This window comes from Mytilus trossulus, chromosome 11, assembly GCF_036588685.1.
Source record: "Mytilus trossulus isolate FHL-02 chromosome 11, PNRI_Mtr1.1.1.hap1, whole genome shotgun sequence".
NCBI lineage: Eukaryota > Metazoa > Mollusca > Bivalvia > Mytilida > Mytilidae > Mytilus > Mytilus trossulus.
The window spans coordinates 9,355,308-9,482,560 of NC_086383.1; the positions used below are offsets into that span (position 1 = coordinate 9,355,308).

General features: G+C 32.6%; 1 protein-coding gene across 1 annotated transcript; it reads left to right on the forward strand.

Moving 5' to 3' along the window:
- The first annotated feature begins 3,071 nt into the window (after positions 1 to 3,071).
- Positions 3,072 to 63,608, forward strand: LOC134689709 (microtubule-associated protein futsch-like). Its single transcript, XM_063549674.1, has 23 exons — positions 3,072 to 3,265; positions 4,690 to 4,783; positions 5,013 to 5,210; positions 12,179 to 12,319; positions 13,148 to 13,246; positions 14,131 to 14,358; positions 16,352 to 16,556; positions 17,130 to 17,316; positions 17,758 to 17,888; positions 18,684 to 18,830; positions 20,296 to 20,361; positions 23,248 to 23,286; positions 25,557 to 34,283; positions 40,518 to 40,762; positions 41,429 to 41,492; positions 42,449 to 42,527; positions 45,316 to 46,856; positions 48,138 to 48,236; positions 51,427 to 51,600; positions 52,271 to 52,431; positions 53,328 to 53,459; positions 54,117 to 54,208; positions 59,468 to 63,608. Exons 1-23 carry the CDS (start codon positions 3,246 to 3,248, stop codon positions 60,072 to 60,074), a joined length of 13,476 nt encoding a protein of 4,491 aa, XP_063405744.1. The 5' UTR covers positions 3,072 to 3,245; the 3' UTR covers positions 60,075 to 63,608.
- Positions 63,609 to 127,253: the final 63,645 nt, after the last annotated feature.

Below are 127,253 nucleotides of genomic sequence, written 5' to 3' on the forward strand. Positions count from 1 at the left end.
AAATGAATTCATCATATATACCAGGATCGAAATTAAAATATCATTTAATATTTTAATATTGCAACCTATATTTAAGGTTATAAAACTAACTATTAAATATCATCCGAACCATTGAACCATGTGATCATCCGTTGTTTAGATGGATCGAGGATGCATGTGGAGCGGCCCTGGAATGTATACCTATGAAGTATCTTAGCATCTACTCAACATAAAACTGACTTTATTAATGGTCTCTATGTACAAAGTATTTAGACCGTGGTTAGTTCAGTTCAAATCAAATTACCAGTTTATGTTTTTCATATAGAATGTGACGCATCGTGTTTAATAGAAACCATCTTGTTGAAAGCTTTTAAATGAGTTGCCATGATTGAATATTTTAAGCTGAACTGCCACAAAACTTATTAAAAAACAAGAAAAAAATACTGGTAAGTCTTAATTCATACTATATTGTTGTGTATTTTTTATCAAAAGTAGTAAAAAATCTGCTAAAGTATGTAAAGTATCTTAAAGAATTGTTAAAAATAGCTAATTCAATTTTAATCAGATAACAGTGAATTTGTGAAAAGAACATCTAATAGTATTAATCGTTAATTCTGAAATGCGTCTGGTTAAAGTGTTTGAAATTAATTCATACAAGTTTATTTAACTTTTAATATTTGGTTATTCTTTTTAATATAATTACAAATCAGGAATTCGCCGGTTCAGGATCTCAGAGTGGGATTTTCATAAACGTACCCCAAAACGTAATTATTTGGTTAAAACGAACTAAATCATGGAAGTTCAACCAATTACAACGTAATGTTATTTTCATTCTGATGTAACAACAAAACCAAATTGAGAACTGCTATTAAAGAATTGTTTAAAAACAGTTCAGAATGTTTTAAACTGTATGCTCAAGTATAACATTATTATTTCTAATTATATCTTCTAATATTTTAGTATAAAGCAAACCTGTACATTTTGATATTAAAACGGTCGGGGTTTAAATAAAAAAAGACCGTTGTATCCTGAAGTATAATCGGTGTGTTATTTGCAATAAATAATTACTCATAAATTATCCGCTATCTACCCAATCTTTCAAAAGTTTGTAAAAACAATGAAACTTTGTGTTTATGTTTAAGTATATGCATTTTTACAGGAAATGTCCGGTGGTTTGGATTTCGGGTGCACTTGCGATGATATGGATAATGGAGGTGGATTTTGGAAAGATAATTTCGAAAGATCGTATTCAACCCCGTTTCTGTCTAGTGGAAATGATAATTTTGTTGATATCCCCTCTGAACATTACAGATATGAGACTTTTACATCAAGTCCATGCTTGCAGTCAGCTTATACTGATATTATCCATACTTCTGGTACTGCATTTGAACGTGGAAATTATTCTGATCATTTCTTTTCCGAGGGTAGGAAACGATGGAATTGTGAAACGTACTATGACAATAAAAGGAATTATGAAAGTGAATTACTATCCGAAAACTGCGCATGTATATCATATCCTGGTCAAGGTTCGACAGGAAACCGTTTCACTGATGACCCTTCTGAAATATTTGACAAAAACCAATACCAGTACAATTTTGATGATCTTTTGCCCTATCCATGTACCTGTGAAACATCATATGTCAATCAGCTCAGAGATAACCAAGCAAATCAAGATTCTACTAAAGGTGGAGCCACTTACTCGGGTGACAGCAATGGTAATTTGGGGAACAAGTTTGCAAATCGCAGTATTTATGATTATGGGTTAGTTTCCGAGTATATCTGGTCAATTAATGTATATCTGAAACAGGCAAGTTCATATATTTATACATTTAAATATTGATATAGCACTGAATTGAAAAGATCTGAAAACGTTGATTTAGGTATAAATGAAACACTTGGCACTGGACATGAAAATCTTGCAATGATTTTCGTATATTTGTAAACCAATTATCGATATTATACTTGGTTCATTGTAATCAACACATTCAATAAAGATAATTTAAAAAAAGGTAGCATGATATTGATCAGATTTAGCTGTTGACAAGGAAGGACAAGTGATTTTGCAACCTCACGGTCTTGTATTCTACATACAGAATGTACGGAACTTTCTCGATCGCTGTGTTGGAGACCCATTGGTGGTCTCAGTGTGCTAATTTCTGCTCTTTGGTCGGGTTGTTGTCTCTTTTGCATATTCCCCATTTCTATTCTCAACTTAAGGTTCCTCATAGTAAAATAGAGGCAAAAATTCTGGTAATAAATATGTACATTGGAAGATTTATTTTTTTGTGCTTAATCAAAATCCGATGATGATCACGTGGGAAACTATTTATTTATTTTATTGACGTTAATTTAAATTATACATATATAATATATGTCTCTGACCAAAGTAAGTCCTGTATGCACGTTTTTCTTTCAGTTGTTGGTTGTTGAATTTTTACGAATCTATGCATAATATCGACAAATAATATTTCATTCAGTGATCGTTCGTCATTAACTTTCCAGTTTGTTGCGGCGAAGTTCACAGAATTTAGTTATAAAACAGAGCAGAATAAAAATGTTTCTTATTCAAAGGGCATATTTAAGGGGTCCATGTCCTCCTTTTAAAGCTGCATTTATGGTTTATTCAGACGTTTATAGGTTCCAATCTGAGCCGCTAAGTCAAGCCCTAGTTAGTTAGCCCCCCTTTTTTCTCGCTCTTTAAATCCAGGATCCACATTCGAAGATTATCAACAAATTACACCATACTATTCACCACTAAATTCCAATATGTTAGAATTGTTCGGTCAAATAATGCCTAGATATACGAAAACACTGTTTAAACAAATTGCCCAATTCGTAGTTTAACTTGATATTTATATAGATACCATCCCCCTTTATTTTAATATTCAAATTATTCGAATTCAAAATTAAGACAAGGTAATATGTATTCTTTTCCCCGTTAAACAACAAATTTAAATGCAACAATAGGCAAAGTTTTGCAAAAATGAGAATACAAATTAGATAAAAGTTTAACCATTGTTAACGTCAAATGTTGGTGCTCCCTAATGAAATGGAGGAGATACGGGTAGCAAAAATTGATAATTAGCGGGCACCTGCGTGAAAGAGTTGTTTGGTCACATGACTCTCCCCGGCGACGAATGTTTATGACGGCAAAATAGTGATTTTACATTTAAACGACATGGATTTGTGACATCATTTAAAGTCCAATTTGCAGTTTTTATACTTGCAGAATTATCTTTTAACAGTGGTAACTGAAAATCAGCAAGATGAGCCAAATACATGATGGGTAGGTCGTGTCGTATGGTCGTCCCGGAAAAAAGGGGGGATATTTCAATCATTGAAAATTGAAACACATCCTTGTCTGTCATTCGATGTTGTCAGTTTGAATTACAGACTGAGGAAAATAGTATTTTATTTGTTTTTATTGTCATGTTGATTATATGTAGATGTCAACCCAAATTTACGTACATGTTGGGGTACAACTGTATTTATAACATTGACAATTGCCTGAAATGGCTAGCTATTTTTTAAAACTCAGTACCTGAATCACATTCAGGGAAATAGTAACATATACAACCCTCGTCTAAGCCCAATACACAGTGAACTTATTGCTATAAATGCCATAATGATTTTGAATAAGTTCTAAAACTAAACAACTTTTTTTCAAACCATGAGTAAATGTCAGCTATCTGGGGCCTTGTTATAACAATATTATGCATACACATTTCATAAAGATATCTTTAAACCATAATAAACGCATCAAACAAAACTTTTTTTTTAAACATTGCTTGACATACATTCAGGGGGCTCTTTGGCGGGTTCTGATCTCTAATGCTACTAACTGTTTTGTCTGATTCCTGTTACACTTTGTATGTAAGCAATTCTCATTTTTTGAAAATTCCCCTGTCCCGCTGGACTTCATTTCCCGTTTTCACGACACAATAATTCAACTTTCACATATCATGCTTACAAAAAGTCGGCAATCCTGTGTCATGCTTATAAACCCCAATGAAACCCGGCACTACATAAATATACTTGTATACTGCGGTTGTGTTTTTTTGTTTTTTTATTTGGTCGGGTTGTCTCTTTGACACATTTCCCATTTCCATTCTCAATTTTATCATGTATTAGAAGTTTTGAAATGGTCACTTTCAAAACTCTGCCCTTGCTCAGCTCATTACTGATGATTTGTTTTACACCCGATCTCAATTTATGGTCACAAAAAATGAACTGCAGTGTAAATGACCCATATTTCAACCACATATTTGTACATTTATACACTTATAGTCAGATAAGGGATATGGTTGGAAGATGGGAAATAGTATGTCCACATTTGACTCTTATAATTTAAACATACTGCAGCCTTGTACGCATAAATGTCAAAAACAGTATTTACTTTATCTGTGAGGCATTAAATTATTAAAATCACAGTCAAGTAATTGTACACAAAAATTTCTGCACTTAGTTAACATGTTTACAGAATGATCATACATTTTACTTTTTAACTGCACATGATGATTAATTTGCATACAGTCATTCAATATATTTTATAATTGAGTTGAACTTTAAAATTTCAGTGTCAAAAATGCAAAGTATTTACTACTTATATAAATGTGTTCCTAATGTTAGTGATTTGGATGTAATTACATGTATGTGTACCTTCAACCATATATTGTGAACGTAAATCATCATGATCATGTCTATTTTCAGACCCCTTGCTACATACTGTAGTCTTACAGATAAGAATTTGGCAGGGTATTTTTCTAACACGAAAATGCGACGCCATCTCAAAAAGGCTGGACTGGTAAGTATAACTGTACATTTAAATACTTCAGGTCAAAATCACTTTTTTTTATTTAATCATTTGTTATTGTATGTATACATTGAGGATATTTGGTAGTTGCATTCAATTTATCATGTTTTCAATCAAATTCGTAAATTTTAAGTGTAATTTGAATAAGTTGCTTTTAAAAAATCATGTGAAATTCATTAAAAAAACATGAAATTAAAATTGATTTTTATAAAATTTTCAGGTTGACAGAAGAGGACAGATCATATCTGAAAACCAATACAGACTAAACATGGCAAGGAAAGAACACAAAAAACATGTGAAGGACTTACTGGCCCAGGCTATTGTACATAAAACATTGGATATAGAGAGGAACAGACAAGTAGAAATTAAAAGGAAGTTAGAAGAAATTGCCAAACTAGAAGTTGTCAGGAGAGTAAGGGTAAGTGATAAATGTGATAGGTGTCAGAAGATAAAAGTTTTCATTTTTACTCAAAGTTTTATTGTCATCAGAGTAAGCTTAAATGTTGCCGCTATTTAATTGGACTTTTAAAAATACAATTAATAAATGTCAGTGAGGTACTTGAAGAATTCATTGATTTCTCAAAATAGCTGGTTGAAGCTCACGAATCACCAGAAAGACTATTTTACCAAAAAGTTTCACTCATGCTAAAGGTAACAGAATTTGAGGACATTTCTTTTTCGCTCTTGAAACAAGGAAGTAAACTATGAACCTCTGCCCCTTGGTATTGAACAAAGGTGATTGCTTAAGTTGATGGGGCTCAATGAATTCTTCTTATCTTCTGCTTAATGAGCATGATGAGACTGTCCAAGATTTCAATTCTGCTCTAGATTTCATATTGATGCTCTCCTTTTTTATCAATTTTTGTTTAGTACATACATCAGCTCATAATTAAAAATGAGAATGGAAATGGGGAATGTATCAAAGAGACAACAACCCGACCATAGAAAAAAACAACAGCAGAAGGTTACCAACAGGTCTTCAATGTAGCAAGAAATTCCCGCACCTGGAGGCGTCCTTCAGCTGGCCCCTAAAAAATATATACTAGTTCAGTAATAATGAACGCTATACTAATTTCCAAATTGTACACAAGAAACTAAAATTAAAATGATACAAGACTAACAAAGACTAGAGGCTCCTGACTTGGGACAGGCGCAAAAATGCTGCGGGGTTAAACATGTTTGTGAGATCTCAACCCTCCCCCTATATCTCTAGCCAATGTAGAAAAGTAAACACATAACAATACGTACATTAACCCTTTCAATGCTATACACGCCATATGCCGCGATGACGTACACCGTTCGCCACTGCTATTCGCGGCATATGCCGTGATGAAAACGGATTTTTCATTAGGACTCTTAAACCATTCGGTTTTCATTAGGGATCTCTCTAATTTTTCTTCATTTGAATCTAGGATATGCAAGGTTTATTTGCGCTTGAAATCCCAGCAATTTTCATAGTAAAATCATGCAGTAGAAGGAAAATAGAAGCAAAATAAAATCAAATATTTTGATAAATGCAAATGGCGGAAATCGGAAAACGATGCTGTAAATATGGAAAAATTTCAGCATTTATATGGTGAAACTAACAACGAGGATTAGTTAAAAGGTTTCTTGTTATCTCAATGTGTTTATTACATTTAATTCGTGTTGGAAATATGATTTGATCGATCATTACGAGACGTAGAAAACGGGGGGAAAACGGAGGTTGACTGAAATTTTTTAGGACGGAGCTATTTATTTGTGCCCTGATTACATAAAACGTTATGTATGGTACAATACGCTACGAAATCGTGCAACTGGTGTCTTCTTTATAGTATGGCAGCTAAAACAACAAAATAAATGAAGACTAATTGTAGTTTTTATTCAAAATTCAACACAAATGTAATAAATTACACCTTTTACCTGTTAATTACATGTACCTGAAAATGCAGGTAACCTGATGAAAATTTCACTAAAATAATTGCCTAACATTAAAGTTCTTGCCCTCCTGAGCATTTTTCATGCAATTACTTTTCTCTGTATCTCATTTAATAAAAAAGATACAGCAGTCTGAAAAGGAAATTCTGTTCTATTGTATGAACACAAAAAAAAGCAGCAGCAGCAACCATTTTTCAATTTTTTTGTGTAGCGTTGAAAGGGTTAAAAATCAGTTCAAGAGAAGTCTGAGTCTGTTAACCGACATGCCAGCTTCAGACTTCAATTAAACTGACTGAAATATTATGATTTTATCATATGAACATCAGGCATAATTGTTCTTGTTTAAATAATTGTTATGAATTTGTCATTTTGAGACATATACTAGCTTATGGTACTAAGCAGTAAGGGTATTCTCATTGTTGAAGAATGTACAACCACCTATGTTTTTTAACTTGTGGACCCAGTAGAACTGTTGTGAAATTTCTTTCTACCTTATTTCACGATCAGTAAATCAAAGTCTCAGTACAAAATAAACCTCAGGGACATAGAAACATTGGCGGATCTAGGAGGGTTCAGGGGTTGGAACCCCCCCTTTTTTTTTGGCAGATCAATTCATTTGAATGGGACATATAGTTGGACCCCCCCTTTTGTTCTGGGTTTAGAACCCCCCTTTTTAAAATGGCTGGATCCGCCCCTGAGATATGCTGGAGAATAGAAGCACTGATTAGAAAACTGTGATAGGTTAGTTTATTTTCTCAATAGTTTTAAAAACTGTCAAAGATAAAAATAAAACCCTGATCAATTGGTTTCTTTATCATTCAATGTCTTTCAAATAAGGTGTGGGTTGCTCAAAGGTTAGGATAATTTAAACAACTTTAGATTTTTAAACAGGTTAAAAGAGTCAATTCTTTTTGAATTAGTTTATGATTTAATAATTGACTCTTTAAATTTAAACATAGATTCTTTTTTTATTGAAGCTTCCGTCGCATACCTTTTTGCCTTAATTCTGTAAAATTAAATTGCTCCTGTTCGGCTGTTGCTTATACTTTCAATATTTAATGTTTCTTGTCTTCTTGAAATTTAATTGTGTTTATCTAAGCTTTCATCATCATAATTCTTCTGTCTGCCTTTAAACCTATAACAGTTGTTGAATTCAGCCACATTCTTTATGTGTCTGTCCCAAACCAGGAGTATGTACAAATGTTATTCAGTACATGTAAACGTTGTCAATTGTTCTAGCTTATCTTCAATTATGTCATATTTTGTTTTTCTTTAATTGTATTACTACAAATAAGGATGTTAGTTTTCTCCTTAAAATTATTTAGGTTATATGGCTATATTACAGTATGGGCTGTGCTCATTGTTGAAGGCTGTACAGTGACCTATATATCTGTTAACTTCTGTGTCATTTGGTCTCTGGTTGAGAGTTGTCTCATTGGCTATCATACCACATTTTCTTTTTCATTATCATATATTCAGTATGTGTTGTTTTTTTCACATTGTAATGCTTAATGCAATTCATAAATTAGGCCGTTTAAGTGTTCTATTTTTTATTTTTTCACATTGTCATTTTGGGCTTTCTATAGCTGTCTATGCGTTATGGGCTTTGCTCATTGTTGAAGGTTGTACGGTGATATATAGTTGTACATATCTGTGTCATTTGGTCTCTTGTGGAGAGTTGTCTCATTGGCAATCATACCACATCTTTTTTTTATATATTAATGTAATTCCTTATGAAATCTGATCTTTATCATTTTATTTTTTTTACTCTGATGGATACATGTAGTTGTCTATTTTTTGCAATCATTTCCCATCTCCTTATTTTTATGCTAATGATCAGACCAGCTGGATCAGAATGCCATGGTGGAGGGGATATTAAGTGGTCTGGAGTTTTAATTTTCAAACCAGTATGACAGTGAATGACAAGAAATCACACCTCACTATTTTATAGTCAGTGGCTATCTATATAGCTGCATGGCATACCTGTAGCCAAGGGGGGTTCGTCCGAATCCTCCCCTTGAAAACTAATAAGCACAGTTAAAGTCAACTTTCTGTTTAAATTGTGACTGTTAAAGTTGATTTTGTGAGTCCAAGTAACCCCCCTGTAGAAATTCCTGGCTATGCCCGCTATGGGGCCACATGTACATAAAAATTGAGAATGGAAATGGGGAAAGTGCCTAAGAGACAACAACCCTGACTATAGAAAAGACAACAGCAGAACATATGTTTTTCTCAGCATATGATAATCAAAGAATTATGGAAATAATTGTTAAAATTTAACATTCATGTAAAAAAATAGTATAAATAAATATTGACTGAATGTTGTCATGCTTGTATACACCCTGTCTTAACTAATTGTGAAAATTATGAATAATTAAATAATTCATGGTAACAACACTCTAGCCAGGTATAAAACAGATCTACCTGAAATCCAATATTATATCATATTGATTTTTAAGTAATCTACTTTTCTTTGTTTACAATCATGTAGTAGTTATGTGTTTATGTAATCATGTGGTTAAACAAATATATTTATTTGGATTTGTTTTGGTAAAAGAGATTAAAATACACATTTTCAGTTTTCTAGGTGTGTCATTAAACTAATCAACACATCTCCCATGAAATTTAACACATTGATTTTTGAATCGATTTGAAAATTGTGATTCAAGCAGCTAATTAAGTTAAAGTTCCTTGATGCTCAAAACAACATATTTATATAAATTAATACATGACATTCAATGTTTGTTTGGTAGGGGTGAGCAGCTGAGACATCAAAACCCCACCCTTTTCATATATTTATATATTTTGTTTAAACGAAAATATACATGTATACATCGTCATGTACCTTGTCATATGTCAATAACGAAAAAACAGAGCCATAGATATAGGAAGATGTGGTGTGAGTGCCAATGAGACAACTCTCCATCCAAATAACAATTTAAAAATTAAACCATTATAGGTTAAAGTACGGCCTTCAACACGGAGCCTTGGCTCACACCGAACAACAAGCTATAAAGGGCCCCAAAATTACTAGTGTAAAACCATTCAAACGGGAAAACCAACGGTCTATATAAACAAAACGAGAAACACGTATATATTACATAAACAAACGACAACTACTGTACATCAGATTCCTGACTTAGGACAGGTGCAAACATTTGCAGCGGGATTAAAGTTATTGGATCCAAACCTTCTCCCTTTTTCTGAAACAATAGCATAACATCACAACACAGAAAAACATACGATAAAATATCAATTGGCAGACTTAACTCAATCAAAAAACGTATGATTACACTAGATATATTTGGATATTTTCCATCTTCTGGTACACAGAATTTTTTGGGGGGACCTGAGTCACCTGACCGCTCATCAACATAATTATTTTTTTAGAAGCAATTAAAGCGATATCTTAATAAAGAAAATCTTGCTTTTCTAATAAATTCGTCACATCTTAGACGGTTTCTCTATTTGCCCCTTTTATATCTAATTTCATTATGAAGACATTTCTTCAGCATTCACAATGAGGATTCACCAAGTTTTTCATCTGATGTACTGTATACCTATTTCTATCTCAATCTCTCAGATACCAGATTCTGTAAGTCTATCCCACATATATATACACCTGATATAAACATACACTGTTCTTTTAAACAATTCCAGACCTTTTATTATACCCCCACTTTCAAAAAAGGGGGGTTTACTGTTTTACCTCTGTCTGTCAGTCCGTCCGTCAGTCAGTCCGTCCCATGAAACTACACATCCACCCTTTCTGTAATTTGGTATCAACATTTATATATGTCAGCCATACCGTGTGATGCGTTTTCAGATTCATCATTCATCGACTTCCTGTTTACCGAACACTTGAATGATTTTACACATGATAGCCAAGTTGAAAATTTTCGTCACATTTTTCTCAGGAACTACAATACAAGGATTTCTGAAATTTGGTTTCAGGATTTATCTAAGTCAGCTATACAGTGTGATGCGTTTTCAGATTGATCACTTGTCAACTTCCTGTTTACCGAACACTTGTATGATTTTACACGTGATAGCCAAGTTGAAAATTTTTGTCACATTTTTCTCAGGAACTACAATACAAGGATTTCTGAAATTTGGTTTCAGGATTTCTATAAGTCAGCTATACCGTGTGATGCGTTTTCAGATTCATCACTCAACAACTTCCTGTTTACTGAACACTTGCATATTTTTACACTATTAATATTATCCACTTGCGGCGGGGGTATCATCAGTGAGCAGTAGCTCGCAGTTTCACTTGTTATTCACTATTTCATTTTAATACATTATGTCATACTTTCTCAATTTTCACACTATTCAGTTAAAATCATACTGTCAGTTATTTCCAGTGCTTCCTTCTTATGAATTATTGTAATTCTCTCTTTTGTATATATTCCATATTTTAACTCTAATATTTTTGTTTGTGATTGCTTATGAAAATATGAAAGAAAAAAATAAGCTTAGTTTGTATGTATAGTAAAATGTATGCAAAAAAAATCAAAGAAAAAATAGGTTATTTATAAATGAGAACTATTTTGTGATGCTTAGGCAGACACAAAGAAGAGGAGTGATTCAACTCTGATGCCTTTGTTGACCCCAAGGTTGCGACCTCCATCAGCTCAAGAATCTGTACAGGAGGAAGAAAATGTTCTAACTCCAGGGTCATTGGTTAGTGGATTGTCATGTGATCTTGTTGTCAGATTGAATTAATCTCAAATTGAATTTGAATGTATTTCTGCTTAATCAATGACGAAATTTGCATATGCAAATGTTTATATGTATAAATAGTAGCTTTTCTAACCATTGTGATGTGGAGATGTATTTACAATGTTTTACAAGAAAAAAATACATAAGTTTTTGTGTTTTGTGTGTTAATAATTAACACACAAAACACAAAAACTTATGTATTTTTTTCTTGATATTAAATATCTTTAAAGTTGTAGACCCTATCATGGTAATGTTGTACAAATATAACAAAGGATGATTTTAAAGTTAATTCATTTTTTCATAAGTATAAATGTACTTAAATTGTATCTAAATATTTAAAAAATGATTAGAATGACATTTTTTTACATTGTTTGTATACATTATTTGAAATAATTATACAGCCTTAAAATCATCAACTTGTCTTTGATTTAATTAATTTCATCTTTTTTAAAGAGTTTATTGGCATTGATTTAATTTTGCTTTTCAAGTAGATTTAAAGATATTCAAATCAATTTTTTGTCCAATCATTATAATTATACAGTTCTAATATTTACTCTATTTTATAAATATGATCAAATATTCCATTTCCCAATTCAACTAAAAATAAATTTTTGTTTGAAACATACCATGAAAGGGTCTGTACATATTTTACTAAAGCTGATGTAAAAAACAAAATTAAGCTTTTGTTGTGTTCTGCTTATTTCTTTAACACTATGCTGTATTTGTGTGTTTTGCTTTAATCCCCAGGCTACTAAATTCAGAAAAGGTGATGAAGATATATTACCTTACTTGTCTCCAAGGTCAAGTCGACCTCAGAGTAGATCTGGTAGATATCGTCCACAAAGTGCCCCGGCAGACAGACAATATAATGATAGTTATGACGCTGACGTGAGTACTCACATGGTTTTAGTTGGTACCAAAACTAAATTGATCTTAGAGTACGTTTCAGAAACAGGAATATTAGCAGAACACAGGCCTTCATTAGAAACACTCATAACACAGAATTTTAAGGCATTCATGGATGGCACACTTAAATAATTGAAGTACTATGAAAAAATGTTTATATCTGAGTCAGACAATTAAAATTCAGCATAAAAACATGTACATTTTACATTTATTTATATGACAAGGTACATTGTACCCTTCAAAAAGAAAGTTTTGAAGTGCTATATATAGTTTTTGTGCAGTCAAATTTTGCAGTTTTAGTATCTCATGTATTCTGTGTAATATTTTCCAAAGCATACACCAAAACGTTGTGATTGGTTAAAAACGTTCTAAACAATTGAAAATTTAAATGAACCAATAACGCTACGTCATTTTCATTTTGGTGTACAAATAATGAAATTACCCATAGTCCTTCAGATTCAGAAACGGTGAATTGCCTTGACTGTATACTAATTTGTTAGGATTAATCTAAGTATATTTCCATATATATACTATCTCACAAGGACAGATAATTGGCAATTACAGTAGACAAAATTAATGCAGTTATCTCCCTTTACATAAAGTTAATGATACATTTTATTGAATTTATATCTCTCCTGGTAAGGGTCTCTTTAAAAATTACCTGTGAAAATTCAACATACTTTTATATGCCTAATAAGATATAAAAAAATCTTAAATCTTAATCTATCTACCTGCATGTTGACCCAATGAATCACCTTTTGCTTGATTTGATATTTGATTATATAATAATATACCATGTTACAATTTTAGGTGATATATGTTGATGATGAGGGTCGTCCTGTGACTCCACCCAAAGATCTACAGGATGATCATAAAAGAGAGGAGATTGATACCAGGCATCTCTATGCTGTATGTATTTTTTGGGAAAAAAGTCACATCTCAATGCATATATATAGTTCCTTATAAAAGTTACAGAATTCAAAATAAATTTCAAAAAGTATTTTGCAAATTAAAAACAGTTATAAATACCATACAGTCAAACTAATAAATTGAAAATGAACTGACAATGCCATGGCTAAAAAAGAAAAATACAGACAGACAAACAATAGCACACAAGGCACAGCATTAACAAGAACTATCTTTAAAAAATATATCCGACATATTTAAATTTGAGTATATGTTTACAATTATCATTTCGATAACCTTCAGAAGCACAATGACTTAATGATGCAGGACCTCGTTAATAAAATCTCCATCTGAATGTAACTACAAGAAATTCTTTACTAAGTCTGGTTATACTAAGGCAATAATATATAAGAATATTGTGATGACACCTAAACATTTTATTTGTAAAAAAATCCAGTGCAAATAACAAGAAACAAATATAAATTTACTACCTATTACATTAAGCTTAATTCATGGTTAACAAAGCTAGAAACTTTTGGTAGTATAAGTAGTACATGTATCATATTTCTGTTTACATTCACCAAAACCCTGCAGAAATCTCGTGTAGGTTTGAACAACAAAGTTTACATTAAAAATTATATAATTGTCCTGAATAAACAGCTGTCATGGATGCAAAGAGCTATTGGAGAAACAATTATTTTAACAAAAATATAAATCTTTGTAAGATCTAGTTCACAAGAACTGGGAGTGATCTTAAGTGCTCCCGAAGGGTCACAAAGCAGATCATGCTCCACATGTGGATACCTATTTTTTTTTATTTATCAATTTGATGAAAGATATTTTGACCCACGTTTAATATTTTAACTTTTAATTTGTTTCCATTTTAGCTGGACTCTGCTGCTTTGAAAAAATATGCTTTAACATTGTCAAAAATAGAACAAGGTGAAGGAATGACATCACCATATCTGATATCACAAGTTCCTTCTCCTCCCAGAAGTGCTAGAGGTAGTGCCAGGAACAACTACAGGGATGCTAGGTTCAAATCCCGCCTCCAAAGACCTAGAACAGCCAATAGCTTGAGTCCATACAGAAGTACTAGGACTGGAGCTGTTCAGGTAATTATCTCCCTTTAATGTTATTAGGAGACTTAGGGTATTGAGAAGTTTGTGAGCTTGTTTATTCAGAACCAGTCAAATTCAGAAATTCTTTCATGACATGAAAATAGTTTTGATTTTAAGAAATTAGATAACAATTCTAGGTTGTTACTTATATGATATAAGTATTTTGTAAATCTGTATTTTGTGTTACAAACATAATTTTCAAATATTTAAAGTTGTCCTGATGAAATGATTTTAATTGTTACTTATCTCATCACTTTGCTTCTGTCTTAATTCTGTTGTCGGTTGACTTTTACACAATACCTTCTCCTTTGAAACAACTGGACCAAATATAACCACTTGACCACAAGCATCATTGGGGTACATAGTTTTAAAATTGTGTCTGATGCCCTGTCTGACAACCAAGATGATAAACAGTTGGTTTAGAATAGAACATTGGGGTAAAATGCAAGTTTTGTCTATTTAAAAAACTGCTCAAGATAGAGAAATTTGACAGAAATATTAAATATTTTGAGCTCTACGTACTGTCCATTTACATCAAAATTGTCAGACAATTGACTTCTTCTAGGAGATATGGCCCTCATTTGAATGACTAATTTGTTCTTAGAATTTCTTCGTATTTAAACTTGTATGACTATTACAAGACAGATTGTAATTTTCTAGCTTGAATTCAGAGATAAGTGGCACGTAGCTGACAAGAAAGTTCACAAAAGTCCATCTGTACATGTAGGTCAAAGCATGATTACTATATATAGTAGTAATCTGGCATGGATCTATAAATAGATTGGTATTTTATTGGTCTATGAATAGATTAACCTAGCATGAATTGAATATATTGCCTAATTAGATCATGCAAATGTAGTCAGCATGGAATTAGATATAAAATTGGGTTTATAAATTTTGCTGGGTTCTGGAAACAATCCTTCTACATAGAATATAAAAAAGTCATTGTTAAAGTTATAATTACAAAATAAACTCTAATTTGATTTCTTTTTACCTCTCTTATAATCTTAATATATTTAATGCTTACAAACAAAAGATATAATCTGTGTTAATCAACGATTGAAAATGATTTCAAAGGATTAAAATAATTCATTCTTTTCACCAATTTCCATCTCCAAATATCCTACTTTAATTTCAAAGTCGGCATTTGGAACTCTACCCCTTTCCCCCCGTTTTTTGTACGATCAATGCATATGAATGGGATTGATTAATATATGTAGTTATAACCCCCTTTCTCTTGAGTTAGGAACCCCCTTTCTCTTGAGTTGGGAACCCCCTTTTAAAGATAGCTGGACTAAACATGCTTAAGATGACTGCACATCAGATTATTACTGACCTTATCCAAATTGAGAATATTTTACATTTAGTTAAACTTCGATAAAATTGAAGACTCGACACGTTGCTTACTTTATATTGCACTGATTATAGTTATTACAAGAAATGAGTCCTTGCACCAAAACCAAATGTGTACTGCTTATATAGATATATGAATGTGTAAAGGTAATAATCAGAAATGCTTGTGCCTCAAGAAGGCATTAAACATACATGCATGAGTATGGTATATTTTATTGATTATTAAAGATAACCATTAAATTTATATGCCCTTGAACAACAAATAGGAATGATAAAATTGCAAGTTATCTGTCAATGATTTGGTGTGTTCATTACCTAGGAATTTGTGATATGGTAACATAGTAATTTTTTTTTATTGAAAACACTCAATTGGGTGATATTCACAATGTGGGGAGAAAAAAAATCCTATTTAATGAATATTGACTGGTAATTTTTAGTTGCCAAATGAAGAAAAATTGTGATTAGTTTTTCAATAAAAAAAAAACTCCGCAAAAATTAAAAGTACTGCATAATTTATAAAATTATCTTGATTGTCCAATGCAATTTAAATTATTTTGAAACTAACTTACGAAAGAATAACTCAAGAATTAGATTGGAACTAGAAATGTTTAATTTTGAAAATGACATATTTTAGGGAACTTTAATGCTTCATAGACAAGAGCCTGCTATGATGCATCAAGGAGAGGTCCAGACCCTTTGTGAAGTGACGATGAAATATTATGGACCAAATCTAATACTGCCAAGAGACCAGAGAGACCCTACACAAGACATTGAAATTGAACAACAGCATTGTGGGGGAAATACACTTCCTGTTTTCAAGGAAAGGATTAAACCTGGAGGTACTGAAATATTGAAAACATGTCTTCCTCTGGTATAATATAAGTTTAAACAGTATTTATAAATGAAAAATTACAAGATATATTACAATGTTTCATAACGTTCTAATATGGGATTCGGAAATAAGTTGGAAAAACTTTTATTAATCTGTATCCCTGTTGTATAATATTAAGAAGATGTGATGTCATAACTATAAATCACAGCAAAGCCTTTGAAAATGGTCAAAAACTGCATAATGTAGTAGACTATTAAATGCCCCTGCCATGACAAACCACTGAGCTTCAATCTTAAAACAATGGAGGAAAATCATATACGTAGTGAAGCAGACAACAACAAACAACAAACACTGAATAGACCGAATATAACACTTCATGATTAAAAAATTCAATTACTGATTGTGAAAGTGTTGTTTTGTTTGTACCTTATAATAGACTTATATTGCTTTAATTAATTTTGTCGAATGTATGTATTGAATCTGATGTTTATTTTCCACCAAACTAGTTAGACCTTTTAATTGTCAATTAAGTTCATTTAAAACACCCCTGCAGTAAATTTTTCCATGTTTATATTTTCAGATGAGTTTACATTCATATCTAGAAGACACAGAGGATATCCTTTTAGTCTGTCTATATTTGTGGATGGTAGGATAAGTGCTCGAGTCAGTACCTGTTGTGAATACGGCCATGCTAAAGGAGTCAGACTAGGCGGTAAAATGGGACAGTTCTGTCTGAAAAATATCACTGGTGCTACACCTTGCTACAAGTAAGAAGATCACATATATTTATAGATTATAAAAAGAGAGGGTGTTTCTCAGCTTTAGTCTCTTTGAAGGGTGACAGCCTTGAAATGAGATGTGGCCAAGAAATGTACATCATAAAATCCATTGATTATCTACGATTTTATCTCTATTTTGCTGACAAGTTAGGTCCTTGATATTTACATTGATAACTGCATGTGAGAGTTTCTAGCGATAATTTGCTAAAGCATGATCTGAAAAATTATCACAAAAAAAATCAAAGAAAATAATACACATAATAGCAATAAAACTTGATACATAATGAAAGGCTTGAGGACATAAGACAGATTGTAAAATTGGATGTAAAAATATATGACAAATTGGGAATTTGGTCAAAAAGATTTTTCTAAAAAGAAAAACAATTTATTTGTATAAATTATAATTGGGATCGTCATTTTTCTCTGTAGATGCAAGTTGAATGCTCAAGCTAGTCCGCGTACATTGAAACGTCCTACTTCAAAGAAAAGACAACAGAAAGTAGAACAAATTAAAGAGGAAATTATTGTTGTAAGAAAAGAGCAGAAAAACAAGGAAGAAGGTAATTGTCACATTACTCTAAATTGTCACATGATCTTAAAAATGGCTTTTTCTGAGGCACATAGACATAAATAACTCTAACATTGTCACATGATCTTCAAAATGGCTATTTTTCTAGGGCACAATATAGACATAATATAAACTCAGTCACATAATCTTCGAAATGGCTATGTTCTAAAACACATTATAGACATTACTCTAACATTTGCCACATGATCTTTAAAATTATGGCTATGTTTTCAGACACATTATAGACATTCTAGCACATTAAATGGATAGTAGAGAACTTCTTTTTCAAAATGCACATGTTTCAATTACTTTCACAAAAAGCACTAAACTTTATTAGATGTTTGAAGAACTGAAAACTTTAGCACATTAAAATAACAGTAAAATTTCTTGCCAAATTTTGGTGCATGATGCTAAAAAAATTGACTGATTTGTAGTTGTGTGTTTTAATGTGTGCAAATACTAATTTGTGGTGTGTAATATTTCATCAGCACTAGCTTAGAGGATATGTGTGATTTACAGTCAAACCTGCTATGAAGATCATCTCTTAGACTCTACTAAGTATTGTATGGTCAGGTCTTTTACTGTAGGTCCTACTGTTGCAATATCTATGCACCTTGAACCTCAATTCAAAGGTCACTTTTATTATAAGATCAGTTTTTCTCTGGGACAGAGGGTAACCTTATATGTAGGTTTGACATAGTCAAGAAATGAAAGATTCAGATTGACCCTGATTTTAAGAAAGCTTTCAACTAACCGTGATTTTTGTTACTAACATGGACCATTTCAGAGGAAGCAGAAGACAATGTAGTGGTACCAGTAGAGGGCGCTGGTGATGATGACGATGATAAAACAAGATCTCATAACGCTTATATTAAAACTGACACAGATTCTGATCGCAGTGATAACAAAATTAATGATTATAAGAAACAGAATGGTACAAAATTCTTCGTCTTTATAGGAATGCTAGTCGTGTTTTACTGTGGTTATATCAGGCTACAACCAGTTATTGTATTTATCCTTTTGGACCATAATTCATTGTTCAATTATAATTAGGTCTTTATATAACCTATTTCTTTGAATAGATTTTTTTTTTGTCCTTAATATGAAGTGGTAAAAAGATAATTAGTTTTTTTGGTTTTACTTTGAATTTATCTTGAGTTTTGAAGTCAAATTGTTAATCCTATAATTAAAGTCATAGAAAGTTAAAATTTTTCTCAATATTATTTATTAGTTGGGTATTTATTGGTCATGTATACCTATAAATTTGTTGTAGCCTGATAATTTTTTATCTGCATGGAGTTTATTTTTGTTGTCTTATTTATTCTTGTTCTATGCATGCTTATACTCTGCTAAAAGTAACATGCTATCAAAGACTATTTTTTTTGTACGAAATGCCTAAAATAAGTTTTTCACTAAAATCTCTAAAAGTCCTAACAGCTAGATGAAATAGTTCCAGTTTTTATCGTTTTAATAAATCAATTAGACAAAGTGATTGGATAAAAGTTCAACCTTTCAAATTCAAGATGGATCATAAAATAATAGTTTTTTTTTACAGAAAACATTAATTTATAGATCACTTTGTCTCACAGTTAGTCAGGGGAGGTAACCCACCCTCATATAATCATTGATTTGAGTCTTACTAGAACTTGGATCGTACTATCTTATTGTTCTAATTAAAAGTAATAAATGTTTTAGGATCTTATAATGAAACAGAATAATGCTTTGAATATACATCACACATTTATTACAGGACATTTAGCAAACAACAATTGATCATCTTGACTGAATTATTAGTATGAATACATTTATTATCGAACATTTTTCAATTTGACCATATATATGATATTTGCCATTACATATTTATAAACATTGCATGATTTGATCACAATATATTATATAATAATTAATGTGCTGCATGTAGTATCATTTTCATCGCTTGAAGACTGTACGGTTGCCTTTATAAATTCTACCATCCACTATAATTGATATTTGATGGATAGTTGTCTCATTTTTAATCAAACCACATCTCCTTATTTTTATATTGTAATTTTCACAGATATTTAATAATTCTTCATTTTAAATAACCTTAATTTACAAATGTTGTAATGAACACAGGTTTCATTGTAAACTTGTTCCCAAATTTGATAAAAATGAAGATTAATATAAAGAATCAGGAAGTAAGAAAGGTCGGTTATTAAAAAACTGGAATATAAGAGAAAATTTATTTTGATATTATAATTAAGAGATTTTAGTAAATTAAATAAACTTTTATTTTATGCATTGAGTAATAATTGAATTATTATGTTTCAAAATGTCAGAATGTTTTTAGCCTAGGTAATAAAGAATTATTGAAATGTTACATGATCACTTAGTAAACTTAAATATGTTGTATTTTGCAGAGGATAATTATGAAGATGATGATTTTGAAGAAGAAGAATCTGGCAGTAAGAAAGATAGTGGACCAGGTGAGTACATGAGACATATCTCATTAGAAAGGTCTAAAAACAAGAGGAGAAAAGGTGAGTACGTACATGAGATTTATTTCATTAGAAATGTCTAGCAGGAGAATTGTTGAGTATGTGAGATTTATCTCTTTCGAAACATCTAGGAGGAGGAGAATAGATAAGTACTTGAGATTTTTCTCATTATTAAGATCTACAACCCTAGAATTATAAGGTAAAAGCATGAGATAGTCTCTATAATAAACTGTTATCACAGAGATATGTCTCGCCTTTTTGTAATTTTGATTATGAAAATGTTGAAATCAAAATAGCAATACCTTAACTTCTTACACAAGTTATGCAAATATTCAAAGTCAATGAACCATGACTGAGTTACATGGTTAAACAATCTCCATGTAAATCAGATGTGTCAATGCTAATACAACTGCATACCACATACAATTGACTTATTATAAAAATACATGTAAAGTAAGCAAACCATTCAAAGTCAATAGACCATGACTGAGGGGGCCGAGCCAAAAAATCTCCATGGCAATGAGATGTGGCAATGGTAATACATCTGCATACCAATTATCATTGACGTACCACAAGTGGTTCTCCATAAACTGACCTAATTACAAACTAATACTTGTAAAGTAAGCAAACAATTCAAAGTCAATAGACCATGACTGAGGGGCGGAGCCAAATAATCTCTATGGCAATGAGATGTGGCAATGGTAATACGTCTGCATACCAATTATCATTGACATACCACTAGTGGTTCCCCATAAAACTGAGCTAATCACAAACTAATACATTGTTGACGCCGTTGCCGTGGCCGACTCCGGAAACAGCACACCTATGTCTCGCTTTTTGACTCCGTCAAGGCGAGACAAAAATGGACTACAATAGGTTAATACATGCAATTGTCTATTTACTTGGTCTGACAAACAAATATGTGAGTTAGCAGTAGAATTAACTGAAATAAAATCAGATGAGAACATGAGATTTTTCTCATTAAAAGCATCAGTACAACACCTGAGTTTGTATAATAAATCTTGTTTGATTGGCTCACAACAACAAAAAAATACACGAGCTCACAACATTTGTTAAATCAGAAAATATGAAGCTTAAACTTCATACAAAAAAGATTGATATATTTTTTTTTAAAGTTTATTTATGAATTTTAAGAATTAATTTAAAGTCCTGATATAATTTGTAAACAAAGTGTCACACAAAATAATCAAGCTTTTTAAATCTGTTATTCAGTACAGTTATATATAATGTTAGAAAATATTGTGTCAAATTGTAATGGTGAGAATTACATATAGAAGCTGAAAAATCTTTTTTAAGTGTTGAGCTTTTTCAAAATATACTGTGAGACTATTTTATATATCTACTTTTAATATGTAAAAGATTTTCTGATATACATATATAACATAGAATAAAAGCTAACACTGCAGAATTTAAAAAAAAACCACCTAACTTTTAAACCTTTTTGAGATGTAATGTTGATCTTTATAATATAGAACTTGATTGTACAAGATTGGTTTGGGGCTATTCCAGGAAAAAAATATATATGGGTTTCGGGTTTGAATACACTTTCTATATCGCACTACCCATAATTATGCCCCACCTACGATAGTAGAGGGGCATTATGTTTTCTGGTCTGTGCCTCCGTTCGTCTGTCTGTGCGTCCGTGCGTCCGTTCGCTCCAGATTAAAGTTTTTGGTCAAGGTAGTTTTTAAAGAAGTTGAAGTCCAATCAACTTGAAACTTAGTACACATGTTCCCCATGATATGATCTTTCTAATTTTAATGCCAAATTATAGTTTTGACCCCAATTTTATGGTCCACTGAACATAGAAAATGATAGTGTGAAGTTCAGGTTAAAGTTTTTGGTCAAGGTAGTTTTTGATGAAGTTAAAGTCCAATCAACTTGAAACTTAGTACACATGTTCCCCATGATAGGATCTTTCTAATTTTAATTCAAAATTAATGTTTTGAACCCAATTTCACCGTTTACTGAACATAGAAAATGATAGTGTGAGTCGGGCATCTGTGTACTATGGACACATTCTTGTTTTTTATTTCATTTGTAACAGAAATGTATTTGCTTTAACCCCTTCCCATGTGCATGTTTTTTTCCTGGAATATCCCTAACATGATGAGATCTTTATATGGATTAAACAAAACTGAAGAAATGATGACTGTATATTTTTTAAATTACAGATGATTGACAATAGAAGGGTTATTATTATTTTATATTTTTATTGTTTTTATATATACATAAGTAGTTTATTATTGTAAATGCCTATTTCATGTCATTTTTCACCACTTATATTCATTTTCAATCTTATGTTTTGATGATAATAAGAATAGAAATTCTTTCTACTTTTGGGGGTGATAATAATGACTTTCTGTTGTGCCTACACTGAATTAGTTATGGGACAATACATTTTCCAGCCATCCTTCTCATATATAAGGTTTTGGGTTAAAGGTAGTCAGTGGTCACAGAAATCTTTTAATTAGCATGATTAGTACTCATGATCATTATGAATTCAGTTTTTAATTTAAAAGTTAAAGAAGATTTTTTTTTTAAATGTGACATTGTGAGTAGGCTACAAATTCTTGTTTTGATAATATTATTATTAGTTTGTAACTCAAGTCACCATTTTCCTAAAAATATACAAATTATTTGTTAGTAAATTTAAACTTTAGACTATTAAAGTGTTTTAAAAAGAATTTGTAAAACAATTTAACATTTTTCAGTAACATATATCATTAGTGTTTAGATTTGTTGAAAAGGTTGAAAATGAATCATAAGTGCTTATAGAATATAGTAGTTTATTGTCTTATTTATTTATCTATTTTTTCCTACAATGTTTAATAATTATTCTCAATTTATCAGATACCAGGATAAATATTCTGGACAAAGATGATATAAATGGTGATTATTGAGTTGTCCCCCCTTAAGTTCACTTCCTGTGTCACATAAAATGTTTGACCTGTGGTCAGGGAAAACAAGTCTTGTTACCTTATTATAGATTTTATAAATATTATATATAGTCACAGCTTATTCAGTTGAGTTATAGAAGATTTTGCTATTTTAGCTTTTCACAAAATATAAATCCCATTTAACAAGAGTTGTGTCCTTTTTCCCCCTTTTTCAGCAAACCTAATAGATAAACTGTTTCAGTAGTGAGTTAAGACTCTGAAACAATATAGTTGATTGTCCCCTTAGTATTCGTTTAATTTTCAAATTAATAAACATATTTAATTGCTAAAGTTGTTGAACTTATCTACCATAGCATAGAAAAGGAAAAAGAAATCAAGTTTAGAATATTCCTTTCCTGGAATCCTACTATTTCCCTAAATAAAATGAATGACATTTAAAACTTATCCTTATTTGAACACAAATTTTAATCATAGAATTTATATTACCCTCCTACGTTTCTTCCCCAAAGTATTTCTATAAAAAGGGGGGATATTAATATGTTTTGTGAAAAGCTGAACTTTGCAAATCACTCCTGAAAACCTGCTGTAATGTAAAAGCAAGCAAGCATGTAGTTTTTCAAGTCGCTGGTTCAGGGAGATATTTAAAGCCAAAATTAGTCGGATAGTAAAAAAACAAATTTAGTTTTGCATGCTGCTTCATATTTTGTTATTTAAATTTATTCCATCTTTAAGATTGATATTGTGCCTGTTTCCCTGACCACAGTGGCAAATGAAATCACTGCATGGTTGATGTGATATTTACAAACTTTGACCTTGAATAACCTTGTTGGCAGTATATCAGTATTTTTTAGAACTTTTGACAGAACTCTTCATTTTGTTAAAAAAGATTTAAAGAAATTTATTTTTCATTGAGTGACTAAAAGCTTATTTTCAATTTTTATTATTTGACATTTCAACATCTATGTCATTGTAGATTTTGTAAAATTTGGATTTAAAATTTTGTCCAATGACAACCCTTTTTTGCCAGTTAAGGTCATAGTTAAATGTTGACTATTCTAAAAAATCCTCTGCAGCCAAACAATCATGTTCAAGATGAAATTGAGATCATGATTTAATACTAAAGAAAAAATAGGTGACATGTTCAACTGTGTAAGATGCATTACAACTAATACATGAATATGATAAATCTTCAGTTCGAGCCTGCAGAGTTTATAAATGATTAATTATTTTAATATTTTAATATTTAGGTAATTTAAATTATAAGAATATTATTGACAATATCAATGATTATTGCAGATTTCTTTGTCTTTATGTGTGTACTACAGTTACATGTTTACATGTGTGTTGTGTATTTTATGTTCTGTCACCTTACTAGACTTTAACAGGGCCACCATTTTACCTGTACTCATATGAATGACATGTGCCTCTCACCTATATATCACATGATATGTCACATGACCACCACCTCATCACCACAGATTTTGAATTTCAAGACTTTTGTTTCACAGGTTTGTATATTTTTACAATATTAAGAGACAAAAAAGTAAAATAAAAAAATACTAAACTCGGAGGAAAAGTCAAACTGAAAGTCCATTAAATCATCAAATGGCAAAGTCAAAAGCTCAAATGTGTTGATCACGGTGATCAATTATGAGGATGAGTCTCATCGTTTTGAAAAAACCAATGAGGTCAGATTGCCTATGAGACAAGTATCTATCAGAGAACTAAGTTTAAGGTTTCAATAATCTTAACTTAAAAAAGCCTTAAAAACATTATCATTTAATTTTATAAAATCAAGAAAACTTGATCATTTATGAAACAGATTTTTGGAATACAAAGTAAAAACACAAAAACTGTTGAGACATATTCCAACACACTGTCACAATTGATCTGTGTCAAATAGGAATCAGCCTCATGTATATACCTATGTTAACCTATAACATTTAGGTTAATAATAATCTCCAAAAAGTATGTTCCAATTTCAAAATTGAGTTGGGTTGATATAAGAACCCTACAAAACACAAACAAACTCATAAAAGAATTTTCTTTTGTAATTGATTGTTCCAAATTCAATCAAAGTTTTGTACATGTATATGTGCACTTGCAAACAGTCGATTTATATCTGACGCAGATCATTTGTCTGTACAGAGTGTCAATCTATGATTTAACAGAATGTTTTCAATAATAATAGAATTTAACAATGTATAGCACAATACCCATTGAAGCTTACATAAAAAATATATGGTTTGATATATCTTACAGAAAATGACCTTGACATTAGAGGCCATAGATGTGAAGAAGACGATGAAGATGATTGGTCAGATATTGAAGATGCAGAGGTCTCACCACCTAGAAAAGTTCGTCAAATGAGGTCAAGTACACCAGTTGTTGGTTGGGATGAGGAAAAGGAGGAAGCTATTATTAGCAGAGAGGAGAATGAGGATGATGATGAGGCTGACGGTAAGAGACATGTCCATTTTGACGAGGATGTTCAATGTATTGCAGCATCAGATGAATCTGAAGACACATTAGGTCAGAAAGAATCAGACAATGCCAAAGATAGGGACTTGAAGAAAGAAAGAGACATTGAAACCAAAGTTGAAGAATTTTTAGAGGAGAATGATACATGTGACGAAGTATCAGAGATAGAGACTGACCTTGACTCTCCAAGGAGAAAGCAAGAATCTCAAGGTCGTATGAAAAAACCATCAAGGGAAGTTGATAGGGTTGGGGTAACAAGAGAAGACAAATTAAAACGACTAAAAAAACAGGATAATGAGGTTTACAGCGATGATTTTGATTCTGTTACATCTTATGTTAGTGAATCTAGTACCAAATCAACTGAAGTCTTTAAGGGGGAAAGCCCTCAATCGTTGTCTTCTTCTGAATCTTCAACTCCAAAAACTGGTGAGTACAAAAACAAGGCACCAGTAGATGTTGTATCACCAATGCACATGCATGTTAGTAAAGTGCACGAAGATGATTTGCATGAAAATGTAGATGTGAAAGGCGAAAAAAGTGTAGTGGTTGAAGAAAAGGGAGATAATTATGAAATAAGACAGGAAAGTGACGGAGAGGAAGACTCTAGCATGGAGTTTAGGAAGGGAGGACCAATGTCTATAACATTTAGTGAAATGGATATCATTGGGCCGCTTGCAACTCTTCTTGTGAAAGTACGAAGAAGGAAACGTGAAAAATCAGAAAAACGATCAAGAAAACAGATGTTGATTATGATTGATGAAAGTGAAACAGATAGTTCTGATAAACCGGCTGACCATACTCTTGTAGATAATATAAGTAAACTAAGTGATAAACTAGCTGCCTATACGCCTGGAGATGATACAAGTAAAGCAAGCGATAAACCAGTAAATGATAGTTCTGTCGATGCTATAAGTGATAAACAAGTTGACCATACACCAGAAAATGCTACAAGTAATGCAAGTGTAAAGAAAGGTACAAAGGATACTGTTCAGGATGAAAAACCAGTAAGTGAGACAGAGGTGAAAGGTCAGATTATAGAAAATGATGGTTCAAAATCTGAAACTGAAACTGACAGCAAAGCTGAGAATTCCGATAAAATAATTTGCCAAGGGAGACTAAAGCCAATATCTAAACCAAAATCAAGAACTTCTAAAAAATCTCGAAGTTCAGAGCACTCTGACTCCTCTTTCTCAAGTGTATCAAGTTTGAATGGATCTTCAAAAGGTACATGTAGAACTTGCCGAAGAGAAAAGGTCATTGTTGTAAAACCAGCACAAGCTACGAAAGAAACATCCATGTCAGAGGTCGAAGTTGAGACAGTTATGAAACACAAAATTAAACCAAAAAAAGAATTAATTAGCGATCATTTTGATGCTGTCATAGTCACAACACCTACTGTTAGCATTAACAAAGAAACCGTTGTCCCACAGCAGAATAGTAATGTAAGATTTGTTAAACCAAGTTATTTACAGAGAGAGTATGATGATGATGATGGATATGACCAAGTCCGTATGAAAAAGATAGAAGAAAGGGAGAAGAAGAAGGACCCTTCGGACGAGGATATTCTACGACAGTTGATTCAGAGTACATTTGATGAGTCATATGAGGTTGACGATGACATCAGTGTCATAGATATTGATGATGATGAGCCATCAATTACAGAAAAATTTAGCACTACTGATAAATTATCAGAGAGCTTTGCTCAGACAGTTCACCTGAAAAAGGACAATATAGATGATGACACTAACAGTTCGAGCAAAATGTTGACCTCAAAGGCTACCAAGCAAACTGAGTTGGATAATGTTCCCAATTTAGAGATTATCGGAACAAAGTCCAAATTGTGTACTGAATTGACTGATGAAATTGAAGAGATCAAATTGGATGATGATAATAATGATTCTGAAAACCAAACAAACAAAATTTCATCTATTGATAAGAAGATCGAAGATGATCAAAGTGTTACTAAAGACCAAAAAGAAGAACCAAATACATCCATGGACCATGAAGTGAAACTTGTTGCTGAAAAATCATACAGTATTAAGTTCAAAGCAGATAGTATTGACGAAATAAATTTAGTGGATGATAAGACTGGAAACCAAAAAGATAATTCTGTAAGCCAGAAAAATGAGAAAATTGCTACAATTGATCAAACCATACACATAACAGCAGATAGTTCTATCACTGTTAAACTAGAGGCTGAAGTGTTCAAAGCAACACAAGGAAGATCTGAGGTACCTCAGGTTATGGTGGCATCAGCTGATTTCTTTGACGAAAAATTGGTGGATGAAAAGCAGAATGTTTATCTGGAGAAGATTCAATCTGTTAAAAAAATACAACCTCATAATGGGGAGATAACTCCAGCAGATGAACAACAGAGTAATGTTACCTTCATTGAAGTATCTGTTGCTAAACCTGGAGAGTTAGTACCAGCTGAAAAAGATGTTAAACCTAAGGAAAATGAAGTGACAGACATGTTAGATGGAAATGATGCTGTTGGTCAAGAATTGTGGACTGTACCAAGACCTATCAAATACGCTACTATGTTAGAGGAAAGAGAAAGGTCAATAGACGACAGCAATATACCTGTAGCCAGTAGTTACAAGACTTTGTTAGAAGGTGATGCATATATACAAAAAGAGAACAAAACTGAATCAGGAGAAACAGTACTAAATGAAACTGGAAGTCAATTAGTGATACATGAGGCTGTAGAGAATATGGTTGATGTGGAACATATAGAAAAGGGGGAAAAGACTAATACTAAACAATTTATATATCAGAAATATTCTGTAGAGAATCAAGCTGACACTGTAGTAATGGAATCAGTAACTAGTTTACCAGTCAGCTCAAAATCTTCTGTTCCATTTGAAGAGGATAATTTGTCAATATCTTCAGCCATTGTTGGTGAATATGTTCAAACTATTATAGCAGAAGCTAAAAAAATAGAAGAAGCCCACACTGTTATGAATGACCATGTACAAAACATTATGTCTGAAGCTAAGAAATTAGAGGAAATTCAGGTCAAATCATCTGTAAATGATGAAATGGATGAGGTCATTGAAAGGAATAACGAGAAATTAAAAGAAATTGAGATAAAATCGTCTACTCATGATGAAATGAAATCTGAAGAAATCAGTGAAAGGAAAAATGAGAAATTGGAGGAAATTGAGATAAAATCATCTACTCCTGATGAAATAAAATCAAATGAAATAGGTGAAAGGAAGAAAGAAACAAATGAAAATAAGGCAACAGTAACTTTGGATGAAAGAAAAGTTGATTCATCTAAAGACAATGATGCAATGATGGTTGTAGATGAAACAGATAAAATGTCCACTACAAGTGAAACTGACATATGTTCAGTATCCTCGAGTGTCATAGAAAGTTATGTCAACCACGTGTTAACAACAGCCACAGAACAAACTGTTACCTATAAAGATGTTAGTAAACAGGCAAACAAGGAAGATAAGGTAATACCTTTAGCTGTTGACATCAAACCAAGTGTCTTGCTACAGAAAGCAGATGGTTTGAAAGATACACCAGATGAAACAATGCCTACTGCTACTGAAATAAAAGTACCTGAATCAGAACTAAAGACAAACGTAAAAGAAGAACAAAAGGAAATATCTTCAGCTGTATCAAGTTCTGAAACAAGCCCAAATTTAGATCTTACTACTGATTTGAATAAAGATACATTAGCACAACAAACACCGGTTTCTGAGGCTGCTAAAGATGAAGATTTGAGGTGCATAGCTGAACAGCAGCAATCAGTTACTGAATCCACTATAAGTCCAAAGTCTGAATTTGATAGTCCTTTAAATAATGATTCCACTGTTAAAATACAAGAGAAAAATGATGCTACTGCTGATACCATGTCCTTGACATCTGTCTCCTCTAGTGTTGTCTTGGAATATGTAGGTAATGTACTGGAAACTGTAAAGGGAGAGCTAACTACAGATCAGAAGGTAGAATTAAACCAGTCACCAGACTTTCAAAAGGATAGCCAGTCACATTTACTCACTCAAAATGATATGCAAAGCTCACCAGTTGTCCAATCAGCAATGATGTCACTGGTTGAAGATGGAAAGACTCAGGAGGTTGACCAATTGAATAAAGAGAAACAGGGTGATGTGGAAGTATTAGTTATCCAATCAGAAAAGAAATCACAATTTGAAGATGGAAAGACACAGGAGGTTGACCAATCAAATAAAGCGAAACAAGTTGATGTGGAAGAAAAAGTTATCCAATCAGATATGATTTTACAAGTTGAAGATGGAAAGAAACAGACAATTGACCAATCACATACAGACAAACATGATGATGTGGATGAATCTTCAGTTTCATCTTCTGTTGTAATGGAGTATGTTAATTGTATTGTACATACCATAAAGGAAGATTTAAGTAAAATAAACGATAAGGATGACAAAGAAAGTAATAAAGTAGAACAGGAAGTTGGAAATAATAAAGCTGAAAAAGAGGCTGATGTACCTGAAACACCAAGAACAGATCTAGAGGGACAGGAATCAGCTTTGTCTGCCCCAGAATCACTTAAAAACATCAGCCGCTCAGCTATTCAGAAAGATTCACATTCAAAAGAGTCAAGTTTTAACAGTAAAACCAAAGAAAGTCCATCATCTATATATACAGAACAGAATAAGAAGAAAGAAACAATTGTTGCTGAAATACATATAAAGCAAGACACATCTAAAGCATGTGAAAATGTCAAAGTATCTGAAAATAGCACAAATCAAACGTCTGATGTTTGTATTGTGGGAAAGGAACCAATTTCTCCAGCTAGTAATAAAAATACAGAAGGAACTGAACCTAAAAATGAAAGTACAAAAATATTAAAAACAGAAACAAGTCCAGTAACTTCAAAACAGGTAGACAAAAAGATTTTACCTGACGACAAAATGATAACTGAAGCTGTTAATGAACATATCTATAGTGATGATAGCGATGAGATGAGAGCTGTAGAGGTAGCCGTGTTAGAAACTGGCATGGTGGGAAGTCTGGCAGCCATTATACACATGGACTCTAGTTCTAATGAGTCCTTTAATGGTACTATTTCGCCAGTGGATAACAAGAGTGTTTCTGATATTAGAGGTGTAAACAAAGAGGAGAATCAAATAAAACCTGAGGAGAAAAATCATGAAAATATTGTTAAAGAAACAGCTGAAGCAACACCTATTTCTGAAAGGAAAACAATGGAAACACCAACCACTGATACTAAATCTGCAGATAAACCTATCACTGAAACAAAACCAGTAAATACATCAACCATTGAAACCAAACCAGTAGAAACACCAATCACTGATACAAAACCAGTTGAAACAACAACCACTGAAACAAAACCAGTGGAAACACCAACCACTGAAACAAAACCAGTTGTTGAGCCATCTACTGAATCTAAACCAGTAGATTCACAAGACACTGAAACCAAACCAGAAGATACACCAACGAGTGATACTAAACCAGTAGATTCAAAAGTCACTGAAACCAAACCAGTAGATACACCAACCACTGAAACAAAATCAGAAGATAAACAAAGCATTGAAACTAAACCAGGTGATACACCCATCACTGAAACCAAACCAGTAGATACACCAACCACTAAAACAAAATCAGAAGATACACCATCCACTGAAACTAAACAAGTTGATACAACAATCACAGAAACTAAACCAGTAGATACACCAACCACTGAAACCAAACCAGTAGATACACCAACCACTGAAACTAAACCCGCAGATACACCAACCACTGAAACCAAACCCGTAGATACACCAACCACTGAAACAAAATCAGAAGATACACCAACCACTGAAACAAAATCAGAAGATACACCAACCACTGAAACAAAATCAGAAGATACACCAACCACTGAAACAAAATCAGAAGATACACCAACCACTGAAACCAAACCCGTAGATACACCAACCACCGAAACAAAATCAGAAGATACACCAACCACTGAAACTAAACAAGTTGATACAACAATCACAGAAACTAAACCAGTAGATACACCAACCACTGAAACCAAACCAGTAGATACACCAACCACTGAAACTAAACCCGCAGATACACCAACCACTGAAACCAAACCCGTAGATACACCAACCACTGAAACAAAATCAGAAGATACACCAACCACTAAAACTAAAACAGTAGATACACCAACCACTGAAACTAAACCAGTAGAAACACCAACATCCGTAACAAAACCTGAAGATACACCAATCTTTGAAACAGAATCTGTTGATTCATCAACCACTAAAACTAAACCAGTTGATGTGCCGACCACTGAATCTCAATATGTAGATACACCAACAACTGAAACAAAACCAGTAGAAACACCAACCACTAAAACTAAAACAGTAGATACACCAACCACTGAAACAAAATCAGTAGAAACACCAACCACTGAAACTAAAACTGTAGATATAAGAACCAATGAAACTAAATCAGTAGAAACACCAACCACTGAAACTAAAACAGTAGATACAAGAACCAATGAAAATAAAACAGTAGAAACATCAACCACTGAAACTAAAACAGTAGATACACCAACCACTGAAATTAAAACAGTAGATAAATCAATTGCTGAAACAAAAGCAGTAGATAAAACAATTTCTGAAACAAAATCAATAAATACACCAATTTCTGAAACAAAAGCAGTAGATAAACCAACCACTGAAAATAAGCAAGAAGCTGCACAAAACACTGAAATCAAACTAGCAGCTACAACTGGAAGCAATACACAAATTATTAAGGCGAAACAAGCTGTGATACCAGTGACTGAAACAAAACCAGTAGAATCTGGTAATAATGATTCAATTGTTCTTGATGCAAGGACAATAGGAATTGTTGAAGTACCAGAAATTCCAGCTAAAATAGAACCAGTTTCAGAACAGGGAACTACTTCATCAACTGGTAACTTTGTAGAATCAACTATTGTTGAGGTAGGGAAAATAGGAATTACTGCAGTACCAGAAGTATCAGCAAATGTGGATCAAAACCAAGACAAGGGAACCAGTGCATCATCTGGTAATATTAGTTCAGTTATTGTTGACGCTGGAAAAATTGGAATAGTGGCGGTACCAGATGTTTCAGATATCAAAGAACCAGTTTCTGAACAGGAGAATAGTTCACACATCATTGATTCTGTTGTTGTAGAGGCAGGCAAAGTCGGAATCATTGCAGTACCAGTTGCAACAGAAAATGCAGAACCAGTTCAGGAGCAAGAATCAAGTAATCAAGCTGGCTCCTCTGTTGAAGCTGCATTAACTGAGGCAGGAAAAGTGATAGGTAGTGTTGTACACTTAAATGCAGATGATATTTCTGAAACTGTTGTGAATGAATCAGCATCATCCAATGAAAAGACAGTTCACAGTGTTATTGAGAATATTGTAATAAGTTGTGAGAAAATAGCTGCGGGGGTGGTCCATATTGATGAAAAAGGTAGTAATGTACCAAGTACTAATGACAAAGAGGAATCAAAAGATGTAACTGTTCATCTCTCTCATACTGATGTGACCTTCAAAGAAAATGAAACAGTCCAGCCAGTGCAATGCTCTTCACCTAAAACACAACAAAATGATCCTTTTGAAACAAAAACTGATACTGCCATACAAAATGATACAGTTGAGCAAGTAACATCTGTGAATTCTGGAAACTGGACTGTAGATATTGCTGAAGAAAATTGTGGACAGGAAGTTAATCCAGATACAAAAGGGGAAATAACTCATGTACCTGATATTGTTGTTACCTGTCCAAATAATCCACCAAATGAGGACTGTATTGTTCAAATCTCAGATAAAAAACAAGTCAATACAAAAACTTCTGAAAATACAGAGGACAATTCAAATGTTTCAAAACAAATTGATTCACAAGATTTGCCAATAAGTGTTGCTAAAGAGGAACACATTGAAACAATTGATAATCAATCACAACTACCAGATCAAAAACTGGAAACAAATGCTGAAACAGAAGAGGAAATGATAACAGAAAAATTTGAGTCAGATGTTGAATTTGAAAAGTCAACCTTGGATATGAAAAATTCAGAACAAATTGATAAAATTGGTCTAGAGACAAAAGAACATTCAGAAATTCAGAAGGCTGCCTCCAAAGAGTTAGAGAATGGGTCAGAGATTAAAGAAGCTGCCTCTGATGGCATTAAATCAGAGAATAGGTCAGAGATTAAAGAAGCTGCCTCCGATAGCATTAGATCAGAAGATGATGAAGAAGTATCAGCCATCTTAAATGAAATTGATGATAATCTAAGCAGTCGTGAGAAGACGAAATTAACTGAGGCTTTGAAAGAAAACATTCAATGCAATGATGAACAGAAAGAAGAGATGAAAATATTGACAAAGAAAGACCTTGAGGCATTATTAGAAAGTGATGCTGAATTATTGATTGACAAACAGACTATGAAAGAAATTAAGTCTGCTGCTTATGATGTAGATGTTATGTCTACCATTTCTGAAGTCACAACAGACTCAGTCACACAAAGTGTTCCAAAATAAAAGCTGAAAGAAAGAATGGTTAATCTTCATGATTTTAACACAAGATTATACTGTGGATTCATTTATATTCATTGGGTACCAATATTTGTGGATTTTGTACCAAGAAATTAAATTTTCAATGAATGAATATTTTTCTTTAGGCTTGTATTCAGACTTCTGCAAAACCATGAAATTAAATATCCAGGAAACCAACAAGTTTTATTTCATACACAAAAATTGGTACCCACAAAAATAAATGAATCCACGGTTTGCTTTTTTAGACTGAGTTATCAGAAATCAATTTTTAGTCGGTGTTGTAATATTGATTTTCCTAAATGTTGTAATCTTGAATTTTATCACAAATAAAATCTTGAACTCTATATTTTGAATTTCAAGTGCACTCTCTTGATTAAGTTAATTCATTTTGCATTTTTCTTTAAGTTTGTTAACTCTGCAATTTTTGTTGAAACTTTAATGTTGTTTAATTATTTTTAGATATTTAACTCACTAATAGTTGTCTTAAAAGCACAGGTTGAACATGTCACATAATTATTTTATTTTTGTTGATATTTCTTTGAAGCTGTATAATTTATATGATTATATTAGATTTATGTCTAATTTTAAATAAGTTTCAACTATGAAGGAAATGTTTTAAAATTGTATGTTTTAGATGTGAACATTTCTGCTTTCTTGATGTGCTATATTAAGGGGTCACCAGATTTGAGTTTCCTGTCTTGAAATAAGTTGAGTGATGTTTAAAACTCATCAAAAAGAATTTCATAGCAAGATATGTCATCTTGACATAATATTTTTTTATTATTAAACTTTAAGTGTTCACAAACCATATTATTTAAAAAAAAAAATCTGTTGTCACCATTTTTAAAAGTGAGAAACTTCATTTTTTATCCCTTTTTATGTCCATTCTGAATATTCAAAATATTATATTATCAATTTTAAGTTTACCCTAGGGTAATCTTTTCCATATTCAGATGTATTTCAACAAGTCATAAATAGCATACAAAATTTATAAAAATCTGAAATACTGCCCAATTTTGTATATTTTGTCTTAAAGAATGTCATGGTTTATAAATTTACGTTGTCTATAAGATGCAATGGTTAAACTTTGCTTGGTCTAAAAGAATGTCATGTTTTAACTTTACTTCCTCTTAAAGAATTTCACGGTTTAACTTTGCTTGTCTCAAAGGTGTAATGGGTTAATTTACTTTGTTTAAAAGAATGTCATGGTTTAACTTTACTTTGTTTAAAAGAATGTCATGGTTTAACTTTATTTCGTCTAAAAGAATGTCATGGTTTAACTTTATTTCGTCTAAAAGAATGTCATGGTTTAACTTTACTTTGTCTAAAAGAATGTCATGGTTTAACTTTACTTTGTCTAAAATAATGTCAGGGTTTAACTTTGCTTGTTTCAAAGGTGTAATGGTTTAATTTACTTTGTTTAAAAGAATGTCATGGTTTAACTTAACTATGTCTAAAAGAATGTCATGGTTTATAAATTTATTTCATCTAAAAGGTGTAAAGGTTTTACTTTACTTTGTCTAAAAGGTGTAAAGGTTTAATCTATTTCGTCTAAAAGAATGTCATGGTTTAACTTTATTTCGTCTAAAAAAATGTCATGGTTTAACTTTATCTCGTCTAAAAGAATGTCATGGTTTAACTTTATTTCGTCTAAAAGAATGCCATGGTTTAACTTTATTTCGTCTAAAAAAATGTCATGGTTTAACTTAACTTTATCTACAAGAATGTCATGGTTTAACTTTACTTTGTCTAAAAGAATGTCATGGTTTAACTTTACTTTGTCTAAAAGAATGTCAGGGTTTAACTTAAGCCGTTGAAAAGATGTTATGGTTTAACTTAACTTCCTCCATAAGACCTGTTCCTTTTTAAAAAATTTTACTGTTGTCTCATTGGCATTATCATACCACATATTATATCTATATAAATTTAGAGTTCATGCAGTTCAGGAAATAAGCCTTCTTGCAAAATTTGAAAGAATTCCCAAGAGGTTTCTGAAAGGAAAATTATTCCCTATGTGAATTGAGATTTATACTGTGAACACTGTTTTAGTTGTAGAGACTGTGAAGACGTCAGGGTACCAGGCAGAAGAAGCTTAGAATTTAGAGGAAACCAGTCCTTATTAACATAATCATATCTTATTATAAGTAGAATAGCTCAGTTTTTAATTATAAAATAATTGTTAGTTATAGACTATATTTATTGTAATACTGTTAAAAAAAGTTATTGTTGTTGCAAAAATGAATTGTAAAGAGATTTTTTGTTTAAAAAAAAAATGTCTGCCATGTAGATGAGAAGAAAAATAAATAAACTGAAAAAGGCCAATACAAATTGCTTTAATACTACAATAAGAGATTTTTACAAAACTAGTTTCATATGCCTGTAATAACATAGGCAGGTACTATTGAAGTACCTAGTTGACTTTCAATAGAAAATTTAGAATTGAGTTGTTTTTTAACATACATTTGCTTTAACAAAATTTAAATTTTTCACATAATCTTTGGACTGACAACTTTGAAGTGCTTTTTGGTTTCAAATTAATGTAATACTTCAAAATCAGGCCTGCATTTTTAATATAAATTGTTTTGTAATCTGAGTTTGATCCATTAAAGATTGCAGTTTCAAATGAATTAAATTTAAATTTTTACTTTTCAGAGCTGTATATCTTAAAATTTATCTAGACCATTAGCTAACTAAACCAATTTGGTATCACTGACCAGCATCTGTCATCTGTTATCTTGGTTTGTTATATTCTTCCTTAGAAATTTTCTTTTCTAAAGTTGGCAGAAAATCTAACTGATCCTGTTAAGAGTGATTGCCCCTGAAATGTCTGTTATTAACAAATTTCAATTTTTTTTTATCTGATTTTGAAAAATTCTTATGTTTGATTTTGGCTATGATTATTTTATAATATTGTCGTTTATGTCTCTAGATTCTTGATACATCAATGTATATTGTAGGCAAATATGAAAAATCATGCATATATATTGGTTGTACAATATAGTTCTAAATATGCCAGTCCTCCGATCTCTGTGATATATGATATTGTTTCCTTTTTATATTATTATTTATGAAGAATTTGTTATAGTTTTGTTTTCAATGGTTATCTTCATGGTATTAGATAGTTTTTTTATATTTGTAATCTCTGTGAATGTATATATTGATGAAGAACTGGATGGGGTAGAGAATAATTGGCCAAATCTACTCTAAAATATGCTCCCCAAAAAATTTGAAATAGAGAAAAAGTTCGGCCAAAAAAAACCCAAAAATGGCAATAAAATTGGTTTTAAAAATTTAAAGTAAAGTTAATTTTCTTTTTTTCCCCATCCAGACCCTCAAAGGGTTAAAGACACTCTTAAAGTTTTAGCACCAAGACACGTTTATTAAAAAGGATTTGTTAGTTTTAAATAGAAATATTTGTTTTGCAAATTTAATGAATAAAAACCAAAACTAAATGTGATTCCAAAGAAAGATTTAAAAAAAAACATTTAAATCAAAAAAGTGTTTTCACTTGAAAGGAATTTTAACCTAGAAATTAGTGCCAAAATATACTTAAGCTTTACCCTTTTTGCTAGGATTTATGTCATATTGTGTATTAGTCTTGTATTAAATAGATGTCTGTAATAATGTTAAAATAAAAATTCATTTCTTCACAATAAATATTGTTTCTATTTGAAATGTTTTTTATAAATTGTTTAGTATTGTCCAACAGTTGTCAAATACTTTTTTCTGATTGAAGACATATTATAAAAGTTTCAATCTGTTTTAAATAATTTTATCATTGGAGGATGTGGTATGTTATTAGGGCCCCGCCTTCAGGCGGGTCACCTTATAGTGATCAGTCCGTCCGTCTGTCTGTCGATCTGTCAGTCTGTCCGTAACACTTTAACTTTGTGTCCGCTCCATATCGAGAGAACCATTATGATTTCATACTTTATACTTCACATGTTTATTAACCACCACCAGAGGGTGTGTCATGATGTATGTACAACTTCCTAGGTCAAAGGTCAAGGTAAAAAAACTTTGGTTTCAGTTGACAACCCTGTGTCCTGTGGTGAAGATCGTGTCCGCTCTATATCTTGAGAACCATTATGATTTCAAAGTTTATACTTGACATCCATTTTAACCAACACCAGAGGGTGTGTCATGATGTATGTACAACTTCCTAGGTCAAAGGTCAAGGTAAAAAACTTTGGTTTCAGTTGACAACCCCGTGTCCTGTGGTGAAGATTGTGTCCGCTCCATATCTAGATAACCGTTATGATTTTATACTTAATACTTAGCATGTTTATTAACCAACACCAGAGGGTGTGTCATGATGTATGTACAACTTCCTAGGTCAAAGGTCAAGGTCAAAAACTTTGGTTTCAGTTGACAACCCCGTGTCCTGTGGTGAAGATTGTGTCCGCTCCATATCTAGATAACCGTTATGATTTTATACTTAATACTTAGCATGTTTATTAACCAACACCAGAGGGTGTGTCATGATGTATGTACAACTTCCTAGGTCAAAGATCAAGGTCAAAAACTTTGGTTTCAGTTGACAACCCCGTGTCCTGTGGTGAAGATTGTGTCCGCTCCATATCTAGATAACCGTTATGATTTTATACTTAATACTTAGCATGTTTATTAACCAACACCAGAGGGTGTGTCATGATGTATGTACAACTTCCTAGGTCAAAGATCAAGGTCAAAAACTTTGGTTTCAGTTGACAACCCGGTGTCCTGTGGTGAAGATAGTGTCCGCTCCATATCTAGATAACCGTTATGATTTCAAAGTTTATACTTGACATCCATTTTAACCACCACCAAAGGGCGTGTCATGATGTATGTACAACGTCCTAGGTCAAAGGTCAAGGTAAAAAAAACTGGTTTCAGTTGACAACCCTGTGTCCTATGATGAAGATTGTGTCCGCTGTATATCTTGAGAACCGTTATGATTTCAAATATTATACTTGACATACATTTTAACCAACACCAGAGGGTGTGTCATGATGTATGTACAACTTCCTAGGTCAAAGGTCTGTCTTAGAATAAAATCACACATGAGACTATGTAATAACTTCAAATAATGCTTCATATCAGGTTATCCATACAACTTATTTACCCCATGTTATTGACAGCGGGGCCCACAGAGATGGCTCCCATCTCAATGGTATCTAGTTTGGGTTGATATATATCAGTTGAATGCCACCTAGAGTTTTTATAGAGGAATTTCAATTACTGTGTATTCATTGGATACCCTTTTCTGCGAGTATATGTCACATGTGAACATCAAATTTAAAACCATTGTAAAAGGTTTATAGGCTGACTTAGGTGTTTTAATTTCTAAGGTCACTCAGTCTTATGTCTGAATTTTTTGTTGTTGCTTCATTTCATTTGTTATGATATATAGATAAATAGGCATAATTATTGTTATCTAATCATAGCTTAATGGATATGGGGTTATATTTATTAAGATTCATAAAAATAAAGAAGTTTTTAATAGTGAAAGTTTACATTAACTGTAATAGAAGGACACTTTGCCCTTCAAACAATAATCTAAAAATGCAAAATATGCATAAAGTAAGTTTGCTGCTGCATGTAAAAAGTGGAAAATGTAAAATACAGTTTTCTGAAACAGATGAAAATTATGGTATGTATAAATTGAAACCACATATGCTAAGAGATGTTTACTGGCAATGATCAATCAGCAAGTTTACTGTGGATTCATTATTATTTGTTTTTTAACCAATTTTCCTGAGTAAAGGAGAACCTCAAATTTTAGCACTCAACAAAATGCAACCTCTCTATAGGAATGCAAGTAGACTTTGGTATTAAATCAAAGTTTCAAAGTTTCCACATTCAATTTTTTGTCAATCCATGAAAATGAATGAATCCACAGCACGGTAAGTTAATGTTTATTTTTTGTTTTGTAAAGTAAAGGAAGCATGCTGTGACTATATACATTTTCCAATTGCAACTTTCAAAAAGTAATTTGAAGTTAAAATATATAATATTACAAGAAGGACAAATTATATTAATGATGCAATCACTCAATTCAAGAACTTTATTTAATTGATAAATAAATAGATTTAATGAATGAACTAAAATAGCTGAATACATTTGACAGTAAAAAAGGAAACCAATTAAAGATAATTCACAGTTAAAGATTTTGAATTTTTTTTAGTCTTTAGAAAATTTAACTTGAAACTTTTATTTTTCGCAGAAAAATACAAAGATGATTTTGAATCTGATGGAGAGACAAAGCCTAAAGGAAGAAGGTCAAGTTCAAGTTCATCCAGTTCCTCGTCTTCAAGGTCAAGATCCAGGTCACCACCACCAAGATCTCACACCCCTACACCAAAGACAAAACAAGTGAATGATAGAGAGATTTATGGACTGAGAGCAGATGAAGATACGAAGAAAGATTTGTCAGATGATGAAAGATCAGAGAAAGATAAACCTGTGAAGGTGAAGGTCAAATTCTATATTATTTTTTTTAAAAAGTCATGTCCTTCTGCGGTTTATCTCCTGCAAATTCAGAACTTTTTTCAATTTTTTATATATTGAAATGGTATAACTGGGTGAGTATCCCAATATAAACACTTGCAAAAGGACAAACATCAGTTTTAAAAAAATATACAAAAAAACTAAAGATAAAACAACTGTAACATGACCATGCAAAAGTTAACTCAGGTGTTAAATAAAAAAAAAATGAATTTTCTTGGGGCTATTTTGGAATCTAAATGTATGGAAGGGTGGCACCACATTATGCTTTATTTGTTGGTGATCCCTGTGTTCAATTTTGTTACAAGTGAAAATAAAAATAATTTGTGAAGGGGTATATAAGAAAAGAACCATCCCAACCCTAAACTACCTCACAAATTTTTTTTTTTTTTATAAAGGAAGATGTGGTATGAGTGCCAATGAGACAACTCACCATCCAAGTAACAAATTAGAAAAGTAAACTATTATAGGTCAAGTTACCTTGAATATTATTTTGTTATAAACAAGATCCATAAGCCAATTAGATTTATTTTTTGAACAGCACATTAAATAACTACTACACATATTTATATAAGAACTTATATTTAAAATATATATCCTAGTCATCAACATTTGGTATTTTGATTTCAGCTCCAGAGTTATTCTGACGAAGATGAACAGCCAGACAGTAAGAAATGGATTCAACGTGAACCAGGTAAAGTGTTCATATGTTTGCCATGGTCACACACCCTAAATCTATATGAGTCTTCTAAGGGTTTAGAGAATAAGGGGCAAAAAACAGCTTAAGGGGCAACTAAGTAAAGAATATTCTGAAAGAAAGAAGCATATTGATAATAAAGAATAGAGAATATTTGGCAAAATAAATTCATAATTGAGAAAAAAAAAGTGTAAAAATTAAAGAATAAGGAAATAATGGACCTCTTATCATAATGCTCATCTATAACATACCTGTCAACTTTTTAAATGACAATTGTAAAATTAAGTGTATTGTTTAAAGTTGAGGACAAAATTGTCTATTCAAAATTTTCATTTCGGAGCCTCCATGAGGAAAATCACCCCTTAAAATGGTGACAGTTGGCGAGTATGCTATAATAGTCATAGTTTTGGATTGTTTAGGATTCTAGAGAAGTAGTATTTTACAAGATAATGCCCCCAAAACATACCTATTTAGTACAAGTTACATTCCATTTTCAATCATTAGTACTACTATATAAAAATTAAACAACCTTGTATGACTTCCTATGAGACAAATCTTCACCTGAGACTAAATGAAGTTTACAACTATTGATTAACATGCCGCCTTCTATCAAGAATGACAAAATTAAACCCATACTGCAAATGTAAGCTACAAAAGGTTCCAAAAAGAGAAAAGTAAAACATTCAAAACAAGAAAATCAACCTCATATATACACCAAACAATAAACAAAAAACAATATGTTTTATCATGCATATGACAATCACTGAATTTAGTATTTCTGACTTAGGACATCACATACAGAACGTGGCCCAGTTAATCATGTATGCCAGTGCAAAAACAGCCATGTTTATAAACCTTCATCAATAACACAAAATTTGACTGTTTCTTTTGTATTTGAGAAACTAATATTAGAAACTTTAATTTTATTAATCCAATTTTATTTTTGTAAACAGTTCCTCCTCCGAAGAGACAAGATAGCACCAGTAGCAGTAGTAGTAGCTCTAGTGCTAAAAGTAGAGACAGTCAGAAACAGTAAGTCATTACCCTAGTGCTAAAAGTAGAGACAGTCAGAAACAGTAAGTCAATACAAATAAACAGTCACAAACAGTAAGTCAATACAAATAAACAGTCAGAAACGTTAAGTCATTACAAATAAACAGTCAGAAACGTTAAGTCATTACAAATAAACAGTCAGAAACAGTAAGACAATACAAATAAACAGTCAGAAACAGTAAGTCATTACAAATAAACAGTCAGAAACAGTAAGTCATTACAAATAAACAGTCAGAAACAGTAAGTCATTACAAATAAACAGTCAGAAACAGTTAGTCAATACAAATAAACAGTCAGAAACAGTAAGTCAATACAAATAAACAGTCAGAAACAGTAAGTCGTTACAAATAAACAGTCAGAAACAGTAAGTCAATACAAATAAACAGTCAGAAACAATAAGTCAATACAAATAAATAAACAGTCAGAAACAGTAAGTCATTACAAATAAACAGTCAGAAACAGTAAGTCAGTACAAATAAACAGTCAGAAACAGTAAGTCATTACAAATAAACAGTCAGAAACAGTAAGTCAATACAAATAAACAGTCAGAAACAATAAGTCAATACAAATAAATAAACAGTCAGAAACAGTAAGTCATTACAAATAAACAGTCAGAAACAGTAAGTCAGTACAAATAAACAGTCAGAAACAGTAAGTCATTACAAATAAACAGTCAGAAACAGTAAGTCAATACAAATAAACAGTCAGAAACAGTAAGTCATTACAAATAAACAGTCAGAAACAGTAAGTCAATACAAATAAACAGTCAGAAACAGTAAGTCATTACAAATAAACAGTCAGAAACAGTAAGTCAGTACAAATAAACAGTCAGAAACAGTAAGTCGTTACAAATAAACAGTCAGAAACAGTAAGTCAGTACAAATAAACAGTCAGAAACAGTAAGTCGTTACAAATAAACAGTCAGAAACAGTAAGTCAATACAAATAAACAGTCAGAAACAGTAAGTCATTACAAATAAACAGTCAGAAACAGTAAGTCAGTACAAATAAACAGTCAGAAACAGTAAGTCATTACAAATAAACAGTCAGAAACAGTAAGTCAATACAAATAAACAGTCAGAAACAGTAAGTCATTACAAATAAACAGTCAGAAACAGTAAGTCAATACAAATAAACAGTCAGAAACAGTAAGTCATTACAAATAAACAGTCAGAAACAGTAAGTCAGTACAAATAAACAGTCAGAAACAGTAAGTCAATACAAATAAACAGTCAGAAACAATAAGTCAATACAAATAAATAAACAGTCAGAAACAGTAAGTCAATACAAATAAACAGTCAGAAACAGTAAGTCATTACAAATAAACAGTCAGAAACAGTAAGTCAGTACAAATAAACAGTCAGAAACAGTAAGTCATTACAAATAAACAGTCAGAAACAGTAAGTCAATACAAATAAACAGTCAGAAACAGTAAGTCATTACAAATAAACAGTCAGAAACAGTAAGTCAATACAAATAAACAGTCAGAAACAGTAAGTCATTACAAATAAACAGTCAGAAACAGTAAGTCAGTACAAATAAACAGTCAGAAACAGTAAGTCAATACAAATAAACAGTCAGAAACAGTAAGTCAATACAAATAAACAGTAAGTCAATACAAATAAACAGTCAGAAACAGTAAGTCAATACAAATAAACAGTCAGAAACAGTAAGTCAATACAAATAAACAGTCAGAAACAGTAAGTCAATACAAATAAACAGTCAGAAACAGTAAGTCATTACAAATAAACAGTCAGAAACAGTAAGTCAATACAAATAAACAGTCAGAAACAATAAGTCAATACAAATAAATAAACAGTCAGAAACAGTAAGTCTGTGCGACCTTCCGTCTGTTCATCCATCTGTTCGTCCTACTTCAGGTTAAAGTTTTTGGGAAAGGTAGCTTTCGATGAAGTTAAAGTCCAATCGACTTGAAACTTAGCACACATGTTCCCTTTTGGTTAATCTTTTTACTTTGAAGGCCAAATTAGATTTTTTTTCCCAATTCCACATTCCATTGAAGATGGAAAATGATAATTTGAGTGGGGCATCCGTGTACTTTCGACACATTATTGTTAAGCCATGATCTTGTCAGTCTATTTTGGATCTATCAGTTTGAATGTTCCTCTGGTATCTTTTGCCTCTCTTTTGCAATACAAATGATAGAAAAGACAAGAAAATATGTGGGGTATCATAAAATGACATGAAATCAGTGCAATGTACAATATTAAAAGCAGAGGAACTGAACTTGTATTGATTTTCTTCATCTCAAAGTCAAAGCAAAGCCTTCAACAATGTGCAAAAAAAAAGATTAAGAAAAGATGTTTGTTTAAATCAATCTGTTAACCAATTTTAAGTTTGGACAGGATATATTTAATAGCAAAACTTATTTGAGATAATCATGATATTGATTGTATCCAACATGGCATTATATAGAAATAATTAGTTTCACATTTTGTTCCATTATTCAACAATCTCATTATTAAGTACATGAAAGAAAATCTTAATTTACTGTACAATAAATGTAATTACACTGATATACATATTTGTCAACCATAACCTAAAAAAAAAAACAGGTTTCCATAATCTTTGAAATCACAATTAAAAAATAATTGCTGTCACAATTGAAAGATGATTGTTGCTTGAAGTTGGAAGGTTATTGAGAGCAGATCTAGGATCATATGGAGACAAAATTCAGCTTAATACCAAAAGTGTAAATACATTCATAAGACTGGTAAACATTAGCTTTATGTTTTAATGTTTTGTAGGATAAAAGAAGAAAGAGATAAAGTAATAAGAGTAGATAGAAAGAGAGAAGCAATGAAAGAAGAGATAATTACGAGAGAAGAGATAAAAGAAGAAAGAAAGACAGTGATAAAAGCTGCCGTTGTGACAACACAAAGTGAACCCAATGTTGAGAGAAGTGCAGCAAGGAGGTTGTCATCATCGTCTTCTTCTTCTTCTTCCTCATCATCATCTACTGATTCAAGAAGGGGAAAATTCAAGAAGCAATTGTCTAGGGAAGAGATAAGAAAGAAAGATCACCAAAGCAGTATTGATCAACGAAGAGAAGAGGAGAGAAAAAAAGAGGAAGAAGCTAGATTGAAAGAAGAACAGAAACAATTAGAAATAGAGAGAAAAAGACGGGAGGAAGATGAAGAAAGAAGAAGACATGAAGAAGAATCTAGGGTAAGAGAAGAAAAGAGGCTGGCTGATCAGAAAAGGAGAGAACAAGAGCTGGAAGAGGAGAGAAGGAAGAGAGAAGAAGAAAGACTAGAAAAAGAAAAGAGAGATCTTTATGCTAAGAGGAAACCGATTGAAAGACTAGATTCTACTCCTAGAATGGATTATATTCCAGAGGCACCCAGTTACTCTAAAATGTATGAAAAAGATGTTGAAGCAGCTAATAGACAGGTAGAGGCAGAGAAACAGAGAGATGCTGTGAAACAAAAGTCAACAAGGAATAGAAGAAGCAGCGACTCTAGTAGTGCGTCAGAGAGATCTACGCCAAAGCGTGTTGCTTCACCAAAGGTTAGTCGTCCAGCATCATCCAGCTCTAGTAGCAGTGATTCTGATACAGACACAGAGAAAGAAAAAGGTTCAAAGGTCACACCTCCAAGGACTCCATCTCCAGCTAAGGTCACACCTCCAAGGTCAAGGACTGTTTCATCTAGTTCTAGTTCTAGTAGTGATACAGAGACAGAAACTGATGCTGAGAAAAAGGTGGTTAAATCAATAACCCCTGCTTCAACTCCCAAAAAGTCATCAGATAGTTCTAGTAGTGAAACTGAAACTACTACAGACACCGATCAAAAATCTCCCAAATCTATCACTCCACCCGAGACTAAAGCTATAAAGGAAGAAAAGGAATCAAGTTCTAGCAGTTCTGAAAGTGAAAGTAACAATGAAAAAACACCGAGGGCTATTACACCCCCTCGTCCTGGTAGCACTCTACCACATCCAATAGAGGCTAATGTTGTTACTACAAAAACTGACGAATCAAGCTCAAGTTCTGACAGCGAAACTGAAACGGGTACTGAGACTGGTACGGCCACAGAGACTGAAACTGATAATGAAAAACTTAAAAAGGAAACAGAACAACAAAAACAGAAATTATCTGTTATCCAGGAAAAGGAGAAAAAGAGCACTACTAATAGCTCGAGTAGTTCTAGTGGAACCAGTAGCAGTGAAACAGAGACTGAAACTGATAGGAGTCAGAAACAGGTACCAGTTCAGAACACTGAGGAAGTACAAAAAACAGAAGTAGTACAGAAAACAGAACCGGTACAGAAAAAAGAGGAGAAAAAAGGTACAGTTTTGAAAATTTGATATTTATAAATATTAAGGGTCATTTTATTTCTTATTCTGTGAGGACATTTGTTCATCAATCTAGTATCAGGTAAAAACATTTGAGTAATGGTAATATTTTATGAAGTTGTGTGGTCACATCTTCATCTTACTAAATACACATGTTTATTCAAATGTGAATGTTTTGAAATATATATATCAAATTGAAAATTTCTCTCCAATTTTACTGATCATAAAAGATATAAAATTCTAATGCAATTTGGATGTAACAATTTTTTTCATTGGCTAACAGTTGCCGTCAAATCCACAGTTGACCAGGCGTAACTAAGGAGAGACCCGCCATTTTGAATTGATGAATCAACAAATGTTCGATTACTACTATATACTCAAAAATAAAACAACACCTACCTCGAATTTGCCGTTTTAATGTAATTTTATCCAAATTTGAAGCGTACAGGTAACGTAATAACCTCCAGTTTGTAAGTTTTCGTTTGTATGACGTCACGTTTAGCCATGACGTCTTTGTGCCAAAATTATTCATGAAGTTTCGCAGATTTTTTTTATTTGACAAATTTAGACATTTTTTCAAGTTTTATCGTATTTTTTTCTATTTGTAATGCATTAGAATCGGAATAACAGTACTGTAGTTGAAGAGTTGCCACCGTCAATTTTGATTTGACGGTCGCAAATCTCCGTTTTACTGTCTCCGCTCCGCGTCGCCAGTAAAACTGCATTTGCGACCGTCAAATCTACAATTGACGGTGGCAACTCTTCAACTACAGTACTGTTATTCCTTAATTACAATTCAAATCCTGTACAGTCACATGTTTAAGATTTTGGTTAGGTCTAAGTTTAGGAAGAAGTTGAGGTCACATCAACATGAAACTTAGCAGACATGCTCATTATAATTAATATTCAAACTTTTTGAAATTGATATCAAATGAGTTTTTATCCTCATTTCACAGTTTACTTAACGTGGAAATATGAGTTTGATTTTAATTCAACAAAACTATAGTGTGTTGTAATTTGCACTGAATACATGTTACAGAGGGTAGATAACTCTGAAGAAGATATATTATAGGTTCATGTTGGGCCTTTAATGGTCCACTATATAGTGTGGGTTTTAATCATTGTTTAAGACTGCATAGTTGCCTTTACACTAACCTTGTCTATAGTCGCTTATAAAAACTTCATTTGGAAAGTTGTCTCACTGGCAATCAAACCACATCTTTTACATTAATAATATTTTATTCTGTATAAAATGTTTAAACACCTATTTCAGACACGACAACAACAACAGATGATTCATCTAGTGGCTCATCATCTGATTCCTCCTCTGATTCATCTGACAGTGAAGATGAAGATAAACAAAAGACTGCTGGTAAGTCAAAGTGAATTCAGATATTGTTCATATACATCTAATTTACAATGAACATTCAATCTGAAACCAGTTGGGTTGCTGTCTCATTGACTTAGGCAGACATTTTTTTACCAAAGACACATGAACTTGACGTACACTGTCATATCTTACAATGAAACTCATTCTGAAGCCAATTGTGTTGCTGTTGCATTGATCTCAGCAATCTTTTAAATGCAGCAAAGTGAGCTTTTAAAAAAAATAGTGTGGGAAAATGATTTGATCTAATAATTGAATCGAATAGATAAGCTAGATAAAAGTAGGCTAGACGATTGTTATTTTGTAGCTAGAGTACAAGAAAGGTATTGCTGAAAATAATAAATTCTTAGTTGATAGGGATCGTCTATAAAAACATACAGCTCTCATCATTTCAAATATAATCTGAGACAGTTATAGTTTTATCAAATATTGACTCTAAAGAAAAGTTGTTATATGAATCAATAATAGTCCAAATTACACTGGTTACATGAGTCCACATGGGACAAATATTGGACATGAATCAACTTAGTCATAATTACACCAGCTTTGAATGAATCAATTTAGTTCAAATTACACCAGCTTTAAATGGTACAATGTTAAAATGAATCAACAAAGTTCAAATAACACAACTGTTAATTATATGAGAAATCGTGTTAAGGATTTTCAAACTATCAAATGTATTTCACATCAGAGTTTTTTTAAAGAATTTTTCCAAAGGTAGATAACAATTAAGAATTATCCCAAAGGGAGATAATCTGCTTTATATCCTGCCTCTTTTGAATTCTTTATTACACATCCTAGATTGCTTAGAGGTTCCAATGCTAACCATTTGTTTCTTTCCTATTTTCAGGGAAGGGACAGCAGCCTTAAGAAAAAAAAATGGAGTTTTTACTAAAACTTTCACCTTTCTCTCTGCTCCTTGTAGATCAATGTTTCACTCTTTTTGTTGATGTTTTGTTTTATAAATGCATTCATTTTGAAATTCAATTTAATTATTTTTGGTCTTATTTTGAAAAAATCTTTCAAATCGAAGAAAAATTTATGATGAGACACATTTGTCTGCAGTTTTTTACTTGTATTATTGTATATTTTTGAATAAATGCCCCAGACTGTTTGTACAGTTTTTTCATGATAATTGTTAAGAGACGTAACTTGCACAAAAATGAGTTGTAGAGATGTGCTTTGTATTTGTCTGTACATTGTAGGCAAGTAAAATATAAAAATCAATTGAGTATTTATAAGTGAATGCATTTTATTTTTTTTTAATATTGGGATGTAGAATTCATATTTTAATATTTTTAGATATTATAATTAGTAATTTCGTTTTAAAATTTCATAATATTAATTAGGTCCAAATTATTTTTTTAATGATTTCATAAATTGCCATTTGCCTTTAACTGTTAGAATTTAACACTTGCACGCCAATGCATTTGTATATATATATATGTGCTTTGTATCCGTTTTTACGCATCTTTCATTAAACCTGTGTTTGTGCTATTCATTATTGTTTCAAGTAATTTATTTAAAAATCAGTTCAAATCTTTTTATAAATGAAATTTTAATTTTTCTCATTGTTATTTAGATTTTTTTCCAAACTTAGCCTAAACATTATTTTTTTCTCTTTTTATTTTCAAAATCACAAAAAAATATTCCTTAAGCAAATGGGGTCAAAATCCTTCCTTTGATTTTATAATCACTGCTTGTTCTAGGGTGTATATCCATACACTAACTCACAATTTTTAACTTATGCTTTCCTATTAATGTGTAATATCAGCTGCTGCCCTTCCAATAATGAACTATCTGCACTGCAACTGTCATTGACCTTTGCACTGTCAACAACAACATTGTATTTGTATTGTATACATCTTTCTGTTGGCTTTACTGTAACTAACCATCTCACTCCATACAACAAAATAACACATTCTCCCATTGGCTGTAGTTTATATAACAAATTCTCTCATTGGCTGGAGATGATATAACAAATTCTCCCATTGGCTGGAGTTAATATTCAAACATCCAGGAGACTTTGCGGCTTTCATTAAAGGTAATATTTTATTTTAAATGTAGAACATGTAAAATTAAGTCAAATTATGGTTTAATTGTTAAGCATCATAACATTCCTTGTAGACTAACTTTACTATGCAATAGTTGTATGTGTGCAATATGGCCTTTCTGATAGTGCAATATATAACCTTAAAAGTGCAATATGGCCTTTCTGATAGTGCAATATATAACCTTAAAAGTGCAATATGGCCTTTCTGATAGTGCAATATATAACCTTAAAAGTGCAATATGGCCTTTCTGATAGTGCAATATATAACCTTAAAAGTGCAATATGATTTGGAAAAAAATGTCAATCATACCACATCTTTGTATTTTCATATTTATAGTTATAATTAAACATAAGATTTCATGTTGTGAAAAGCTTTTTCATTTAAATTTGTTAAGTTTAGCTTCATTGACCTATTATTTCTAATGAAGAAAATAAAAAGTTACGACTCAGGTTAGGTACAGCAACTGTCAGAATATCTTAGTTTTTCTCAAATATTGTTTTGCCTGATTTTCTGTTAGGACCATTTGGCCTTTTTAACTTTTATGGAGTCGAGCGTCACTGATGAGTCTTGTAGACCAAAGGCGAGTCCGACTTGATTTCAAAATTTAATCCTGGTATCTATGATGAGTTTATTTCTTACCGTATAAAGGGTTGCTTAAAATAAGGTTAAATCCAACCCACTTAATCTTTAAATCATCTTATAAAGAGCAGAAATCTATTCACTGTTGTACCGATTTTGCTGCGAAAATTTAAAATTATGAAGACTATATATAGCTAATTACCATCATTTAAGACTTCTCAGTTAATTATAGATATTTCCGCTTCATATCAGTATTTCTGTATTTCTGTTATATAATGCTTTCTGTAGTAAAAGGAGAAGGTTCTTTGTTAATTTAACCACACACATAGTCATTAAGTCTGTTTATCCTTATTCTTTTCTTCCTTTTGTGTTCTATGCGGTATGATGGCCAATGAGAGACCAAATGACACAGAAAACTATAGGTCACCATAAAGTCTTCAACAATGAGCAAAACCCATACTGCATAGTCAGCCTTAAAACTAAAAGGCCTTAAAATTTTATTTGTTTAAGAGTTGTTCAGATATATTTATTTCTTCTTGCAGAAAAAATGAAAGAAATCCTAACCAAAGAAGATGTTCCAGTTAGTGAAGCGCCACCTGTTGACAATCAAGAGAAGATAATCAATGAAGAACCATTTATCAGTGAAAGTGAAGGGGAACAGATGAAAGCTACAACAATATTTGCCAGTGAAAGTGAAGACGACAATATGCATGGAGGTAAAACCAAAAAAAGAAATTTAATATTTGAATTATAATGTATTTAATTAATTGACTTTATAGAAAAAAAGGACAAGGGATACATATCCATCATGACACAAAACCAGTACATGCACAGCAAAAAAAACATAAAAAGCATAAAAATTTCTGTTTTTCATCTGAAAGTCACAACTAGGCCTTGAACACAGAGCAATAAAACTCACCTCACTGCAAGTTCAAGTTGATCTTTCAGAAAAGACAAAGTGAAGGTAGTTTCTATGATATCTGCCTTTGTCTGTAATTTCTGTCTTTTTTATGCCTCATTTATGGGCATTATGTTTTCTGGTCTGTGCATCCGTTCGTCCACCAATTTGTTTGTCCATTAGTTCGTCTTGGCTCACACCGAACAACAAGCTATAAAGGGCCCCAAAATACACATAGTACACATGTTCCCTATGATATGATCTTTCTAATTTTAATGCCAAATTAAAGATTCTATCCCATTTTCACAGTCCACTGAACATAGAAAATGATGGTGCAGATGGATTATCCTTGTACTTGGGACACATTCTTGTTTTAAATCATCAATTTCCAGCTTTCTGAATTCTTCTTTATTCTAAGATATAATAGCCATGTACAACATTTTTCTATGAAACTACAAATAAGGTCTTTCTGAAACTTGTTTTTACAGGTAACGACCCTGACAACTTGGCTACCAGTCACACAGAAGTGAAATCTACTCTGACCAAGATTGGTATTAATCCACCTCAGTTAGTGGAAGGATCTATTTTATCTTCAATTGAAGGCAAGAAAGATTTGGAAGTCAACAATATTGCCTTAAGTAGTTCACAGGTATGCAATAGATGGTCAATCGTGATGCACATTTTATTAAACTGAAAAAAAACTATCAGTATTGCCTTTAGTAGTTCACAGGTATGCAATAGTCAAACATGGTCTGAATTTTATTCAACTAGATTTTTTTTATGTCCCACCTACGATAGTAGACAATCATTATGTTTTCTGGTCCGTACGTCAGTTCGTCTGTGCGTCCGTTCGTCGGTTTGTCCGTTCGTCCATTCGTCCCACTTCAGGTTAAAGTTTTTGGTAAAGGTAGTTTTTGATGAAGTTAAAATCCAATCAATTTTAAACTTAGTACACATGTTCCCCATGATATGATCTTTCTAATGTTAATGCCAAATTAAAGTGTTTACCCCAATTTCACTGTTCACTGAACATAGAAAATGATAGTGCAAAGTTCAGGTTAAAGTTTTTGGTCAAGGTAGTTTTTGATGAAGTTAAAGTCCATTCAACTTGAAACTTAGTACGCATGTTCCCTATAATATGATCTTTCTAATTTAAATGCCAAATTAAAGTTTTTACCCCAATTTCAAGAAGTGGGGCATCTGTGTACTATGGACACATTCTTGTTTGAAATATTTTTAATGATAAACAGTATGAATTTTTAAATAAGACCATGCATAATTAAGCTAATACTTTAAAAATGAATTATAAATGCTAATCAAAGTGTTATTTTCTGTCATTGTCCATAGTTCAAGATTCATGAATACAAAATTCTCAACTTAACCAAACTTTCAAATGCATAACTGTATGTGTTCTGATTATACCCCTTCTAACATTTTTTTCAGGAATCACCCTGCATATCTGCATATGAATACAGATGATGATACAATTAATATTGGATTTTTATTTTTAAATATGCGTAAAGGCTTTTTGTTTTGTTTGTTTAGGTAACAGAAATTTGTGATGTCCTATCTAAGGGAGATAATTTACAATCTGTCTGCCTAAGGAATTCTGGGATTGATGATGAGAAGTTTACAGCCATAGCTGATGCCATGAAAACTACAGAATCTAAACCACTGGTATGTTAGTTGTATACAGTTAATGTCTTGTGTTCATTCAAAACAACTAGTTATTTTTGTTTCCTTTATAGATGGACCTTACTGGGAAAGGGGATACTGAGTTTCTAACCCTTGCATCCTATGTGACAAGAATTGCCTGATGTAGGTTGGTTATTCTCTCTGGCCAAAGACTGCCTATGGCTTCCGCTGTCCAGGGGTCTAAGTAGTTTATCAACGGTTATCAGTGGCCTGTCCACTCTTAGCTTGTGAGTTAGAACCTCACCAAATTTTGTCAATCATTGCATTGATTTGTATTGCAGATGACTTTTTTTTTTTTTTTTTTTTTAATTTGTGCACATACAAGTTGAAGGTTTAGCTAGCTATAAAATCTGGTTCAACCTACCATTTTCTTTGAAAAATGTCATGTACCAAGTAGGAATATCACAGTTAACTTTTTTTTTCTGATGGGTTGATACAGTCTGACATTTGATTTAAAAAATTTGTCATGTTTTATTAACTTTCCCCTTTTTGAAGTGACTTTGGAGTTATTTGCTAATCCTTTTTTTTTTGCCGTACACGTTTTGTCCAATATTTTTTCTGTATATTCTGAAAGCCAATCAGGAACCTCATAATTGAATGTGACATTCTATTGACTAATAGTTCATACTTTATTTACAGATGTTGAACTTTAACCTTAACAAGTTGAGGTCTGGGTCTGCAGACAAGCTGGTAGAAGTTTTATCAGGCAAACCATCAATACAAATACTTCTGTAAGTATACACTTAGTAAGGGCAAGGACACACCATCAATACAGATACTTCTGTAAGTATACACTTAGCAAGGGCAAGGACACACCATCAATACAGATACTTCTGTAAGAATACACTTAGCAAGGGCAAGGACAAACCATCAATACAGATACTTCTGTAAGTATACACTTAGCAAGGGCAAGGACACACCATCAATACAGATACTTCTGTAAGTATACACTTAGCAAGGGCAAGGACAAACCATCAATACAGATACTTCTGTAAGTATACACTTAGCAAGGGCAAGGACACACCATCAATACAGATACTTCTGTAAGTATACACTTAGCAAGGGCAAGGACACACCATCAATACAAATACTTCTGTAAGTATACACTTGTCAAGGGCAAGGACAAACCATCAATACAGATACTTCTTTTTTAAGTATACACTTAGCAAGGGCAAGGACAAACCATCAATACAGATACTTCTGTAAGTATACATTTAGCAAGGGCAAGGACAAACCATCAATACAAATACTTCTGTAAGTATACACTTAGCAAGGGCAAGGACAAACCATCAATACAGATACTTCTGTAAGAATACACTTAGCAAGGGCAAGGACAAACCATCAATACAGATACTTCTGTAAGTATACACTTAGCAAGGGCAAGGACAAACCATCAATACAGATACTTCTGTAAGTATACACTTAGCAAGGGCAAGGACAAACCAGCAATACAGATACTTCTGTAAGTATACACTTAGCAAGGGCAAGGACAAACCATCAATACAGATACTTCTGTAAGTATACACTTAGCAAGGGCAAGGACAAACCATCAATACAGATACTTCTGTAAGTATACACTTAGCAAGGGCAAGGACAAACCATCAATATAGATACTTCTGTAAGTATACACTTAGCAAGGGCAAGGACAAACCATCAATACAGATCCTTCTGTAAGTATACACTTAGCAAGGGCAAGGACAAACCATCAATACAAATACTTCTGTAAGTATACACTTAGCAAGGGCAAGGACAAACCATCAATACAGATACTTCTGTAAGTATACACTTAGCAAGGGCAAGGACACACCATAAATACAGATACTTCTGTAAGTATACACTTAACAAGGGCAAGGACAAACCAGCAATACAGATACTTCTGTAATTATACACTTAGCAAGGGCAAGGACAAACCAGCAATACAGATACTTCTGTAAGTATACACTTAGAAAGGGCAAGGACAAACCATCAATATAGATACTTCTGTAAGTATACACTTAGCAAGGGCAAGGACAAACCAGCAATACAGATACTTCTGTAAGTATACACTTAGCAAGGGCAAGGACACACCATCAATACAAATACTTCTGTAAGTATACACTTAGCAAGGGCAAGGACAAACCATCAATACAGATACTTCTGTAAGTATACACATAGTAAGAGCAAGGACAAACCATCAATACAGATACTTCTGTAAGTATACACTTAGCAAGGGCAAGGACAAACCATCAATACAGATACTTCTGTAAGTATACACTTAGCAAGGGCAAGGACAAACCATCAATACAGATACTTCTGTAAGTATACACTTAGCAAGGGCAAGGACAAACCATCAATACAGATACTTCTGTAAGTATACACTTAGCAAGGGCAAGGACAAACACCATCAATACAGATACTTCTGTAAGTATACACTTAGCAAGGGCAAGGACAAACCATCAATACAGATACTTCTGTAAGTATGCACTTAGCAAGGGCAAGGACAAACCAGCAATACAGATACTTCTGTAAGTATACACTTAGCAAGGGCAAGGACAAACCATCAATACAGATACTTCTGTAAGTATACACTTAGCAAGGGCAAGGACAAACCATCAATACAGATACTTCTGTAAGATTACACTTAGCAAGGGCAAGGACAAACCATCATTACAGATACTTCTGTAAGTATACACTTAGCAAGGGCAAGGACAAACACCATCAATACAGATACTTCTGTAAGTATAAACTTAGCAAGGGCAAGGACAAACCATCAATACAGATACTTCTGTAAGTATACACTTAGCAAGGGCAAGGACAAACACCATCAATACAGATACTTCTGTAAGTATACACTTAGCAAGGGCAAGGACAAACCATCAATACAGATACTTCTGTAAGTATGCACTTAGCAAGGGCAAGGACAAACCAGCAATACAGATACTTCTGTAAGTATACACTTAGCAAGGGCAAGGACACACCATCAATACAGATACTTCTGTAAGTATACACTTAGCAAGGGCAAGGACAAACCATAAATACAGATACTTCTGTAAGTATACACTTAGCAAGGGCAAGGACACACCATCAATACAGATACTTCTGTAAGTATACACTTAGCAAGGGCAAGGACAAACCATCAATACAGATACTTCTGTAAGTATACACTTAGCAAGGGCAAGGACACACCATCAATACAGGTACTTCTGTAAGTATACACTTAGCAAGGGCAAGGACACACCATCAATACAAATACTTCTGTAAGTATACACTTGTCAAGGGCAAGGACAAACCATCAATACAGATACTTCTTTTTTAAGTATACACTTAGCAAGGGCAAGGACAAACCATCAATACAGATACTTCTGTAAGTATACATTTAGCAAGGGCAAGGACAAACCATCAATACAAATACTTCTGTAAGTATACACTTAGCAAGGGCAAGGACAAACCATCAATACAGATACTTCTGTAAGAATACACTTAGCAAGGGCAAGGACAAACCATCAATACAGATACTTCTGTAAGTATACACTTAGCAAGGGCAAGGACAAACCATCAATACAGATACTTCTGTAAGTATACACTTAGCAAGGGCAAGGACAAACCATCAATACAGATACTTCTGTAAGTATACACTTAGCAAGGGCAAGGACAAACCATCAATACAGATACTTCTGTAAGTATACACTTAGCAAGGGCAAGGACAAATCATCAATACAGATCCTTCTGTAAGTATACACTTAGCAAGGGCAAGAACAAACCATCAATACAAATACTTCTGTAAGTATACACTTAGCAAGGGCAAGGACAAACCATCAATACAGATACTTCTGTAAGTATACACTTAGCAAGGGCAAGGACACACCATCAATACAAATACTTCTGTAAGTATACACTTAGCAAGGGCAAGGACAAACCATCAATACAGATACTTCTGTAAGTATACACTTAACAAGGGCAAGGACAAACCATCAATACAGATACTTCTGTAAGTATACACTTAGCAAGGGCAAGGACAAACCATCAATATAGATACTTCTGTAAGTATACACTTAGCAAGGGCAAGGACACACCATCAATACAAATACTTCTGTAAGTATACACTTAGCAAGGGCAAGGACACACCATCAATACAAATACTTCTGTAAGTATACACTTAGCAAGGGCAAGGACAAACCAGCAATACAGATACTTCTGTAAGTATACACTTAGCAAGGGCAAGGACAAACCATCAATACAGATACTTCTGTAAGAATACACTTAGCAAGGGCAAGGACACACCATCAATACAGATACTTCTGTAAGTATACACTTAGCAAGGGCAAGGACAAACCATCAATACAAATACTTCTGTAAGTATACACTTAGCAAGGGCAAGGACACACCATCAATACAAATACTTCTGTAAGTATACACTTAGCAAGGGCAAGGACACACCATCAATACAAATACTTCTGTAAGTATACACTTAGCAAGGGCAAGGACACACCATCAATACAGATACTTCTGTAAGTATACACTTAGCAAGGGCAAGGACAAACCAGCAATACAGATACTTCTGTAAGTATACACTTAGCAAGGGCAAGGACAAACCATCAATACAGATACTTCTGTAAGTATACACTTAGCAAGGGCAAGAACAAACCATCAATACAGATACTTCTGTTAGTATACACTTAGCAAGGGCAAGGACAAACCATCAATACAGATACTTCTGTAAGTATACACTTAGCAAGGGCAAGGACAAACCATCAATACAGATACTTCTGTTAGTATACACTTAGCAAGGACAAGGACAAACCATCAATACAGATACTTCTGTAAGTATACACTTAGCAAGGGCAAGGACAAACCATCAATACAGATACTTCTGTAAGTATACACTTAGCAAGGGCAAGGACACACCATCAATACAGATACTTCTGTAAGTATACACTTAGCAAGGGCAAGGACAAACCATCAATACAGATACTTCTGTAAGTAACCACTTAGCAAGGGCAAGGACAAACCATCAATACAGATACTTCTGTAAGTAACCACTTAGCAAGGGCAAGGACAAACCATCAATACAGATACTTCTGTAAGTATACACTTAGCAAGGGCAAGGACAAACCATCAATACAAATACTTCTGTAAGTATACACTTAGCAAGGGCAAGGACAAACCATCAATACAGATACTTCTGTAAGTATACACTTAGCAAGGGCAAGGACAAACCATCAATACAGATACTTCTGTAAGTATTTACTTAGCAAGGGCAAGGACAAACCATCAATACAGATACTTCTGTAAGTATACACTTAGCAAGGGCAAGGACAAACCATCAATACAGATACTTCTGTAAGTATACACTTAGCAAGGGCAAGGACAAACCATCAATACAGATACTTCTGTAAGTATACACTTAGCAAGGGCAAGGTCAAACCATCAATACTGATACTTCTGTAAGTATACACATTTTCTGTAAGGAATTCCAAAATGTAGCGTAATTCCACTAAACTGATTAGTCTTCTGCAAGCAGAGCTAACTAAAAACATTTATGTAAGGTTGGAAGCTGGGTGATCATACCCTTTAAGTCTTATCCTGGATCTGCTACTGCTTAGTTTTTAAATATTTTTTAAATAATTGTAGGTCAGAAGAGGGTTTGCCTTAAGGTCGAGGACGTAATTGGCTATATAACAGATTTTGAAATTTTACATACATATTTGACTCATTGAGTTATATGTGAGATTAAAAAAAAATGGCCCTTATATTTTTTTCCATAATTAAATGATTGGATTCTTTCTTATAGGTTCATTGTTATATAGAAAGCATATCATGAGTCTGTGAAAAACAGAATTTGTCTTGAAATCATAAAATTTCAAATTCAAATCCAAAGATTTTTCTTAAAAACTTTACGATGTAGATTGATGTATGCATTACACTTTCTGTTTTAAATGATATAAAATCATTATCGGGTCGCAGACTTAAAAAATTATAACTTTAGCTTGAACTGTTTTATTTAATTTCAGGTTACATGGCAATCCTCTTGGAGATGATGGTGTGAAGCAGTTAGTTAATGGTATCCTTGACATCAAACAGGCTTCTAATCAAAACAAAATGGAAGAACAGGAAGTAGATGGAGCCAAAACAAGGGAGACAACCAAACATCATGTACTGAGGGAACTGGATTTAGGAGATACAGAGATCGGAGATGAAGGAATGGGGCATGTTGCTCATCTTCTGGAAAACGATTCTGGTTTGACGACTCTGAACTTAAATGGAAATTCAAAAGTCTCATACACCGGCTGGAAAAGATTGTCAAAAGCTTTAAAAAGGAACAGAACTCTTCAATCATTAACCCTTGATTTCAATAAGATTGGGGATGAAGGAGTTGCTGCCCTTGTCAATAGTTTGAAGATCAATACCAATCTACAAACACTTGACCTTGAGTCAACTGGTATCTCTGATGAAGGAGGACGGCTGCTTATTGATCTGGTTAAATGTAACACCACCATTTTAGATATCACTGTCATGCCAGGAAATAAAATCTCTGAGAAAACACAGGAAGAGATTCGGAATTATCTTGGACTTAATAAAGCGGCTAGCTCAGACAAAATGGTGTCTTCTCTGAAGTAGTATCTCCGATAAAACACAGAAGATTCTGAACTACCTTGGACTTAATAAAGCAACTAGCCCCAGACAAAATGGTGTCTACTCTCAAATAAGACTTGTGACTTTTGCCTTAATGTGAAGTTTTGCCAAAACATTAGATATGAAATATTTTATTGATATTTCTTGCTTATAAAAGGTAGTGACTAATCAAAACAAGATAACTTGGTTCATTTGATTTGCAGTAATTGTAAATCTATTAGGAATATGTTTACCCTTAAGTTTTAACAAAAGTCTTGTCGTGCCACCATCTCTATCCATGACTGATTGTTACTTTTGGTGCATATAAACTATCTGTTAAGGCCACATGAACTATACAGAGATTTTTGCAAGACATATTACTTTGGATGGTGTAGCTGTTGGCACAAAATATTTATAATTTCAAATTTTTGAAGAAAAAAGTGTTAAAATATAGTTATTTAGGTCAAAGGACAACATTATAAGAATTATAAACAGAAAAGATTTGTTATAAGGATGTAGCATGGTCAAGACTTTGGTGTTGGTAGCTTTGGCTTTAATTGTTTTAGCTACATGTAGAAACTAGTCATCATTTTATAGGTTTTATGTATAATTAATTAAGATTATGAGAATTTTATAAAGTACTGTAAATTCAGAAATTATTGCAAAAAATGTGACAGGGTTATAATCACAATGATTAAACTTGCATTTCGAAATATTTTATATTAATAAAAGGATTTTTCGCAATATCGCAAAATCTCATTATATTATGAAATGACAAAATTGCTTTTATAATTAATGCACATAATAATTTCTGAATTTACAGTAATATGTTTTTGATTTATATTCTTAAGGAGGTACACTATTTAAAGGACTTAAAGAACTTAGAAATGAATGTATATTATTGAAAGATGTCAAAACATTCTTAGCAAATGACATTTATTATGTTTAGTATATGATAAGTAATATTGTAATATTGTATATACTGGTTCTATTCTGTTAACTGGACTAATAACAAAAATCTATATATAAAGTCTTTAATTGTATGGTACCTCCTAAAATCCTGTTCATGAATTGAATCTGTTCCCATGAAAACTTGATTTATAACAATAGAGATAACTTATAAAATTCCAACAATTTTAAGGCAACTTTTGGAAGTCTGAAAACTGTTCATGAATGTTATATTTCATTCCAACACTGCGTCAGTTTATATTTATTATACAACTTTTTTATATATTTATGAATTATAAGTTTCCGTCCAGAATTTATAATTTTTTATTTTTACTTTTACTTTTTATGTTAATCATGTTAATAATAGATATATTTTTATCATTAAATAATGCTAGATAGGGAGAATAAGTTTTACTAGGTTTTAATATATTTATGATAACCAGATAGCGTCTTAACTCAATGCAGTGAAAGTTTCAATACTCCATTAATGGAATTTAAGGTTGCATTTCTTTTTTTTTTCATAAAATATGTACTTATTTTTTAAATAAATTGTCCTTGTAGGATTTCTATTGACAACTAAGGTATGAAATGTTCTGCTGAGCTAAATTGTATTCCAGAAAATGTATTTTAATGTACCTTATTTTTAATCATACCCGTCCACAAATATTTCTGATACAAACTCAATATATTGTAAATTTTACTTTATTTTTTAATTGTACCCATCTACACACATTGCTGATACGAACTCAATATTTTGAAATATTGACCTCATTTTTAATCGCACCCGTCCACAAATATTGCTGATACAAACTCAATGTATTGTAAATTTGCTCATTTAAAAAAATGATTGTGATATTTTTCATTGATAAAAACAAGGTTGTGATTTGTGATTTTATTTTTATTGAAATAACTTTTAATTAAGTTTTGTTTATTTATATTTTAAATCTTATATAGAGATATTTATATACAATTTGTAAAATAAATTGAGGGTTGTGACTTGTTTGCTGTTCAAATTGACATGGAAGGTTTCTGATGTTGACCTTGTTATTGTAAGTTTTTGAACTCTAGTTTTTTGGCTCTGAATACATTACAAAAAAAATATTTTGAATTGTTACAACACTAATGTATAGTTTAAAAGAAAGATTTTTTTTAATTTTGAATCAATTTTTCATGCCTCAAAATGAAATCTCACTCTGATTTCCCCAACACAATATATTTTGGAAGAATACACTAATTGAAAAAATAAAAATGTGCAAGAAATGATTTATATTTAAAACAAGAAAAAATATTTGGAATATTTTTTCCACTATTTTAATATATCAGTCAGTTTTAGCTGAGATTTATAATCATGATTGACATTGCAACTCATTTATTGTCTAATTATATGAAAGTTATATATATTTTTCTGTTTGATTATGTGATGTAAAATTAATGGAAATTTGAGCCAAATACAGTAATAAACATTCCTGATTCTTTATTTGTAAACAATATTTGGACATTATGCTGAAGTATTTGTTGTGGATGCTATATATTTTGTTATAATATCACATAATGAACTTTTTTGTTTGATTTATTACAGGGTTGTGTAAGCTACAATGTAATAATACACATTTTACATTTAACATTTTGCAATTTACTTTAAAGATTTCGATTTTGAGAAGACTCCATGCTTTCATTTTATTAGCTAAGCAATTATTTTTTAATGTTTTGAAATTAATAAATTTTTTAAATTAATGAAATATTTTTGAGAAAAAAATGTGTTTTACTTAATATTTTCATCAAAATTATATTCTGAAGTAACTGATTTGTTAAGATTATAAAAAGAAATCATTTTTTTTTTCATTTTCGTAAACATGTTAAAGTTATTTTTCCATTTGATTATTTTTACATTTCACCTACATTTATCATGTTTATATGACTGATAATGTCAAATAATTGATAAAAAGTTATCATATAATATTTCTCTAATTTTTGTACTATTTTCACATTTCCTGACCGGTGTGAGAAAAATATTTCTTCTCACTAGTGAAGAATCTGTTCTCGGCAAATGATTAGTCGAAATTTGATTATGAGGTAAAAATGTTTTGTTTTCTTCTCAATTTTCCTATTGTGACGTCATGAAAAAAGGCGACATTGTCTGATGACGTCGCATATCAATAGCACAATTTTCTGCAAATCTTTGAAAAAGAACGATTAAAGCATTAGAGATACAGATTCCGACACTATAACTCGGGTATTACGATATTTCTCCACTCTCGACAGTCACATTTTATTATTTAAAGGGCTCGGCAAGCCTGGCGCTTTAAATAATAAAATTTAACTGTCTCGAGTGGAGAAATATCGTAATACACTTGTTGCAGTGTAAGAATCTATATTTATACACCAGTTGTACTAAAAAATCTTATATGAGTTGAAATTGTCAGTTACATGGAATGAAATGTGGATCATGTGAAAATGATATAAAATTGATATGAGTTGAAATTGTCTCTACTTTAAATCAAATGTGATTGTATTTTCTGTGATAACAACATTTCTGTTGATTGAAATGTAGTGCCAGATGTTTTGTCTGTAGATTAAATATAAAGTTTATAATGTTTTCTTTATCTTTGGTGAAAAGTAATATCACAAAAATATTGAACTATAAAAATTCAAAAGGAAAAATTCCTAATCATAGCAAAATCAAACGTCAAAACACATAAAAATGAAGGGGAGACAACTGTGATATTCCTGACTTGGTACAGGCATTTTTAAATGTAGAAAATGGTGGATTAAACATGATGAGTGTTTGTAATGAACTATATTCTGTTGCAGAAAGTTAAACATAGGAAAAAAGAAAAATAACTAAAATACTTAACTCTTGAGAAAAATTCAAAACGGAAAGTCCCTTATTAAATAACAAAATCAAATGATAAAACACATCAATCGAATGAACAACAGCTGTCATATTCCTGACTTGGTACAGGCATTCTGAAATGAAGGAATAGTGACTGACGACAGTCGTAGCATTAACTTAATTACTACTAAATAGCTTTATACTTTTGAAGTTATAAGACCTGGATGCTTCATACTTTGTATATATATATGCCTTATAATATGAAATTTTCTTCTACCACATGTCGATTGTCCTTGATTTCATTTTTAAGTATTGGTGACTACTTGAAAAAAGGTCTTTAATAAGTTTTTACAACCACATGATTGATGCCACTGCTGCTGGTCTTTGATGAGTTTTCAAAACCACATGATTGATGCCACTGCTGCTGGTCTTTGGTGAGTTTTCACAACCACAGGATTGATGCCACTACTGGTGGTCTTTGTTGAGTTTTGCAACCAATGATTTATGGGTTACCTGATTTATGCCACTACTTGTGGTCTTTGGTTAGTTTTTTACAATCAAGAGTTGATACCACTGCTGGTGGTCTTTGTTGAGTTTTCACGACCACAGGGTTGATACCAACCATGGTGGTCTTTGTGAGTTTAACAACCAATAATTTATGCCACTACTGGTGGTCTTTGGTGAGTTTTAACAATAGTTATCAAAGGTACTAGGATTATAATTTAGTACGCCAGACGCGCGTTTCGTCTACATAAGACTCATCAGTGACGCTCATATCAAAATATTTATAAAGCCAATGCAAACAAGTACGAAGTTGAAGAGCATTGAGGATCCAAAATTCCAAAAAGTTGTGCCAAATATGGCTGAGTTAATCTATTCCTGGAATAAGAAAATCCTTAGTTTTTCGAAAATTCAAAGTTTTATATTCAGTAAAGTTATAAAAGTAACCAAATAATTGATATTCATGTCAACACCGAAAACGGCTGACTACTGGGCTGGTGATACCCTCGGGGACGAAACGTCCACCAGAAGTGGTATCGATGCAGTGGTGTAAATAGTTATCAAAGGTACCAAGATTATAATTTAGTACGCCAGACGCGCGTTTCGTCTACATAAGACTCATCAGTCTTTTGTCAGTGACGCTCATATCAAAATATTTTTAAAGCCAAACAAGTACGAAGTTGAAGAGCATTGAGGATCCAAAATTCCCAAAAGCCACGGGGCTGATGACACTGCTTGTGGTCCTTGTCGAGGGTTTAACAATCAAGAATTGATGCCACTACTGGTGGTCTTTGTAGAGTTTTTACAACCACAGGGTTGATTCCACTGTTGGTGCTCTTTGGTGAGTTTTAATAACCATGGGGTTGATGACACTGCTTGTGGTCTTTGTTGAGTTTTAACAACCACGGGGTTGATGACACTGATTGTGGTCCTTGTTGAGTTTTTAACAATCAAGGGTTGATACCAACACTGGTGGTCTTTGTGAGTTTTTACAACCACAGGGTTGATACCACTGCTTTTGGTCTTTGTTGAGTTTAATAACAATGATTTATGCCAATACTGGTGGTCTTTGTTGAGTTTTTACAACCATAGGGTTGATGCCACTACTGGTGGTCTTTGTTGAGTTTTTAACAACCACATGGTTGATGCCACTTCTGGTAGTCTTTGTTGAGTTTTCACAACCACATGGTTGATGCCACTACTGGTGGTCTTTGTTGAGTTTTTACAACCACAGGGTTGATGCCACTACTGGTGGTCTTTGTTGAGTTTTTAACAACCACATGGTTGATGCCACTACTGGTGGTCTTTGTTGAGTTTTTAACAATCAAGAATTGATGACGCTACTGGTGGTCTTTGATGAGTTTATACAACCACAGAGTTGAAGCTCTTTTGTGAGTTTTATCAACCACGGGGTTGATGACAATGCTTGTGGTCCTAGTCCAGTTTTTTAACAATCAAGAGTTGATGCCACTACTGGTAGTCTTTGGTGAGTTTATACAACCACAGAGTTAATGCTCTTTTGTTAGTTTTAACAACCACGGGGTTGATGACACTGCTTGTGGTCCTTGTCGAGTTTTTAACAATCAAGAGTTGATTTCACTACTGATGGTCTTTGGTGAGTTTTCACAACCACATGGTAGATGCCCTTCTGGTGGTCTTTGGTGAGTTTCAACAACCACGGGGTTGATGACATTGCTTGTGGTCTTTGTTGAGTTTTAACAACCAATGATTTATGCCAATACTGGTGGTCTTTGTTGAGTTTTTACAACCACAGGGTTGATGCCACTACTGGTGGTCTTTGTTGAGTTTTTACAACCACAGGGTTGATACCACTGTTGGTGCTCTTTTGGTGAGTTTTAACAACCACGGGGTTGATGACAATGCTTGTGGTCCTGGTTGAGTTTTTAACAATCAAGGGTTGATACCAACTCTGGTGGTCTTTGTGAGTTTTTACAACCATAGGGTTGATACCACTGCTGGTGGTCTTTGTTGAGTTTATCAACCAATGATTTATTCCACTACTGGTGGTCTTTGTTGAGTTTTAACAACCACGGGGTTGATGACAATGCTTGTGGTCCTGGTTGAGTTTTTAACAATCAAGGGTCGATACCAACTCTGGTGGTCTTTGTGAGTATTTACAACCACAGGGTTGATACCACTGCTGGTGGTCTTTGTTGAGTTTAACAACCAATGATTTATTCCAATACTGGTGGTCTTTGTTGAGTTTTAACAACCACATGGTAGATGCCACTACTGGTGGTCTTTGTTGAGTTTTTAACAACCACATTGTTGATGCCACTACTGGTGGTCTTTGTTGAGTTTTTAACAATCAAGAATTGATGCCGCTACTGGTGGTCTTTGGTGAATTTTTACAACCACAGAGTTGATGCTCTTTTGTGAGTTTTAACAACCACGGGGTTGATGACAATGCTTGTGGTCCTAGTCCAGTTTTTTAACAATCAAGAGTTGATGCCACTACTGGTAGTCTTTGGTGAGTTTATACAACCACAGAGTTGATGCTCTTTTGTGAGTTTTAACAACCACGGGGTTGATGACACTGCTTGTGGTCCTTGTCGAGTTTTAAACAATCAAGAGTTGATGCCACTACTGATGGTCTTTGGTGAGTTTTCACAACCACATGGTAGATGCCACTACTGGTGGTCTTTGGTGAGTTTTTACAACCACAGGGTTGATGTTACTACTGGTGAGTTTATAAAACAACAGATGAGCTAAGACCCTGAAATCCTCCTCCGTCTATAATTAATTGGAATGAGTGTTATATTTTCATCCATGACTCACTACGTTCTTGCTGCTCGAAATGGATTAAACGAGAAAAATCAGACAAAAAAATCTTTGTATACTTTTTTTAAATCAGAAATGAACATGTACATAGTTGATATTGGTATTTAACAGTTTAAAGAATATTTAATTCGACAATAGCACTATTTTTTGTATCAAACAAAAGCTGAAAGAATTAGTCAAGGAATTTGTTATAGTTCCGACTGATAAGGCTGTGAATAACATCATTATTGTTGGAAGTAAAGGAGTAGGTACAGTAAGACCCCGTTTAGGCCCCAAAACATTGCAGTTTCACAAAATTGTTTGAATATAATATTTTAGTTATTTTTTGGAAGGTATAATGCCTCTGCTACATAAATTTGGGCTGTTTTTGGCATTACAATGCACATATATAGGATACTTGCATCATTAATTCATGCTAAATTACTGAAATCTTCACAATCTCAGCATTTTAGTTAAATTTTAGACGGTTTTCGTCTTAAATGAAAGTGGCCGCATTCATGTTCATTCTTGATATTGAAATGCAAGTTGTGTCTAATGATAATACATAACATATATATATAAAGGTCGAGGATGAACACAGATGCGGCCACTTGCATTTTTGACAAAACCATATGAAAAGTGACAGTTTTTGGCATATTTGATATATGTTTTTCATATTTAAGCTGAATCAGAGCGTTTTTTGTATGAGTGAATAAGTTAAAATCCTTCACAAAAAAAAAAGGAATCAATTGAAATATAATTTTTTTTTCTTTGGTTACATCTTTTGACAACAGACTCGGACTTCCCTTGAACTATATTTTAAGGTACGTATTGTTATGTGTTTACTTTTCTACATTGGCTAGAAGTATAGGGGAGGGTTGAGATCTCACAAACATGTTTAACCCCGCCGCATTTTTGCGCCTGTTCCAAGTCATGAGCCTCTGGCCTTTGTTAGTCTTGTTTCATTTTAATTTTAGTTTCTTGTTTACAATTTGGAAATTAGTATGGCGTTCAATATCACGGAATTAGTATACATATTTTAGGGGCAAGCTGAAGGACGCCGCCGGGTGTGGGAATTTCTCGCTACTTTGAAGACCTGTTGGTGACCTTCTGCTGTTTTTTTTTTTTCTATGGTCGGGTTGTTGTATCTTTGACACATTCCCCATTTCCATTTCCATTCTCAATTTTATTTATATTTAACGGTTTAAAAAGTGTTCAAAATCTTTCGTCAGATGAACTTGAAATTTCAGACCAAAACCGGCCCTTACCGGACCTACTCCTTTTACATTCGGGTTCTGAAAAAGGAAATCACAAACTCAACAATATTCCAATTGACTTCATCTTTGAAAAATTACATATGTAACAAACGTGGGACTTTTAGCAATCTCTGTACAAGAGAAACCAACTACAATGAAAGTTCAAACTAAGACCTGGCTTCCAAAGCTGTGCAAATGATTGATTTTTCTGCCATTCATACCACTTTACCTGATAATCTTATTAAGAAAAACATTAAACACCTAATTAAATGCACATTTAAAAGTCAGAATGCGAATTTGTATTCAAACTCTTTTAGATAATTTTTTAGTAACAACTAACAAAAGAACTTAGTCAAATGAACCTGCTTAGATACTATACATGCTATAATGGTATTTCAACCAAAGATGAAGAACTGGATCTTCCATCACTGTATTGGATACCTAAACTACATAAGTGTCCTTACAAACAGCGGTATATTGCTGGGTCTTCCTAGTGCTCCACAAAACCTCTTTCTAAATTATTAACATCCATTTTATCAGCAATCAAAGACGGGCTTCAAAGTTATTGTGAAACTGCCTATTCTAGAGGTGGCGTGAATCAGATGTGGATACTTAAAAATTCCAAAGATCTTTTAGAGTACATACAATCTAACTCTCTTTCATCTTGTAACAGTATTAAAACATTTGACTTCTATACTCTTTACACAAGTATTCCACATTCCAAACTTAAGTACAAATTATTTTACTTTATATTACTTTGCTTCATAAAAAAGAATGGCAAACGTAGATACAAGTATCTTGTTTTAGGGAGGGATAAATCCTACTTTGTAAAGAATCACTCTGATTCAAACAAAAAATTCTCTGAAACCGATATTATCAAGATGATTGATTTCTTGATTGACAACATATTTGTTACGTTCGGAGGACGTGTTTTTCAACAGACTTTCGGCATCCCAATGGGAACAAACTGTGCCCCTCTACTTGCTGACTTGTTTCTTTATTATTATGAGGCTGACTTCATGCAGGAACTTCTTAGGAAGAAAGATAAGAAGTTAGCAATATCCTTTAACTCTACTTTCCGCTATATAGATGACGTTCTTTCACTAAACAATTAAAAATTTGGTGACTATGTGGAACGCATCTATCCCATCGAATTGGAGATAAAGGATACTACAGATACAGTTAAGTCAGCTTCATATCTTGACTTACATCTAGAAATTGACAATGAGGGTCGGTTGAAGACAAAACTTTACGACAAAAGAGATGATTTCAGCTTTCCAATTGTGAACTTTCCATTTCTAAGTAGCAACATTCCAGCAGCACCTGCATACGGGGTATATATCTCTCAATTGATACGATATTCCCGTGCTTGCATTTCCTATCATGATTTTCTTGATAGAGGGTTACTGCTCACAAGGAAGCTATTAAATCAAGAGTTCTAAATGGTGAAGTTGAAATCATCCCTTCGTAAATTTTACGGACGCCATCCCGAGTTGGTTGACCGTTATGGAATAACCATTTCACAAATGATATCGGATATGTTCCTTACGTCGTAACTACAATCACCTTCCCTTTCATGAATTTGACCTACCGAATTAAGACTATTTACCGGATTTGTAATCACATAAGCAACACGACGGGTGCCGCATGTGGAGCAGGATCTGCTTACCCTTCCGGAGCACCTGAGATCACCCCTAGTTTTTGGTGGGGTTCGTGTTGTTTATTCTTTAGTTTTCTATGTTGTGTAATGTGTACTATTGTTTGTCTTTTTTATTTTTAGCCTTGGCGTTGTCAGTTTGTTTTAGATTTATGAGTTTGACTGTCCCTTTGGTATCTTTCGTCCCTCTTCTATAACTGCCCTTAATTTTTACCTGATAACATTTTTGGTTGTATGTAGATTCTGTATATCGCCAAGGTAACGGATTTTTGAGAATTAAGTGTGTTTTACTTATTGTATCTGATCTTTGTATGTTTTGTTTCTTTTCAATTTTAGTTCATTAATAAGTTTTTAAGTTTAGTATGACGTCCATTTTCTCTAAACTAGTACACATTTTGTTTAGGAGCCAGCTGCAGCTCGGGATTTTCTAGGAGTGATAAGGACCTGTTGGTTGCTTTTAGCATCACTGAAGAGACATGTATTGTCGAAATGCGCATCTGGTGCAAAAACATTAGTACCGTTTATCTTATAACTACCACTGGGTCGATGCCTCTGTTGGTGGACTATTAGTCCCCCAGGGTATCACAAGCCCAGTAGCCAGTACTTCGGTACTGGCATGAAAATACGGATTTTTTTTTATATTAATAAAGTTTGCTGTATCAAATTATTAAAGAAATTATTATAAATTAAGGAATGTATCTCCCTCATGCAAAGCTCTGATTCCTTTTACGGATTTTGCTATACTTTTTGGACCTTTTGGATTATAGCTCTTCATCTTTTATTCAAGCTTTGGATTTCAAATATTTTGGCCACGAGCATCACTGAAGAGACATGTATTGTCGAAATGCGCATCTGGTGGCAAAAAAATGGTACCGTTAATTTTATTTAGCTATTTCCTGCTCTTTAGTCGGGTTGTCGTATCTTTGACATATTATTCTTTTACATTCCCAATCTTATTAAATCAAATGATATATCAAATATAGAAAAATAAAAGATATTTGATAAACTTTTACACGATATTTGAATAATTTTATAAGAATGAATACAATAACGACTTGCAATATGTATGCATACATCACTAATGAATCGAACCTCGATCTAAGTTACACGAGTCTACGACCTGACAACTATAGATGTCAATTTGTGGTTGATGTAAAATACATTTTCACTATTTTGTGCATTTTTCCTTTTTTTTTTTTTTTTTGGTGATAATTTTTTATATCATGATACTCGCTTGAGATGGAAACGTATCGCTAGAAACTAAGGAGGCATGTGGCTAATGAAATGTACATGAAATTGACAACGTCGTCATAAGTATTGGTCGTACCGGCTCAAGCGAGAAAATAAAACTTTTTGAGATGATCAACGATAATCTATAAAAATAATTCGATACTAAGTTTATTTTTTCTTTTCAAAATATATATTATATGATATCAAAGTTTGTATTGATATTATTGAATCAGTTTTCTAAATTGATGGCAAATCTTTCTTCCCCTAGTATGCTAGAGTTTTCATTTTCTGTTTCTGATTTCAAATAATTGTAAATTTTTAAAAATAGAGAAAGCGTGAACAATATGATATTAAACAATTTGTCTAATTTGAAGATTTGACAATTTATTAAATCAAATAATTTATAACATGTACATGTAAAAACGTTAAAGTCAATAGTGCTTGTTCAAGCAATTATTTGCTCATATGATCGTCTGCCGCGGCGGCCCTGTCATCACATTATCTCAAGTTTATCGGCGATTTGTTGCTCTGTTTACAAAATGTTTTATAACAGATTTCTAATAAAATCATTTTTCAATTGATATAAAAAATATTGAAGTACATACCTTTGTTTTACGGCTCTCTGGGTTGCCAATGTTATCTATCGTGTCAGTTCCTTCCGACAGAAACAGAGTCACAAAATAAGTCTTACAATCCGGCATTTCAAAATCAACTATTGATTGTTCATTAAATAAAATTCGTTGTTGATTTCCATGAATTTATATCACTGGAAAAGTCAACATAAGTCTTTTAACTTAATCTACGTGTATGAAAATGAGCTTAGAAACATGTACGTAAATTCGGGAAATAAAACGAGTTCATTCCGTCAACCGGTAAAAAGTAAGTTTTCGGTCAAAATTCCGAGAGTTTTTTTTTTAAATTTCAATATGAGCGGACGCTCGCCCCAAAAAGTCCTTTTACAAGGTGACCTAACATTTAATTTTTGACAATATCTAAAACTATCCTCTTGGGGCGAGGGTCCGCTCCTATTAAATTCATTCGATATTACTGTTAGGTACCGACCATTTTGTTGTTTTTGCGTTACTAGGCAAAGAAAAACGTGTCGTTTTGATTGTTAAAAGTTAAAAATATTTGAACTTCAATGGTGTTTATATCAGTTCAATATTTATGGAAGTTAAAAAACATATATTTCAGAAAAAACAATTGTCTTTAATTTTCAACTAAAATAGGGGGCCAATTAGATAGCTTATCATACCTTCTCCTTTGTATTTTCAATATGTCACACAATTTTTCTATTTTTTATCTTAGGCATACGTAGTTATATATTAGTACGAACCACTCCTTCTCAGAAAAAAAAATGTAAAAATATATGTCTTGTTAAACCATTGAAACTACAATAAGCACGTGTTACATCATCGGACCACGCACACACTAGCGTGATATTAAACACATACCATCCCTTCCAACGTGTTATTTCATTCATAAAGCCTCTCTTCAAGTGTTCGGTTGTGTTATCAGTTTTCCAGTTGTGGTCGTATTGTCAACTATTTAAAATGTTAGTAACTTTCTACATTTACCTATCTTAACTTATCTTTTATAGCACTCATTATAATTCCCTGCGACATGACACAGATGATAACGCGTTCGAACTGTTTTCTGGCCTGAAATCATTCTTAATTTTTTCATGCTGAAATCCAAATTTACTCATAATTAACATAAAACATAATTCTACGTAGAACTTTCAGTTTATTAAATTTCGGTATCTTTATTCTTTGTTTTTAGATTGTATTGTAAGTGTTGCATTTTCTCCCGAATCATTCTTCATACAGTATAGCTGGTTATTTTCGCGGGATGTAACTTTTCACTTATTTTCGCGGATAGAACAAAATGGCTAAAACAAATTACACCATTTTAAAAGTGCCATGCAAAAGTATTGATACAAGTTTTGAATTCGCCAAAACAATAACAGCCAAATTATTTCGTATACCTTATTCAATGAAAATCGCGAAATTTTACACCCGCTAAAATAACCCGCTATACGGTATTATATTTACCTTTTCATTTGAACAGTTGAACCAAATATCTTTCTTAACTAAGTTCGTGTGTCAGTTTTTGATCCGTTGATGATAGTCGATAACTCATTTATTGACGTCCCTTTTACGATCTACATTTGAGACAGCACCTTTGCAAATACTTTCGTTATCAATTTTTGTGAGGAATTAACCAGTAGAATGCGTACTAACTTAAAATTTTCCTCACAAGATCCTGAACAAAAGTATAAATCGTCATTTACAGTACGTACACGACTTCGTTTTTCTTATATTTTTTATTCAAAAATGATTAATTTCCTTTACTTTCATTTTTAAAACTTTGCAATGAAACAATGACTTCATAACACTTGAATGAGCGACATAACAGAACAAAACACCCTTCCGGAGCATCTAAGATTGCATCCGGTATTTTGTGAGGTTCGTGTTGTTCAGTCTTTAATTTTCAATGTTGTGATTTGTATACTCTTATTTGGCTTTACGTCTTTTTGTTTTTTTGTTTTTTGTTCCTACATGTATAGTGTTTGATAGTTTATGACCCACCATTTTTTCATAAAATGCACTGTACCAAGTCAGGAAAATGGCCATTGTTACATTATAGTTCGTTTCTGTGTGTGTTACATTTTGGTGTTGTGTTTCTGTTGTGTCGTATAGTTCTTTTATATTTGAAACGTTTCCCTATGTTTTAGTTTGTAACCCGGATTTGTTTTTTCTCTATTGATTTGTGAATTTCGAAAAGCGGTAAACTACTGGTGCCTTTATTTATGTTCGACTTATGAGATTGAATGCCCTTTTGCTATCTTTTGCCTTTATTTATGTTCGACTTATGAGTTTGAATGCCCCTTTACTATCTTTTGCCTTTATTTATGTTCGACTTATGAGTTTGAATGCCCCTTTGCTATCTTTTGCCTTTATTAAGTTCGACTTATGAGTTTGAATGCCCCTTTGCTATCTTTTGCCTTTATTTATGGTCGACTTATCAGTTTGAATGCCCCTTTGCTATCTTTTGCCTTTATTTATGTTCGACTTATGAGATTGCATGCCCCTTTGCTATCTTTTGCCTTTATTAAGTTTGACTTATGAGTTTGAATGCCCCTTTGCTATCTTTTGCCTTTATTTATGTTCGACTTATTAGTTTGAATACCCCTTTGCTATCTTTTGCCATTATTTATGTTCGACTTATGAGATTGAATGCCCCTTTGCTATCTTTTGCCTTAAATTATGTTCGACTTATGAGTTTGAATGCCCCTTTGCTATCTTTTGCCTTTATTTATGTTCGACTTATGAGATTGTATGCCCCTTTGCTATCTTTTGCCTTTATTAAGTTTGACTTATGAGTTTGAATGCCTCTATGCTATCTTTTGCCTTTATTTATGTTCGACTTATGAGTTTGAATGCCCCTTTGCTATCTTTTGCCATTATTTATGTTCGACTTATGAGATTGAATGCCCCTTTGCTATCTTTTGCCTTAAATTATGTTCGACTTATGAGTTTGAATGCCCCTTTGCTATCTTTTGCCTTAATTTAAGTTCGACTTATGAGATTGAACGCCCTTTTTGCTATCTTTTGCCTCTCTAAAACGAACTCTATTTACTACTAAATATATGATAAAAATAAAAGATATTTGATAAATTTCACACGATGTCGGAATAGTTTTACAAGAATGAATACAATAACGAATCACAATGTATGCAGACATCACTAATGAATCCACACTCGGTCCAAATTACATGAGTCCTAGACATGACAACTATAGATTTCAATTTGTGGTTGATGTAAAATATATTATCGTTCTTTTGTGCATTTTTCTTTTGATATTTTTTTGTGATATTTTTTTTATATCATGCTACTTGCTTGAGATGGAAAATTATCGCTATAAACTAAGGAGGCATGTGGCGATTCCAATGAAATTGACATGAAATTGACAACGTCGTCATAGGTTAAATAGCGATAACAGATTAGCATTGGTCATATCAACGGCTTATCTCGCGTTCGCCGTACCGACTCAAGCGAGAAAACAAATCTCGTTGAGATGATCAACGATAATCTATAAAAATAATTCGATACTAAGTTTATTTATTCTTTTCAAAATATATTATATGTTATCAAAGTTTGTATTGATATTATTGAATCATTTTGTAAATTGATGGCAAATCTCTCTTCCCCTAGTATGCTAGAGTTTTCATTTTCTGTTTCTGATTTCAAATAATTGTAATAATTAAAATTGAGAAAGTATGAACAAAATGATATTAAACAATTTATCTATTTTGATGATTTGACAATTTATTTAATAAAATAATTAGTAATTTATTATAAACGTTGAATTCAATAGTGCTTGTTCAAGCATTTATTTGCAATGTGTTACATAGACTTTATTTGCAATATGTACATACATTTTATTCGCAATATGTTACATAACTATTTTATTTTCTTATCTTTAGTCATACGTCGTTTTATATTAGTACGAAACACTCCTTCTTAGAAAAAGAAATTTGTAAAAATATTTGTCTTGTTAAACCACTGAAACGACAGTAACCATGTGTTACATCCTCGGACCACGCACACACTAGCGTGATATTAAACACATACCATCCCTTCCAACGTGTTGTTTCATTCACAAAGCCTCTCTTCAAGTGTTCGGATGTGTGATCAGTTTTTCCAGTTGTGGTCGTATTGTCAACTATTTAACTTGTAAGTAACTTTATACATTTACCTATCCAAACGTATCTTTTATAGCACTCATCATAATTCCCTGCGACATGACACAGATGATAACGCGTTCGAACTGTTTTCTGACCTGAAATCATTCTTAATTTTTTCATGCTAAAATCCAAATTTACTCATTACATAATTAACATAAAACATAATTCTACGTAGAACTTTCAGTTTATTAAATTTCGGCATCTTTTTTCTTTGTTTTAAGATTGTATTGTAAGTGTTGCATTTTCTCCCGAAGTCATTCTTCATACAGTATAGCTGGCTATTTTCACGGGGTGTACATTTTCACTGATTTTCGCGGATAGAACAAAATGGCCAAAATAAATAACACCATTTTAAAAGTGCCATGCAAAAGTATTGATACAAGTTTTGAATTCGCCAAAACAATAACAGCCAAATTATTTCGTATACCTTTTTCAATGCAAATCGCGAAATTTTACACCCGCTAAAATAACCCGCTATACGGTATAATATTTACCTTTTCATTTGAACAGTTGAACCAAATATCTTTCTTAACTAAGTTCGTGTGTCAGTTTTTGATCCGTTGATGATAGTCGATAACTCATTTATTGACGTCCCTTTTACGATCTACATTTGAGACAGCACCTTTGCAAATACTTTCGTTATCAATTTTTGTGCGGAATTAACCAGTAGAATGCATACTAACTTAAAATTTTCCTCACAAGATCCTGAACAAAAGTATAAATCGTCATCTACAGTACGTACACGACTTCGTTTTTCTTATATTTTTTATTCAAAAATGATTAATTTCCTTTACTTTCATTTTTAAAACTTTGCAATGAAACAATGACTTTATAACACTTGAATGAGCGACATAACAGAACAAAACACCCTTCCAGAGCATCTAAGATTGCATCCGGTATTTTGTGAGGTTCGTGTTGTTCAGTCTTTAATTTTCAATGTTGTGTTTTGTATACTCTTATTTGGCTTTACGTCTTTTTCTTTTTTTGTTTTTTGTTCCTATAGTGTTTGATAGTTTATGACCCACCATTTTTTTCATAAATTGCCCTGTACCAAGTCAGTAAAATGGCCATTATTACATTATAGTTCGTTTCTGTGTGTGTTACATTTTGGTGTTGTGTTTCTGTTGTGTCGTATAGTTCTCTTATATTTGATACGTTTCCCTCAGTTTTAGTTTGTAACCCGGATTTGTTTTTTTCTCTATTGATTTGTGAATTTCGACCAGCGGTAAACTACTGGTTCCTTTATTTATGTTCGACTTATGAGATTAAATGTCCTTTTGCTATCTTTTGCCTTTATTTATGTTCGACTTATGAGTTTGAATGCCCCTTTGTTATATGTTGCCTTTATTTATGTTCGACTTATGAGTTTGAATGTCCCTTTGCTATCTTTTGCCTTTATTTATGTTCGACTTATGAGTTTGAATGCCCCTTTGCTATCTTTTGCCTTTATTTATGTTCGACTTATGAGATTGAATGCCCTTTTGCTATCTTTTGCCTCTCTAAAACGAACTGTATTTACTACTAAATATATGATAAAAATAAAAGATATTTGATAAACTTCACACGATATCCTAGACAACTATAGATGTCAATTTGTGGTTGATGTAAAATATATTATCGTTCTTTTGTGCATTTTTCTTTTGATATTTTTTTGTGATATGTTTTTATATCATGCTACTTGCTTGAGATGGAAAATTATCGCTATAAACTAAGGAGGCATGTGGCGATTCCAATGAAATTGACATGAAATTGACATGAAATTGACAACGTCGTCATAGGTAAAATAGCGATAACAGATTAGCATTGGTCATATCAACGGCTTATCTCGCTTTCGCCGTACCGACTCAAGCGAGAAAATAAATCTCGTTGAGATGATCAACGATAATCTATAAAAATAATTCGATACTAAGTTTATTTATTCTTTTCAAAATATATTATATGTTATCAAAGTTTGTATTGATATTATTGAATCATTTTGTAAATTGATGGCAAATCTCTCTTCCCCAAGTATGCTAGAGTTTTCATTTTCTGTTCTGATTTCAAATAATTATAAATTTAAATAGAGAAAGCGTGAACAAAATGATATTAAACAACATATCTAATTTGATGATTTGACAATTTATTTAATAAAATAATTCATAATTTATTATAAACGTTGAATTCAATAGTGCTTGTTCAAGCATTTATTTGCAATGTGTTACATAGACTTTGTTTGCAATATGTACATAAATTTTTATTCGTAATCTGTTACAACATATTTTTTTTTTTTTTTCTCATCTTTAGTCATAATAAGTTTTTTATTAGTACGAACCGCTCCTTCTCAGAAAAAGAAATTTGTAAAAATATTTGTCTTGTTAAACCACTGAAACGACAGTAACCATGTGTTACATCCTCGGACCACGCACACGCTAGCGTGATATTAAACATATACCATCCCTTCCAACGTGTTGTTTCATTCACAAAGCCTCTCTTCAAGTGTTCGCTTGTGTGATCAGTTTTTCCAGTTGTGGTCGTATTGTCAACTATTTAACATATAAGTAATTTTATACATTTACCTATCTTAACTTATCTTTTATAGCACTCATCATCATTCCCTGCTACATGACACAGACGATAACGCGTTCGAACTGTTTTCTGACCTGAAATCATTTTTTTTTTTTACAAATAAATATTCTTTATTCTTCGAATTGCTTGTTACAACTTTACTTCATTGTCCAAGCTTCAATAAAGTATCTTAGTGAAATCATTTCTGAGCATCCAGGAAAATACACAGATTATAATAAAATATAAACATTATTTTTTTCCTATCAATTATATCAATCTTTATAACTTTATGAAAAGCACATTTTGAGATACTGTTTTGTTCTCATTCATAAACCTTCGTATCTCCTTTATAAACATATCATACACATCTAAAAATTTCAGTTTTTGCTCGGATACATAGTTCGACTTATAGATACAAAAAATTTGTAAGGGTTCCGCGGAGCCCAATGTCTCGCCTACTTTTGTTGTTAATCGCAGGCTCAACAAAAATGAGGAAAAAAATCAAAAAAAATATTCCTCTTGGTACTTAGCTTCTGTCCAAGTTGGTAAAATTCTAGGATAGTTAATGAATCTAATACATGTTTTGAAAACATTATCTGCAGACTGTATGTAATGTTAACTGGAAGAAAATCTAAGTCCATTTAAAAGTAAAATACCGAAAAAATGGAGTTATCTTTTTTACAAAATTTACTTCTGGATACTATCTTATGATCATAAATAAGCTTCTGTCCAAGTTTGGTAGAATCCCAGGATAGTTTAAGAAAGTTATTAAAATAGTAAAAACTTTAACCACAGAGTGAATGTAATGTTTCCCCGCAGAAAAAAAACAAGTCCATTTAAAAGTAAAATACGGAATGAATTGATTTTTTTTTGTTACAACATTTACTTCTGGATACCATCTTATGATCATAAACAAGCTTCTGTCCAAGTTTGGTACAAACCAAGGATAGTTTAAGAAAGTTATTAAAATTCTAAAAACTTAACCACATAGTGAATGTAATGTTTCCCTGCAGAAAAAATTAAGTCCATTTATAAATAAAATACGGAAAAATGGAATTTCTTTTTTACAAAATATACTTCTAGATACTATCTTATGATCATAAACAAGCTTCTGTCCATATTGTGAATATTTGTGGACGCCGCCGACGCCACCGACGACGACGGATTGTAGGATCGCCTAGTCTCGTTTTTTCGACTAAAGTCGAAGGCTCGACAAAAACCTACAATTGTCAAGAAATAATCAAAACCCTTATACCTTTTATCTGATATTTTGTATCCAAACACTATATGATTTGCTAATATATTGTTTTGAAAATTTATTATTGCTAGAAGATAATGTTACAGTACTTTCTCCCAAAAATCTGTCAAAAATGATCATGTAATAAAAATATGCAAATAATCTTCGCCTTTTGTTTTACCAAAATTGTATTTATCTTTCTCAGATATTTTCCACTTTAATAGTAGCCGCTTTGTAGGAATAATATATTGAAGCAGTTTCCATCTGAAATTTTTTAACTTATTTTCCTTTAAAATTATGAATATAAAATCATATACAAATGACATCTGTGGTACGTATTCTAATTATGAATATCTTGTCCAAATGTTGATACCGATTGGCTTTGTTTATTTTTTATTTACTAAAGTTTTATAGAGTATTTTATTGTTGATATCTTATGTTTTAATTTGTTTATTTTGCCATCTTAATTTAACCTTACATATTTTGATTATACTCTTAACGGAGTTTTCTTTTTTTTTAAATTTGCATCCATTCTTTTGGGATGCGGGATTTTAACATCTTAAACGCTGCAATCCAGTTTGTTTTATTAATTAACTTTTTTTTTAAATAAAACTTTCGAATAATTTCCTTCACGATCCAATATGTCACTAATATAAACCAATCCACTTTTAACCCAGTTCGGGAACAACAAGCATTTGTTGCGATATTAAATATATTTATTTCCCCAAGTAATCTGTTTTCTTATACTAGAAAAGTGATTTGAAAATATTGATAAACCTTCTCCTGTTTTAACCCAACTTGAAATTACTTGTAAATAAATATCGGGTATTTTTCCAAGTCCATCTATTGATTTAATATTATCTAAATTCATGTTAAAAACAAGAAAGTTTTTGCCAAGATCATTAAAATATTTAGTAGGAATAATCTTCCAATTCGGCATATTGGTTGTTGTTAATTTAGAAACCCATGAGGCGATCAGTGATGTCAAATAACTGTAAAAATCGATCATTCTTTACCCCCCCCCCCCCTTTTTGTACTTTTGAAATCATTTTTTCATGCTGAAATGTAAATTTACACGATACATAATTAACATTATTCATAATTCTACGCAGAATTTTCAGTTTATCAAATTTCGGCATCTTTTTTATTTGTTTTTGGGATCCGATTGCTTTCAAGCAATCTGTAGATTTATACCATTGACTCATGGCCATGTCTTCACGTCAACCGTTTTATTCTAAACATTAAGGCACATCTCAGATTATAATGATTGCCTTGTTTTAAAAGGTAAAAACATACAAAAGGATTGAACTTAAACAACTTTCCTGTAATGTTCTTCTCCTAATCTTTATGTTTGTTATTTCCCTTGATTTACATGCGAGTTTTTAACAATACGGAAAATCCGAATGATGCAGTATTTATATTTAGTGTTTTTATAAATTTAGAAACACATCAGACGGAATTCCCAAGTTTTGATAAAGTGCCAGAGTTCTATGACTTCCGATCAATCTATTTTTGTCATATAAGAACTGATTTTTTTTACATAAATAAGGCAGTTTTCTCGTTTGAATTGTTTTACATTGTCTTATAGGGGCCTTTTATAGCTGACTATGGGGCATGGGCTTTGCTCATTGTTGAAGGCCGTACGGTGACCTATAGTTATTTATGTTTCTGTAATTTTAATCTTTTGTGGATAGTTGTCTCATTGGCAATCATACCACAACTTCTTTTTTTATATGAAATGGAGTTTTTCTTATATGTCACCGTTATGAAACTGATATTTGATATTGTACTCTCATAAAGAAATTGAGAACCATCAAGGTCATTTAATTATCATTAAATAAATGTTTTTCTTCCAAATCACAAGTCAAGGGTTTGTTTATGTAATTATGTGCATTCGTTTCGGTTTTTCACTTCAAGGAGTATGGGATTGAATGGTTGCTCTGGATTCCCCACTACATTGATTAATTTGAAACTCATGGGATCCTTTCTATGTCTGTCTGCTATTGAGGGTTATTTTTGTTGCATAATTTTAAATCATATGCATCTTTTTAATTAAAATAAATGTATTCCACATAGTAAAGGTGTAACTTTAACACCCCTTTAGCTGAAATGGAGTCTTCCGTATTATCGTTTCCAGTTGTCTCCCTTCCGTAAGTGACTTCCGTCAAAATCAAAATACGAGAAAAAATAGCTCGTTAGATTACAATAAACGTCGTATTCTAATACAAAAACGGAAAGGAGTAATGCTCACTGATCCAACAAAAATTAAATATTAGAAATGAGGTTCCTCATGGAATTAACGGTGAGAAGATACGAACTGAAATGCCTTTTCTCACTCTCAGTGACTGCTGTGGAAAATAAACTTGGAATTGATAGTAAAAAAATAAAACCAAATAAGTACATTGCTCATACACTTCAACCACATACTTTGAACGGCAAAATTATTTCATTGATTGATATTACTTTTACTTAAGGATCTTGAATACTATGAATGACAAAACTATTTTATTCAATAACACTACTTTTTCTGTTTAGTCTGTTTTTCATGATAAACATTTGACGTGAAACTGTACTTATGTATCCCGTCATACTTTGAACCACACCATTATTTTATTTATTATTATTACTTTTACTGTTAAGTCTGGTTTTTGGTATATCTACTTTACGTGAGTCTGTATTTATGTATGCCGACATACGACAAAATTATTTTTATGTCTACCTGTGCGAATTTCAAACGCGCTATTTTACACCAGTAATGAAAACCTTCTATCATTTATGGGTAGACTTTACATAGATAAATTCAGCCGTATTTGACGTGAAACTGTTCTTATGTATCCCGTCATACTTTGAACCACACCATTATTTTATTTATTATTATTACTTTTACTGTTAAGTCTGTTTTTGTTATATCAACTTTACGTAAGTCTTCATTTATGTATGCCGTCATACGACAAAATTATTTTTACGTCTACCTGTGCGAATTTCAAACGCGCATTTTTAAACCAGTAATGAAACCTTCTATCATTATGGGTAGACTTTACATAGATAAATTCAGCCGTATAAGAAAAGCAAAATGAGAATGTTAAATTAATGTATGCCTTTTTGTGCTTCTATGTTACATTTGTTGTTTATGTAGAGATATTAAGATGATAACACAATATTGACTGTTGTACCCCTATTTTTGACATTTTTACTCTTTGAGTATGTTTGTTTTGTTCATGCATCGTTGACAATTTAATGGAATTTGATGCGACTGTCATATAAGTGAGAGGTTTAGCTAGCTATAAAACCAGGTTCAATCCACCATTTTCTACATTAGAAAATGCCTGTACCAAGTCAGGAATATGACAGTTGTTACCCATTCGTTTGATGTGTTTGGACTTTTGATTTTGCCTTTTGATTTTTGATTTTCCTTTTTGAATTTTCCTCGGAGTTCGGTATTTTTGTGTTTTTACTTTTTACGGGATTGGCTATTTTTAAAGTTGAGTAACTATTCAGATTACGAAAATTACAACTAACAAGACTGCGCAGTTGAATTATTTTTGAAAATAACACTATCCAGCTATACCAGGGCTGCCAAAAATGCACGAGACTCACGCATGTTCATGATTTTTTTGCGGCATTATCTCTCGATCTATTCTTTTTTCTTTGATCTTTTCAATTTTGGCCAAAGCTCACGCATTAGCTTTATGAAAAGTTGGCAGAACTATACATGCTATACATGTGTCAATGAGACCACTTCACCTTATCGCTGTTAGTCTGCCATTACTGGATATCGCACAGGTTGCCGTAAAATTTTGACGTCATAGAACAAAATATCTGACGCCACAATGTAAAAGTGATTGTTGTATGCGCCAAAAGTTCAAGGGGCCGGGTCAATCGGGATAAGCGATAAGGCGTATGGCAATCGTATCCCTCAGAGCATTCTGCTCTTTGATTAGATTGTATTGCGATGTTTGCATTTTTTTTTATCGTGAAGTCATTCTTCATACAAAATAGCTGGTTATTTTTGCGGGATGTAAATTTTCACTTATTTTCGTGGAAAGAACAATATTGCCAAAATTAATTACACCATATTAAAAGTGCACATGCAAATGTATTGATAAAAGTTATGAATTCGCCAAAAACAATAATCGAATGATCAAAGGAAAAAAATAATAGCATAATAACTGTAACAACTTTTAATATTTCATGTTATAGGATTATGTTTATTTCTTGCATTTATTGCCCAAGGTAAAACATTCTAGAAGTATCTTTTAACCAAAAAACAGTTTATCTAAATGGCTTTTTTTTTAATATTTTGTATAATTTATTGTCCCTATGTTCTAAGTTACGGACCTACGTTTCAGCATATAGGTTGTATTTTTTTTTTCATTTTACTTAAATGTAATTTAACATTATCATGATTATGTTTTAGATATAAAGAGAAGAAACTTAGAATCATGATTTTAACAGTAATTGTAATCGTCAACTTACTAGAACACGCGTATGCTATACCATGTAATGGGTTGCAAATATGTGATTGCACAGGAACAAACGTAGATTGTAGGTCCAAAGGTTTAACAGCAGTACCTCAAGGCGTACATATAACCACAACTAATTTGTAAGTATGATATTTAACACTAGCTTCTATTGATCTTTTAGTTACTCGTGAATTTGAATAAAAGAGGGACGAACGATACCAAAGGGACAGTCAAACTCATAAATATAAAACAAACTAACAACGCCATGGCTAAAAATGAAAAAAAAGACAAACAGAAAAACAATAGTACACATGACACAACATAGAAAACTAAAGAATAAACAACACGAACCCCACCAAAAACTAGGGGTGATCTCAGGTGCTCCGGAAGGGTAAGCTGAATAAGCTGATAGTCAGTTGTCTATATAAATTCAGGTTTAATTGTGATGGATTTATTTTTGACAAAAGACTAATGTTCCTGAATATTGCGTTTCAAGTTTTATTTTGAAGACGAGGTTGATGACGATGGTGGTTGTGCATCAATCAAGTTTTGGTGCATGCTTTGAAATCATTAATGTCTGTGAGTAATAATGTTCGTGGATTATATTATATTTATAAATATTATTTTCATGAATATTTAAGCGTTGCTGATATAAGACCGCATCCTATCCTTTCCTATAAAATTTGTAACTTGTTTAATATTGAATTTGTTGATTGCTCTTACCAATGAAACTCAGAAAACCAATGTGATCACATTCATCAAAAGAAATCCAAAGTAGGCTTTATTAACTACAAACGAAGCTTACGAAATTTTTTGTGTTATCTATACTTTTTATTCCTCATTAAAACTTGTATTTCTCATTTTGATATCATCGACCAAGTGGTCTTGTAGTAGCGTGGTCGGCTGTATGCTCTATTGTGTTAGGATCCCCGCCCGTCCGTGTCATGCCAACAACTATACAGGCGAAAACTTGGTTCAAACAGAACAAAAAAAAAATAAGCTCTTTGTTAGAGAAGGCGATAAATGCTTACTGTAATGTTTACTACAGTTACACAAAATTTAAATGTTAATAGAAACAAATTAAATGACACTTTTCTCCTCAATTACGAAGTGCTATTTATATAAACACCATTTGCATAAGGTTTCAATTTATCTATTACAACATTAAGCAAAACAATAAGATATCAAGTCGACGACATGGGTATCTATCAAGTTGGATGTAGAAAATGCATAATTTCCGATTTATTTTGAAAGCATTAACTCGGACGGAGAACATATCAATCTAATAGTTCGGTTATTTTCGTGTCTGCCGTTCCATAATGTAACTCAAGAAAAAAATTAAAAAAAGGGTAACAATTGTATCAAAAAGAGAAAATCGAGTGCACCTTTTCATGTTAGGGCGTGTTTGAGTATTTTGTTTTGAAAACGTACAAAGCAAGAATATTTGTTACATCATTGCTTCAGATTCGGTCATTTTTATATATCAAAGCTACAGGTTGACTTTATAACATAAAAAAATACAGTACTAAAAGATGAAATATATGCGTCAAGTGAAATACCTATCTAATGAATCATAAAAAAGAGTAGGTGTGTTCGAATAGCTATCTTTTACTAAAGGTACTTGATGCCAGTTTGATGATGAAAATTCATATCTTTCTATTATGAATTACAATAAACGTTTAACCACAAACGTCAAAATCATTCAATCACGTAGTGGAATAACCATTTGTGGATTCTTATAAATTCTATATATAATTTTTGGACTAGTTTAGATCTCGGTATATATCTGAAATTTATTCTTACATATTTTTTGATTTTTTAACCCTGTATCCTTACATTGCCTATGAAAATTTTAAAATGGTTTATATGCACATTGAACAACAAATTTATGTGACGTATCAAACTTTTTGACGTCAGACACACAAATCAATGAATGTGTTTGAAGATAGTAGATGTTTATGTGTTCTGTTGAATTATTCCTTTTCAAATTGTTATACGATGATGACTGATGTACCCATATTTTGACTGATCACCTGTACCAAATAAACACAAAAAGGCATACAGAAAAAGCATATTGTCCGTATGAATGTGTTGCCTCTATTAATATAAAAAAGAAGATGTGGTATGATTGCCAATGAGACAACTATCTATAAAAGACCAAAATGACACAAATATTAACAATTATAGGTCTATTAATTTTTCTTTTTTATTAATCAATTACTCTTTTACTGCTGTACCCATATTTTGACTACTTAATTTATTGTGTATGTTTAGTTAACGAATCTATGTAAATATAACGGAATTTGACGAGACTGTTATTGAAGTGAGAGGTTAAGCGCTATAGATCCAGGTATAATCCACAATTTTCTACATTTAAAAATGCCTGTACCAAGTCAGGAATATGACAGATCTTGTCCTTTCGTTTTTTATGCGTTTTTTTATTGGATTTTGCCATGTGATTATTGACTTTCCGAATTGATTTTCCTTTAAGTTCAGTAATTTTGTGATTTTACTTTTTCACGAAATATTCGATTAGATTTTTTAAATTTGTTGATGAATTTTCAAAAATTCCACCTGACAACTGATTATACAATAGTTCTAAGTCGAATCAATGCAGACATGATCATGAACTGATGCTCATAAGCTAGTAGATACATTTGTCTTATAAAATACAACTGATATATAGAGATCGTAATGGTGCTATGTGAATACATTTATCGGGTTTCAAGAGCAAAATTGGCAGCGCGTCATCCCTACAATTGCTTCCATTTCTACGATTGTGAAAATTACCTGGCGTAAAGGGGAGATAGTTTTGACGAAGTAGAATCATGACTGTATACCATTCGTATTACCTGCTCTTTGCTTCATACGCTAGACAAAGAAGCAGTTTACCAGACGGATTATTCTCATACAGCATAAACATGAGGACAGTGCGAGATTGAAAGATATGGGTCATTTGTATTAATGTAAAAAAGAGAGTGTTATCTTTAAGTAAGTTTTCAAGAAGGATTTTCGGAACGGATTTCCCCATTAACGTACTATTAAGTAACGCCAGGTTTTTACCCATTTCATTTTAAAAAAAAATCGTTATCCACATAAGTTCACAATCAATGTACGCGCTAATAATTCTTGACGCGTACGTTTTAAACGAAATTCAAGAATCCAGTGTTGTACTCCCTGAACTCATGTTATACCTTATTTTACTATAAATTAATCAGTAATATCCTTTTTAGAAACTTAAGGAACAACAGGATTAGAATCATACAAGCAAATGCATTTGAGGATCTTGTGTTATTGGAATCTCTGTAAGTCTTATTGCTACGATAAAGAACGCGATAAACTACTACTAATCAAACTCTAGGGTCGACATCAGGAATTGCGCATAATAAAACATCATTATCCCAATGATGCTAATTGTGATGTTGTCAAAGTTTGGTACCTTTGGCCATAAATTACATTAATAATTCGCTAATCAATCGTAGTGAGAATATCCATCCCAGGAACCAAACCATTGACACTAGCATGAAAATGTGAAAATTGTTCGTTTTAGATTAGCTTACTAAAAGTTAGTTATTTATCTCTTTCTGTAAAGCTTTCATGTATTGGAGAAGTTGGATATTGTTAATGTGTAACCAACGCTTATATATATTCGCATGTCTAGGAGAGTCACCAGAGGCTTAAGCTATGCAGGAGCAGTGTATTTTTTTAAATTACAATCACATAAATCAGTCTGAGCTTAATGAACGACAAGCAAATTTTGGCAGTCAAATAAATATTTGAAATTAATTCTGACATTTTTTTCTTAAAATAATAAACAAAATGAATGCATTCTTGATGGACAAACATGGTTTTAGAAATAGCTAGTTTATATTGTCAATGATTGTATCAAGCTTACTTCACAGAAGAAATAGCTGATATATGTTGTATCCAACTAACTTCACAAATAATTGATGTTTTTCTTTAGCAATTTGGGCAGAAATGATATTAACAGTTTAACAGAAGGATTGTTTTCAAAGAACATCAATCTGAGGACGTTGTAAGTTTGATAAGGAAATACTTCATGGCAGCCGAAGATTTGTTTTCATCTTACCATGGGTTGGGCATTTGTATTCGATTATTTTAGTCTGAGCGAAAGCTGCCATGAATTATTTTGATTCTAAGAGGACAAATTCGGTAATTTTGTGAACCGTGACAGCCCTAAACGTGCTGTTTTGGCTATTTCGTTTTACCCATTTGATTATATTAGTAATATTATATAATTAAATATTTTTTTTAAATCGCATTTTACTCTTATGTATTTTCTTTCAATGTAATTTTGTTGGTTCTGATGCGTACAAGCTTTAAAACGCCCGATATTTACATTTGTTTTTTTGTTTACGGAAAGATACTTGTGACGACACCTTGTTTCGTTGACATGCCAAGAAAAAACACCATTTCGCGGAATTTTTGTTTTATGAAATTTTACCATGAAAAATAAATTGAAACTTACTGCTTTGTTTATTTTGCTGTACAAAAGAGATAAATGTATTGTATCTGATTCTTTCAATTGATGGACTCTGTTTTCCCTACGGAGGATTTGGTTCTCTACATGTTCTGTAATGATCTGGCAGTATAAAAAGTAAAATCACAAATAAATAAGTGGTCGTAACACGGACTGCGTTTGAAATCACTCTTGATGCAAAAGTTTTGAATGAAATTATAGAATCTAGAGCTGTACTACCTGTACATAATCATGCTATCCTACTTTTTTTTACTAGATATTAATCAGTAAAATTCTTTTTAGAGACTTGCAGAGCAATGAGATATCACTTATAACAGTAGCTCCTAAAACGTTTCAGGATCTTGTGTCATTAGAATCTCTGTAAGTTTTATTGGTGTAATGAATAACGATAAGAATTATAAATTATCAAGATCTTGGATCAACTTCCTGAATTGCAAGGCTTTAAACATCCTCATCCAAAGGGTGATTATTTTTTATGATGCTTTGAACGTTTCGTTCCCATGACTAATATAAAAAAGAAGATGTGGTATGATTACCAATGAGACAACTATCCACAAAAGACCAAAATGACACAAACATTAACAACTATACGTCCTTCAACAATAAGCAAAGCCCATACCGCATAGTCAGCCATAAAAGGCCCCGATAAGACAATGTAAAACAATTCAAACGAGAAAACTAACGGTCTTATTTATGTAGAAAAATAAATGAAAAACAAAAATGTAACATATCAACAAACGACAACCACTGGTAAATCTCTTCAAGTAAAATTTAAAGAAGAATTTTCGGATCGAATTTCACCATTAATGTACTATTAACTAACGAGTTTTACCCATTTCACAAAAAAACCTCTTTATTCATATAAGGTCACATTTGACGTACGCAAAAAATGATTCTTGACGCGAACGACGTGAACGAAATTCAAGAATCATGTGTTGTGCTTTCTGAATTTATGTTATACTTTCTTTTACTAAATATTAATCAGTAATATTCTTTTTAGAAACTTAAAGAACAACAGGATTTCAATCATAACAGCAAAAGTGTTTGATGATCTTGTGTTGTTGGAATCTCTGTAAGTCTTACTGCTACGATAAAGAACGGGATATTAAACCATTCAAAATTAACGAACTCTAGGGTCGACATAAGGAATTGTGCATTATCGTACATTATCGTAATTGCAGTCATGCTGTCCAAATTTGGTACCGTTGACCAAAAAATATTAAATAACCTTTATAATTCGCTAATTAATTCATGTAGAATCTCCATCCCAGCAGCCAAACGTTGACACTAGCATTAAAATATGGATATTGTTCCTTTTAAATTAGCTTCTTAAAAGTTTGGCAATTATTGTATCTTATCTATCTTTTCCTGTAAAGCTCTTATGTCTTGTCCGGTTTATACATGACTTTTGATTCTTTGTGCTTTTATCATTAGTTACAAGTCTGTACAATGAAGAATGATGTATGAGTTTTCGATTTTCGTAAATATTTTTCTGAGTGGTACTAAACTGAAAGTCAATATCGAAATACGCGTCTTTGGATATATAATTGATAACTCGGATATTGATAATGTGTAACCAACACTTATTTGCGTGTCTAGGAGGGGACATTTCTCTTCTGTCATCGATCAAAAATACAACAGAAGCTATGCCGGAGCAGTGTATTTTTTTAAATCAAAATCAGTCTGAGCTTAATGAACGACAAGCAAATATTGGTAGTCAACCTTTCTTGCAAAGAAATATTACACATTAAGGCTGACATTTTTTTTTAAATCATAAACAAAATGAATGCATTCTTGATGCACAAATATGATTTTATAAATAGCTAATGTATATTGTATTCAGCTTACTTCACAAATAATTGATTGTTTCTACTTAAGAAATTTGTATAGAAATACTATAAGCAGTTTACCAGATGGAGTGTTCTCAAAAAACATAAACCTGAGGACAGTGTTAGTTTGATAAAGAAAAAAATCATGGTAGTCGTAGATTTGTTTTCATTTAACAATGGGTTGGTCATTTATATTCGAATATTTTACCCTGAGCCTAAGCTGCCATGAATTGTTTCAATTCTAATAGGACAAATTTGTTATTTTGTGAACCATGAAAGCCCTAAACACACTGTTTTGGCTGTTTCGTTTTACCCAATTTTTATAATATTAGTAATATGATATATTTCAATGATATTTTATTTTAATCGCATTTTTCACTTATATATTTTCTTGAATGTAATTGTATTCGTCCTGAAGATTACAAGACGCCTTAAAACGCCCGGTACGTAATTTGATTTTTTGTTTAAGTCAAGATTCTTTTGACGTCACCTTGTTTCGTTGACATGCCAAGAAAATAACACCAGTTCGCGGAACTTTTGTTTTTATGAAATTATACCATTAAAAAATAAATTTAAACTTACTGCTTTGTTTTTTTTTTTGCTGTACGAAAGAGTCACTTATGTGGTATTCAAAACTTTGCCCTAGTAAACTGGGGGTTTTGATGTCGACAATTGAAAATAACTGGCAGCATAAATAAGTTTGTCGTATCGTGGGACAGCCGCTTTTGTGTATTACTGCATTTGCGCTAAAGGTTGACATATTGTGATGTTACTGGTTGACGATAATATGTTTTCATGTAAGAATAAATATGTATCCTCAGTATACAGGTTAAAACAGAGTTTCGTTTTCTTTTTAACAATATCTAGTATTTTTCAAAAAATAAATTTTCGTAAGTTTTTTTTTTATTAACGTACTAAGAGCTACCGAACCTTTACACATTTAACCTACAATCTTCTTATCTCCAAAACTTTATAATTGACATTCACAGACATTATTTTTGAAGCAAAAGTTTTGAATGGCATTCAAGAATCTAGTGATGTACTGCCTGTACATAATCATGCTATCCTATATTTGTTTGTTAACAAAATATCAATTAGTAAAATTCTTTTTAGAGACTTGGAGAGCAACATAATATCAAACATACCAGCAAATGCGTTATGGGATCTTGTGTTATTGGAAACTCTGTAAGTCTTATTGTTAGATAAAGAACGCGATAAACTATTTAAAATAAACAATCTCTTGGGTCGACATTAGGAATTGTGCGTTATCCAATATCCTCATCAGGATATAAACCAAAGCTGCAAAAACGTTTGATAATCTTGTGTCATTGGAATTTCTGTAAGTTTTATGGGTGTAATGAATAGGTATAAGAATTATAAATTATCGAGATCCTAGATCAACTTCATGAATTGCATTTAATATATGTGTGCAATGAGACTGGTACCGTTGGTAATATTACTATGTAACAAACGCTTACTTTTCACGTTTCATGTAAGGAAAATTCTTTTCTTTCGTCGATCAAATTGACACGTAAGGAGAATAAAATTCCAAACTCAATCTAGTGTTAAGCAATCGTCTTCAAACATTCTTTCTTTATTACCGATATATGACTTCATTGCTGAAAGTTATTTTCTGAAATGAATAAAAGCTTAGGATCCGAGTTATGATTGACAGATAGTTTTTTTTTTAAATATCTCATTTATATTGTACCCAAATTTCCTCGTAGTTAATCACTATTTTTGTTCTTCAGAAAATTGACTAGTAATAAAATAAGCAGTTTACCAGAAGGATTGTTTTCTAACAACACAAACCTGAAGAGGATGTAAGTTTGAAAGATATTTATCATCAGTATACAGGTTAAATCAAAGATGCTTTTTTCTTTTTTAAATAATACTCTGAAGTTGAAGTTCAGATTAACGTTTTAAGAGAAAACTAGTCTTTCAACATTTCACACACGATCTCACTTCATATAATGTGTGTTTATATCAAAAAAGGCAAAACCGACAAACGCAAAACGATTCTTGGCGCGGACCTTCCGGATGAAGTTCAAGAATATAATCTGCTAGTGTTAATCGTCCTTTAATAATGTGATACTTCATTTTGCTAGGGATTAATCAGTTAAATTCTCTTCAGATACTTAGGGAACAACATGCTATCAACCATACCAGCAAAGGTGTTTGAGGATCTTGTGTTATTGGAATCTCTGTAAGTCTTATTGTTACGATAAAAAAAACGCGATAAACTATTTAAAATAAACGAACTTTAGAGTCGACATGAGGAATTGTGCGTTATCCGAGATCCTCATCCCAATGATGTTAATTGTAGTAATGTTGTCAAAGTTTGGTACCGTTGACCACAAATTACATTAATAATTCGCTAATTAATCCATGTTAGAATTTCAATCCCAGCAGTCAAGACATTGACACTAGCATCAAAATGTGGATACTGTTCTTTTTAAATTAGTTTCTTAAAAGTTTGGCAATTATTGTACCTTATCTATCTTTTCCTGTAAAGCTCTCATTTCTTTTCCGGGTTATACATAACTTTTCATTCCTTGTGCTTTATCAATTTTTATAAGTCTGTACAATGTAGAATGCTGTATGAGTTTTCGATTTTCGTAAATAGTTTCCTGAGTGGTACTAAATTGACATTCATAATCGAAATACACGTCTTTGGATTTACAATTGATAACTTGGATATTGTTAATGTATAACCAACACTTATATTCGCGTGCCTAGAAGGGAACATTTCTCTTCTGTCATCGATCAACAAAACACCAGAAGCCGGAGCAGTGTATTCTCTTTAATTACAACTAGTCTGAGCTTAATGAACGACAAGCACATATTTGCGGTCTACCTTTTTTTCAAAGAAATGTTACACATTAAGGCTGACATTTGTTTTTCTTTAAATTATAAACAAAAGAAATGCATTCTTGATGCAAAAATATGATTTTATAAATAGCTTATTTATATTGTATTCAGCTTACTTCACAAATAATTGATTGTTTCTTCTAATGAAGTTTGTATAAAATAACATAAACATGAGGACAGTGTTAGTTTGATAAAGAAATAATTCATGGCAGCCGTAGATTTGTTTTCATTTAATCATGGGTTGGTAATTTATATTCCATTGTTTTACCCTTAGCATAAGCTGCCATGAATTGTTTCGATTCTTATAGGACAAATTTGGTATTTTGTAAACCATGAAAACCATGAAAACCATAAACATACTGTTTTGGCTGTTTCGTTTTTCCCTATTTTGATAATATTAGTAATATTACGAAATTCAATGATATTTTTTAATCGCACTTTTCATTTATATATATTTTCTTTCAAAGTAATGTTTTTCGTTCTGAAGCTTACAAAAAACTTCTAAAACGCTCGGTATTCATATTTGAAGTTTTGTTTACGTAAAGATACTGGTGAAGTCGCATTGTGTCGTTGCCATGCCGAGAAAATAACACCATTTTGCGGAATTTTTGTTTTATGAAATTTTACAATGAAAAATATATTGAAAATTTCCCCTCTGTTTATTTTACTGTACAAAAGAGATACATGTATTGTATCCGAATATTGGCTTACGTAAACTGGGGGTTTGGATGTCAAAAATTGAGAATATCTAAAAGCATAAATCATGTAAATAAGTTGGTCGTAACACGAAACATGCGCATTTGTGTATTTCTGCGGTTACGCTAAAGGTTGACATATTGTGATGTTACTGGTTGACGATAATAGGTTTTCATGTTAGAATGAATAAGTATCCTCATTATACAGGTTAAAACAGAGTTTCTTTTTTTTATTTAACAATGTCCATTTTTTTTCCAAAATAAATTTTCGTATAGTTTTTTTTTATTAACGTACTAAGAGCTACCGAGCCTTTACATATTTAACACACAATCTCTTTATCCCCAAAACTTTATAATTGACATACACAGAAATGATTCTTGATGCAAAAGTTTTGAATGAAATTCAAAAATCTAGTAATGTACTGCCTGTACATAATCATGCTATCCCATTTTTTTAAAAATAAATATCAATTAGTAAAATTCTTTTTAGAGACTTGAAGAGCAACATAATATCAACCATACCAGCAAAGGCGTTTGGGGATCTTGTGTTATTGGAAACTCTGTAAGTCTTATATATTGATACGATTAAAAACGAGATAAACTATTTAGAATACACGAACTCTAGGGTCGGCATAAGAAATTGTGCGTTATCCAATATCCTCATCAGGATATCAACCAAAGGGTTTATTGGATAGAGACAGAAATTTTGCCTTGCAACAGGCCACCTACGGACCCCTCAGAGAGTTGTTGCAAGGGTTCTTAACGTGCAAAGAGCGTGGCACTCTCTTTACACGAGGCATCGGATTTAACGTTCCCTTCTGATCGGACGTGACTGCGAACTTGATACATCCCGCACAGCCAAACGGACGCCCCGCTTCGACAAGCGTTTTACTGCCGGTCGGGAGAAGACAAAGTGACCATATTTCTATACCATAGTCACCCTTGGGGTTCCTGAGATCTTGGATCAACTTCATGAATTGCATTTAATGTATTTGTTCAATGAGACTGGTACCATTGGTAATATTACTATGTAACAAACGCTTACTTTTCACTTTTCATGTAAGGGAAAATTCTTCTCTTTCGTCGATCAAATTGACACGTAAGGAGAATAAAATTCCAAACTCCATCTAGTGTTAAGCAATCGTCTTCAAGCATTTTTTCTTTATTACCGATATATGACTTCATTGCTGAAAGTTATTTTCTCAAATGAATAAAAGCTTAGGATCCGAGTTAGGATTGGCAAATAGTTTTTTAAATATCTCATTTCTATTGTACCCATATTTCCTCGTTGTTAATCAATATTTTTGTTTTTTTAGACAATTGAATAGTAATAAAATAAGCAATTTACCAGAAGGATTGTTTTCTAACAACACAAACCTGAAGAGGGTGTAAGTTTGAAATATATTTATCATCAATATACAGGTTAAATCAAAGATGCTTTTTTCTTTTTTAAATAATATTCAGAAGTTGAAGTTCAGATTAACGTTCTAAGAGATAAACATTCTTTCAACATTTCACACACGATCTCACTTTATATAATGTGTGTTTATATCAAAAAGGCAAGGAGTAAAATCACAAAAATACTGAACTCAGAGGAAAATCAATTTGGAAAGTCCATAATCACATGGCAAAATCAAAAAACAAAACGCATCAAAAACGAATGGACAAGAACTGTCATATTCCGACAAACGCAAAACCGATTCTTGGCGCGGACCTTTTGGATGAAGTTCGAGAATCTAATCTGCTAGTGTTAATCTTCCTTTAATAATGTGATTCTTTATTTCACTAGAGATTAATCAGTAAAATTATTTTTAGAAACTTAGAGAACAACAGGATTTCAATCATACCAGGAAATGCGTTTGAGAATCTTGTGTTATTGGAATTTCTGTAAGTCTTACTTTACGATAAAGAACGAGATATAGAACTATTTAAAATAAACGAACTTTCGAGTCGACATTAGGAATTGTGCGTTATCTGACATCCTCATCCCAATGATGCTAATTGCAGTTATGTTGGTACCGTTGACCATAAATTACATTAATAATTCGCTAATCAATCCATGTTAGAAACTCCTTCCAAGCAGCCAATACATTGACACTAGCATAAACATGTGGATATTGTTCTTTTTAAATTAGCTTCTTAAAAGTTTGGCAATTATTGTACCTTATCGGATATGTTCCTTACGTCGTAACTACAATCCCCTTCCCTGTCATGAGTTTGACCTACCGAATAAAGTCTGTTTACCAGATGTGTAATCACATAAGCAACACGAAGGGTGCCACATGTGGAGCAGGATCTGCTTACCCTTCCGGAGCACCTGAGATCACCCCAAGTTTTTGGTTAGGTTCGTGTTGTTTATTCTTTAGTTTTCTATGTTTGACTATCCCTTTGGTATCTTTCGTCCATCTGTTTTCTATCTTTTCCTGTAAAGCTCTCATGTCTTGTCCGAGTTATACATAACTTTTAATACTTTGTCCTTTTATTATTACTTAAAAGTCTGTATAATCTACAATGATGTATCAGTTTTCGATTTTCGTATATAGTTTTCTGAGTGGTACTGAATTAAAAGTGAATTTCGAAATACGCGTCTTTGGATATACAACTGATAACTTGGATATTGTTAATGTGTAACCAACACTTATATTCGCGTGTCTAGGAGGGGACATTTCTCTTCTGTCATCGATCAAAAATACAACAGAATATATGCCGGAGCAGTGTATTTTTTTTAAATCAAAATCAGTCTGAGCTTAATGAACGACAAGCAAATATTGGCAGTCAACCTTTCTTTCAAAGAAGTATTACACATTAAGGCTGACATTTGTTTTTTTTTTAAATAATAAACAAAAGGAATGCATTCTTGATGCACAAAGTATGATTTTATGAATAGCTAATTTATATTGTATTCAGCTTACTTCACAAACAATGGATTGTGTCTTCTTAAGAAATTTGTATAGAAATACATTTACTATCAGCAGATGGAGTGTTCTCAAAGAACATAAACCTGAAGACAGTGTTAGTTTCATAAAGAATAGTTCATGGCAGCCGTTGATTTGTTTGCATTTAGCCATGGGTTGGGCATTTCTATTCGATTATTTTACCCTGAGCGTAAGCTGCCATGAATTGTTTCGATTCTAATAGGACAAATTTGGTATTTTGTTAACCGTGAAAGCCCTTGAAATACTGTTTTGGCTGTTTCGTTTAACCCAATTTTGATAATATTAGTAATATAATGTTATTTAATGAACTTTTTTGTCGCATTTTTCACTTATATCTTTTCATTCAATGTAATTTATACGTTCTGAAGATTACGAAAAACATTAAAACGTCCGGTATTTATGTTTGATTTTTTGTTTACGGAAAGAAACTTGTGACTTCACCTTGTTTCGTTGCCATGCCAAGAAAATAACAACATTTTGCGGAATTTTTGTTTTATGAAATTGTACCATGAAATATAAATTGAAACTTACTGCTTTGTTTATTTTGATATACAAAAGAGATACATATATTGTATCTGAATCTCGGACTACGCAAACTGAGGGTTTTAATGTCTAAATTTGAGAATATGGCAGCATAAATAAGTTGGTCGTAGCACGAAACAGCCGCTTATGTGCTGTCCTGCTTTTGCGCTAAATGTTGACCAGAGTTTTGTTTTCTTTTTTTTTTAAATATCTTAAAGTTTTTCAAAAACAAATTTTGTTTATTTTTTTTTGTATTAACGTACATTGTACTTAGAGCTACCGATCCTTTACACATTTAACACACAATCTCTTTATCTCCAAAAAATTATAATTGACATACAAAGAAATGAATTTTGATGCAAAAGTTTTGAATGAAATTCAACAATCTAGTAATGCACTGCCTACACATAATCATGCTACTCTATTTTTTTTACTAAATATTAATCATTAAAATTCTTTTTAGAGACTTAGAAAGCAACATGATATCATTAATAGCTGCAAAAACGTTTCAGGATCTTGTGTCATTACAATCTCTGTAAGTTTTATTGGTGTAATGAATAACTATAAGAATTATAAACTATCTAGATCTTGGATCAACTTCATGAATTCCATGGCTCTTAACATCCTCATCCAAAGGATGATTATGTATGTGATGCTTTGAAAATTTGGTGCCCACGACTAACACAAGTAAAACGCAATTTAGTCTCTGTGGATATCAGCAAGCCCAGTAACTAGAACTATGGAACTGACATGAAAATGCGGATATTGGTTTTCAGAATTTGCTATAATATTTTGAAATTTCGGAATAATTTTATTTCATATATTTAATTATACACTTTATGCAAAGCTCTAATTTTTTGTCTGAGTTCCACTTGATAATTGATGTTGCTCATTATACCGTCTAATGATAGTTATTTTCTTAACCACGTTGTGTGGAATCATGAGGGCTATTTTTTCTCCTCATCTTAAAATTATATTCCCTATGAATTGCTACATTGGCTAGTATAAGGTGATTATACCAAGAAAAAACACATTTTAAACAAAATATTGGTATTTTTCAAGGGATGTAGAGGATAAAAGTCTAACAAGTGTATCACCACAGTTGATGTCGTCGAACACAAACCATATAGAGTTATAATGAATACAAGCCTTAAACATTTTAACCAAAATTAATGCGTGTTGGACGACAACGAAAACATTTTCAAAAGTATCATTTTTTTATATACTAGACATTAATAAGGAACATGTAGGTTTTGATATTAATATCCAATAAGTTAGTTGTAGACTATCATTGTCGTTCCTTACTTAAATTGGGATAAGAAAAACTTTTTAAGTAATGTACACGCCTGGAGTTCAAAATGACGCTGTTTTAGTCCAAGACTTACTTATTATATTGTAATTTGATTGAATTCATATTATATTATTGGTTTTGCTGTTCTCCGCCTACACGCTGTGATTAGGAATTAAACCAAATATAATCGGGTGAAAATAAACTCATCATAGATACCAGGACTAAATTTTGTTTATACGCCAGACGTGAGTTTCGTCTACAAAAGACTCATCAGTGACGCTCGAATCTAAAAAAGTTAAAAGGCCAAATAAAGTACGAAGTTGAAGAGCATTGAGGACCAAAATTCCTTCAAGTTTAGCCAAATTACAATGATGTGTCCGATTTGGATAACATTTCTTTGGATTGTGACCTACTTAGCGAAAAAATTAATCAGACCGAGGCATTGTGTCGGTAACATTGCCATTAAAGGGGAGGTTTGGCATGCCACAAAACCAGGTTCAACCCACCATTTTTTTCTTTAAAAATATCATGTACCAAGTCAGGAACATGGCCATATTATATTATAGTTCGTTTCTGTGTGTGACATTTAACGTTGTTTTTCCGTTATAACCTCCGTTTTCTCTTATATTTGAGTGTTAATTCACATTTCTATAAGACGTGTCACGATACTTTTCCAAATTCATGTATTCGGTTTTGATGTTATATCTGTTATTCTCATCAGATTTTGTCTAATGTTTAGTCCGTTTCTGTGTGTGTTACATTTTAATATGGTGTCGTCTTTCTCCTCTTATATTTAATAAGTTTCCCTCAGTTTTAGTTTGTTACCCCGATTTTGTTTTTTGTCCATCGATTTACGAGTTTTGAACAGCGATATACCACTGTTACCTTTAATTTGTATTTATATCAGGGAATCTCCCTATTTCTTTAATATGTTGCCATGTTTTGAACTTGTCTACGCTGTAATAAATCTTGTATTCATCACATTAAAAAATATATAGAATGTCATATGTTACAATGAGGGTCGGTTGAAGACAAAACTTTACGACAAAAGAGATGATTTCAGCTTTCCAATTGTGAACTTTCCATTTCTAAGTAGCAACATTCCAGCAGCACCTGCATACGGGGTATATATCTCCCAATTGATTCCTTCCCGTGCTTGCATTTCCTATCATGATTTTCTTGATAGAGGGTTACTGCTCACAATGAAGCTTTTAAACCAAGAGTTCCAAATGGTGAATTTGAAATCATCCCTTCGTAAATTTTACGGACGCCATCACGAGTTGGTTGACCGTTATGGAATAACCGTTTCACAAATGATATCGGATGTGTTCCTTGCGTCGTGACTGCAATCCCCTTCCCTTTCGTGAATTTGACCTACCGGATTGGACTTTTTACCGGATTTGTAATCACATAAGCAACACGACGGGTGCCGCATGTGGAGCAAGATCTGCTTACCCTTCCGGAGCACCTGAGATCACCCCTAGTTTTTGGTGGGGTTCATGTTGTTAATTCTTTAGTCTTCTATGTTGTGTCATGTGTACTATTGTTTTTCTGTTTGTCTTTTTCATTTTTAGTCATGGCGTTGTCAGTTTGTTTTAGATTTACAAGTTTGACTGTCCCTTTGGTATCTTTGGTCCCTCTTTTACAGAAGTATATACGGTACATGAGGGTAGAAATAAAAATAGAGTGTTATCTTCTTTTTTCCCAAAATATTTTAAATTATATAGGAGGGAGGCTTTAGGAAATAGACGGTTGTAGGAGCAACACTTTTGTATTGTCCTGATAAGACACCAATGGTAGAATCGTTGACAGAATCTTGAATAGCTTTTGTGTATAATATTGGCGGACATGTAAGCATTGTCGCCACTTGCTTTCAAGAAAAAAAGACAGACATTTGTTTTTTTATATACGACCATGGTGGTCTTGTGATCGCTTGGATGGGTTGAGTTCAAGAGGTTGTTGTCTCAGATCAAGGTTAGGTATTGTCAAAATGTGTCTGTTGTCTTCATATTAATTTCAAACTCTTGCCCTTGTGCTTGGTTCCAATGTTGATTATTTTGTATTAATGGCATAAGAAAGTGCTTAAGTTTTTAGTTGCAATACCGAATGAGTAAATGAGGCTTTCGCGTCACATAAGGTCAATTATAAAGTAAATCAAATTTTAGATATTTATGATTAATCAGATCATAATAACTAAACAAAGGGCCAATTATTATTCCGTTTCATGACATGATATTAGAAAGCTGACACACGGTTTTCCACCCTCCTATGTGTTCATTATGCCTAAAAATCTATTTCTCGATCCAAAAAGTAGACCTTGTTATCACATATGTATTCTGTGAGGAGGGACATATACTTTCGTTGGCAATAAAGTGCTAGCGGAAAGTGAAATATTTATCTGCGTGTAAAGTGTGTAATCTTTAAGTTTTTGCCAACATTTTTTTATAAAAATACGTTTAACCTTTTGTAAAGCTAAACACGTTTGATTTCATTCAACAGTTTAAGATTGGTTCAAAGGAATTAGGTATAAATAGGGAATTTGTTATCAGTAAATTAAACTAATTATTATTGTTATACACATATGCACATTCACAGTACTACTATGCGTCAATACCTATATTTTGGCATTGCACAATATGACGTTTTTCTCATTCTGTTAAATACGTCTTCACACATTCTTACTTTATTAGCTGTTATTGGCTTTGAACTAGCTGTCGGTAATTGCGAGTACTGTCAGATCTTTACTTAGTGTTTTTTTGTTGTTGTGGGATGTATAGAAATCTTGCCACTTCTAGTCTTTGTTTTTGTTAATTGTGTTCTGATCTGGATCGAGGTGACGAGTTAAGCCCTTTTCAACTGAATTTTCATTGTTTGTTCTTATGTTGTACTGTTAGATCATTGTCTCAGGTAAAAGGGATGGTTTGGCGCCAGCAAACAAGTTTGGCACCGCCTCATTCTATATGTGTCTGTCTCAAATCAGAAGCCTGTAGTTCAGTGGTACTCGTGGCTTTTGTATGTCATACTGTGGATTCATTATTATTCGTTGGATACCAATTTTCGTGGAATTCGTGGAAACAGATAAACCACGAAATTAAATGTTCAACGAATGAAGAATACTCTAAAGGTTTGTGTGCAGACTTCAGCAAAACCACGAAATTAAATATCCACGAATATGCAAGTTTTCATTAATCCACGAAAATTGGTACCCACGAAAATAAATGAATCCACAGGATCTGTTTTTCGTAAATTGTTTTGTTTTCAAAAAGGCTGTTATTTTTTTTAATTGAATTGATGCATATATTTCATGTCGGGACCTGTTACAGCCGAATATACAGTGTGTGTATTTCTCTTTGTTGAAGCCCGTACTGTTGCCTATGTTTGCTTATATTTGCTTCATCTCAACTTTTGTGGATATTTGTCTCATTGGCAATGTAACGTTACAACATCTTCTTATTTTTCATATTTTTATATTCATGTCACTTTTAACTTATCATGCTTTTTCCCTGTATAAAACCAGTGTAAAATTTCCAAACGGGAACAGTTTATCTTCTTCGCAATAACAGAATGAAATCGGTAAACGCAAATAGCGAAGTAAACTAAGTGTTAGCTAAAGAACAGAAAGCTTTAAATTTTTAAAATAGAAAGTTACCAAAAATGTTAATTATTTTACCATAATATTACACCTTAATTATATTCCCTAATTTGTAATAACTGTAACAGTGTAAGCAAAAACTCTTTGATCATCTTTCTTTGAAGATCACATGTCTTTGAATCTAGATAGACAACACGAATACATCATTTCAAACATAAACAATGGCATTTTCAATGTTTAGACTGTTGTACTACCTTATTTAGCAATTGTTTCAACTAAGAAATATCTTACTTCAACATGAATCGTTGATATATTTTCCAGGGATTTGAGTCACAATTTGTTAAGAAGTGTACCAGCAGGTTTTTTTTCAACGAACATAAACCTTGTTGGAGTGTAAGTATACCATGTAAAAATATGTTTAAGATCACAATTCACCTTTGAAAAGAGTAAATTATTTTTTCAAAGATCGAAATTTATATGCATTGAGGTTTGTTAGACGGTTAATATTTTAGAGCTTTACTAATATAACACAAATCATAGTCAACCAGTTTATTTTTGGCAAGCAAACCTTTAATTTGCGATATAGAATAAATTGATGGCATGTCAGTATTGTCGCCAATGATTGAAATAAGACAAGGCCTAGTAAAGATACCAAGACGTTGGTTATAAATATTCCGTATTAACTTCTCAAATAATACATGATGGTCTTGAAGTATGGATTCTAGGTACTGACGTTGTTTATTATTTTAATTACGTTTTAGAATGTTCTTTTGTTTGTCATGTTTGAGTTATTTACATGACTACTGTTTCAACGTTTGATACGGTGCTTTTTGTCCGCAATTCGCTTTTTGTCCGCTTTTGCTTTTTGTCCGATTATTTTGCTTTTTGTCCGAAACTTTTGCTTTTTGCCCGTTGCTTTTTGTCCGTTTTGCCTTTTGTCCGATTATTTTGCTTTTTGTCCGAAACTTTTGCTTTTTGTCCGTTGCTTTTTGTCCGACACTTTTGCTTTTTGTCCGTTGCTTTTTGTCCGTTTTGCTTTTTTAGCTCACCTGGCCCATAGGGCTAAGTGAGCTTTTCTCATTTTCTCATTATTTGTCGTCGTCATTAATTTTTACAAAAATCTTCTCTTCTGAAACTACTGGCAAAATTAAAGCAAACATGACCAAAATCATCCTATGGGTATCTAGTTTCAATAAACATATCCGATGACCCCGCCCAATAATTAAGATGGCCGCAATGTCTAAAAATAGAACATCGGATACAATGTAGATTTTGGCTTATATATCTGAAACAAAAGGATAGAGACAATCGAACAAGGGATAAGAACATTTCGCCTCATAAAATAATGTGGACAAATCAGAAATTTTCATGTGGGACAATATGAGCTCTTAATTTAAAATAAAATGTTGCAAAATATTTTGGAGCGACTGTCAATCAGCCATTCGTATATAAGTGCAAATGGTGACTATATATTATTAGCGGGAAGAAAAAACTGTGCTTTTAAGCAATAACATGTCGTAAATGTGTGCACTTCCACATGTAGCAAACGCTGACACCATTTAACATAATGATGAAACTATTCAAAACCATTGATTTACAAAACACTATACGACAAACAAATACAGAAACAAACAACAACTATTGAATTACAGATTGAAACTCCGTTCCTGACTTATTTGTATGATTGTCATATATAATATTTAGCGCGGTTAAACATCAATTTAGAATTTCAATAACGAAACCATCACTCAAGGATTATTTGATTTAATAAATTTCTAAACTATTCTAAAGTTTCGAGCATATCCCATGTATTCTACAAATTGGGGTCAGTAGTTAACCGTATAACGAATTTATCGCACGCTAGACTTTTTCTGCTGCGTTTTGTTGTAAAATAAACAACGAAACACAACAACATTAATAGATGACGTCACCATTACTGCGTCACGAACCCCCTATGTAACTTACTAACCCCTACGGTCTCATATGGGGTCTCCACGTGACGGCGTTAAACCAATCACAGCGTGATAATTTACCCGCGGTGCGATAAAAATTGGTGTAGGCACACCATTGCTAACACGTTTGAGGATGACAGACTAACTTACGACCAGAATGAATAAGAATTAGTCTATAATAACAAATCTTTTAAAAATATTCCTAGTGTAAAAGACTTTTACCTGGCCACATTATTTATGTATGTGTCTGTACCAAGTCAGGAGCCTGTATATTCAGTGGTTGTTGTTTGTCTATGCGTTACATTTTTTTTTTTAACATAAATAAGGCCGTTAGTTTTCTCGTTTGAATTGTTTTACATTGTCTTATCGGGGCCTTTTATAGCTGACTATGCTGTATGGGCTTTCCTCATTGTTGAATGCCGTACGGTCACTACGGTGACCTTTAGCTGTTAATGTCTGTGTCATTTTGGTCTTTTGTGGATAGTTGTCTCATTTGCAATAATACCACATCTTTTTTTTTTATAAGAATGCCAACTCCTCACAAGTACAATTATTACTTCATTTTCTTTTTTTCACTCATCTAATTATTATGTCTATTTTAATTCAATACTGTATCCATATAAATGTATATGAACGCTTACATATATATAATTATTGCGATATCATATTTAAGAGAGAGGCAAAGTGTAGCAAAGGACAATCACACTAAAAAGAGTTGAAACAAACCAACAAAGCCGCAGCTGAATGAAAAACAACAAGATACACAACAGTCCACAAAACAAATCATTGAAATATAAAATCTGAGCAACAAGAACCAATTGCAACCGTGATGATGTATAGTTAACTGGAAGAGTAAGATAATCCTGCTCCGTCCATTAATATTAAGTTTAAAAAAGACATGTGTTAATCTCAAACTCTCGAACCCGTTGTCTTGGAAGATCTTTAATCCAAGGGGGTCCTTAATAGTTGCTTTTTGATAATCCTACAAGGAGTTTATAATTTAACTCCTTCCGAACACTTTCATAAGGAACGAAAATTCCCATCTGCATCTTTTTAAAAAGATTGCAAATATTGTATAAATGAAATAGGGTATCCCATTTCAAACCCAGCGTCTCGGAAAATTTTAGGGCACTAGACAATGATTAAATTTGTAGTAATTCGATAACAATACATGGACTTTTGGCGAAAACATCGTTAAGGCGAACTTTAAAGTTTGTCTTGGCTGATTTCACAATAAAAACTGAACGCAAAAACGCATAAAGATGTTTATTCAGGACAATAACTTATATAAAAAAACCAGCAGAAATACATATATTGTATCACCAATGGAGGGTGTAAAATACTGTAGGTGACACGTATACTTAAACGTAATGTTCTATTTTTTTTTTGTCGTTAAGGGGACTGGAGGGTATTGATCCATTATTTTTTTAAATATAGGATTTTGCTTGTTTTTCTATAGATGATTTTTTATCATATACTAAAAAGAAAAATCAAATAAAACATGGGGTTATCGTTCACTTAAGCTCGCAATCTGCCCTCGAAAGAAGCAACCATTTTTGTTATGGTACTTTTTTTAATTTGAACTAATAGGAGAAAAAAATATATATATATATCGAAATAAAAAAAAGAACTAAATTACAGAAATCGATTTAATTTTACAACTGTTTAGTTTGCGTAAAGCATATTTGAAAAATATCTATAGGTCACCGATGAGTTGAAAAAGACATTTTAATTCTAATGCCAAAACAAAATGTCATTATTGCATTAAAGGGAGACAATTTGGAGCTTTTTCAGTGATATAAACATTTGAAAAATAAATCTGAGGCCACAATCATTCGATTTTTTGGGTTGATTTTTGTGCCAATTCATAAAGTTATAACTAATAGACGTCATGAATAAAATTTGTAATGAAAACAAAAATGATATTTTTTTTGCTGAAATTACCCTCGAGCCTCCGAAAGAGCAAGTATTGCACAAAAATAAAGGGATCATCCTTCAACGAAAACAACTTTTGAAATCATCGGCTATATGTCGATGGCTAAAGGCTATTTATTTCTGAAATCTAAATTTTGTTTCGCTGTTCTGAGTGTTCAAGATGTTACATGCAGCTAAAATATTGGTAAAACATTTGAAAAATACTGATCTGTATAAAATTTACACAAAAGTAAACGAATGAAAGCAGCTGGAATGCAGTCCAGGACTCGGATAAATAAGCTCATTTAAACAAGATTGCACACACTGAAATGTCTCGCCTTCTTTACTCGTCATTAATATTATGTTGATAGACCTAAGTATAAAGATTTATTACAACTGCCACATAAACTTAATAAACATTAACCAAGATAGCTAAACAAAGACCAAATTAACCATGAAAATGAGGTTAAGGTCAGACGAACCATGCCAGGCAGACATGAACAGCTAACAATTCTTCGATACAACAAATATAGTTGACCTATTACTTATAGTTTAAGAAAAACAGACCAAAACACAAAAACTTAACACTGTGCAATGAACCGTGAAATTGAGGTCATGGTAAAATAAAACCTAGGGGACTTACATATAGATCATAAGATATTTCCATACACCAAATATAGTTGACCTCTGGCATATAATATTAGATAAAAAGACCAAAACTCAAAAACTGAACTTTGACCACTGCTTATTGCATAAAGTATGAGAAAAACAGACCAAGACAAAAACATTTAACTATAACCACTGAACCATGAAAATGAGGTCAGATGACACCTGGAGTTGGACATGTACACCTTACAGTCCTTTCATACACCGAATATACTAGCCCTGTTGCTTATAGTATCTGAGATATGGACTTGACCACCAAAACTTATTCTAACCTTGTTCATTGATCCATGAAATGAGGTCGAGGTCAAGTGAAAACTGTCTGACGGGCATGAGTACCTTGCAAGGTACGCACATATCAAATATAGTTATCATATTACTTATAATAAGAGAGAATTCAACATTACAAAAATTCTGAATTTTTTTTTTCAAGAGGTCACTGAACCATGAAAATTAGGTCAAGGACATTGGACATGTGACTGACAGCAACTTCGTAACATGAGGCATCTATATACAGAGTATGAAGCATCCAGGTCTTCCACCTTCTATAATATTAAGCTTTTCAGAAGTTAGCTAACGCCGCCGCCGCCGGATCACTATTCCTATGTCGAGCTTTCTGCAATAAAAGTTGCAGGCTCGACTAAAATGACTGTTTATATGAACTGAGTGGCAATAAAAGCACAAGTCTAACACTTGCTTTTTCAAAAAATAAAATCTATATATAAATTGGATCTAAACAAACAAAAATTGAATATGAAAATTTACAATTCCAATAATAGATCGATATCAAACGGAAATGTTTCATTATCATTTTTCGGCTACAATTGGTATATGAACCATCCAAATGTCGAAATATCAACATATAGTCCTTACTGTTTATAGTTTCTGTTATGTTGTGCAACTAAATCTCTACAGCAAATGGTAGAAACAACAATAGCTGTTTAAAATTAGGATCCAGCGAAAAGACATGCTTTTGTCCACGAAGGTAGCAAATTGTCGGTGTGACTTTCGCTGACGGCTTTTGGTAACACACGATATGGTTGTTGGTCATGTTGTTATCCCCAAGGAAAGGTCATCGTGCTCATAATTTCCACACAAACTGATATAGCTTCAAAGGTTTAACAATGATTACCAATGGACACTCATGTCAATTGGAAGGCCACGCGGAATCAATATCGGAGATGTTAAAGACAAATGCATCGGTCCTGCTGGGCTTTTGTTGCTTTATGTCTCAATGGACATGGCCTATTATTAAAAGATCCTTTTGCGGAATTTGTGGATTATTTGGTCAACTGTATACAGTCTACGAGCAATTGCATCCTGGGTAAATCCTCATTAGATAAACCCCAATTTGTTTGTCATTGGTTGTCAGAAATATCTGGCATATAGTCTAATGTTTATTAAACTTAGTTACTTACAATAAGGAATAAGCTAAATTTTACATGTCGATAATAAAAGCATGTAAGTCATATGTCATATGTTAGTTCAAGAGGAAACTTTCAAACTCGAATTACGTTCGTTCAAATAACCCTGTACACCAGTTCCAAACTATCAAGCGAAAAGTATTCGACATTGGTCTTTGAAGTCATTTCTAACCAACTATACACAGTTCGAATGATAATAAACCTGAGTCTCTGAGGAGCCTTTGTGATCACCTTGGTCTATATGCATATTCAACAAAGGACACTCTCCGAAATTGTAAACAAGAATAGAGGTCATGAAAATATCAGTCAGAGTCATTAATCTCAACATTATAATTTAGGCGATTCCATTCAGAGGTAGGCGTTGCCTCTAAAATGGCCCATAGCACTTGCCCTTGACCCGTACGAGTAAGTCAGCAAAGGGTTAGGGTAGTACCATGGTATATAAAAAAGTCGAAATAAACAATTGCCGGCTGACCAAGAGATTCTCCACGACGAGCATGATGTCAGAGGTAGAGGTAGGCATTGCCTTAAAAAGGAATAGAGCACTTAGGCCCAAAACCCGTACGAGTTTGACAACAATGAATTAAAAAGGTAAGGTGGTACATCTGTTTGCAACGAATTCGAAATACACTTTGATAATTACCAGCTGGCCAATTAAACTAAAAGATTCTCCACGTAGGCCATTTTATCAGAGATAGAGCTGGGCTATGCAATACAAATTGCTTTTAGCACTTGTGCCCTAGACCCGTACGAGTTTGACAATAATGAATCAAAAGGGGGAGGTGGTACCTCTGTTTACAACAAAGTCGAAATAAAGTATTGCCGGCTGGCAAAACTGAGAGGTTCTCTACGTAGGACATTTTACCAGATATAGATATAGTAATTGCCTTTAAAATGGCTATAACACTTGTTCCCAAGACCTGTACGATTTTGCCTGCAAAGGGTTACCTAGAGGCTCTAAAGAGCCTGTGTCGCTCACCTTGGTCTATGTGCATATTAAACAAAGGACACAAATGGGTTCATGACAAAATTGTATTTTGGTGATGGTGATGTGTTTGAAGTTCTTACTTTACTGAACGATTTTGCTTCTTACAATTATATCTATCATGAACTTTGCCAATTAGTAACAGAGAACTAATTTACATAAATTTACCAAATTAATGAAAATTGTTAAAAAATGACTATAAAGGGCAATAACTCCTTAAGTGGTCAATTGACCATTTAGGTCATGTTGACTTATTTGTAGATCTTACTTTGCTGAACATTATTGCTGTTTACAGTTTATCGCTATCTATAATAGTATTCAAGATAACCAAAAACGGCAAAATTTCTTTAAAAATTACCAATTGGAGGGCGTCCAAGTCATCTGAAAAATTCAGGGCAGATAGATATTGACTTGATTAACAAATTAACTTCTTGTCAGATTTGCTCTAGATGCTTTGGTTTCATAGTTATAAGCAAAAAACTGCATTTTACCCCTATGTTCTATTTCTAGCCGTGGCGGCCATCTTGGTTGAATGGCCAGGTCATCGGACACATTTTTCAAACTAGATACCCCAAAGATGATTGTGGCCTAGTAAAAATGGTTAAAGATTGACTATAAAGGGCAATAACTCCTAAAGGGGTCAACTGACCATTTTGGTCATGTTGACTTATTTGTAGATCTTACTTTGCTGAACATTATTGTTGTTTACAATTTATCTCTATCTATAATAATATTCAAGATAATAACCAAAAACAGCAAAATTTCCTCAAAATTACCAATTCAGGGGCAGCAACCCAACAACCGATTGACCGATTCATCTGAAAATTTCAGGGCAGATAGTTCTTGACCTGATAAACATTTTTATCCCATGTCAGATTTCCTCAAAATGCTTTGGTTTTTGAGTTATAAGCCAAAAACTGCATTTTACCCCTATGTTCTATTTTTAGCGGTGGCGGCCATCTTGGTTGGTTGACCAGGTCACGCCACACATTTTTTAAACTAGATACCCCAAAGATGATTGTGGCCAAGTTTGGATTAATTTGGCCAAGTAGTTTCAGAGAAGAAGATTTTTGTAAAAGATTACTTTAATTTACGAAAAATGGTTAAAAATTGACTATAAAGGGCAATAACTCCTAAACGGGTCAACTGACCATTTTGGTCATGTTGACTTATTTGTAGATCTTACTTTTCTGAACATTATTGCTGTTTACAGTTTATCTCTATCTATAATTATATTCAAGATAATAACCAAAAACAGCAAAATTTCCTCAAAATTACCAATTCAGGGGCAGCAACCCAACAACCGATTGACCGATTCATCTGAAAATTTCAGGGCAGATAGATCTTGACCTGATGAACATTTTTCTCCCATGTCAGATTTCCTCAAAATGCTTTGGTTTTTGAGTTATAAGCCAAAAACTGCATTTTACCCCTTTGTTCTATTTTTAGCCGTGGCAGCCATCTTGGTTGGTTGACCAGGTCACGCCACAGATTTTTTAAACTAGATACCCCAAAGATGATTGTGGCCAAGTTTGGATTAATTTGGCCCAGTAGTTTCAGAGGAGAAGATTTTTGTAAAAGATTTCTTTAATTAACGAAAAATGGTTAAAAATTGACTATAAAGAGCAATAACTCCTAAACGGGTCAACTGACCATTTTGGTCATGTTGACTTATTTGTAGCTCTTACTCTGCTGCACATTATTGCTGTTTACAGTTTATCTCTAACTATAATAATATTCAAGATAATAACCAAAAACAGCAAAATTTCTTCAAAATTACCAATTCAGGGGCAGCAACCCAACAACCGTTCAACCGATTCATCTGAAAATTTCAGGGCAGATAGATCTTGACCTGATAAACATTTTTACCTCGTGTCAGATTTGCTCTAAATGCTTTGGTTTTTGAGTTATAAGCCAAAAACTGCATTTTACCCCTATGTTCTATTTTTAGCCGTGGCGGCCATCTTGGTTGGTTGACCGGATCACGCCACACATTTTTGAAACTAGATACCCCAATGATGATTGTGGCCAAGTTTGGTTTGATTTGGCCCAGTAGTTTCAGAGGAGAAGATTTTTGTAAAAGTTAACGACGACGGACGACGACGGACGACGGACGACGACGGACGACGGACGACGACGGACGCCGGACGCCAAGTGATGAGAAAAGCTCAGTTGGCCCTTCGGGCCAGGTGAGCTAAAAATGAAAGGTGGTACCTTTGTTTACAACGAAGTCGAAATAGACTATTTCCCACCTCTACCTCAGGTATAATGATCCACGGAGTTTGGCCTACCGACTACAGTTTATTTTGACTTCGACGTGAACAGAGGAACCACCTCCTCATTTTAGCTATTTACCTACAAACTCGTACGGGTATAGGCCATATAAGTGCTATAGGCTATTTTAAAGGCAATGACCACCTTTACCTCTGTTAGCATGGCCCATGTGGTGAATCTCGTAGTTTGACCAGCCGGCAATATTTAATAACGACTTTGCGATATACCAGGATACCCTCCTTACCTTTTGCTGACCAACTAGTACTAGGTCTAAGGCATAAGTGCTATAAACCATTTAAAGGCAATGCCCACCTCTACTTCTGGTATCATGATAAACGTTGATCATCTTTTATTTTTGACCATGATCCGGCAATAGTTTATTTCGACTTTGTTATATACCAGGGTACGCTCCTTACCCTTTACTGACTAACACGTACAGATCAATGGAATAAGAAGTATGGGCCATTTTAGATGCAATGCCCACCACTACCTTTGTTATAATGGCCCATGTGGAGAATTTCTTTGTTTGGCCAGCCGGCAATAATTCATTTCGACTTCGTTGTAAACAGAGGCACCACCTCCCCCTTTTAACACTTTGCTGAAGCACTGGTACGGGTCTACGGCATAAGTGGCCATTTTTTCAGGCTATGACCATTTCTACCTCTGGTATCATGGCCCATGTGGAGAAATTCTTCGTTTAGCCAGCCAACAATAGTTTATTTCGACTTTGTGATATACTAAGGTACCCCCTTACCCTTTGCTGATTAACTTACACGGGTCTGGAACATACGTGTTTTGGGTTTGTTAGAGGTTATGCCTGCCTCATCCTCTGATATAATAGCCCGGGTATAGAATCTCTTAGTTAGGCCAGTCGGCTTAATTCATATTTTCGTGGTAAAAAGAGGCATCGCATTTCCCTTTTAACCTTTTGCCCACAAACTCGTACGGGTCTAGGGCGTTAGTGTTATCAGCCATTTAAAAGGCAATGCACACATTTAACCCAGGATTAATGGCCCACTTGGAGAATCTCGTACTTTTGTAAGCCGGCAATAATTTATTTCGACTTCTTTGTAAACAGAGGTTCCAACTCCCTATTAAACTCTTTGATGATACCGCGTACTTGTCTAGGGGATAAGTGATTTAGGCCATTTTAGAGGCAATGACCGCCTCTAATTCTGGTATCATGGCCCACGTGGAGAATCTCTTAGCCATCCGGCAATAGTTTAGTTCGACTTTGTTATATACTAGAGTACCAACCTTACACTTTGCTGACTAACTCGTACGGGTCTAGGTCATACGTGCTCATGATCATTTTATAGAGGCAATCCCTTCTTCTACCTCTCATATTATGGCCCGCGTGGATAATTTCTTAGTTTAGCCAACAGGCAACAGTTAATTTCAACTTCGTTATTTACCGGGGTAATTCATCCCCCTTTTAACTCATTGTTGACAAACTCGTTCGGGTCTATAGCACAAGTGCTATGAGCCATTTTTAGGAGAATGACTACTTCAAAATCTGGTATAAGGGCGCACCTAAAATGTCTTAGTTTGGGCAGCCGTCACAATTTTTGGTGCACTGTGTGATATACTAGAGTATTCCCCTTACCCTCTTCTGACCAACTCGTACGGGTCGAGGACATAAGTGCCATGGGCCATGGACCATTTAAGAGGCACTGCCTACCTATACCTCTGGTGTCTTAGTTTAGCCAGCTTTCAATAGTTGTTTTTTAGACTTAGGGATATGCAAGAATATTCCCCATTGCCCTCTGTTGACTAACACCTACGGGTCTAGGATATTAGTGCTATTAGCCATTTTAAAGGCAATGCAATATATTGTAAAAGACATGAAATTTCATGTACAAATCATTTATCAAGTGAGTATGGTCTGTATTTAACTCCTAAAAGGACATGGTATTTTGAAGTTCAAAATGAAACCTGCCAAAATATACACATTTTATATCGGACATAAAGCAAAATTATCGGACAAAAAGCAAAACGGACAAAAGGCAACGGACAAAAAGCAAAAGTGTCGGACAAAAAGCAAAACGGACAAAAAGCAAAACGGACAAAAAGCAACGGACAAAAAGCAAAAGTTTCGGACAAAAAGCAAAATAATCGGACAAAAGGCAAAACGGACAAAAAGCAAAAGTTTCGGACAAAAAGCAAAATTATCGGACAAAAAGCAAAAGCGGACAAAAAGCGAATTGCGGACAAAAAGCACCGTATCAAACGTTTAAACGAGTATGAAATTTTGGTTTGTTAGAATTTGACCGATTAAAATGAGTGGGGTTTCACAAAGAATTCCTCTCCGATAATGCTTCCTTTTTTGAAGCAGCCTAATTGATTAACCAGGTTTTAGTAGACATACCATTAACACATGTCTACTGGAAATATGTACAAAGTATTTCTACATTCTATACTGGAATGTGCTGCACACATAGTTATTACTTGAATGAATGGATAAGTGTTACTTGTGAATAATTAATTTTGGATGTAATGCGTCTTCTGATTGGCTGAGGTTATTTTGTTATGAGCCCATAGACATAATGTAGTCATGTGCCAGTGACGTCATCAACGTTTTTCGTGGTTTTCTACGGTTTAAAATGGAATTTAGAATTAAATTATAAGAAATGACTGTAATATTTTTTCTGTCTATTCGAAATAACATTAAAAAAATCATTCCTTAAATACACTTTGAATAAAAAGTATTCTCTGTTATGTTGTTGGCGCAATCTTATTGATTGAATAAATGAATAATGGTCTTTTTGTATGTATGTGCCTGTCCAAAGCTAGTCAGGAGATGGTATTTCATTGGTTGTCGTTTGTTTATTGAAAATTAAAAATAGAAATAAAATTGAGAATGGAAATGGGATGTCGTTTAACAAATGACAAATTGCAAAAGATCAATTGTATGACAGTCGCAAACAACTCCATTATATTGTCATCAATGTGTGAGGGAAATGATCAGACATAATTAGGTTTAAATGTCAAAACTGGAATTACAGTAATTATTTAAATGTATCACGTAGTGGTGTTCAGTTTAGTGTTGAACCTAATTCTGGTTCTCTTTCTAAGATTTATACCACTGTAAAACTACAAATAGAACATTTTTAAGCCAAAGATGCCGATTTTTATTTTCAGTTCTTTTCAATTTAAGCAAAAAAATACCTCGACAATCTCCGAGATTACAAACTGTCATTTCGTTGTCGACACCTTGACCATCTTTTCCGGCGTCAGAAGTTGAAGGGTTGTTGCAAGTTCTATTTCGATGTATAATAGCATTACCGCATGTCTTTGAACACGATGTTGTTGTCCACGAACCCCACTGACCATCAACTTAGGAAATGAAAATATGTAAAAGAAGAGTTCACATGTACATTGTATTCATTTTGTACAACCTTGCAATATATCTACGATCAATGAGGACACTGTCTTGAAACATCGATTTGTTTTGAACCATACTTTTTGATTTATATTCTTCTGACTTTCACAATAAAGTGGACAGTTGTCTCATTGGCAATTATAACCCATCTTCTTTTTATAGCGTACCTTAAAATGTGAACTGTATAACGTTCAGTTAATTTTCTGTCTATGATGATAATAATAATAAATAATTTATTCAGAAGGGTAAAATCAGTTAGTGCAATACTACTCCCCCCCCCCCAAGATGCCTTCTGAAAAAAGAAATATAACAAAAAAAACGTTGATGAGGATATTGATGCAACTTTGTGACCTTATAAGTAAGAAACTGACCCGGTTTCTATCGTAAATTTCATCTGAATTGTCAAACTCTCCCAAGGACTTATTATTACAGATCATGTCTGTGTACATGCATATATCAAATGCCTTTTTCTTCTGTTGAGAGTATGCTTTTAGTTTAAATATAATAATTATCACCTTTCAGTATAAATGTACGCCCATATGAATTATTCTAAACTGTTCTTACCACATTTCTACTCTATTGTAAGTCGTTTGTAAAGTGGTCATTTTTATAAAAATTTTGATATGAGCGTCACTGATGAGTCTTAGGTAGACGAAACGCGTTATAATCCTTGTACTTTTGATAACTATTTACACCACTGGGTCGATGCCACTGCTGGTGGACGTTTCGTCCCCAAGGGTATCACCAGCCCAGTAGTCAACACTTCGGTGTTGACATGAATATCAATAAAGTGGTCATTTTTATAAATTTCCTGCTTACAAAGCTTTGATTTTTTTGTAAAACTAAGGATTTTCTCATCCAAGGCATAGATTACTTAAGCCGTGTTTGGACAACTTTTTTTGAATTTTGGATCCTCAATGCTCTTCAACTTTGTACTTGTTTGGCTTTAAAAATATTAAGATAAGAGCGTCACAGATGAGTCTTATGTAGACGAAACGCGCGTTTGGCGTACTAAATTATAATTCTGGTACTTTTGATAACTATTTACATCACTGGGTCGATGCCATTGCTGGTGAATGTTTCGTCCCCGAGGGTATCACCAGCTCAGTAGTCAACACTTCGGTGTTCACATTAATATCAATAAAGTGGTCATTTTTATAAATTTCCTGTCTACAAAGCTTTGAATTTTTCGTAAACTTACGGATTTTTTCATCCAAGGCATAGATTACCTTAGCCGTGTTTGGCACAACTTTTTTGGTATTTTGGATCCTCAATGCTCTTCAACTTTGTACTTGTTGTTTGGCTTTAAAAATAGTTTGATAAGAGCGTCACAGATGAGTCTTATGTAGACGAAACGCGCGTTTGGCGTACTAAATTATAATTCTGGTACTTTTGATAACTATTTACATCACTGGGTCGATGCCATTGCTGGTGAATGTTTCGTCCCCGAGGGTATCACCAGCTCAGTAGTCAACACTTCGGTGTTCACATTAATATCAATAAAGTGGTCATTTTTATAAATTTCCTGTCTACAAAGCTATGAATTTTTCGTAAACTTACGGATTTTTTCATCCAAGGCATAGATTACCTTAGCCGTGTTTGGCACAACTTTTTTGGTATTTTGGATCCTCAATGCTCTTCAACTTTGTACTTGTTGTTTGGCTTTAAAAATAGTTTGATAAGAGCGTCACTGATGAGTCGTATGTAGACGAAACGCGCGTCTGGCGTACTAAATTATAATCCTGGTACTTATCCTGGTACTTTTGATAACTATTTACATCACTGGGTCGATGCCACTGCTGGTGGACGTTTCGTCCCCGAGGTTATCGCCAGCCCAGTAGTCAACACTTCGTTGTTCCCATGAATATCAATAAAGTGGTCATTTTTATAAATTTCCTGTTTACAAAGCTTTGAATGGTTCGTAAAACTAAGGATTTTCTCATCCCAGGCAAAGATTACCTTAGCTGTATTTGGCACAATTTTTTTTTGAATTTTCGATCCTCAATGCTCTTCAACTTTTTACTTGTTTGGCTTTAAAAATATTTTCATATGAGAGTCACTGATGAGTCTTATGTAGACAAAATGCGCCTCTGGAGTACCAAATTATAATCCTGGTACTTTTGATAACTATTCACACCACTGGGTCGATACCACTGCTGGTGGACGTTTCGTCCCCGAGGGTATCGCCAGCCCAGTAGTCAACACTTCGGTGTTCACATGAATATCAATAAAGTGGTCATTTTTATAAATTTCCTGTTTACAAAGCTTTGAATTTTTCGTAAAACTAAGGATTTTCTTATCCCAGGCATAGATTACTTTAGCCGTATTTCGCACAACTTTTTTGGAATTTTGGATCCTCAATGCTCTTCAACTTTGTACCTGTTTGGCTTTTAAAATATTTTGATATGAGCGTCACTGATGAGTCTTATGTAGACGAAATGCGCGTCTGGCGTACTAAATTATAATCCTGGTATTTTTGATAACTATTGTCACTTGCATTTTGTAATTTCTTTCAATTCACTTTGTAAATCTTGTCTATAATGTGTGTTTCTTTTCGAATTTCTTTTTGAATTTATTGATTTAATGGTCACAATCATTCAGGGATTATTTTTGAATTACTAACCTGGAATTGTGCAGTTCGACATAACAAAATCGTTGATTTGTGTGACTATACCAAAATCCAGTAGTACTGATTTTTGTTTGAAGGGCTGCCCAGTCAAGCAAATCCCTCATATTGCAACATAACAATGGGTTGGAGCTCAAATTTCTGAAAAGTAAAGAAGATTACTGAAATACACGGTGTCAGTGTATCAGGTCAAATGTCAACATGTTTTAACGTTCTTGGATCTTGACATATCTACAAAGTCGTCGGATTTGTATGTAAATTGATGGTATTCTGTTACCAAATGTGAAATTGTGAATTAATATAAGTTCGCATGGCTGGTGATACACAGCATTGGATTCAAGATTTTTGAAAGAGAAACGAAATTCCATAAAACGGATTATAAGCTGCGAAGCAAACCGAGTCAAATATTTTATTCTTAAAAATCATATTAATCGTAAAAAACTTGATATACTAAGTAATTGTTTTTGCTTGCAATAAAATTATTAACTTGATTAAATAGATTTTGATTGCGTTAAACTACTGTTTACTACAGTCAGACTTTGGTTTTTTTTCTCTATTTATGAAACTAAAAGAAAACACACATGTTAACATATGACGTTATCGTGTTTTCTTCTGTCTGAAAATAGTGGTATTTGATGCGACTGTCTTACAAGTGAGAGGTTAAGCTATCTTTAACACCAGTTTTAATCCGCCCAAGTCATGAATAGGACAGGTGTTATCCTTTAGTTTGATGTGAGCAATTTTCTATTTGATCAGGGACTTTCGGTTTTGAACTTTTCTCAAAGTTCAATATTTTTGTGGTTTCACTTTTTCCATTTTACGATTATTTTGTTTTCTTTCTATCAAACAATCTAATGACATGACTTAAATGACGAAACTGAAACACGTTTAATTTTTTTTCTGTGTTTCTATTACGTCGTATATAATTTTAATCATTTTAGTATTAACATAAGTCAATAATACGTACATTCCCGATAAATGTGTCCTTGCCATAAATATATTAGGTGATATGGATGTAAACGCATTCCCTAAAAAATCTCTGAAATTAAAAACATTAAAAAACTTGAAATAGAACTTAAAATAACACAGATTTGACCAACTTAATGAAATGTTATGATATTGATAAAGGCATATTGTTATACACATTTATGCGTAATAAATATATTTTGGATTTTTTTTTTTTTGTACATTTTGTATGCATTTAGAACTCGTTGATAATCATTTTGATTTTGGCAACATGTTATGAGTAGCATTTAAACTTTCAAAGATTCAATCAATTAACATCTCTTAATTGAAATAATAAAGACTATATATGACATACTTAATGAACCTACGGAGCTTAGACTGCGAAAAAAATAGTTTTGTAAGTTCTGACACATTATGATATTGACTCATAAACTCATGTTCGATACCAGGCTTATCTTTTTTGGCATTAACGCGCATTTTAAAAATCCTTAATTGTGCTCAAATCAACTCAAAGACCGAAACTTGAGATTTTTAAATTTGGCTATACCATTCTAAGTCTTGGGTAGAAAAACCTTCATTCATTGCAAATCAAATTATATAAACAAAAACCCTACTAAAATGACTGTACACTATATATCTGTATGTCAATAATGAAAGGCTGACAAGTGTAAAACGTGACTCGAGGCGAATTCAGTCGTTTTTTTTCTATTCACAATGCATCATTAAGCAGAAAATAGTACAAGGTCACCAATGGGTCTTCAATATACTGATGAAAGAGCAGTTTAAGAGTCAAGAGATCGCCCTTGTTTAATTCCATCAGGTTTTTTTCTTGTAACGTTGATTTGTCTCTTTTATATCGATTTTTGTGCAAGAACAAGTCTCCTGTTACCCCACTTCCTTGTCGAGCCAGCGGTTTTATTATTATTTCTGCTTCCTACCCAGATCATTTTGGGGTCCTCTTCGCGGTCCAAATTTCAACTATGTCAATTTCAAGATTGTTCATGTTAGGCGGCAATCAATGGCAATTTGTCAATGTATCATAAAGTGAAAATAATGAACTTACAAACAAGCCTTTCATTTGTCTACGTGAATCATTGTCGTAATTATGCTTCGTATGGATCGGCCCTTATGGGTGCTCTATATGTACTTATAACGTGTATAGTTTGCAATGTTTTTTTTACAGTCTTTGAACATCTGATATCTATGCATTTTTTTATAGTTTGTGCAGAATGGTGTGCATCAGACATTAGACAGAGTTAACACGAGAACATTGGAACAGAATATTGATTAATAGCACGTAATGTGACTAGTATTACAAGCATATTAAGGACTGTATGATGGATAAGCATATAACCACTCTTTTCTAAAAGACCGCCACACTGTTTTAGACTACAAAGTCACTACTCGGACACATTATTGTTTTTTCGAACCGAATAATCTACTAGTGGTACAGTATCATACCGGGAGAGGTGAGACCACGCCTAGTTTCATAGAGGCAGCATGAATACTTCAACCTCATATTTATGCATTAAGTAATAATATATGTAAATAAAAACCTAGTTCGACGTTTTAAAATCTGATGCATTCTGGGCAATATTTTGATTATTTCCATTATAATTTCAATGTTTTGGTAAAAAAAGAAAGAAACCCTCTTTTCAATTTGTGCTGTGATGTAAAACATTTATCGTACTTACATGTTAGTAAGTTTTTTGTTCGACAAAAATAACCCTGGTGGTAAACTGGTCAAGTTGTTTTTATCCAGATCTCTGAAAAAAAGTATTATTAATTTCTGTTGAAACACTTATTACTTAAACACAGTGTACAATCGTATGTATCATTTATTTCTGTTCAACTATATGTTTCTAAATTGACACACTTTTAACATAAACAACGTATTCATTCGTGATAATCATTGATTTCTGATGACACATATATTTCTAAGCTGAGACACGTATTCCTTAAACATTAGAGGTGGATTCAGACTGGGACATGGACAGCGTGGGCATCCCTTAAATTTGCAAGACATTTGTTGCATGTGGAGCAGGATCTACTTACCCTTCCGGAGCACCTGAGATCACCCCTAGTTTTTGGTGGGGTTCGTGTTGTTTATATTTTAGTTTTCTATGTTGTGTCATGTGTACTATTGTTTTTCTGTTTGTCTTTTTCATTTTTAGCCATGGCGTTGTCAGTTTGTTTTAGATTTACGAGTTTGACTGTCCCTTTGGTATCTTTCGTCCCTCTTTTGTTGTCCTCATTTCAATAGAGAAGACGAACATTATGTTGACGCATTCCAATCGTTTTAACATTTAATTATTTACAATAGTATGCGTAAAAAAATAAAGATGACTACTAATCAACTGAATTACGAACAATGTATAAATGTTATATACTTCACATGGAGGTGTCAAACACAGTTGTGTACGTGAAGTCAATTTTTATAGGTTTAAATCAGTTTGAAAATGTATGTAAATATGCCCTACCGGCGGTTGGGTTGTTTATTTCATCATGGCACGTCCCAAAAAACAACCCAGATTAGATTCTTTTAAATGAAAAATAGCGATACTGTGGTTAATGCGAAAATTTAATTTAATAATTTGTAAAAAGTAAAATCACTAAAATACTGAACTCCGATGAAAATTCAATGCGGAAAGTCCCTAATCAAATGGCTAAAGATAAAACACATCAAACGAATGGACAACAACTGTCATATTCCTGACTTTGTACCGACATTTTGGTATGTAGAGAATGGTGGATTTAACCTGGTCTTATAGCTAGTTAAACCTGTAACTTGACTGATATTCGCATCAAATTTCATTATATTGACAACGATGCGTGAACAAAACAAACAGATAAAAAGTTATCAAAAATAGGGTTACAGCAGTTAATATTGTGTTATAATCTTAATCATTAACAACAAACAAATATGTAAAAAAAAAGCACAACATCATAGATATCAATATTGAAATTTTATATTTGCGTCAGACGCCCATTACGTCTAGAAAAGACCCATCAGTGACGCTCGAATAAAAAAAAATGTAAAAAGGCCAAATTAAGTACGACGTTAAAGAGACCAATAATATTAGCAAAGATTAAAGACAAGAATAAACAAATTAACTATAGTAACACAATTAATGGATGTATAATGCAGAGCCGCGTCATATATAATATGTATCGTTATTCAATATGTCTGTGTCTATTTATTTCTCACTTGCAACCTAAAATAAACGACTGAGCGCCATAAACCGTACTACTGTTTTACATGGGTTCCTAAGAAAATTAACTGTTTCCAAAGAATTGTATTTAACTTTAGTCTCTCGTATATATTTCGGAGTTAAGTACGACGTCATTTATCACTGAACAAGCATACATTTTTGTTAAGGGTCAGTTGAAACACAACTCCAGGGCGTGAGTTCCTCGCTGCACTGAGGACTCATTAGTGGCCTTCGGCTGTTGCTGCTTTTTTTGGTCTGGTTGTTGTCTCTTTGACACATTCCCATTTCCATTCTCAATTGTATTGAACGCAATAAGAGCATATTTGAGGCAAGAAGATTTTCCTAATGTTTTTAATCTGCTTGTGTTAATCTGTTAATAAAAGTGGGTCTATTCAATGCAAAGGATTGAAAAGTACAAAAAATACGTAATTTTGAGTATATGTCTGAAATTGTGACGCCTTTAATTTTGATTCTAAGAGTAGAACATACATGTTATTTTTATTACGTATTTAAATTGCTTTGGTGAAAAATAGCGTGTAAGCCCTTTTTCAATGTATAAGTTCGAAAGGCGATTCGATATCTTATACAAAGACTGAACGGTCGCCGACAAAATAACACGTTCTCCATTATTATTGATTATATTGTTGGTTCCGGTAAAATAGCCATTTCGCAATATGCTATTTTGCTGGCTTGAATAAAGATATTTTTAATCATAAGAGCCACTGCCATTTTTTTTATTTTTTTTATTTAAAGGTTAATAGAATATTATTTAAAATTTCATGAGATAAAGCAGTCAAAAGCTTTTGATAAATCCATAAGAACTGCAGCTATTTTTTTTTGGTCTACGGCTTTACGCCAGTTTTCCAGTAATCTTAGCAGAGTAGTCTGACATCCATGTCCTCTACGGAAAACACATAAATAAGGAATAAAAATTATGGAATAAAAAAAAAAATCGTATATAGATTAGATTAAATAAACTTACAATTTTCATACTTTCATTTTGAGTAATTTCAATTTTTGCCCTTTAGATTGGCATTTCTATACAGAGAAAAATTCGGAAAAAAATCTCGAAAAATACAAGAGAGAGCATTAAGATTTAAAATTGAGAATGGAAATGGGGAATGTGTCAAAGAGACAACAACCCGACCAAAATAAAAAAAAAACACAACAGCAGAAGGTCACCAACAGGTCTTCAATGTAGCGAGAAATTCCCGCACCCGGAGGCGTCCTTCAGCTGGCCCCTCAACAAATATATACTAGTTCAGTGATAATGAACGCCATACTAATTTCCAAATTGTACACAAGAAACTAAAATTTAAATAATACAAGACTAACAAAGGCCAGAGGCTCCTGACTTGGGACAGGCGCAAAAATGCGGCGGGGTTAAACATGTTTGTGAGATCTCAACCCTCCCCCTATACCTCTAACCAGTGTAGAAAAGTAAAAGCATAACAATACGCACATTAAAATTCAGTTCAAGAGAAGTCCGAGTCTGATGTCAGAAGATGTAACCAAAGAAAATAAACAAAATGACAATAATACATAAATAACAACAGACTACTAGCAGTTAACTGACATGCCAGCTCCAGACTTCAATTAAACTGACTGAAAGATTATGATTTCATCATATGAACATCAGGCACAATCCTTCCCGTAAGGGGTTTAGTATCACACCATCATAACATATATGAGAAGAACATATTGTATATATGACGACTACTTATCCTCTGAAACTCTTCTTGAGAACGTTATATGGGCGTTTTTCAATAAAAGCGTTAATTTCAGACCTAAAAAAAAATGGAAAATCAACTTGTCTAAAATTTAATTTCAAGAGTTATTTTGAATACCTCTATAATAGACCTGTTTGTAAACAAAAAGTGCAATCTTAAAATGATATTATTTTCATAAGTTGTGTACTGTTTCGTAGGGGACAAATTTTGTCCCCTACGAAACTTCTTCTAAACACACATATTTTTTGCAATTTTAAATGTTTCCTTTAGACATTCCAGTTTGTTTACTTTATATACTAGAAAAATATCATTTTTTTCTGAATTGGAAAACCTTTTTTATCGATAAAAATTAGACAGTACTTCACATATGACGGTTCAACTCATGTTACGTAGTGGACATTTTGATGCGTTTCGTAGTGGACAAAACCGTTTCGTAGTGGACAAAAAGTTCCGTAGTTGACATCAACCCTATCATATGTTAATAAAAACATAATAAAAATTACATGAAACTTACCCTTGTTATTTGTTTTGCACGAATATAATTGAAAAAAGATTAAAAAAAAAGACTGCATGGTAGTGGTAGTGTCCACTACGAAACGTTTTTCTCCCATACTTGTTTCGTAGGGGACCGTTTCGTAACTAAGGGACGTATTCGCATGTTTTATTTTTTTCCCACAACCCCTTTATTGCAATAGTAACAAGATTGATTGTATTCATCAAAGCATTTATCAAGCTGTTCACTGATATTTTCTTCATAATTTTAAAACCAGATACTGAAGGAGATTTGACATTATCAAAAATACGGTATCAGTTCAATCTAGTCCATTTGATGTACTCAATTTTTCTTACCAACAAATTAATTGCTGTTATAAAGCATCACTTCTTTTGTAAGACCCGAATGTTTATATCTCTTGCAAACAAAAATTACATTGATTTTATAAAACTGTGATTGGCAAATTCTAATGACTTCGTTTCGTAGTGGACATTTTGTGAGGGACACACCTTCAGAAATTAAAATACCTATGTCAAAAGCTGTTTATTAAAATATGATGGCTTTGTACGGGGCGCCGAATGGGACTCTTGTGGTTTTGTACAAAATTCAATTCTGTCATAACAAAATCATTTTTGTCTTACAAAACTATGTGCTACAGACTTGTTTTGTGAGAACTTCAATTTTGTGATGACAAAATTCATTTGTGTAGACAAAATTCATTTTTGTCATGACAAAATTCATTTTTGTAGACAAAATTCATATTTGTCATGACAAAAGTCAATTTTGTCTTAAAGGTATGCAAATATAAACATATTTGCATACAAAATTGACTTTTGTTACCTGATATGGAAATTAAATCACAAAAGTCAATTGTGTACGGTAAGATTCAATTTTGTGAGACAAAATTGACTTTTGTGAAACAAAATTAACTTTTGTGAGACAAAATTGACTTTTGTGAGACAAAATTGACTTTTGTGAGACAAAATTGACTTTTATGAGACAATTTTGTCATTTTTGTTGAGACAAAATTCAATTTTGTCATTTTTGTTGAGACAAAATTCAATTTTGTCATTTTTGTTGAGACAAAATTCAATTTTGTCATTTTTGTTGAGACAAAAGTCAATTTTGTTGAGACAAAAGTCAATTTTGTAAATTTTGTTGAGACAAAAGTCAATTTTGTTAATTTTGTTGAGACAAAAGTCAATTTTGTCAATTTTGTTATGACAAAAGTCAATTTTGTCAATTTTGTTGAGACAAAAGTCAATTTTGTGACGACAAAATTCATTTTTGTGATGACAAAATTCAATTTTGTAACAACAAAATTGACTTTTATGAGACAAAATTGACTTTCGTGAGACAAAATTGACTTTCGTGAGACAAAAATCAATTTTGTTGAGACAAAATTCAATTTTGTTAATTTTGTTGAGACAAAATTCAATTTTGTTGAGACAAAATTCAATTTTGTTAATTTTGTTGAGACAAAATTCAATTTTGTCAATTTTGTTGAGACAAAATTCAATATTGTCAATTTTGTTAAGACAAAATTCAATTTTGTTAATTTTGTTGAGACAAAATTCAATTTTGTCAATTTTGTTGAGACAAAATTCAATTTTGTCAATTTTGTTGAGACAAAAGTCAATTTTGTTAATTTTGTTGAGACAAAAGTCAATTTTGTCAATTTTGTTATGACAAAAGTCAATTTTGTCAATTTTGTTGAGACAAAAGTCAATTTTGTGACGACAAAATTCATTTTTGTGATGACAAAATTCAATTTTGTAACAACAAAATTGACTTTTATGAGACAAAATTGACTTTCGTGAGACAAAATTGACTTTCGTGAGACAAAAATCAATTTTGTTGAGACAAAATTCAATTTTGTTAATTTTGTTGAGACAAAATTCAATTTTGTTGAGACAAAATTCAATTTTGTTAATTTTGTTGAGACAAAATTCAATTTTGTCAATTTTGTTGAGACAAAATTCAATATTGTCAATTTTGTTAAGACAAAATTCAATTTTGTTAATTTTGTTGAGACAAAATTCAATTTTGTCAATTTTGTTGAGACAAAATTCAATTTTGTCAATTTTGTTGAGATAAAAGTCAATTTTGTTAATTTTGTTGAGACAAAAGTCAATTTTGTCAATTTTGTTATGACAAAAGTCAATTTTGTCAATTTTGTTGAGACAAAAGTCAATTTTGTGACGACAAAATTCATTTTTGTGATGACAAAATTCAATTTTGTAACAACAAAATTGACTTTTATGAGACAAAATTGACTTTCGTGAGACAAAATTGACTTTCGTGAGACAAAAATCAATTTTGTTGAGACAAAATTCAATTTTGTTAATTTTGTTGAGACAAAATTCAATTTTGTTGAGACAAAATTCAATTTTGTTAATTTTGTTGAGACAAAATTCAATTTTGTCAATTTTGTTGAGACAAAATTCAATATTGTCAATTTTGTTAAGACAAAATTCAATTTTGTTAATTTTGTTGAGACAAAATTCAATTTTGTCAATTTTGTTGAGACAAAATTCAATTTTGTCAATTTTGTTGAGACAAAAGTCAATTTTGTCAATTTTGTCTCACAAAAGTCAATTTTGTGTAACAAAAGTCAATTTTGTGTAACAAAAGTCAATTTTGTGTAACAAAAGTCAATTTTGTGTAACAAAAGTCATTTTTGTGTAACAAAAGTCAATTTTGTGTAACAAAAGTCATTTTTGTGTAACAAAAGTCAATTTTGTGTAACAAAAGTCAATTTTGTGTAACAAAAGTCGATTTTGTATGCAAATTAGTTCACAGAAACCAAACTAAACTAATTTAGATACAAAATTGACTTTTGTCGCTCAATTTTCAAATTAGGTAACAAAAGTCAAGTCTGTGTAACAAAAATGAATTTTGTCATGACAAAAGTGACTTTTGTCCGCTGATAGATAATTTTGTATGACAAAATTTCAAATTTGTAGAATGATACAAATTTTGTTAAACTGAACTCATTTTTGTTGAACAAAAGTCACTTTTGTCCGTACAAAATTGAATTTTGAGTACAAAACCACAAGAGTCCCATTCGGCGCCCCGTACTCTGGACATACTTTTGAATTATTAAAGAACTTATGTAAAGTAAATA

Excerpts from the sequence above, each read along its gene's own strand:
- LOC134689709 (XM_063549674.1), top strand. The coding sequence starts at position 3,246 with ATGAGCCAAATACATGATGG. Across the intron at positions 13,247-14,130 it reads ATACCAGGCATCTCTATGCT|CTGGACTCTGCTGCTTTGAA; the intron begins GTATGTATTTTT and ends TTTCCATTTTAG. Across the intron at positions 20,362-23,247 it reads TAAGAAAGATAGTGGACCAG|ATACCAGGATAAATATTCTG; the intron begins GTGAGTACATGA and ends TCAATTTATCAG.